We start from the raw sequence: 122,533 nt of genomic DNA, 5'->3' as shown, positions 1-122,533 counted from the left end.
ATCAGTGTAGCATTTGCAGTTGTTTTAAGGTTTCTAATAACAAATAGTTTCTAGATGGTATTTTTGATGTTCTTATGGAGACTCACTCTTTCTCTCTGTAGGCATAAGAAATGAAACAGGAAGGGTAATGTGACCTGCATTGTTGCACTAACTTTGATGCCCTAGCCTAAAAATTACTCCCACAGACCCTAAAACACCTTTAATGCAGTTCTTTTCAGCATTTGATGCTAATCTGAATAAACACATAAACAGAATTAGACTGCTTAACTGGTAACACATAAATTAAACTGATATTGATGTCTGTCTTTTTAGTTTATTTCACTGGTTCTGAATTTGCATCAGTTGGTCTGTACTAAAAAAAAATAAATCTAAATATACAACATGCTGGGGGGTTTACAGAGGAAGACTGAATGTGTTTTTGTGGTTATTGTATTTTGATGCTGTTCTGGTTTCCTGATGTGTATAAAGTGTCGACAAAATGTGTTTGTTAAAGTCAGGTAGATGTAGTGTTTGGAGGTATTCCTCTCAGTTGTAGTAATCTGCTGTTTGCCATCTTCCTCTCTATGCTGAACTTTGTTTAATTGTTCATACTGCCACTTAACCTCAATAAAAACATGATGCCTTAATTACCCTTCTAGCAATCGATATTATTATTAGTGGATTTATTTAATTTGTTAACTATTTGTTTCTCCAACAGATTCTTTTTGTGAGAAGTTACATTTGATGAATCTAATATGTGTTTTAATGGTTTTAATGGTTATCTTTTTTGACAACTGACATTGTTGGGCACCAGCATCTGCCTCAGTATTTCAGTGCTATTTTGATACTGGAGAGAAATAAACTACTAAAGGCTGGCATTAAAGTGTTCTGGTGTACATGATATGAAAATGTAAAAGAAAAAGAAATAGCAAATAAACATGTAAACTGTTTTGTACAAGTGACAAAGAGTTGGCAAAGAGTTCATCTAAATATATTTGTCATGTTCCCCCGTGCGCTGTTTGGATGAGTGTGTTTTTTATATTCTAGAGTCCGAGTGTGCGAGAGGTCTCCGCCTGATTGGCCACATGTCAAATTTTTCACCTGAGCCGTTGGATTAGTTCCCATCCGGGTTTAAAAGTTTGGATCTTCTCAGGCACTGCCAGACTGTTGCACTGCATGTTGTGAAGGAAGCCTGGATCAAAACTATTGCTTCTGTGTTGTTGCCTTGTTATCATTGTTTGCTTTACTTTTTCTTTGTCCAGAAACTCACCCCTGAGGAGAAACTGTGCGAGAGGATTTTGTCTGGAAACACACGAGGGAGAGACAACCACTGAATTATTTATAATTAACCTTTTACGAGCATATTTCTGAGGAAAAGCCTGTTGCCAGCCTATTGAATAACTCCTTCTTTATAACCTTACCACTGTGCTCTGTGCATGTGTCCAGGTTTCCATACAGCTTGACAATATTATAGTTTTATAGGTTGAGGGTTTCAAAGAGTGTGCTAGAACAGGTCTATTTGAAGAGTGCCTTACTGTGGCCACCTACTGTTTACTTCAGAGTACTCAGAGTAGTTTTAGTTTGTATATTCACATCATTCATTTTAATATGGCTGCTGCTAGTGGTCTTTATGTGTCTCATCTTTTTATTACCCACTGGTCTCTGAGTTTTGATTAAAGAAAAGTATCCAGCATTCAGGAAAACAGACAAAGAAAAAATAAGTGTGCATTGTTGTTTATCTTTTGTCTTTTTCCTGTTTTACTTGGGAGGTTAGTTTTCTTATACGCCTTGCTTTGCTTTGACTTCCAGCTTTTATCTACAATCGTCTTCTCTGCTCTGCTCTCATTGGTTTAACCTCAGTTTATTTTTACCTGAGTTCAGTGGGCCTATTTATGTATATAGTCTTGTCTTGTGTTGTTTTCTACAAGAGCCTTGCTTCACCCACAGCCTGTGCTAGCTTTCTTTAAAACAACTTTCTTCTGCCTGGCTGAACATCACAATGAGGAGATTTGAACAGCAGTTAGTAGGAGCATCTGTCCTTTAAGTCAGAACTCTTTTACTTTATAAAGTCTCATTTTAGACAAGAATGAGAATTTATAATTCTATTTGTCTATTTATTCTTATGTACTGAGGTTGTTGCTATGCCTTGCAAGAAAAAACATGATGCAGGCATTCATGATTCATTGTAATGAGACATCTGCTGTATAGTTTATATGAACTCTAGCTCACCTGTAGCTTGACTGTATGCTAAAATCCATTTTTACTTGAAAGAACGTTTTGTAATGGCTGGTGAACAAACACAAAAACTATACTGAAATTCAGGTGGAAATGGCATCCCCATCTGTGTCTGCATCTTAAAAGTCCATTTATAATCCATTTATCCAAAACTACGGAGCCCCACAAGGGACATGAGAGGAAAAAAAAAATTAAGATGAACTTTTTGCGGGATCTTGCAAAAGTAACTCAGGATCGCAAAAGTTCAGACAGACTGTTGTAGTCTGTTCTGCACGTTCTCATTGTTCTTTTTATCATGGCTGATCTCCTGCTGCTAGTCGTTCTGAGTACTACAGTGAGTAAATACTACTGCACTAATACGGGGAAGTTTGGCTACAGTATCAGTACAAAAAAAAAATGCTCTCAACTTGTTGGTTGTGAGAGGTGTGTGGAAAATTTTCATCTGCATGAGGCATTATTTTTTTTAAATCCGCTCAGAGCAGTTTCTATTAATAAATTTTATTTTCAAGTAAATGATTTGCTTATATTGCTTCTATATATTGACTGTCTATTTTTTAGCTCCTCGGCCTGAACTGACAGATGATCACAGAGAGAGTTATCGTGAACTGTCAGACTCCATCATCTGTTTCTGTGACTCAGTTTTATTTGTACTTTATGAGAAGAAGAAATTCTGTCTCTCCTGTCAGCAGACACCTAAAGGAACTGAGCTCCTCTCTATGGCAAAACAAAGTTCATCTGCTGATGTTGAAGTGGCATGTTGTTAAACTTCAGTGCACAAAAAGAGGTAATCTAGGTCTGCCTTAAAAAGCATATAGGTGTGCCTTATGGCCATTCAATTTAGCAACAGTCACCATAACCCAGATGACTGAACAGAACTGTATGAACATAACTGTATTAAAATACTATGATATAATAAAACCTGACTTGTAAACTGTAAAATGTGTGCACAATGATGAAACATGTAGGAGATATTCTACATATTGCAGGGGTCTCAATCTCTAATTTTCTGGTGAGCATTTTTTAAAGTTAATTTTGGATTCAAATAATCGAAAAAAATAAATGGTGGGAAAACTGCTTTGATTGTTCATTTTTTAAAGTTAATTTTGGATTCAAATAATCGAAAGAAATAATAAATGGTGGGAAAACTGCTTTGATTGTTCACTCCACATGCAAACATGCTGACTGAGGAAATGGGAAGGCTTATGAATGGTCTCCAGGCTGCCACTTTGAGACCTCTGCAGAAATGCATTTTACAAGTGTTTACAAAAACATTGCCTCAGTTGTAATAAGAAAACAGAGAAACACAAAGAAGTACCTCAAATTGGATTACAGTGGTATTTCACCAAAGACTTTTTCTTGGAACCCAGTTTTTAAAACACCTGAAACCTTTGATGTGACAGTCACATGGGAACACTTCAGTGTTAGTTCACAACTCAAATATAATCTGTTGTAAAACACCCGTGGCTTTTAAGCCATTGTCCGTGAACCAAACCTTTAGATAATGTCCATGACCCACACATTGGATTCCAACACACTGTTCATCTCCGATCTGAAGTCAGGATATCTGTCATAATTTATCGGCAGCTCCGGTACACATCCACATGTGTGTGCCACAGGTCGTCTCTGGAAACCTTTAAGTTTGTTAAACCCAATGATGATGTTCTTTCCAAGATTTAAATCTGAACCTGTGCAAAACCTGAGGAACAAACACAAATGTTGCTTCCCAGCATTCTTCACATATGTAGTTAGATATTTCTGAATCACCTTCTGGTGGGGCGTCATTGTTTCAGGGAAAGTGAGACACTTGAGAACTTTTCTCACATTTGGCTGGAGGGCTTAAACTGAAGATAGATCACAAAGGCTTTTCCATGCAGTTCTGAGTGTTCTTGCCCACCGTTCAATAACATATGCAGGCTCTTGGGCAAGTGTTTTGTGTGCAAGCTCCAACAGGACTTCAGTGGCATTGTAGGCTGTTGGTATCTTTCTGCAGCTGTGGTTATCAAGTATGTCTACAAGTCCTTCTTGGTCCACGGTGCTAAAATCGGATTGCCACGCCTCTAACACTGTACGCTCAGATTCAGGCATGAACTTGAGGAAATTCTCCACAATATCACTCTTTACATATCCAAAGGCAGCTCGTTCCAGAATGGCAGGTGCAATTTTCACAGGCAGATAGTTCTAACCCATCCAAATGCAATGATTCTGCCCACACTCTCCCACTCCTGTTGCCCAAAATCATGCCTTAAGAAGTGCACTTCGTGAACATTTCCAGTGGTGCACTGGTCATAGAATTCTTTCCAGAATTCTGAAAGACAATCTCTCACAACTCCCCCATCGTCATAGGCCATTTCAGGTGTTCCATCAGGCAGTACGAGCTGGATTTTGATAAGATAAGATAAGATAAGATGGCCTTTATTAGTCCCACAGGTGGGAAATTTGTTTTGTTACAGCAAAAGTGCAAAGTTATGTAGCAGAAATTAGAAAACACTGGAATGCAATAAAATACAATAAAATAAAATAAAATACTATATACAATAGAATAAAATAGAATAGAATAATATATACAATAGAATAAAATAGAAATACAAATACTATATACAACTGAGTAGGAAAATACAAAAACACAACTTCGTCAGAAGAAGAATTGCACGTATAGCAGTCTTATTGCACATGTGTGGGTTTGTGTGTTTGATCAGCTGCAAAAGTCTTTATTGTAGAGTCTGACAGCAGTGGGGAGGAAAGACCTGCGAAATCTCTCCGTCCCACACCGTGGGTGCCGCAGTCTCCCACTGAAGGAGCTGCTCAGTGCTGTCACGGTCTCATGCATGGGGTGGGAGATGTTGTCCAACAGGGATGACAGCTTAGCCACCATTCTCCTGTCACTCACCACCTCCACTGGGTCCAGAGGGCATCCTAGAACAGAGCTGGCCCTTCGGATCAGCCTGTTCAGTCTCTTCCTGTCCCCAGCAGAGATGCTGCCCCCCCAGCAGACCACACCATAAAAGATGGCTGAGGCCACCACAGAGTCATAGAAGGTCTTCAGGAGTGGGCCCTCCACTCCAAACGACCTGAGTCTCCGAAGCAGGTACAGCCTGCTCTGCCCTTTCCTGTAGAGGGCGTCTGAGTTATGAGTCCAGTCCAGTTTGTTGTTCAGATGAACACCAAGGTACCTGTAGCTGTCCACAGCCTCGATGTCCATACCTTGGATGTTCAGTGGTTGCAGTGGAGGATGCTTGTGCCTGCGGAAGTCTACCACCAGCTCCTTGGTTTTACTGGCGTTGATCTGGAGGTAGTTCAGCTGGCACCAGTCCACAGTCTTGAGTCAGTCCTCTGTACTCCTTGTCGTCCCCATCAGTGATGAGGCCGACTATTGCAGAGTCATCAGAGAACTTCTGCAGGAAGCACTGGGTGGAGTTGTGGGAGAAGTCTGCAGTGTAGATGGTGAAGAGGAACGGAGCCAGAACCGTTCCCTGTGGGGCCCCCGTACTGCAGACGACCCTGTCCGACACACAGCCCTGAGTCCTCACATACTGTGGTCGGTCGGTGAGGTAGTCCAAAATCCAGGTAGTGAGGTGATGGTCCACTCCAGAGTTCTCCAGCTTGTCCTTCAGAACCGAGGGAAGAATGGTGTTGAAGGCACTGGAGAAATCAAAGAACATGATTCTCACAGTGCTCCCAGCGGTCTCCAGGTGAGCGAGGGAACGATGTAGGAGGTGAATGATGGCATCATCCGCTCCAATGCCAGGCTGGTAGGCAAACTGAAGTGGGTCCAGTGATGAGCTCACAAGGCGCCGAAGCTGAGCCAGGACCAGCCGCTCCAGGGTCTTCATCAGGTGGGATGTCAGAGCCACCGGCCTGTAGCTGTTGAGGTCCTTGGGGCGTGAAGTCTTTGGCACTGGAACAACACAGGAAGTTTTCCAGAGCTGTGGGACTCTTCCCAGCCTCAGGCTCAGGTTGAAGAGGTGCTCCATCACCCCACACAGTTGGTCCGCGCAGGACCTGACGACCCTCGAGCTGATGCCATCTGGACCCGCTGCCTTCTTGGCTTTAATCCTCCTCAGTTCCCTCCGAACCTGGGTGGTTGAGAGAGACAGGCTGGAGCCTTGTGTTGAGTGTGTATTGGATGCTGTTGTTGGGGGTGGGGAGGAGTGAGCAGGGTGAATAGAGGAGGTGTGAAGTGTCTGAGGTGTCAGAGGTGGAACAGCAGCAGTGGGGGTGGGTGAGTCTGCAGCCGATGTTGGAGACTGCCTCATGGCTGAATCAAATCTGTTGAAGAAATGATTCAGTTCATTTGCCCACCTCACATCCCTCCCAGGCAGAGAGTTCTGATGTTTGTGGCCTGAGATGGTTCTGAGGCCTCTCCAGACTTCACCAACATTGTTTTGCTGAAGCTGGTTCTCCATCTTCTGCCTGTAGCTGTCCTTCCCATTCCTTATCAGTCCCCTAAGCTCTCTCTGCACCCTTTTCAACTCCTCTTTGTCTCTGGATTTGAAGGCCCTCCTCTTCTGCTTGAGGACAGCTTTAATTTCTGAAGTAATCCAGGGTTTGTTGTTGGAGAAACACCGTACAGTCCTGGTAGGTACGGTGTTATCCACACAGAAATTAATATAGTCAGTAATGCATGTAGTAAGGCTGTCGATGTCCTCTCCGTGGTCGTCACAGATCACCTCCCACACAGTCGACTCAAAACAATCCTTAAGAGCCTCCTCGCTCTCCTCCGACCATCTCTGTACTGTGCGGGTGGCTGGTGGCTCCCTGCGCACTAAGGGCTCATACACAGGGACAAGGTGCACCAGGTTGTGATCAGATCTGCCTAGGGGAGGGAGAGGTGATGAACTGTATGCCTCTTCAGCATTGGCATACAGTAAGTCCAGTGTTTTATTGTCTCTGGTTGGGCAGGTCACATACTGGGTGAAGGTGGGCAGTGTGGAGTCCAGTGAGGCATGATTGAAGTCCCCTGATATTATGAAGAGGGCTCTCGGAGATTGTGTTTGCAGTCTGCTGACCACAGAGTGGAGAGAGTCACAGGCTGCATCCGCGTTGGCCGAGGGGGGGACATACGCTGTTATCGCGATAACATGCGAGAATTCCCGGGGCAGGTAGTATGGACGCATGCTAACGGCTAACAGCTCAATGTCTCTGCTGCAGAGTTGTTCTTTTACAGTGATGTGCCCGGGGTTACACCATCTGTCATTCACAAACACTGCCAGTCCCCCTCCTTTCCTCTTACCGCTCTCTCTCGTCCTGTCCGCTCGCAGCATCTGGAATCCCGGTAGTGTCACGCTCGTGTCCGGAGTTAGCGGTGTTAGCCACGACTCCGTTAGTCGACATCTTCAAGGTCCTTATCACTAAAATGTGAAATGAGCTCTGACATTACCTGCCCTCTGTGGACCACCACTACTCTCCTCACTCTCTCACTGGATGGACCAGGTTGTGGAATAAAAAATCAGGGTGTCATCCAAATTTATTGGCTCACTGTCAGAAAAGGGGTCAACAAAAATAATGTCACTGCTGTGACAAGTGTTAGCACTTAGAGACTGCGTGGAAGATTGTGGAAGGTTATCGTTTGGAGTGTCTTCTATGTATGTCACATCATGGCGGATTGTTTCAAATGGAGCAGATGTTTGCACTGTAGTGACAGTAAAAGAAGAGGTTTAGGTTTTGAGGACTCTTTTCAATTTCTGAAGGTTGATGCAAACCTGGGCTGGAACTCTGATGGCTGTCATTTTGTTTTTTCTTTGTGGTGAGGTAGAACCTGAGGATATTTAGTTTTGTGACATGATGCAGTTCTCCTACAGTAGGATTATCAAGAGACTATCATCTCTTGATAATCCTTTAGATCACAGTCAAAATCTGTTAAGGGCCCCTGAATCTTTCCTCATCTGGAAAGAACAGGCCTGTTGCTACCTGTAATATGTCCCTTTTATTGGCATCCTTGCAAATGTCTATTTTTCTTGTTCTTCCTCCTCATCTAGCTCTAACCTGCTTGAAAACCTCAGTGTTTTCATCTTAATGCATCCATCCTATTTCTATTTTTCTATTTGTCTTCAGAGCGTTTCTTTTATGGGTTGTTTGGGAATGTTCTTCTTGCCGTGTGCTACAGCCGTTCAAAAAGTGCTGACTTGCGGCTGCTGCCCCTCCGTCTGCAAAATCCAAATACTGCTAGACGATCACCATATTGATGTCAAATAAGTCTTCAGCTCCTCATCTGTCATTAGACTTATGACACTGGCATCAATCTAAAGATGGAAAAATGATTTAATTTATTAAAACAAACAGCCTTGAAAATACAATTGTATTTTTAATTTAAAAACAATTAAGAAAAGTTATCTTGTTGGAATTAAGTACCTTCTCATTCTCCAAGGTCTGTACAATTTCCTCAGAGACTTCTCTTTGTTTCAAGAATTTCATCAAGTCTCCCATGCTGTAAGCAAGGATGTAAATTAAAATTACCTATTATAAAGCCACTATATTATCATTAAAGTATCTGTGCCTACATTATGAGCTCTGACTATGGTACAGAAGTGGGAATCTCATTTTTAAGTGTCCATTTGCACTGTAACTGCAATCTGCAATACAATACAGTCAATCCCACATTTTCTCAGTTGTTTGATTACATTCTTATTTGTTTTGTTCCTTATTTATGTAACTTTCAGTCATATTACCTTCTTTTTTGGTGATTTATGATTTTGTTTTATACAGTGCTGTACACTTATTATTTATGCATGCTTTCAGCAAAACATCGTCTTAAATAAGTTTCATCAGACGTAACAGGTGTCTTTAGCGTGTAACAGAAACCTTATAGGTACCTTTGGTTAACTGTCATGTTGCATCCTATTCACAAGAACTTTGTATGTAACAATTGCTGTCACACCGTTGTTGTATACCTTTTATCCAGTTATCATTTGTAGGAAGACATTCAAAGCTGAAGAACCTGGCGCCAATTTGTTGCTATACGGTAGCTCACGATCCAGTTTTGAGTGCGCGCTCCTCTGTGCCATATCCTTCCGGGTAACAAGGAAATGACGTCAGTCAAGTAGATTTCTGATTGGCAGCGCTAACTCGAAATTTTAAGTTACTTTTCTCAAAATTTTGACTTAATAATTCTAAATTTCGAGTCAATGAGTCGAAATTTCGAGAAAATAACTCAAAATTTCAAATTATGGATACTTTTTTTTTGTGGCGGAAACGGGCTTCCATACCTTTGACATGTGTACAGAACTTTGACACATTGTTTGCCACCCTGAATAGGATTTTGGGTTTATCACATTTCATTGAGGGATTTTGATAGGCCTCAAATATGCTGGGAGCACCTGGAGAATGACGTTGTTCTTCCAGAGCTAAATGTGATTGATTGTTTTGGTTTCCCCAATAGGCATCACTGATGTGGGGACAGTAAAGATAATTGTGAGATGTTTTAATCTGTTTTAAATGGGCTGATTGATCTATTACTCTGTTTAAAATTTAGCTCAGAAGTATTTGATGTATGGTGGCTGTGTGGAAATACATGGCTACTTCAGGGTTTTACCCCAGACTTTGAGAAGCACTAACATCAGTTTTAGCTTATGTTTGTGGTATTAATTTAGCTCCAGGTTCAGGCATATTCACTGTCCTTGAAGGTAAACATCTAGACAGGGCAAAGTAAAATGCCACAAAGGAGTGTGTGTGATGTTTGGTGTGGCATGTTTTTCTTAATCCCTAACAGCACTGAGGATAAAAGTTCTTTTACAGAAACAGATACTAAATTGGAAAACATGGGTTGATGGATTTATGATAAAGTAAAGAAATATGTCTCACACTGAAGGACTTCCTTATCTTAATAACAGGTTCTTATGAGTGAACAACTTGATGTAACTAAAGTTGATTTTTTCTTTTGCAGATGAAAGCACTGTAAGATGTACATTGGTGAAGACAAACAAGTAAAAAGCCCTCAACTTTACTTTCACATCCGACTCATCATTCAATGCTTTCAGTGCCTACTGCATATGTTTAGCTATCTGTCACTTTGTGTACCAGAACCATGCACGCAGGGGACAGAATAGTGAAAAAACAGCATCACGCCAGGGATAATACGGCAAGTCTGGATAACAGAGACCGCTACCACTCTTTAATCATCCCACCTCGTTTAGTTGTACCTTACATGCCAAATAGTCAGCATGGACAATAAGCCAGATACAGAAGATCAACAGAAGACTAGATCTCCAGGAACATCTGTGAAGTTGTATGTGACCAGATCTGTTGCTAGTTCTTCTAACAGCTCCTGCAAGTCTTCAGCAAGCCTAGCAGCGGCTAAAGCACGCGCGAAGGAGTGCGTGCTTGCTCTACCTTTGTCAAAAAAGAAACTGAACTCATGGTGGAAAAAGCCCAGTTGAGAGTAGAAGAGGCACGCATGGAGGCTGCTCTGGCCACACTGAAGCAAGAGAAAGAAGTTGCAGCAGCTTTAGCTGAGGCAGAGGTTTTGAAATCAGCTGCAGCAGAACTCGGCTCTAAACAAGATCTCAGGGCAGTGGACATCACAGGAATTCGCCCTGACTCCATAGAAAAAAGAAAAATGATTATGTTGAGTGTCACTCCAGAATGCACTCTAGTCAACTGTCATAGCCTGCCCTTGAGTCCCACATCACCTGCAGTCAGCCATGGGATGTTCCACCACTCCAAGGCAACGAACCGAATCCCATTCGTACAGCCAATGATAGACTGAGCTTCACTCCAGCTCATGTCAAGTGCCATACTAGCTCTGCAGAAAATGGTATAAAGCATCCACCTGCCCAAAATTACCCTGGGATTTATCCATCTAGTGTCACCCCCCTGCAGGAACCTCAGCCACACACACATCCTCTTAGAATGCAAGCAGCACAGCCCCCTGCTCTGAACCATACCGGCATTAATGACTTTGCTGTTGTCCAGAGGAGAAATATTTTACTGCTATTATTTGCTGCTATTAGGATAATCATCATTACCATTTCAGTATTAATAGTGATGTTGCATTCAGATGCATTCAGGTGTTCAAATATATTGGTATTATATCAGTCTTTATTACAGGTCCAAGAAGAACCACTTTAAACTGTTGAGTTGAATCTATAATTTTAAAGGCTTTTGAATGTTTTTATATTCTTACACTGAAGTTCAGACTTCAGTGGGTGAGAGACTGAGTGCAGGCTGACAGGAAGTTACATGCTTTTGCAGAAGTGAAACTGAAAGCAGACGCTGAGTGCAACTACTGTGAGTAGGATATGAAACTGTATTAAGCTTTTAGTAGAGGCTTTTGATTAAAACATTTATTCAGTAGATTACATATATAGTTCCAGTTAGGGTATTACATGTAAGGATGAGCCTCTGTTCTGGTGACAGGTCAGAAGTGCAACGGGTGAGATGAGAGAGCATGTAAGGGCGAGACACCCATAAACACACATACAGACACATATAGTGAGAGAGGTCATGACACGTACGCAGTACACGGCACGCACGCGCCCCCGCACGTGCACACACACACAAATTAGATATAAACTCTTACCTACTAAATGAGTCTAACTGCAAAGTTTGGGTGCGTACGTGGTAGTCTGTTCCAGGAAGTACACCAGATGTCCCAGAAGATAAGCGACAGCGAAGACAGCTGAGAGGAAGCATCTGGCTTCGACGCGAAGACAATGTTCTGTTTTAAACTATGTTAAAAGTCATTGTGGTTTTGAGTTGATGTATGCTGTATTAAATCTGCCTAGCAACAGAAAAGGGGGCTGTACTATCTTAACCCTATAAAACTGTTGTCTGAATATGGTAAAGCAGTTCAATACTGAATCTGAACAGTATTGGCTCCGCATATGTGTATTCATTAAAATGCCGTCTAATTTGCACCCGGCTGGATCTGTGGTTATTTTTGGATTTCCCCTCAATATTTTGAACCTTGACACTGTCCACATGGCTCGCCGGGAACTTGTGACATCCGGGATGACAAAGTTTGATGATCGTCCAGAGAATTATTGGGGCTGGAAGTCTACCTTCATGAACATCATAGAAGGACTGAAACTCGCCTGCAATGAAGAGCTTGACCTTCTCACTAGATGGTTAGGCCCTCAATCATCTGAGCAAGTCAGGAGAATCAGAGCTGTTCATGTCAATGACCCCGCTGCAGGGCTCAGGATGGCGTGGATGCAACTTGAAGAGAACTATGGGTCTCCTGAAATAATTGAGAAAACTCTGCTGGATAAACTTGAGAGATTTCCTAAGATCAGCAACAGGGATCCTCTCAACCTGAGAGAGCTTGGTGACTTGTTAAGGGAGTTGGAGTCAGCAAAGTTAGAAGGTTGTTTGCCTGGGCTTGCCTATCTGGATACCTCTCGCGGCATTAACCCAATAGTGGAGAAACTGCCACATGGCCTTCAAGAAAAATGGATGACACAAGGCAGTGCGTACAAGCTGCAAAACCAAGGCCAGTTTCCACCATTCTCATTCTTCACTGACTTTGTCTGCAAAGAAGCCCAAACTCGTAATGATCCAAGTTTTGCATTTAGCTCATTTGGGATGACAACAGTGAAACCAGAAAACTCACCTAAAAGGTACACACATTCAAGGAGCCAGGTCTCATCCAACAAAACAGAGATTACATCAACATCTTCCATCAAGCCCACAGAGTCAGCTAGCAGTAAGTTGGATGTGGACAGACAGTGTCCAATTCACAAAAAACCCCACCCTCTCAAGCGGTGCAGGGGCTTCCGAGCTAAGACACTTGAGGAACGCAAAACATTCCTGCGAGACAGTGGAGTTTGTTCCAGATGCTGCTCCTCAACTGAACACGTTGCTAAAGACTGCAAAACGATCATTCGCTGTAAGGAGTGTAACAGTGACAAGCACGTCACAGCGCTTCATCCAGGACCAGCTCCATGGGCTGTCAAAGACCCTGAGGATGAGCATGGCGGGAAGGAAAATGAAATGGCTTCTCCAGACGTAATCTCCAAATGCACAGAAGTGTGTGGAATTGCCAATAACTCCCGCTTTTGCTCGAAAATCTGCCTCATAAAGGTACATCCTAAAGGACAAACAGAAAGATCTATAAAAGTCTATGCTGTACTTGATGACCAGAGCAATAGGTCTCTTGCTCGGTCCGAATTCTTTGACCTGTTTGGCCTCAAGGGTACTGGTTCTCCCTACACGCTGCGCACATGTGCTGGAGTCACTGAGTTATCTGGCCGAAGAGGAGTTGGATTTGTGGCTCAGCCATTGGATGGACGTCTCAACATTCCTCTTCCCACACTTACTGAGTGTAGCCACATCCCAGATGACAGGTCGGAGATACCTACTCCTGATGTAGTCAAATACCACCCTCACCTAAAGTCTATCACTCCTCTCATCCCTGAACTTAATCCAAATGCACAAATTCTCCTTCTGCTGGGTCCGGATGTCCATAAAGTGAGAGACCAACGCAACGGGCCCAATAATGCGCCTTATGCCCAAAGGCTGGACCTTGGCTGGGTCGTAGTTGGAGACATCTGTTTGGGTCCAGCTCATAAGCCGAAAGCAGTTAATGTCTACCGGACTAACATTCTGGAGAATGGGCGTCACTCTCATTTCAGTCCATGTCCCAACCACCTAGTTGTGAAAGAGAAGCTTACAACAAGGACAGGCATAAGACCTCTCAGCTCTCAAACCCTGGCACGCTTTCATCCTCTGGATAGTCTGTTTCAGAACTCTGATGATCATTCACTTGGCAACAAAATCTTTGAAAGAACAGAGAATGACAATGAAGTTGCCCCATCTATTGAGGACAAACGGTTCATTCAGTTGATGGATAATGAGATGTTCATAGACGACGCTAACAGTTGGGTAGCTCCCCTTCCCTTTTGCCCGCCAAGACCACGGCTGCCTAACAACAGAGAACAAGCTCTGACTCGTTTTACCAGTCTCTGCAAAACTCTAGAAAGAAAGCCTGAGATGAGGAGACATTTTCCGGCTTTCATGCAGAATATCTTTGAGATCATGCTGAACCAGCTCCAGCACTAAACGATGGAGACGAACGCTGGTACCTTCCCAGTTTTGGCGTCTAACATCCACGCAAGCCTGGCCAGATCCGAGTTGTGTTTGATTCAAGCGCTCCTTATCTTGGCATCTCCTTGAACGATGTGCTGTTGACAGGGCCAAACTTAAATAACAGTCTGCTGGGAGTACTAATGCGGTTTAGGCATGAACAGGTAGCCATCACAGCAGATATTGAACAAATGTTTCACAGCTTTGTTGTCAGGGAAGACCACAGGAACTTCCTCAGATTTCTTTGGTTCAAAGACAATGACATCATGAAGGAAGTTGTGGAATATCGTATGAGAGTACGTACTTTGTCTCTAGGGGCCACCGTAAATATACTTTTATTTACTCACTTCACATAAAATGTAATAAATAAATTATAAAATACAAAAACCAACTATTTACATTTCAGCTTTTAACTATTTAAATTTTCAGCTTTTTCCTTTTAAAAAGATTTAAAGTGCAACACAATAAATTTATATTTTATTGTGTTGCAAACCACAACACAATAAAATATAAATTAAAATATGCAAAACAAAAAGAAGATGCACATTCTCTGTCATATAGGCCTGGGAAGATTTTTTGGGAGATTGTTTTCCTGCTTGTAATTGCATACATAGGATTCACTGCATGAATGAACTTTCTGAATCCTTTATCATCCGGAACTGAAAATAATGTGGATGATTACTTTACCTTTCTATTGTGACGATGTTGTCTCTTGTTGTTGTCCCTGGCTTTCTTTCTCTCTCTGCTTTGTCTCTAGGGGCCACCGTATATATGTAAATATATATAAACAAAACCATGTTTTTTTTTACATTAGTAATTCCTTTTGTGCATAATTTTATATTGTCGTTGATAATAAATTAATTAAAGCAACAAAACAACCTGAAGAGCCAGTTGGGAGCCGAAAGAGCCAGCTCTTTTTAGTGAGACGAACCAAAAGAGCCGGTTCTCTAAAAAGAGCCGGAATTCCCATCACTAACCTGCAAAAGCAGCTATCAGTCTTCTCAAGGTAGCCCAACCCATATGGAAAAGAAATAGTAAAAACTTACAAAAGACTTGCATAAGATGTGGCCTACTTCATATAGTGAATCATATAAGGCTTATATGATTTACTCATGAAAGTGGCCACTTTCTCATTACTTTCATATATTGTTTTAGTAAGTATCCAAAACATACAAGTTTCATTTATATAATTTGTAAAGGGATCTTATATCTGTTTTCACTCTTGTATGCTTTTCATACAAGTCCACCCGTTGCACCCAAGGTGGTGCAGCAAACTCTAAAAGGTGGGCAGTACTCTTCACATGTTTAAGTGTTCGTGCTGTGCATATCGAGCTCAGAGTCAATGGACACATCGAGCTTCATTAATGCTCTACGGTGGTTCTTTGCTATGCGTGGTCCTGTGAAGATGATCCGCTCTGACTGTGGCACAAACTTTAAGGGAGCTTGCAGAGAACTTCAAATTCTCCTACAAGATGAAACTAACATCTCAAGGTACCTCAGTGAGGAAGGATGCACATGGCTGTTCAACCCACCTCATTCTTCCCACTTGGGAGGAGTGTGGGAAAGAATGATTGGGGTTTCGAGTCGGATTCTTGACTCTGTGCTTTCTCAGATCAGTCTCTCGCATCTCACTAATGAAGTGCTTCCAACCCTTATGACAAGGCCTCTTGCTCCCATCTCAAGTGATCCAGAGTCACCGTTTCTTCTGACTCCAGCAATGATAAAACACAGATGTGAGCAAGCTGTTAATTAATTTCATTTAGCTTAAAGGGGAAATTTTACATATGCTCATATTTAGCTCCATTTTTTTCATTCTTGGAAGTTATTTATAACAAGTCTTGGTTAAACCTCTCAGTTCAGCCACAGCCTGTTTTGGTTTCCTTTAAGACAAAGTTTCTTCTGACTAGTTTAACATAACAATGACGAGGTTTGAACAGCAGTTAGGAGGAGCTGTTGTGCTCCTCCTAACTGCAAAGCTTTTTACTTTATATGGGCTCTTTTTTACTGCCCTGCTTGTCAGAGCTTTTTCATGATGTCATGTGTTGAGGTCTTTGCAGGGGGAAAAAAACATCATAGACATTCACTGGTCATTGTAATGTCACTTCTGCTGGATTATTTATATTAATTGTGCCTCAAACATGTATATTTCACACTGTATGTCTATCTCATAGATCCCTTTGTCATGCCTGGTGAACAAATAAACTATACTGACTCATAGAAAGAGAAAAGACTAAGGTGAAAATGTGTTTTTAGAAAGTTTTTTTTTTTTTTTTTAGGTACAATGATTAATTGATGAGGGGAGCACAAAGAGTTACATAGAAGACACAGGGTACTAGCCAGATTTTCTAGGAACATGTTTAACATTGTGAATTTCCATGCCCTTTTTCTGTTGATTAAACCAAACGAAAATGCAAATGTAAACTAAAAATGTATTAGTCGTCCTGTCATTCCAGTGAATACGGGCCTCTAAGAAAACCAAATAGCAAAGCAGCACAAATGACCAAAAAAACTTTAACTGTTCTGTACCAATACTAAGGTTGGCTAAATATATTCTAGTTATATGTGTGAGGGTTTTTAAAAGTGTATCATTGCAGGTTCACAGTATGTGACGTGTGTCTTACTGTGGCCAGTTAGTGTGACACTGGCTGGTTTTCCTGAAAGCAAGTTCTAAAGCGAATATTTAATGTAAATGAGACTCAGAGCAGTCAGTCAGACTGTTGTAGTCTGTTCTGCACATTCACATTGTTCTTTTAATCATGGCTGATCTCCTGCTGCTAGTCGTTCTCATGTGTAAGTTAAACTTCTTATCAGGTTCATTCAATGTTCATGTCAACTATTACTTATTATAGGCTCACTTATAATGGCTGTTACGTGTTGCTGTTAGCATGTTTCTCTTGTTTACATCAGAATTTTAATACTAGTTTACATTTTTTTATTGTTGAATCTATTTTGTTGTTTTGTTCTTTTCTTCTTCAGATTCTTTTCATGAAATCGAAGCACAAGGTCAGTCATATTTTCATGTTTTAATCACTCTGTGGGATGTTTTATTTCTATTTTTTGTAGCTTCTCTAGAGTAACTCAGCTTTGCTCACCATGAATACTTTTTGTGCAACTATGAACTATTTAAAACCACATCTGTGTATATGAAATTTCAGCCAGTGTTCCACCTGAACTGACCGTGAATCCACCTGCGATCACAGAGACAGACTCAGTCACACTGAGCTGTCAGACATCTGCTGCTGTGCCTCAGTGTGATTTCTACATTGCAAGCCAAAAACTGTCCAAAGGTTCCTCCTGTGTGCAGACACTGACAGGGAGTGAGCTGCTGAAGATCGCGCATAAGAGTTTACCTGCTGAGGTTGAAGTGAGATGTTCTTACACTGTACAGGTTTATAGTGATAAACATACATCTCCTGACAGCAAGCCATCCACCATCATCATAAACAGTGAGTGACTACAATACCATGAACAGTTTGTAATATGTTTCACTAATGCTTATGGAGTTGATTATTATCTCAGTTCTTATGCTGCCATTATAAATATTTAATTTAAAATAAATAATATGGATGTAAATGTATTTAATTAATATAACAAATACATTATTTTTTCAGATCTTCGTCCACCTAAACTGACAGTGAGCCCACTGATGATCACAGACACAGACTCAGTCACACTGAACTGTCAGACTCCTGTTCCTGTATCTCAGTGTTATTTCATCATTTCAGGAGATAAAACAGCCAAATCAGGTCCTTGTTTGTGGACTCTAACAGGAGCTGAATTTCTGTCATGGACACGTCAAAGTTTACCTGTTACAGTTGAGATGACCTGTTATTACATTTTTAAACATAAATCTCCAGTGAGCAACATGTCAGCAATCATCATACAAAGTGAGTAAATTCTACTGAAGAGCTCTAATACGAGGATATTTGGCTACAGTATCAATACATAAAAAACAGGTTTCTATCAATTTGGGTGTTGAGGGGGGTATAAGAAAAAAATATTTGATCATTTAAAAACTAAAACGCTGAGAGAGGTTTCTATTATTAGATTGAAAGAATTAAATTAAACATTTGTTTATTTAACTTGGGAAATGTTTACATTTTTAGCTCCTCGACCTGAACTGACAGTGAATCTAATGATGATCACAGAAACAGACTCAGTCACAGTGAACTGTCAGACTCCATCATCTGTTTCTGTGACTCAGTGTTTTTTGTACTTTATGAGAAGAAGAAAATCTACGTCCATCTCCTGTCAGCAGACACTGACAGGAACTGAGCTCCTCTCTATGACACAGCAGAGTTCACCTGCTGATCTGGAAGTCACATGTTTTTACAGCTCAGAGCGTAAAGGAGGACAATACCAGTCTCCTCACAGTAACATATCCTTCATTAGTATACATAGTAAGTGATCATACTGTTTTTCTTGTTGTTTATTCTTTCAGGATCATATATCGGGTTCTGAGTTCTGCCATTTTAGTGAATCAGAGCCTCTTACTCACAAAAGAAAAAAAAAAAATCCAAGGGATAGAAATTGTGAAGGAACATGTATATTGTTCCTTCACAATTTCTATCCAGGTATTGCATCCAGGTTGTTTGAAGTTTTTATTTATTTTTTTAGATCCATCAAGTCTGATTATCTGTACATCACTTCTGAAAGGATCTGAAAGTACTGATCTGAATTTCACCAAAGATGCTACTACAGGTGAGAGTTTTACAATTGTTAATTGAAAACAAGCATTTACCTGAATACACTTACCTTACCACTCATGTAGTTGCTTTTACATTATTAGCTTACAAAGTAAGCAAGGTAAACTGATACTACAAAAAAAGAGTGGAACAAATAATTCTCTTGTTATACATTTGTGTATTTAGGTGTTATAAACAAACTGATTTAAATAATTTAACAAAATCTCAAAAATATACCTGTATTAAGAGCTGATACGAAACAAATTTAGAGAATACTTAATGTTCCTTTTTTAAGTGACACAGTTAAAAGTCACATGTACAAAAGGATGATTTTGTAGTCACACCTTTGTGAATTTCAGAGATTCTGGTGAATAAATGCAGATCTGTGTTTATGACCCAGCATTTTGTGTCACAACATCCTCACAACAACTTTCACAGTGTCTTTGCCCTGTTGATAATTTGAACCTGTGACATGACCTCTCTTAAAGCAGAAAAAAGGATGTGGATGATCGGAGCAGTGCTGATAGTGGATGCCTTTCTGCTTGTGTTGCCTTTTCTGCTTAATCAATGCAGGACTGGTAAGAATTTAAAAAGTCCAGTTCATACATTTTCACATTTCATTTCAATTTGATTTCATATTCAGGTTTTATTATTTTATGGTAGTAAAACATGAACAAATGACTGCCTATCCAGCGTTCCTCATTTGTCTTGGACTTCTAAAGTATTAATAAATAATTACTTGTTATTATTTTTTAACATTCTGCAGAGAAATGCCGTTTTGGGAGGTAAGAAATGTTATTCTCACATATTAGCACGTCTTGTGTATCAGTCTACACCTTAATTTCCATCATTGCTCACATTAAGGTTCATTCTGTTTTCTCTTTTTCCATTCAGAAAAAAAAGCAAAGTCAATGGTAAATCAAAATGTATGTTGCTCTTTTGATTTTACTGCAATAATAATTCAGATGCTATGTCAATAGTTTATATTTAGTCATTAAACACATTTTGTTGCGGTTTCTGTTTTAGATGATTGGAAATCTTTGGTGAGTCTCAACAATTGAAGACTTTTATTTTCAAAACTTCATCTACTCAGAGATATTCCTTCCTGCAGTGATTATCTGTGTTGAATAAAGCTGCTGTAATACCTGAAGTAAATTCTTATTAAATGATTTAACAGGCTGGTAATAGTGACACGTACAGTACTGTCACCTATGACTGCAACACTGGTGAGTTGCATTTTCCTTTATTCCTGTTGTTAAATACTCTGATTTTCAAATTTCACTGAACCAAATCGGACAGCTTGAATCTAAACAGACATAAAATCTCATTATAGATACAAATCATTAAAATATGTGTATTCAGTGAACTGTGAAAAAAATGTTATTGAGCATGTCAAATAATAAATATTTAAAGGGTTTTATTGCATTTTTTTTTTTTAACAATTATAGTAACTATAGAATAACTGGCACTTCATTTGCACCTTCTTGTTTATTCTTTACAGAGTGACAGCTGCACCTCCAGTGTCTCAGTTTAATGCCTGTTTAAATGTCAATGGACACTTTTTATTATTAAAAAAAACGATCTTTTTTTTTTCTCTGACCTTCATACAGTAACAACTGTAGCATCACACAAGAGCACGATCAATACTGTTTCCACACAGAGAATCGTGCTCATTGTTATTGTGATCTTACAGTAGCTTTATTAATATAATGGTTTCTTTGAGTGAAAAAGCTGTATTTCTGTACAAAGCCAGTTTCTACAATGAGATTGGTGTAACAAAGTAGTTGTATTCAGTGTAACTCATTTACAACATAAGTGAAAATATTGTTTCCTCTGCAGAAATTGTTTACTTTCTTTATACCATACCAAGTAATGAAAACACCAAAAATCAAAGTAATGTTAAACAGATCCAAACCTTTTTCTTGAATTAAAACCAAAAAAAAAAAAAATTCGTCATGGTCATTGTTGTTTCTGGTATTTCTATTTCCTTCTTCCTTTTGTTTCCCTGTCTTCCTCTTATTCATGTTTGGTCTTGTTTATCATTGGTTTCCTTCCTATTTTATTTTGAAAGCTTCCTTCTTTTACTTCCTGCCACTCAGTCCTCATTCAATTCACCTCAGCTTTATTTTTCTCACTTCAGGCTGTTCAGGCTATCTGCTCCATGTGTACAAGTAGTCTTGCCCCTGCCTTTATCTGATGTCAGTTTGTCTGTTTCCACTCTTTCTCTAGTTTTAGAAAGAAAACAGATCTCCTGTATTTGGGTCGTGTTTCCAGCTGTCCTATAAGAAACATAGGAAAAAACCACACAAATAGAATAAAGAATAAATGAGAATATGCCAGCTTTGACTTAATGAAATGTAATTTAAAGATGAATTTTTAGCTCTCTTTAATCTCCATCTTTTCATTGTTGGAAGTTATTTAAAACAGGCCTTGGTTAAACTCCTCAGTTCAGCCACAGCCTATTTTAGCACAAGTAAGACAAACTTTCTTCTGAACATCACAATAACAAGGTTTGAACAACAGTTAGGAGGAGCTACTGTGCTCAAGTCAAACCTTTTTGAGTTTCACAAGTTATACGATCTCTTTTTAGCTTTGCTACCTGTCAGTCTGTTTGTATACTTATACTAATAATGTACTTGACAAAAGCACAAATAAAAGTTGGAACTTTTAACATGGAGGTAAGTGTATTAAATCATTGTATAATATCCACAAAAAGATGACCATTCATGCAAAACTAGGGTCTATTCCATGCTAAGATCTGTGGGTACAAAATGTATGAAGAAACTTAAACCGAGCTTTGACAAATGTCATATGAGATCTGACATCTCAGACTGATCAGCATGAAATGCTTACTTGTCACTTTAGTAAAAATGCTTAGTTACACTCCTGATAAGTGGTTTAAACAATGATGTGTGGTGGCATCTACAGAAAGACAAGCAGACCCCTAAAAATAAAATAAGATAAAATAAAATAAAATAAAGCTTTAACAAGACAAACTGGACAGATTAAAGCATACTCAGCTCAGAAACACAACTCTACATCCTCATTTAAAAAAGTTAAAAGCATTTTTTAAAATCTGAGTTTAATTAAAAGCCTCGAGCCCTGTGGAATTTGGTTAAATGCCAACATATAGAGCAGGATGAAAATGAAAGTATTATATCAGTGAAACAGCTGGTTAAAATTTTGTGATTTCTCAGACATTAATCTGAAAGTGTTGTAAGAACTGCATCTGGTCCACTTACCTGTTTTACTAAACTGCACATTGCAGGAGTTCCCCTTGTTATTGTTAAAGCTTTTCAGTAATAATGTGTGTTTTCTCTTACATTAGTAATCTACCTATAGCACTCTACCCAAATCACAACCCAGAGGTTTAGCTACAGTGTGCATACACAATCAATCTGCTAACAGCTGCAAGCATCTCACATGACAAACTCCAGTCCATGATAGCTTTTTTTTTTTTTTAATGGATCTAATGCGGGAGAGTCACTGTTATTACATGCAGAGGTTCTTTCTCTTCAGCACCCTCTGCTGGTCATAGTGGGATTACTCACGAGCATATATTTAGTGGGGGTTTTTATGCTCCTATTGGTGGAGGAAACAGGAAGATGGCTGCTTGTTAGCCTGCAGATATGCTGTGCGTTGGCTTAGATGCCTTTTAAAACATTTCTGCCTTGGAGAGTTATTGCTTGTGAGTATTAATGATACAACAGGTTTACAAGTTTAGTTAGTGCATTTCTATCACAGAGATTTGTTTAGAAACAAGTTATTTCATCTGTTATGTTATAGCTTCCCAAGGCTAAGTTGTATTGTCATCACTACTGAGTCGCTGTTGTTACGCATACTATGTAACAGTATAGTTTGAAGTGTAAGTTAAAGGAAAGACATCTGGTAAGAGATGAGCCAGTGTGTACCAGTCTACTTTCAATACTCTATTTTATAATACATATTGCATAATACATACTGTAGATCCAAATTATGTGAATCATTTGTGATGTTACAAACCAAAACAGTGAGCTAATTTTTAAAATAATTTCCTTCTAACTTTTTATTTTAGTTAAATTCAAATGTAACTTGTATGAAGTGTTTCACACTTTAAAAAATGCTGAACTGATTAAAGGCCAAAATTTGTTTAGTCATTCTACTCATGGTGTTTGCAATGCGTTAAATGTCACACACTGACATTGAGGGTTTCAAAAAGTGTGACACAGCAGGTCTATCATTTGACGTGTGTCTCACTTAATGTTTTTTTCTGTCTTTCTGAGAATCAAGTTCTGAAAATGACATTTTATGTGGATGAAACTTAAAACAGGTTTAGTTGGCTTTGTATATTCACACTGTTCATTTTAGTAAAGCTGAACTTCTGCAACTGATCCTCTTGTGTCCCTCCCCCCTGCAATCTGTTTGTTTTCTGGCTTTTTATTAAAAAAAAATGTATTTTTTCGGTCAGAAAACATACAAATACTGATATGCCTTGCTTTGGTCTGCTTGTCCATCTATTGTCCCTGTTGTTCAATTTTTGGGGTTCCTGTTTCTGTCATGGTCCTGGGTCGGTGACCCAGCGCTTTAAGTTTATTATTATCATTTCTCTAGTTTATTCTGATTTTGTATTTGTTCTTAGGGTTTTAGTTGTGTGTTTCTATCATCCCTACCTGTGTCTCTCCTCTGTGTTCTGTTCGTGTCCCCAGTTGGTTGTGTAAAACAGTCTGTGAGTTTCCTGTTTTACTTTGTAGGTTTGTGTCTCGTTATGTCCATTAGTTCCAGCTGTGTCCCTGCCTGTCTGCCATTTCCTAATTACCTGGTGTGTGTATTTATACTGCGTGTCTGCCTGTGCTCCTCGTTGCGTCGTCTGTGTTTCCCAGTGAATTCTCTGTGTTACCCGGTGTTAATTCTGTGTTTCTCTGCGTCTCTCTGCCCAGCCTTCTTCATCTGCTCTCTCTGTATATCTCTTGGTGTCATTACGTTATCTGGTTTGTTTGTTAGTTTTACCCAGTTTAGGTTTATGTTCAGTTCTGCCCTCACCTTTTGTTATTTTTCGCTGTAAATAAAGCTCTACTCGCATCTCCACTGCCATCTGTATCTTGGATCCTCATTCATTCAACCACACGACTGCCGCCCCAGTCGTGACAGTACGACGCGACCACAAGATGGATCCAGCAGCTTTGTCTGGGGAGAGCGACCTCGCACGCATCCAACGCCTGATGGACTGGGTAACCCACACCACCAACGCAAGGGCGAAAGTGGTGGGGTTAAAAGCCATCGAGGCGATCCTGGAAGGAAATCCCTACCTCTGCCAGCTCAAGGGAGTTTCGGACTTAATTTGCAACCTGCATAAAGCCCGGGAGGTGGTGCATGCTCGCGAGTCCAGACTTTATCCAGCAGCAGTGGACTACGCCCATCCCGGAACAGTCGCGTCAGCTTCCCCTGCTGGTGGTTTTGCCCGGCCCGTTGAAGCCGTCCGCAGGGAGGAAGCGACGATCGCGCCACCGGCGCGTCACCCCACAGCCGGATATTGGGACTTCAGAACTGCTGGCTGTGGTGAGTGAGAAGGACCCTTTTTCTGTTTTGGACTGTGGGACAGTTTATTCAGGGGCTTTGTTTTGTGCAGCAGATAACAAGAACTGTTTGTTGCCTGTTCATTCTCCTGCTCAGCAGTCTTTACCTCGTTTAGCTGCCCAGCCACACGCTCGTTTAGCTGCCCAGCCACACGCTCGTTTAGCTGCCCAGCCACACGCTCGTTTAGCTGCCCAGCCACACGCTCGTTTAGCTGCCCAGCCACACGCTCGTTTAGCTGCCCAGCCACACGCTCGTTTAGCTGCCCAGCCACACGCTCGTTTAGCTGCCCAGCCACACGCTCGTTTAGCTGCCCAGCAGCATTCAGCTCAGCCTCCGGTATCCCCGCTAGCCCTGTCATCTATGCAATCTCCGTCTTCACCGACTCCCTCTATACGGGAGGCTGTGTCTGTGCCTCCCATTTTGGACTCTTTTTTTTCTAGTATGTATTTTTTGCAGAGAGACAAACACGTTAAAAATGTAATCATTCCTCAACAGCTGGCTAGTTTAGAGACTGTTACTTGCTCCAGCCCGTCCAGCCTTCTGCCTCGTCAGCTGGAGGGCCCGAGGAGCCCGTCCGGCCGCCAGCTGCAGCCTCATCATCCGCGCCAGCTGCAGCTTCATCCACGCCGCCAGCAGCAGCCTCCTCATCTGCTTCAGCGCAGCAGCAGCAGCTTCATCCACGCCGCCTGCAGCAGCCTCATCATCACCAGCCGTTTTCTAGGCTGCCGGCTGGTGATTATCGCCGTCGTGGACGCCCTCCTGAACGGGGTTGCCACCGCCGCCTTCCGCGTGGCCGGCATCCGGACTTCTGCCGCCACCGCCGCCTTCCGCGTGGCCGGCCTCCGGACTTCTGCCGCCACCGCCGCCTTCTTCAGGGCCGTGCCGCTGAACTGTTTCATCCTGGCCAACTGTGCTATCGGCCCCCGGGCCGGCCACCTGAACTATGTTTTGGACTCTGCTCCCCTGTGACTGTTTGGGACCTTTTATTTGGGACTCTGGGGCCTCCGTTTTGGTCCTGGTCCGGACCCTCCATCCTGGGCCTCCCACCGCCCACCCGGGCTTGGTGGTTCATTTGTGTTTTGGGGCTGTCGGGTACCAGCCCTTGAGGGGGGGGGGGGGGGGGGGTACTGTCAAGGTCCTGGGTCGGTGACCCAGCGCTTTAAGTTTATTATTATCATTTCTCTAGTTTATTCTGATTTTGTATTTGTTCTTAGGGTTTGAGTTGTGTGTTTCTATCATCCCTACCTGTGTCTCTCCTCTGTGTTCTGTTCGTGTCCCCAGTTGGTTGTGTAAAACAGTCTGTGAGTTTCCTGTTTTACTTTGTAGGTTTGTGTCTCGTTATGTGCATTAGTTCCAGCTGTGTCCCTGCCTGTCTGCCATTTCCTAATTACCTGGTGTGTGTGTATTTATACTGCGTGTCTGCCTGTGCTCCTCGTCGCGTCGTCTGTTTCCCAGTGAATTCTGTGTTACCCGGTGTTAATTCTGTGTTTCTCTGCTTCTCTCTGCCCAGCCTTCTTCATCTGCTCTCTCTGTATATTTCTCGGTGTCATTACGTTATCTGGTTTGTTTGTTAGTTTTACCCAGTTTATGTTCAGTTCTGCCCTCACCTTTGTTATTTTTCGCTGTAAATAAAGCTCCACTCGCATCTCCACTGCCATCTGCATCTTGGATCCTCATTCATTCAACCACACGACTGCCGCCCCAGTCGTGACAATTTCGTTTTTCTGTTTTTGCTTAAAAGTTCTCTTGCGTTTGGGTCCTTTTCCGGGCTATGTGTAAGCATAAACTGAATAAAACATAGATGTGAGCAAGCTGTTAATGAAGTTCATTTAGCTTAAAGGGTAACTTTTACATATGCTCATATTCAGCTCAGTTCTTTTCATTCTTGGAAGTTATTTATAAGAGGTCTCGGTTAAATCTCTCAGTTCAGCCACAGAATGTTTTGGTTTCCTTTAAGACAAAGTTTCTTCTGACTGGTTTAACATAACAATGACGAGGTTTGAACAGCAGTTAGGAGCTGTTGTGCTCTTAGTCAAAGCTTTTTACTTTATATGGGCTCTTTTTTTGCCACCCTGCTTGTCAGAGCTTTGTCATGTGTTGAGGTCTTTGCAAGGAAAATGTCACAGTGTGACAAAGTGGGTGAGAACACCATTTGTCCGTATTCTTAGTTAACATTCTTGTTCTTGTTTTGTAGTCTGCAATAAGCAAACATCTACTAATCCGGGTTTGTTTATGTTTTACACTTTCACTGATTATACAACATAACATCTTGGTTTAAATCAATTCTGACACGTTTGTTAAGTTAACATGATATTTATTTCAACTGTTAACTTGTTTTGTTTGAACTCACCATACCTACCTGTGTTCCAGGAACAAAAGAAGGAAATGTAGTTTCACTTCCTGTATTTATAGCTTTCTGGTTAATCTGAAGTCTGCGGAAGAGACCAGGTGAAGAAGGGGGAGAATCTTTGTAATTTAATAAAGTTGATTTTAGAGTGTGTTTATAGAGAAATGGATTTGTTGTAATACGTATCGACTATACACTGAAGAGTTTTGGGTTTTTTTGCTAGGAAGGAGTAGCAGTATAGGTTTGAGTGTAGAAATGTTTGTCTCACCTACCTATTGGAATAGTCCAGGGGTGAATGGACTATTTAAGCAGATGAACGCAGGTGTTCAGGGAAAAGGACCAGGTCAGTGTAGCTGTGTGCAGTTTGACCTTAACTTCCATTGATTTAAGTTCAGTTATGTTTATTTGAACTAAGTTAACTATGAGTTAAGTTTCTCATTTATTTTTGTAAATATTGTTTTTTTTTTTTTTTTGTTGGTTTTTTTTTCACAAACTCCTTCCATCCTTTAGCCGCTTAGGTCAAGTCCTACCACACACAGACATTCACAGGTCATTGTAATGTGACTTCTGCTGGATTGTTAATATTAATTGTCAGAGGTGTGGACTCGAGTCACATGACTTGGACTCGAGTCATTAATTTTATGACTTTAGACTTGACTTGAAAAAAGGTTGTAAGACTTGTGACTTGACTTGGACTTTTACACCAGTGACTTGGGACTTGAATTGGACTTGAACCTGTTTACTTGAAAAGACTTGATATTTTACCCAAATCTAAAATTTAACATACATATTATATAAAAAGTGCAGACCATTAATTCACTTTATTCATTCATTCATTCTTACCACACTCCGTATGTATGTGAGCGTGGGCTGTAGCACAGCCAATCAAATTAACCAGATTTGAAAAAAACAAGAACAAAAACGCTCGAGCCAAAAATGCTTCCAAGAGTAATTTCTTTCGGGTACATAAACTACGAAGTAGTCAACAAAAAACGAAATGCAATATGCAAAACATGCAAGAAGAGAATCACAGACGGAGATGGAACAACTTCCAACTTTGTCCGACATTTGAAGTTGCATAAAGAACAGTAGGTGGTGCTTTGCTTTTTTTTTTTTTTTTTTTTTTTTTTTTGCTACGATGAGACAGCTGACTTAGCTAACTTCATCTTATTAGCAAATGTTCTTCGGGCTACGTTGATGATACTGTTTGGCTTTAACAGGTATGATATGTTTGTCATGCTATTTTAAATCCGGTCCTACAAGCGCATCCAAGTATAACATGCAACTTGTTAGCTCAGAATTGTCGGTGAATGGTGAGCAGGGTCCGTTTCAGAAAGTGGGTTCTGTAGCTGTACTCAGTCTCTCTCCGTCTCCTCCCCATCATTAACCCCGTAGATTTAACCCAGTTTAGACTGACAAATATTTATTTTACCATCACATCACAATTCAAAATCACTGTGTTTAATTTGCAATTAGTGTATGGTCGTGTTTAATTTTTGCATGTCTGAGCCAGGGAAAAAATTTTTTTTTGGTTAGAAAATCTGGCCCACCTTAGTGTGTAATTGAGTAGTCCTGCTATACATGGCCTTTTTCTTCTGTCATTTATGTCAATACATCAAATAAAATACTTTGATCTTATATTATTAGCTGTTGTTTATTTGCAAAGGTTATTCTCAACAGGGATGCTAGACAAAAACGGCGTTTTCTACAGACAGCCTAGCATATGCTCCACTTGCGAGTGAAAAAAGAAAAAGAAAAAACACCCCTTCCCTATTGGTGTTAGAGTTTACCATGTCAGCCAATCAAAAAAATGATAAGGCAACATGTGACATTTGGTTGTTTAGGGAGAAGGGGAAGTTTTTAGGAGTGACACCCGCGACGGAAAGCGGGCGAGCGAAAGAAAGAGAGAGAGCGAGTTTTCATATGTGAGACATTAGTGACGTTTAGCGTGTTTGGAGGCTATAGTTAGTTTGTGTAGTTATTGTTTTGTATTGTGTGTCGGTTAGACTGCTGAATTTCATATTTGATCTAAAAAAGCTGTCAAAGGCAGATTCCAATGTAAACGCTGTCTCCACATAGAAAACTGGACTGTTGCACCTCCAGTTGTCAGACCTGCAGGGTTTAGGCCTGTGGTGTTCTCCTCTGTCTTATACTGAACACAAACTACATTTTTTGGACTGGCACAAACCATTTGTGTGCCTTCTTATTTGATGCAGCACACCTGATTGTTCTGTAAATAGATTTAAATGGTTATATAAAAAACGCCTGAGGCCTTGGCTGCATTTTTAGGTAAATAGTACCATATAACTTTGTTGTTTGCAAAACTTGTGCATAATTTTTAGAAATGTACAATTTCTATTTGCATTTCAAGTTATGAAAATGATTCGTTAAACATGTAAAAAAATATAACTTTTTTCTACTCGGATTCTGAATTTTTTGTCTGAATTTAGATCAACTGTGCTAATATAGTATACCAAAATGAAAAAAATAACTCAAATTTCAGATATTTGAGGTTGTGCTGTAAATAATGATACCAAACAAGGCAAGAAAAACATATTTTAAAAGTGAAATATAGAAGTAAAATCAAAAGTAGTCAAGAACGGCCAATTATACCCGGGACCCCAGAGGGTTAAAAAAAAGACTTGAAAGGACTTGAAATTCAAAGTTTCGGACTTGGGACTTGACTTGAAAGTTGTCTGTCTTGACTTGCGACTTGACTCTGACTTGCTTGACTTTACTTGAGACTTGACTTGTGACTTGAGGATAAAGACTTGGGACTTACTTGAGACTTGCAAAACAATGACTTGGTCCCACCTCTGTTAATTGTGCCTCAAACATGTATATTTCACACTGTATGTCACTTTCATAGATCCCTTTTTAATGCCTGGTGAACAAATAAACTATACTGACTCACAGAAAGCACTCATAAATATTGTTTTCTAAATCTGATTGCCTCAAGGCCTTATGGCATCCTCCACACTATGCACTTGAACATATAAATTGTTTCATTGAATTTTGAGTTTTTTAATCAACCTTGTTACATCTGTGGTGTTCCCGGTCAAATATGACCACCATAGAAATTGAATGGGAATCCACTCAACCCCTCCCCCAATTGACTGAATGACCCCCTGAATGGCCCACTGAGCAACCACTGAAGGACTCATTGAACGACCCACTGAACTGAATTTGGTTGTGAAAAATGTTTGTTATGCTAATTTAAGAGTTGTTAAAACAGACTGGTCAATTTTCACCGGGAACACTAAAGTAAGGGGGGTGGGGGTGCACAAAACTGGAGGGTTAGGAGGTACAATGATTAATTGGTGAGGGGAGCATAAAGAGTTAGAAGACACAGGGTAATAGCCAGATTTTCTAGGCACACATTTAACATTGTGAATTTTCATACTCTGGTCTTTTACTAAACTTTCTCAACGCCAAGCACTTTTGTTGAATAAACCAAACTAAACTGCAAATGCAAACTAAAAATATTGATAACAAATGTCATCTAAGTCAATTCCTCACAGGATATAAACTCTAGTCCACTTGATTAATGTTTGAGCTGTAATAAACCACATCCTTGTCCTGTTGGAGCACATGTGACTCTGTAAAGCCATGAAGCGAAACTTCTATCACACTGCACAGGCACAAAGACAGGAGGACGTGAAGTGAAAGTTAAAAAACGAGAGCCGAGGCAAGTATTTCAAAACATGAAACAAAGACAACATGACTTTAATGAAGAAAGTGAGGCATCGCACACTTTAGTATTGTTCATACAACACCTATAAAAAGAGTATTTAATAATAATAAAAGAGCATCCATTCTATGTAAATTAATGTTTGTTCATTAAGATCTGACAGTGCTGACAACAGCACTCAGACAGATAATCAGTTACAGTGAGCGTGAAAAATCAGTTGTAAAGAACTAACAATTTATCATAGAAAAACATTGAAACATCAATAAAAAAGCTTATTTACAGTCTTTTATTAAATGTTTGTTCTCATGTTTGTATAGTAAATATAAAGCTGCAGTCAGCACACAATGACATGTTTATAAATCAGGTGGAAGGTTTCATTATATATGTATCAGTATCTTAAAAGTGATTAATAATCTATTCAGGCCAACATGATAAAAACCCTCCACCAAAACACTGAAAAACATTTATGTATCTGATGTAACAAGATGTACGTGATATAAAGCATGTATGTATTAGTCCTCCTGTCATTCTAGTGAATACGAGCCTTTAATAAACACAATAGCAAAGCCACACAAATGACCAAAAAACACTTTAAGTGTTCTGTACTAATACCGTGGTTGGCTAAATATATTCTAGTTATATGTGTGAGGGTTTTGAAAAGTGTATCTTTGCATTTTCACAGTATGTGAAGTGTGTCTTACTGTGGCCAGTTTGTGTGACACTGTGAAAACTGTGGTTTTCCTGAAAGCAAGTTCTAAAGTTAACATTTAATGTAGGGGAGACTCAGAGCAGTCAGACAGACTGTTGTAGTCTGTTCTGCACATTCACATTGTTCTTTTAATCATGGCTGATCTCCTGCTGCTAGTCGTTCTCATGTGTAAGTTAAACTTCTTATCAGGTTCATTCAATGTTCACGTCAGCTATTCCTTAACATAGGCTCACTTATAATGGCTGTTAGCATGTTTCTCTTGTTTCTAACACTAGTTTACATTTTTTATTGTTGAATCTATTTTGTTTCATCTCCTTTTCTTCTTCAGATTTTTTTCATGAAATCAAAGCACAAGGTCAGTCTTATTTTCATGTTTTAATCAATGTATGGGATGTTTGATTTTTCTTTGCTCGTCATGAATATTTTTGTGCATATGTTAACTATTTAAAATAACATCTATGTAAATGTAATTTCAGCCAGGGTTCCACCTGAACTGACCGTGAATCCACCTCTGATCACAGAGATGGACTCAGTCATACTGAGCTGTCAGACTCCATCATCTGTTTCTGTGCCTCAGTGTGATTTTTATATTGCAAGCCAGAAACTGTCCAAAGGTTCCTCCTGTGTGCAGACACTGACAGCGACTGAGCTGCTGAAGATCACACATAAGAGTGTACCTGCTGAGGTTGAAGTGAGATGTTCTTACACTGTACAGGTTTATAGTCATAAACATACATCTCCTGACAGCCAGCCATCCACCATCATCATAAACAGTGAGTGACTAAAGTACCATGAACAATTTATAATATGTTTTACTGATGCTTATGGAGTTCACCTCACGGCATATGCTGCCATTATAAATATTTATTGTAAAATAAATAATATAGAAATAAATCTATTTAAATAATCTAAATTATACTTTAATTTTTCAGATCTTCGTCCACCTAAACTGACAGTGAGCCCGCTGATGATCACAGAGACAGACTCAGTCACAGTGAACTGTCAGGCTGTTTCTGTGTCTTGGTGTTATTTCATCATTACAGGCGATAAAACAGCCAAATCAGGTCCTTGTTTGTGGACTCTAACAGGAGCTGAATTTCTGTCATGGACACGTAAAAGTTTACCTGTTACAGTTGAAATGACCTGTTATTACATTTTTAAATATAAATCTCCAGTGAGCAACATGTCAGCAATCATCATACAAAGTGAGTAAATACTACTGAAGTGCACTAATACAAGGATGTTTGGCTATAGTATCAATACAAAAAAAAGAAACCGGTTTCTATCAGTTTGGGTTGTTGTGAACAAGTAGAAATGTTTCCATCAGATTTAAACTAAACCTCTGAGAGAGGTTTCTATTATTAGATTGAAAGAATTAAATTAAACATTTTTTCATTTAACTTGAGAAATGTTTAAATTTTTAGCTCCTCGGAGTGAACTGACAGTGAATCCACAGATGATCATAGAGCCAGACTCAGTCACAGTGAACTGTCAGACTCCATCATCTGTTTCTGTGACTCAGTGTTTTTTGTACTTTATGAGAAGAAGAAAATCTACGTTCATCTCCTGTCAGCAGACACTGACAGGAACTGAGCTCCTCTCTTTGGCACAGCAGAGTTCACCTGCTGAGGTTGAAGTCACATGTTTTTACAGCTCAGAGCATAAAGTAGAACATATGTTGCTGTCTCCTCATAGCAACATATCCTTCATTAGCATACAAAGTCAGTGATCATCATGTGCTGGTCTATATTATACCTCAGTACAGGATGTGCATATACTTTTTGTTTAACAAACCAAAGTAAGAAATTAAAGCTGGTGTTTATAGAGTTTAATTTAATTTAATTTAATTATAACGCATTAGGAGGGATGTAAGATTTTATTCTTATATAAACTGCCAGTTTGTTGAATTGATTTGAGACCAAATTTCCAGTGAGTACCATGTCACCAGTTACAATACAAAGTGTGTAAATACTACAGTATTGCACTAATATGTGGAGGTTAAGCTACAATATCAATACAAAACAACAAGCTGTTCTCAACTTGAGGAGATCTAGTCTGTGAGGAAAATTATAATGCGCATCACATTTGATCATTTAAAAAAATAAGACTCCCAGAGCAATGTCTATTATTAGATTTTATTTTCAAAATGAATGAAACATTTGTTTATTTAACTTGAGAAATTTTAACATTTTTAGCTCCTCGACCTGAACTGACAGTGAATCCAACTGTGATCATAGAAACAGACTCAGTCACAATGAACTGTCAGACTCCATCATCTGTTTCTGTGACTCAGTGTTTTTTGTACTTTATGAGAAGAAGAAAATCTACGTCCATCTCCTGTCAGCAGACACTGACAGGAACTGAGCTCCTCTCTATGGCACAGCAGAGTTCACCTGCTGAGGTTGAAGTCACATGTTTTTACATGTCACAGCATAAAGGAGGACAATATCAGTCTCCTCACAGCAACATATCCTTCATTAGTATACAAAGTAAGTGATCATACTGTTTTTCTTGTTGTTTATTCTTTCAGGATCATATATCGGGTTCTGAGTTCTGCCATTTTAGTGAATCAGAGCCTCTTACTCACAAAAAAAAAAAAAAAAAATCCAAGGGATAGAAATTGTGAAGGAACATGTATATTGTTCCTTCACAATTTCTATCCAGGTATTGCATCCAGGTTGTTTGAAGTTTTTATTTATTTTTTTAGATCCATCAAGTCTGATTATCTGTACATCGCTTCTGAAAGGATCTGAAAGTACTGATCTGAATTTCACCAAAGATGCTACTACAGGTGAGAGTTTTACAATTGTTAATTGAAAACAAGCATTTACCTGAATACACTTACCTTACCACTCATGTAGTTGCTTTTACAGTATTAGCTTACAAAGTAAGCAAGGTAAACTGATACTACAAAAAAAAAGAGTGGAACAAATAATTCTCTTGTTATACATTTGTGTATTTAGGTGTTATAAACAAACTGATTTAAATAATTTAACAAAATCTCAAAAATATACCTGTATTAAGAGCTGATACGAAACAAATTTAGAGAATACTTAATGTTCCTTTTTTAAGTGACACAGTTAAAAGTCACATGTACAAAAGGATGATTTTGTAGTCACACCTTTGTGAATTTCAGAGATTCTGGTGAATAAATGCAGATCTGTGTTTATGACCCAGCATTTTGTGTCACAACATCCTCACAACAACTTTCACAGTGTCTTTGCCCTGTTGATAATTTGAACCTGTGACATGACCTCTCTTAAAGCAGAAAAAAGGATGTGGATGATCGGAGCAGTGCTGATAGTGGATGCCTTTCTGCTTGTGTTGCCTTTTCTGCTTAATCAATGCAGGACTGGTAAGAATTTAAAAAGTCCAGTTCATACATTTTCACATTTCATTTCAATTTGATTTCATATTCAGGTTTTATTATTTTATGGTAGTAAAACATGAACAAATGACTGCCTATCCAGCGTTCCTCATTTGTCTTGGACTTCTAAAGTATTAATAAATAATTACTTGTTATTATTTTTTAACATTCTGCAGAGAAATGCCGTTTTGGGAGGTAAGAAATGTTATTCTCACATATTAGCACGTCTTGTGTATCAGTCTACACCTTAATTTCCATCATTGCTCACATTAAGGTTCATTCTGTTTTCTCTTTTTCCATTCAGAAAAAAAAGCAAAGTCAATGGTAAATCAAAATGTATGTTGCTCTTTTGATTTTACTGCAATAATAATTCAGATGCTATGTCAATAGTTTATATTTAGTCATTAAACACATTTTGTTGCGGTTTCTGTTTTAGATGATTGGAAATCTTTGGTGAGTCTCAACAATTGAAGACTTTTATTTTCAAAACTTCATCTACTCAGAGATATTCCTTCCTGCAGTGATTATCTGTGTTGAATAAAGCTGCTGTAATACCTGAAGTAAATTCTTATTAAATGATTTAACAGGCTGGTAATAGTGACACGTACAGTACTGTCACCTATGACTGCAACACTGGTGAGTTGCATTTTCCTTTATTCCTGTTGTTAAATACTCTGATTTTCAAATTTCACTGAACCAAATCGGACAGCTTGAATCTAAACAGACATAAAATCTCATTATAGATACAAATCATTAAAATATGTGTATTCAGTGAACTGTGAAAAAAATGTTATTGAGCATGTCAAATAATAAATATTTAAAGGGTTTTATTGCATTTTTTTTTTTTAACAATTATAGTAACTATAGAATAACTGGCACTTCATTTGCACCTTCTTGTTTATTCTTTACAGAGTGACAGCTGCACCTCCAGTGTCTCAGTTTAATGCCTGTTTAAATGTCAATGGACACTTTTTATTATTAAAAAAAACGATCTTTTTTTTTTCTCTGACCTTCATACAGTAACAACTGTAGCATCACACAAGAGCACGATCAATACTGTTTCCACACAGAGAATCGTGCTCATTGTTATTGTGATCTTACAGTAGCTTTATTAATATAATGGTTTCTTTGAGTGAAAAAGCTGTATTTCTGTACAAAGCCAGTTTCTACAATGAGATTGGTGTAACAAAGTAGTTGTATTCAGTGTAACTCATTTACAACATAAGTGAAAATATTGTTTCCTCTGCAGAAATTGTTTACTTTCTTTATACCATACCAAGTAATGAAAACACCAAAAATCAAAGTAATGTTAAACAGATCCAAACCTTTTTCTTGAATTAAAACCAAAAAAAAAAAAAAAAATTCGTCATGGTCATTGTTGTTTCTGGTATTTCTGTTTCCTTCTTCCTTTTATTTCCCTGTCTTCCTCTTATTCATGTTTGGTCTTACTTGTTTATCATTGGTTTCCTTCCTATTTTATTGTGAAAGCTTCCTTCTTTTACTTCCTGCTTTTGTACATCTCACTCAGTCCTCATTCGATTCACCTCAGTTTTATTTTTCTCACTTCAGGCTGTTCAGGCTATCTGCTCCATGTGTACAAGTAGTCTTGCCCCTGCCTTTATCTGATGTCAGTTTGTCTGTTTCCACTCTTTCTCTAGCTTTAGATAGGAAACAGAGATCTCCTGTATTTGGGTCGTGTTTCCAGCTGTCCTATAAGAAACATAGGAAAAAAACCACACAAATAGAATAAAGAATAAATGAGAATGTGCCAGCTTTGACTTAATGAAATGTAATTTAAAGATGAATTTTTAGCTCTCTTTTATCTCCATCTTTTCATTGTTGGAAGTTATTTAAAACAGGCCTTGGTTAAACTCCTCAGTTCAGCCACAGCCTATTTTAGCACAAGTAAGACAAACTTTCTTCTGAACATCACAATAACAAGGTTTGAACAACAGTTAGGAGGAGCTACTGTGCTCAAGTCAAACCTTTTTGAGTTTCACAAGTTATACGATCTCTTTTTAGCTTTGCTACCTGTCAGTCTGTTTGTATACTTATACTAATAACATACTTGACAAAAGCACAAATAAAAGTTGGAACTTTTAACATGGAGGTAAGTGTATTAAATCATTGTATAATATCCACAAAAAGATGACCATTCATGCAAAAGTAGGGTCTATTCCATGCTAAGATCTGTGGGTACAAAATGTATGAAGAAACTTAAACCGAGCTTTGACAAATGTCATATGAGATCTGACATGACATCTCAGACTGATCAGCATGAAATGCTTACTTGTCACTTTAGTAAAAATGCTTAGTTACACTCCTGATAAGTGCTTTAAACTATGCTGTGTGTTTGCATCTACAGAAAGACAAGCAGACCCCTAAAAATAAAATAAGATAAAATAAAATAAAATAAAGCTTTAACAAGACAAACTGGACAGATTAGAGCATACTCAGCTAAGAAACACAACTCTACATCCTCATTTTAAAAAGTTAAAAGCATTTTTTTTTTAATCTGAGTTGAATTAAAAGCCTCGAGCACTTGGTTAAATGCCAACATGTACAACAGGATGAAAATGAAAGTGATATATCAGTGAAACAGCTGGTTAAAATTTGTCAATTAAGTGATTTCTCAGACATTAATCTGAAAATGTTGTAAGAACTGCATCTGGTCCACTTACCTGTTTTATTAAACTGCACATTGCAGGAGTTCCCCTTGTTATTGTTAAAGCTTTTCAGTAATAATGTGTGTTTTCTCTTACATTAGTAATCTACCTATAGCACTCCACCCAAATCACAACCCAGAGGTTTAGCTACAGTGTGCATATGTAACATAGTTAAATAGGGACATTGGCGCCACCTTGTGTTGTAAAATTCACCCTGCAACATTCACAAATGGCAAGGGATTCTGGGTAATCCTCAGAATAATGGAGGATTCCTGCGAGGTAAGGAATGCGCAAATGTCATGGGGAAGAAAAATCATATCACAGGTTGTTAAAGTAATACAGTCTGACCCGATTATTTTTGTTGTTTATACACCATTTGCTGCGGGTCATTTCTCCAGTCTTTATGTTGAATTGAGTGCATGTTTAGGTGAGATTTCTTTATTGCGAAGAGAGGAAACAAAAGGGGAGCATAGTTAGCTAACTCTGTTGTTGCTTTCCCATTTAAATCTTGTGCTGATTGCCCACGACATTAAAAGAGAGCATTCTAACCATTGCCTTTTTGTTGTGAATGCAGGTATGTGACTGTGCCACACTGTTTACAGAATTCACATTGTTTCATGTACTGCTTTGAAATATATTTCTATATTCCTTTCATTTGGGAAATTTAACATGCAATGTTAATGGTGTTGAGGTTTTTCTATTTTGGTTGTATAAATTTACCACTATACGATCACACTGCAAGTGGAAATGTAATCCTCAGAGTAATGGAGGATTCCTGCGAGATCTTGTGCTGATTGCCCACGACATTAAAAGAGAGCATTCTAACCATTGCCTTTTTGTTGTGAATGCAGGCAGACCAGAGAAGACACTACACAGAGGTCACACATACACAATCAATCTGCTAACAGCAGCAAGCATCTCACATGACAAACTCCAGCCCATGAGAACTTTTTTTTAAATAGATCTAATGCGGCAAGACTCGCTGTTATTACATGCAGAGGTTCTTTCTCTTCAGCACCCTCTGCTGGTCATAGTGGGATTACTCACGAGCATTTATTTAGTGGGGTTTTTTATGCTCCTGTTGGTGGAGGAAACAGGAAGCTGGCTGCTTGTTAGCCTGCAGATATGCTGTGCGTTGGCTTAGATGCCTTTTAAAACATTTCTGCCTTGGAGAGTTATTGCTTGTGAGTATTAATGATACAACAGGTTTACAAGTTTAGTTAGTGCATTTCTATCACAGAGATTTGTTTAGAAACAAGTTATTTCATCTGTTATGTTATAGCTTCCCAAGGCTAAGTTGTATTGTCATCACTACTGAGTCGCTGTTGTTACGCATACTATGTAACGGTATAGTTTGAAGTGTAAGTTAAAGGAAAGACATCTGGTAAGAGATGAGCCAGTGTGTACCAGTCTACTTTCAATACTCTATTTTATAATACATATTGCATAATACATACTGTAGATCCAAATTATGTGAATCATTTGTGATGTTACAAACCAAAACAGTGAGCTAATTTTTAAAATAATTTCCTTCTAACTTTTTATTTTAGTTAAATTCAAATGTAACTTGTATGAAGTGTTTCACACTTTAAAAAATGCTGAACTGATTAAAGGCCAAAATTTGTTTAGTCATTCTACTCATGGTGTTTGCAATGCGTTAAATGTCACACAGTGACATTGAGGGTTTCAAAAAGTGTGACACAGCAGGTCTATCATTTGACGTGTGTCTTACTGTGGCCACTTAATGTTTTATTCTGTCTTTCTGAGAATCCAAGTTCTGAAAATGACATTTTATGTGGATGAAACTCAAAACAGGTTTAGTTGGCTTTGTATATTCACACTGTTCATTTTAGTAAAGCTGAACTTCTGCGACTGATCCTCTTGTGTCCCTCCCCCCTGCAATCTGTTTGTTTTCTGGCTTTTTATTAAAAAAGGTGTATTTTTTCAGTCAGAAAACATACAAATACTGATATGCCTTGCTTTGGTCTGCTTGTCCATCTATTGTGCCTGTTGTTCAATTTTTGGGGTTCCTGTTTCGTTTTTCTCTGTTTTTGCTTAAAAAGTTCTCTTGCATTTGGGTCCTTTTCCGGGCTATGTGTAAGCATAAACTGAATAAAACATAGATGTGAGCAAACTGTTAATGAAGTTCGTTTAGCTTAAAGGGTAACTTTTACATATGCTCATATTCAGCTCAATTCTTTTCATTCTTGGAAGTTATTTATAAGAGGTCTCGGTTAAATCTCTCAGTTCAGCCACAGAATGTTTTGGTTTCCTTTAAGACAAAGTTTCTTCTGATTGGTTTAACATAACAATGACGAGGTTTGAACAGCAGTTAGGAGCTGTTGTGCTCTTAGCGGTGTGTTCACACCGAACGCGATAGAGCCGAGCGAAAATGTTTGGCAAGCCATTAGTGCCAAAATTCGCCACTTTTCTAACCCGTTTGGTTAAGAAATGGCGTAAAAAACGCTGTTTAATTATTCAAAACGCCAAAAAAACAGCGTTCTGTTTCGACAAACGCCGTTTTTTCCAACTCTCACATAGCGCCCTGAACGCACCATCCGAGTGACGTAAAAAGCGGCGTTCAAAGACAGATGGAAACGCCGTTTTTTCGGTCACTTGGCAGAAAACGCCCTTCAAAGATGCATAAAAACGGCGTTTTTTACGGCGTTCTGTGCCAGCTGTAACGGCGTTTAAAACGGCGTTTTATTGAAATTATGCAGGGCATCCCCCATGGTTCCCTCATCCAATTACTTTCAACTCATTTCACCCAATCAAAGAAGAGGAAGTGCAGACCACACTAATGCATCACCGATTCACCTTGCTGCTAAGTAATTGCCTATTCAGTACCAGTGCTTGTCACAGTATTGACTTGTATTATAATCCCACTATGCATTTTGATGTGTTTAAAGCATGATCAAGCAAAGAAACGACAGAATGCTTTTTCTGAAACCTTAACTGTGGTACCTGTTATGGCAGCTAACAGGTAATGAGCAGAGCTAGATCTGCTCATTTCTGAGCTTCTTTCTTATTTTCCTCTTTACTTCTCTTAACCTTTAACTTATGTCTTAGCAATCAGATTCTGCTGTCATGCATTACCGCTCCGTGCTAGTTATGTTGACTTTTCTCTTCTTTTGTCTTCTCTTTTTTCACCCGTATTTAGACACTCGGCGCATGGCTCCTTTGTTTACGTTAGGGATCAGCTGTTAGCGCTGCGCCCTGCAGCTGCGCTACCGGCAGACAGACCCTACGTCCCCAGTGAGGGAAGAGACGGGGGTGATGTCTCCCGAGAAGGACACCTTACACACCATCTCTCCTTCCTGTAATCACTGTAAACGTGAGATCGCTCCCTGATATGATTGAGGAGCTAATGACGCTAACCCGGTCACAGTGGCAGTACCCCGACACTGCCCGGTACTCCCTCTGTGAGTAGGCTGCCCGGCTTCCAGCTGCTGCGGCCGGACAAGACGAGAGACAGCGGTGAGAGGAAAGGAGGGGGACTGGCAGTATTTGTTAAAGACAGTTGTGGGACCCCTGGGCACATTGCTGTGAAAGAACAACTCTGCAACAGAGACATTGAGCTATTAGCCGTTAGCATCCGTGGAGGCAGCCTGTGACTCTCTGTGGTCCGCAGACTGCAAACGCAATCTCCAAGAGCTCTTCTTCTAATATCAGGGGACTTTAATCATGTCTCGATGGACTCCACACTGCCCACCTTCACTCAGTATGTGACCTGCCCCACCGTAGGCAATAAAACATTGTACTTAATGTATGCCAATGAAAAAGTGGCATACAGTTCATCACCTCCCCCTGCCCAGGGAAGATCTGATCGTAGCCTAGTGCGTCTTGTCCCTGTGTGCAGCACTTAGTGTGCACGGCGCCACCAATCACCCACGCAGTGCAGAGATGGTCTGCGGAGGGCATATAAATAAATAATAAAAGCAAATAAATGACACAATGCTTTTTCTGAAAAAAACGGAGACCTTAACTTTTATCAAAATACCATTTTACTCAGTTTAAAGTAATACCACTGTATAATAGCCTTCAAATTTAATAATGTTAACAGTATCTCAGGAATATTTTTGCCCTTTCAACATGCATTAAAAAAGTAGATATGCAGTTTTGAATCGGACCTGTATGTACGTTTTCTGAAAAAGTGTAAATAAATAATCTCAAGAACATGAAATAATTGTTTCCCATGTAAACTGGAGATGTCCTTGTCAATGTCATCAGAGTACTCTGGATGACATTACTTACATGAATTTGAAACATAAATCCAAAGAGTGGCACATGACAGCGTTGCACATAACATAACTAGTTTACCTGTATGACATGAAGTAATTAAAAAAAGAATCCATGTAACTTGGTTATGGCTTCTTTCTCATAACTGTCGGCTGCAGTGTGCATTATCTTGACAAAAGTATAAGATACTGAACCCGCTGATATGATGTGGTGGAGGAGTACAAATACCTGGACACCCACATATATACATTTGCTGAACTGGAAGATCAAAACAGAGGCTGTACACAAGCAGTGGATGGGCAGGCTGTTTTTTCTGAGCAAGTTTGTGTGCACCAAAATGTTAATGACAGGTGTTCTGTCAGTTCAGGTGAGTGCAGTGCACTTTGATGTGTTCTTCTTGGATCAGGAGAGCAAGCTCTGTGATTGGCCGCTTTTCAGAAGCTGTGGTGGAGAGGAAGTGAGTGAACAAACTGCCATGCATCAATGATATTCCTCTCAATCCACCTCACCAGGTACTTCTCTAAAAGTGTGACTCAGGTCTATTGCCCCAAAGGATACAGGAAATGCACTGATTTCCATGACAGAATCATGTCTGTTTAAGGCTCCATGATGATAACTTTCCTGTGAGCGTTTGAAGATCACTGACATCATGGCTTTTAGCCTCATTATTTCTGCAAAGAGATTTCTCCAGTCACTGAATCTTTTGATAAAATATATTTTTATGCCTCTAGAGGATGGAATATTTTAAGTCTATACAACTTTACACTTGGGAACATTATTCTGAAACTGTTGCACAATTTGTTAATGGAGTTTTTTTGCAGATTGATCAACCTCTGCCCATATTTCCTCCAGAGCAACTCTGCTTCTCGAAGATGCTCTTTTAATATCTAATCATGTAACTGACCTGTTACTTTTAAAATATCCCTGCAGCTGTTTCTTTTTAGTACCACTTTTTCCAGCCTTCTCTTGCCCCATCCCAACTGTTTTGAAACATATTGCTGCCATCAAATTAAAATGGACTTATTTTTAACGACATAGTCTCGGTGTAAACATTTGACATGTTTTCTATGTTCTACTGTGAATAAACTTTGCCTTTGACATTTGCAAATCACTGCTTGCTCTTTTTTTAATTCACATTTTACACTGGAGTCCAGTATTTTCAGAACTATGTTTGTACAAAGCATAATCTGTACAAAGCAAAACATAATCTGCTCGCTGTGAACTGTCACAACATCAAACACACGCTAAACCACTTTATATCTACTACAATATACTGAGCTACTTCAAGACCTACTATACAGTTTTTTATTTTAATTATTTACTGTCACTGCTTTATAGTTGTATTTATCAATATCAGCAGCTGTAACTTTTAGATTAATCAAGTTGACTTTATCGAGATTCAGCTTCAGTTGTAAACTTTCCACTTCACAACTTCCATCTTATACACTTTAAAAATCACTCAACATTTTTTATTGTCAGTGTCACACAGCTCGTTCTTGTATCTCCACTACTTAATGGTACATAGTAAACACGTATTATAACTTTTCACATTATATGTATCCAGTCACCTAGATATTTTGAAGTCTTTCCACTTGCTGCTATTATGTTTCAGTCAATAATTGAACTGTCTCAGTGATATGTGGAGTCCAGAAAGTATATTAAGCCAGTGTTGAGTTCAATACCATGACTCCCTCTGGTGCCAGTTAGTGGATTAAATAGTTCTACCACTTGCTCCATCATCAGTCCGTCCAGAGTAAATTCAATGTCTGGCACAGTAATCCTCTCAGGCCAGTCGACCAGCAGTCCCAGCTCACCTGTACCATGAGCACCACCACCACCAGAATCAGTACCTAAGACCTGAGCAGCAGTGATGTCACTCTCAGTGGCTGTCACACTACCATTAGCTGTCCCACCAATAGTCCCATCAGCAGCAGCTGCTCTGGTCTGAAAGATGTCCTGCATGGCAGTTGAGGTTAGGCCCTGTTGCTGGAGGCTGCCTCGGACAAAAATCTGTAATGGGCTCAAGTGTCTTTCAAGCAAGCAAGCAAGCCATGATTGTTCCACTGTTGAGTGAAGTCTTTCAAATCTCTGTTGATCCTTGGGAGATAGATGTAATGGAGAGCCCAAAAGTGTATTTCATTGTCAATGTCAATGATGCCTTCCTCCTCCAGGTGGTGAAATAAATCACAGTAGACATTGGTCGTTCCTCGCCACAGATCACCCCAGAGCCTCTCAATTCTCTGATAATAGGTACTCCTTCCTCTTAGGGCACTTCCACGATCAAAGCCTCTGAAAATGTTCATCATCAGGCAGACAGCATTGTTTTCCCCTCCTCTGTCTGTCCGGACCCTCGAGGGTACACCATAGGATACCACGGCTCTGATGAAACTCGATAAAACGGTACTGCTACGGTTGTTGTTTGAGGCATGAAGGAAGACCACAAGACGACTGTATCCATCAATAGCCCCATGAATGACTATCCTCCACCTAAAACCGTGGTCCATAAGAAGAAAAATATTATTTCTGCTTTGTTATTGAAACAATGGAAAACACACTCTTGATTTAAATGGCACTATTGCATGTCAACTTTGAATTTTTCTCTGTATGTTGCTTGCACTGTCTGTGTTCTCTCATCTTCCCCTTTAAACATAACCAGTTGTGTTAGAGGACTGCCCATCCCAGGGCCTGGCTCTATTGGACGTGTCTTATTGTTCAACAATTATATTTGATGTAATGCTGAATTTCACTTTGGTCAAAATAGGTGTTCAACAAATCAGTGTGGTTGGTTACCGTATCAGCTTGTGATTTCCATCAATGTGCCACAATGAGTTTGGACCTGCAACTTGATATGTTCTTCGTTCTGGTCTCCGCAAAACTGCTCTAAGGGCAGCTGCTCCAGGATTCATCCGTAACATGCTTGCTCGAACCCTCCTTCGCTGTACACGTAGTCCACGTACTCGCAGGGAGGCTCTGACAGCCTCAGGACCAATTTGTTCATTGCCAGCACCAATGTCCTGCACATATTCATTCAAGGCACTGTCAGTCAGTTCTGCATACATTGATGCACGGGTGAAATGATACTGTCTGAAATCAGACAAAAAAAACATGATTATTTTAATCACTACCATAACAACACACTTCATTACTTGACTAGTGGTGCACATTCAAAAAAACTTATTTTTACAAATTCACAATACCATTTAATTTGAATAAACAGTGAGTGTGTGTCACAAAGAACTGAAAGTCACAAAGAACTGAAAGTCACAGTGGTTTCAGAAGTCACTCCCCGCAGACATCTTCAAATTGTACGAAGTGAAACATTCAAAATATCAGCCATCTGAGGTGCAGTGAATCCACATGACTTCAGGAATGAAAGCTGTTCCCAAGTGATAAGGTAAAGGGATCTACCTCTACCTCTGTTGAAAACCACTGGTGCCTGGTATCCAAAACAGCCTGAAAATATATAAGCATTTGGTGTATTTGGAAAATAGGTTAAGACAGAGTCATAATTTATTTCACACTTTTGATGAGTCAAGGAATCAACACAATATGTGCTTACCTTGTTGGCCATGCTGAGTAGACAGTTCGACCTCCTGAATCAATTCAGCCAAGTCACGCAGAAGTTGATCTGCCGCAGTTACATTGATCAGTCTTCCTCTTGCCCACCGAAGGCTTCTCTGCATTGTCTCCAACCTCAAAGATATCAAAAAATTACTTCTTAATTCATGTTATATTTTCAGGCCACATTCCCCTTAAACATTTTAAATGTTAAATGTTTTCGATCTTGCTTTGATCATACCTCCTTAACGCTAACTGTAGCACATCTGGCCCAACATCGTCCATCAGCAGCCGCCGTGTACAGTCATTAAGAATGTTCTTGCACCTTGAGATCAAAATCCTCCAGGCCATACTTTGTAATGATCTGGTTGAGTCACAACTATTTTTCCACAGTGCCTGCTCTACTTGGGGTGCTGGCTGCTCTACTTCATCACTCCACCAAGGATCACCACCTGAGACAAATCAAGCCAGCTGTATTTAAGACCACCGTTCACAACCAGTCTTTGCCATATTATCTGTTAACCTATGTTAGTTATTGGCCTCACGTTGCTCAAAGCTCTAGTACTTACCTCTCTGTTCATGTCTTCTTAGTTACTTCCTGGATAACCTTTCACACTCGCAATAGCCTCACTCCCCTGGACACGGATCTCCATTTGCTCCTCAACAGCTGACAACCTCTCACTCTTTTTTATCCATTCGTGCATTACTCCACTTGCAAACAAGTAAGACTGTTCAGACTGCCTATTTGGATCTTTTCTGAAGACCCTCCTGACTCTGCTCTCCCTCTGTTGCAGTACCTGTAGAGGCTATGCCTACACTTGAAGCCACTGAAGGGTTTGATGGCAGGGGTGAGGCAATGTAACTGTTATGAATTAAACTTGTGACAGCCCAACTCAAGCTATACTTGTCTTGTACGGCTAAGATTGTTTTTGTATTCATCAGTTTTAGTTGCTTCTCTTTATCCAATGTCATTTATCATAACAGCGCAGAGTTTACAAACTGCTTGTTCTGACCAAAAACACCTGGCTTGAGTTACGTTTATCTTAAATACATTTCCATAAATACACCATACGTAAAAACACAAAAGGTGACCCGTAGCGGCACACATAAGGTAACAACACAAAAATGGGTCCCACAGTGCCGCTCCACCATCAACTCTCACACCACTGTTTCACTTGCCGAGCTCCAGCCACAGATCATGTTACTGTTCCCTCTAGTATGAACTACCATAGTCCATGTTCATAGCATTTTGCTCCTAGTTGTAGAACTCAAAGTTAACATTCACGCATTCTAGCCTTGTTTTTAATTTTACCTTTTGCATCACATACACATACTTGTCTGTTTTTTTCTATTTTATTACTATATTTATATTTCTATTGTACAGCACTTTGGTCTACCAGGTGTGTTTGTAAAGTGATATATAAATAAATGATGATGATGATGTAAAGAATGTTTTCTGTTAACTTCACTCTGAGCCTGTGCTCGAATCTGCTCCTGAGTACACTTCATGTTTCTTGTTGTTTAAGGAAGAGAGTTTGATTATACTCTTAGTCATTTACAGTGATACGATAGTTGTAGGACATACCGTGCTTGCTGGTTTTTTTTCATAGACAAACTTGGACTATATTAGAAATCTATATATTACTGTGATCCTACAAAGACAAAAATTTAAATTATTACTTTCAACAGGTTTCTATATTTAAATAAATCAAAAATTCCATGTTAGTCTTCTGAAAATTGTGACTGAGCACTTTTGGAAACAATCTGTCATCACTGTAAGTATTGAGACTCTGAACAGTTACAGAATACATCTGAAATAAATGTCAGATTCTAACAGGTTATAGTTCTGTTAATAGAGCTTTTGAATCTACTCTTCATACATATTCCTATCTTTAATAACAGTATGTCAACGATGTCAACCAATATTTTCATATTTCAAATACACACCCAAGTTAAAAATTTGAATCTCCACATCTTCTACTCTGCATATCTGAAAAATCAGTTTTGATAATGTTACAATTCCATTGTCAAATGTTCCCATCTATGTTATTCATCTTTGTTTATTTTAAATGCTGTCATTAGTTTTTATTTTTTTCCAACTTATTAAAAAAATGAACATGGTCTACATTGTTTTGTTCACTTGAATAAAACGACATTTCTGTATCATACTCTAGGTTCTTGAAGACCACGCTGTCTTTTAACTTTATTCTTTATTTTCTGCGTATACTGTTCTTTATTCATTTCTTTACTCTTTGAGGCTGTTCTCCTGCCATTCTGTGTTCCTAGTGCAAAGTCTGCATTTCTGTGTCCTATCTTTAGTTGGTTGCTGCTTTATATTGTTGACCTCTAGTCTTTTGTGCACTTGCTTTTGCTTCCGCTGGTCATACTTGTTTGATTCAATTCACCTGTGTCTTGTTTCTCCCAGCTGCGTCCTCTCTCCCTAATCAATATTATTATCTCTCTTCACTGCGGATTTCCCGCACTCATGTTTAAGGTCAGTTTTCAGTTCATGGATGTTATCTTTCAGTCTGCACTGTCGGGTTTACTGACTGCTTAACAGTCTCATGTGGCTCTTTGTATACCCCACTGTATTACTAAATCCTGGTATTGTAGATACAAAAAGGCACATGCGTGCTTATAAGGATGAACATCAAAAGCTGAAAGTTCGGAACATCTGTCACGATCTAATTCAGATGAGTTTACTGAAATTGCAACTTGGTGTTGCACTATGACTTCATGGTTTGACAGTCTGTTAATCCTGCTTACTAGAAAAAGGCTCTTGGGATAATTACTCGGCTGTAGAGTTAAATGACTAAGTTTCTCTCATTGAACATACTGTATTATATGCAGCACTTACGCACAACCGTACCGGAAAATCAATGCGCAATTACGTGGCTCTAATATTAGAGCCACATAATCAATGGTGGCAAGGCTAAGGCTAGCTTTGTAACGGTATATAAGAAAAGTATGAAACGAAAATGTGTTCTTTGTTGCTGGACTGTAAGATAAAAGTAGACACAATTTCGGGCTCCTACATTTTGTCCGAAACTGTAAATTAATGAGTTTTTTACGGCACTGGAAATAAGAATAGAAGAGAATTTATTCATTCTTACCTTATACTAATCGTGGTGAAGGCTAGTGCAGTGCAGGAACTTATATGCCTTCTCGGGTGAATTCCGCTGAGAGTAAACGTAATGTCCCGCTCTACTGTACAAGACTTGTGAATGGTTACCTGGAGGGATGTACCACTGTGAGAGGGGTGCTACGGAATAGTCCAAGTGATCGCTGCTTTAATTTCCCGGTCAACTATACATAAATTGCACGTAGACATGAAATAAAAAGCATTCTGTCATTTATTTGCTTGATTATGCCCTCCGCGAACCATCTCTGCACTGCGTGGGTGATTGGTGGCTCCGTGCACACTAAGTGCTGCACACAGGGACAAGGCGCACTAGGTTAACACTGCCAGTCCCCCTCCTTTCCTCTCACCGCTGTCTCTCGTCTTGTCCGGCCGCAGCAGCTGGAAGCCGGGCAGCCTACTCACAGAGGGAGTACCGGGCAGTGTCGGGGTACTGCCACTGTGACCGGGTTAGCGTCATTAGCTCCTCAATCATATCAGGGAGCGATCTCACGTTTACAGTGATTACAGGAAGGAGAGATGGTGTGTAAGTTGTCCTTCTCGGGAGATATCACCCCCGTCTCTTCCCTCACTGGGGACGTAGGGTCTGTCTGCCGGTAGCGCAGCTGCAGGGCGCAGCGCTAACAGCTGATCCCTAACGTAAACAAAGGAGCCATGCGCCGAGTGTCTAAATACGGGTGAAAAAAGAGAAGACAAAAGAAGAGAAAAGTCAACATAACTAGCAGGGAGCGGTAATGCATGATGGCAGAATCTGATTGCTAAGACATAAGTTAAAGGTTAAGAGAAGTAAAGAGGAAAATAAGAAAGAAGCTCAGAAATGAGCAGAGCTAGCTCTGCTCATTACCTGTTAGCTACCATAACAGGTACCACAGTTAAGGTTTCAGAAAAAGCATTCTGTCGTTTGTTTGCTTGATCATGCTTTAAACACATCAAAATGCATAGTCGGGTTATAATACAAGTCAATACTGTGACAAGCACTGGTACTGAATAGGCAATCACTTAGCAGCAAGGTGAATCAGTGATGCATTAGTGTGGTCTGCACTTCCTCTTCTTTGATTGGGTGAAATGAGTTGAAAGTAATTGGATGAGGGAACCATGGGGAGTGCCCTGCATAATTTCAATTTATGCATCTTTGAACGGCGTTTTCTGCCGAGTGGCGGAAAAAACGGCGTTCCCGTCTGTCTTTGAACGCCGCTTTTTACGTCACTCGGATGGTGCGTTCAGGGCGCCATGTGAGAGTTGGAAAAAATGACGTTTGTCGAAATAGAACGCCGTTTTTTTTTTGGTGTTTTGAATAATTAAACGGCGTTTTTTACGCCATTTCTTAACCAAACGGGTTAGAAAAGTGGCGAATTTTGGCACTAATGGCTTGCCATAAAAACGCCCCAAACGCCCCTTATTTGACGCGTGCACATTCGCACCTCTACGCATGTCCAACAGAAATCCATCGCGCCTCAAAATTGCGTATTTTGACGCGCGTGAACCGGAAATGTGGGAGGGATGTGGGAGGAAGTTGTGCCAGATGGTATCTTTGCTAGATGGCAGGTGTCGAGCTAGCGCTTGAAGAGAGAGTCTCCCTTCTCTATTTACTGTGGAGGGCAGAGCAGCGGCGTTAAGGACGTCCTCGCCGTACCTGGGTCCGGTCCTCCAGAGGCGTGAGCAGTTTGATGAGTTTCACCACTTGCTCCAGGAGCTGCGCCTGGATGACGGCGATGACAGCGATATCACTGTCTTTCACTTGCCCAGTTTGAGGACCTGCTGTCCCGCGTCGGTCCCAGAATCGCCCGCCTAGACACCAACTACAGGCGCTCAATCCCACCTGCAGAGCGCCTGTCCATCTGCCTGAGGTTAGTAAAAGTGTTTAATATGGTAGTCCTTTATTGATACCTGTGCTAATATATGCTAAACCATCCGTTTATACACTGCTAACATGGATGTGGTATGCTAACAGTGAATGCCGTCGGTGTTTACTGATAGCAAACTGTGGTATGGAGACGACTGTTTATAATATTTCTAGTGATACTCGACAGTTCTCATCAAGTCCCGATTTAATTCGATTGATGCTGTTATCAGTGTTTGCAATGATAGCATGGCTGTGGTGTCTATCAGTGAATGCTCTCAGTGTTTGCTGATATCAAACTGTGGTATGAGGACCACTGTGGGTTAATCTTTGTTGTGATACTCACTCCTTTTTTTTTTTATTATTTACACCTGGTTTAATTCTGGTATAGTTGAATATTTGTATATAATCCCCGCAGCTGTCAGACTCTATAACAGGGGTCACCAGCCTTTCTTAAAACTGAGAGCTAGATAAAATTGTGAACAGTTTGGTTCATCTTTAGTTATATGGTTCTATCTAGCATATTCTATCTTGATAAGCTATGTCTTATCACAGGTTAATTTTTCAAAAATATTAACAATGATTTAAGCAAGGAAAGGGCTACATGTCAACATACAACTCTTTATTTCTATTAATGTCTTACTTCATTCCTACCTTATTGACATGTCTAGGAATTATGAGTGATTGACACACTGTAGGGGTAAAAGTTGCTACTAATCAAATTATGATATGTTAAAGTTAAAACAAAACACAACTGACTGTTTTATATTATATCTAATATATATTATGTAATTATCCTTATAATTACATAATGTTTTATGTAAGATTTATGTTTTGTAATTTAAATCTGACATCACAAAAGTATTTTGGAATTTGAATAATGTATTTTGTAACTGCAGTACACATAATACTAATTTTGAACAATTTTGTCCAGGTCCCTTGCCACCGGGGACTCCTTCAGGACCATCGCGTTCAGTTTCAGAGTCGGTGTGTCCACGGTGTGCCAGATCACCCCCCAGGTAGCGACGGCCATCTGGGACTGTCTAGTGGACGACTTCATGGCTGTGCCTTCACCTGGAGACTGGCGGTCCATCACAGAGGGATTCCAGGAGCGCTGGAACTTCCCTCTCTGCTGTGGAGCTCTGGATGGGAAGCACGTCCAGACAAAGGCACCCCATATATCATATAGGAGACACACACATTGATATACACTAAATATTTATTCCATTTCTTTTTTTGTGGTGCCCAAATTTATGCACCAGCTTGATTTTGTTTAAACAATTATTGCACACTTTTTGTAAATCCAGTAAACTTCTTTTCACTTCTCAAATATCACTGTGTGTGTCCTGTATGATATATTTAACTGACACTTTTTATTGTAACAACCAACGATTTATACAGGAAAATAATGACTATTAACAAGGTTGCCCAAACTTTTGCATCCCACTGTATTAGTATATTTTGTCATTAGTATAATATGAAATAAATTCTACATGTGTCAAGTGGTGTGCCAACATTTGCTGTGTAGTAGAACTGAGACATTAGTCATAAAAATTTATTTGAAATAATATTAAAATTCTCAAACAGAAAAACATTAAACATAAATATATAAAATATAAGTATTTACAGAGAGACAGGAATAAAAAGGACCCAGCTGCTCTCCAGAGCAGGAACAAGGCTGAGGAGGAAATACTCCACTGGAGACTGGCGTGGCCTCTTCAGGGACACCAGGATGGCCAGCTTCACTGCCGACGGACTGTCCTGGGACCAGTCCCTCATCTGCCTCGGAGCTGTCCTCCTCTCTGGGCCTGTAAAACAGCACAAAACACAAAAAAATGAGAAGGCTGCTACTAGATTTTAATTTCAACATTGAAAAAAAACAACAACAGGATATAATCAGATTAGTTGTAGATATTTAGTAAAGGTGATCTCAAGGGAATCCCACCGAGTAAAAAGCTATCAGTGCGTGCTGTACATCTGATGCTACAATTGCATACCTGTGGGTGCAGCAGCAGGAGCTGAGGGACTGGGGAGCAAGGAGAAGCAACAGGGGATGCTCTGCTGCAGAATCAGTTGGTTCTATCAAGACAATATTAAATGTTAACAGGTTTTAAACAATAGTCATAGAGAAAGTATATACAGTGGTCCCTCATTTATTGCAGCAGGGGTTGTCAGAATAACTAGCCCCTCGCCACGCACTTTATACACTTTTTTCCCCACACACATGAACATTAGTCACAGTTCTCACAAGTTGATTCTCAAAGTGCAAACCTTTGTAGATTGCAAAACGTAAAAGTATTATGCCGTGTTTTGTCTTCATCTGCCTGCCACTTTTGTGCGCCTTTTTCCCTCGCGGTGCAGGTGTCTATTTCCGAATGAGGGTCATAGTTATGGGTGTTTTTGTGCTGTTTTATCTATTGGATGTGATGGTTATCAAAACAAAACATGATAAATTTGACAAGCGCAGGAGACACGAAACGGAGATTTGTCAATCAGGCTGCAGAATGCAATGCTGTACTGTGCAAAAAAAAAAAAAAAAAAGAAATCAGCGAAAAAGCGAGGCAGTGACGGATGAGCGGGACCACTGTGTGCTGTTTATTAATAAACAAAATATATTCCTATATGACAACATGCATAAAAGCAGAACGGTATTTGTACATCAGTGGGAAAATAGCGGTGGCAGTGAAACATGTAAAAAGAGAAATGAATGAACTTATCAGGTTGCCCGATCTCTTCACATTTCTTCCTCCAAGCTTGGTCCTTTATATTCCTGTCTCGGTACACAAAGCAGCTGGTGTCGTACAGCTCCGGGTTGTTTGCTACAGCATTGATTAGCCTTCCCTCCATTGAAGAATGAAGGGCTTTGGCTGGATCTGCCCCTTTGACCTGGTTACAGCCACGTCACCAGGCTCCTGATTGGTTGTCGTGGCGCGATTTGACGCTGGAGTTCAGATTTTTCCAACTCGAGCGGTAGAGGCGAAACACGCGTATGCACAAAATGCAACACAAAAACTCACGTGCGTGGTTTTTTTCGCGAGTCAAACGCGCCAGACGCGGTACACGGGTTTTGGCGTTTTCGCGACGCAAATATGCTTCCGAATTTTCACCGGACGCGCAATCGCGTGTCATCGCGCTCTTTCCATTGACTTTACATGTAAACCTGACGCTCTGGCCGCCTCTATCGCGTTCGGTGTGAACACACCGTTAGCTTTTTACTTTATATTGGCTCTTTTTTGCCACCCTGCTTGTCAGAGCTTTGTCATGTTGTCATGTGTTGAGGTCTTTGCAAGGAAAAAAATGTCACAGTGTGACAAAGTGGGTGAGAACACCATTTGTCCGTATTCTTAGTTAACATTCTTGTTCTTGTTTTGTAGTCTGCAATAAACAAACATCTACTATCCCGGGTTTGTTTGTTTATGTTTTACACTTTCACTGATTATACAACATAACATCTTGGTTTAAATCAATTCTGACACGTTTGTTAAGTTAACATGATATTTATTTCAACTGTTAATTTGTTTTGTTTGAACTCACCATACCTACCTGTGTTCCAGGAACAAAAGAAGGAAATGTAGTTTCACTTCCTGTATTTATAGCTTTCTGGTTAATCTGAAGTCTGCGGAAGAGACCAGGTGAAGAAGGGGGAGAATCTTTGTAATTTAATAAAGTTGATTTTAGAGTGTGTTTATAGAGAAATGGATTTGTTGTAATACGTATCGACTATACACTGAAGAGTTTTGGGTTTTTTTGCTAGGAAGGAGTAGCAGTATAGGTTTGAGTGTAGAAATGTTTGTCTCACCTACCTATTGGAATAGTCCAGGGGTGAATGGACTATTTAAGCAGATGAACGCAGGTGTTCAGGGAAAAGGACCAGGTCAGTGTAGCTGTGTGCAGTTTGACCTTAACTTCCATTGATTTAAGTTCAGTTATGTTTATTTGAACTAAGTTAACTATGAGTTAAGTTTCTCATTTATTTTTGTAAATATTGTTTTTTTTTCACAAACTCCTTCCATCCTTTAGCCGCTTAGGTCAAGTCCTACCACACATAGACATTCACAGGTCATTGTAATGTGACTTCTGCTGGATTTTTAATATTAATTGTGCCTCAAACATGTATATTTCACACTGTATGTCACTTTCATAGATCCCTTTGTAATGCCTGGTGAACAAATAAACTATACTGACTCACAGAAAGCACTCATAAATATTGTTTTTTAAATCTGATTGCCTCAAGGCCTTATGGCATCCTCCACACTATGCACTTGAACATATAAATTGTTTCATTGAATTTTGAGTTTTTTAATCAACCTTGTTACATCTGTGGTGTTCCCGGTCAAATATGACCACCATAGAAATTGAATGGGAATCCACTCAACACCTCCCCCAATTGACTGAATGACCCCCTGAATGGCCCACTGAGCAACCACTGAAGGACTCATTGAACGACCCACTGAACTGAATTTGGTTGTGAAAAATGTTTGTTATGCTAATTTAAGAGTTGTTAAAACAGACTGGTCAATTTTCACCGGGAACACTAAAGTAAGGGGGGTGGGGGTGCACAAAACTGGAGGGTTAGGAGGTACAATGATTAATTGGTGAGGGGAGCGTGAAGAGTTTATAGAAGACACAGGGTAATAGCCAGATTTTCTAGGCACACGTTTAGCATTGTGAATTTTCATACTCTGGTCTTTTACTAAACTTTCTCAACGCCAAGCACTTTTGTTGAATAAACCAAACTAAACTGCAAATGCAAACTAAAAATATTGATAACAAATGTCATCTAAGTCAATTCCTCACAGGATATAAACTCTAGTCCACTTGATTAATGTTTGAGCTGTAATAAACCACATCCTTGTCCTGTTGGAGCACATGTGACTCTGTAAAGCCATGAAGCGAAACTTCTATCACACTGCACAGGCACAAAGACAGGAGGACACGAAGTGAAAGTTAAAAAACGAGAGCCGAGGCAAGTATTTCAAAACATGAAACAAAGACAACATGACTTTAATGAAGAAAGTGAGGCATCGCACACTTTAGTATTGTTCATACAACACCTATAAAAAGAGTATTTAATAATAATAAAAGAGCATCCATTCTATGTAAATTAATGTTTGTTCATTAAGATCTGACAGTGCTGACAACAGCACTCAGACAGATAATCAGTTACAGTGAGCGTGAAAAATCAGTTGTAAAGAACTAACAATTTATCATAGAAAAACATTGAAACATCAATAAAAAAGCTTATTTACAGTCTTTTATTAAATGTTTGTTCTTATGTTTGTATAGTAAATATAAAGCTACAGTCAGCACACAATGACATGTTTATAAATCAGGTGGAAGGTTTCATTATATATGTATCAGTATCTTAAAAGTGATTAATAATCTATTCAGGCCAATATGATAAAAACCCTCCACCAAAACACTGAAAAACATTTATGTATCTGATGTAACAAGATGTACGTGATATAAAGCATGTATGTATTAGTCCTCCTGTCATTCTAGTGAATACGAGCCTTTAAGAAACACAATAGCAAAGCCACACAAATGACCAAAAAACACTTTAAGTGTTCTGTACTAATACCGTGGTTGGCTAAATATATTCTAGTTATATGTGTGAGGGTTTTGAAAAGTGTATCTTTGCAGTTTCACAGTATGTGAAGTGTGTCTTACTGTGGCCAGTTTGTGTGACACTGTGAAAACTGTGGTTTTCCTGAAAGCAAGTTCTAAAGTTAACATTTAATGTAGGGGAGACTCAGAGCAGTCAGACAGACTGTTGTAGTCTGTTCTGCACATTCACATTGTTCTTTTAATCATGGCTGATCTCCTGCTGCTAGTCGTTCTCATGTGTAAGTTAAACTTCTTATCAGGTTCATTCAATGTTCACGTCAGCTATTCCTTAACATAGGCTCACTTATAATGGCTGTTAGCATGTTTCTCTTGTTTCTAACACTAGTTTACATTTTTTATTGTTGAATCTATTTTGTTTCATCTCCTTTTCTTCTTCAGATTTTTTTCATGAAATCAAAGCACAAGGTCAGTCTTATTTTCATGTTTTAATCAATGTATGGGATGTTTGATTTTTCTTTGCTCGTCATGAATATTTTTGTGCATATGTTAACTATTTAAAATAACATCTGTGTAAATGTAATTTCAGCCAGGGTTCCACCTGAACTGACCGTGAATCCACCTCTGATCACAGAGATGGACTCAGTCATACTGAGCTGTCAGACTCCATCATCTGTTTCTGTGCCTCAGTGTGATTTTTATATTGCAAGCCAGAAACTGTCCAAAGGTTCCTCCTGTGTGCAGACACTGACAGCGACTGAGCTGCTGAAGATCACACATAAGAGTGTACCTGCTGAGGTTGAAGTGAGATGTTCTTACACTGTACAGGTTTATAGTCATAAACATACATCTCCTGACAGCCAGCCATCCACCATCATCATAAACAGTGAGTGACTAAAGTACCATGAACAATTTATAATATGTTTTACTGATGCTTATGGAGTTCACCTCACGGCATATGCTGCCATTATAAATATTTATTGTAAAATAAATAATATAGAAATAAATCTATTTAAATAATCTAAATTATACTTTAATTTTTCAGATCTTCGTCCACCTAAACTGACAGTGAGCCCGCTGATGATCACAGAGACAGACTCAGTCACAGTGAACTGTCAGGCTGTTTCTGTGTCTTGGTGTTATTTCATCATTACAGGCGATAAAACAGCCAAATCAGGTCCTTGTTTGTGGACTCTAACAGGAGCTGAATTTCTGTCATGGACACGTAAAAGTTTACCTGTTACAGTTGAAATGACCTGTTATTACATTTTTAAATATAAATCTCCAGTGAGCAACATGTCAGCAATCACCATACAAAGTGAGTAAATACTACTGAAGTCCACTAATACAAGGATCTTTGAATACAGTATCAATACAAAAAAAAGAAACAGGTTTCTATCAGTTTGGGTTGTTGTGGGGGGGGAATAAGTAGAAATGTTTCCATCAGATTTAAACTAAACATCTGAGAGAGGTTTCTATTATTAGATTGAAAGAATGAAATTAAACATTTGTTCATTTAACTTGAGAAATGTTTACATTTTTAGCTCCTCGGCCTGAACTGACAGTGAATCCACGGATGATCATACAGCCATACTCAGTCACAGTGAACTGTCAGACTCCATCATCTGTTTCTGTGACTCAGTGTTTTTTGTACTTTATGAGAAGAAGAAAATCTACGTTCATCTCCTGTCAGCAGACACTGACAGGAACTGAGCTCCTCTCTATGGCACAGCAGAGTTCACCTGCTGAGGTGGAAGTCACATGTTTTTACATGTCTCAGCATAAAGGAGGACAATACCAGTCTCCTCACAGTAACATATATTCCATCAGCATACAAAGTAAGTGATTATACTGTCTATATTATACCTCAGTACAACATGTGCATATATTTTTTGTTTAACAAACTAAAGGAGGAAGCAAAAAGCTGATATCTATAGAGCTTCATTTAATTTAATTATAATGCATTAGGAGGGATGTACAGTTGTGCTCTTAAATAAACTGCTAGTTCGCTGAATTGATTTAATACTAAATTTCCATTTAGTACCATGTGATCCATCACCATACAAAGTGTGTGAATACTACAGTATAAGCACTAATATGTGCATGTAAAGCTACAATATCAATACAAAACAACAAGCTGTTCTCAACTTGTGAAGAAATTTGTTATGTGGATCAGACTTGATTATTTAAAAAAATAGAACTCCCAGAACCGTGTCTATTGTAGCATCCCCAGTTGAAAAGATGGTCTCTCAAAATCGATGGTTCACAATCCTTTTATTAAACAGCGGTGTATATGAACACACCATTATTATATACAGAATAAAAGACAATTAGTAACTCAAGCAGTGTGTTACCTTTAACCTTTTGCCTTATTCATTAATCATAAATAGATTGTCAAGAATTGAAAGGTGTAATATTTTAAGGTAAAGACAATCTCTACATTGAGTGCTATTAAGTGCTACCATACACATTTACTAAATTCTTCTAACCTTAAGCCTTTCGCCCTTTCGATACCATGAAATAAAATAGACTATATTCCAATTGGACAGTCTCCCACAGTTGTTTATGTTTTTTAAGCCATTTTGCACTAAGAGACATTTTTTGAAAAATGTATTGATAGCAATGTTGAATATTCTTACACAGTAAAAAACAAAAAACAAAAACGAAAAATTAAACTATACATAAAATAATTACACCATGAATATGATTTCTTTAGTGGTTTATTTTATTGCAACCTGTAATTTATTGAGGTTTGTTTATCTGATCAAGTGGTCAGAAAGTATGGCATTATTTTTGTGCCTCTATTCTGAGTGCACGTAAAAAAATTTTTGTTGCATTTTGAGGGTTTTTTTTGTTTGTTTGGTTGGTTTTTTTTGTGTTTTTGAGGGGCCTGTCCCATTTGGTTCTTTAGCTTTCAGAATTATTGTCTGAAGGCCAAGAAAGAAAGTGAATCATCACAGCCTTGTCTTATTGGTCCATTTGATTGACCTTTGTTATTATTATTTATTTATTTTATTTTATTTTCAGTTGTTACAGACCTGACAAACATTACTGGGGGATAGGAAAGGGAGAAAGAAAGAAAGAAAGAAAGAAAGAAAGAGAGGGAGGGAAGAAAAACGGGAAGAGGGGAAGTGAGAAAGGGCACTTAAAAAAAAGAAAAAAAATCACCTGGATCACCTGCTGAGAGAAGAAAAAAGAAAAAAAATAGAAAACAAGCAAAAAAAGAGAGCAACATAATAAACACAACACCATCGCAATAATCTAGCTAAGTGTAAATAACAGTAAATACTAAATATTGAATGTTATTGTGCAGCATGCAAGACCAACAGCGCACAATGTGCTTTGAGGTAGCAGTCAAGAAAGGGGTAGCTTGTGTTTGTGAACACCCATGTGTACACCTGTGTGGATGAGCGCGCTTGTATTCAAAAGATTTCTCCGGCCATGTCCACAATAATATGTTTTCATTTGAAAACACATCTTTTTCTCTCCGTTTTGGCCTTCCGTCCACACTGAGATGGCGTTTTCGGTCAAGGAAAACGCAGCGTTTTGAAAACGCTCTCCAAAGCAGATAGATTTAAAAACGTTGTTTTCGCGTCGCAGTGTGGACAGCAAACCCGGAGCCTTTTCGAAAACGATGACACATTTAAGTCATGTGATGCAGTCATGTGACCAATTAAACTAAGATAGCGGAGGGCATTATACAACAGTTGTTTTGTTTGCTCTGAATTTTGACAGCCCTATTAAAGATGAATATCAGTTTGTACATCCTCCAGATTGCTTTTCTTTAAACTCTTTAATTCTCAGTCGCTTTTGCAACATTGTACTTTTGTGTTACTCGCAGCAACAACTCCACCTCATTGTCAGTCCATTTAAAAAACTCGGTGCTTTTCCTCGACATTTTGCCGTGACGTTTCAAAGAGCCGGAAAGTAAATAAAAGACAGACAGAAATGAGGCAGGTCGAATCGTCTTGCGTTTCACGCATGCACAGTACTGGAACGTAAGCGTTTTCGGCCGTTTCAGTGTGGACGCACAACTCTGTGAAAACGACTGAAAATGCTAGTGTGGACGCGGAGCGTTTTCAGACAAAAACACCGTTTTTTTTTTTCAAATTTATCCGGGCTAGTGTGGACTTAGCCTCCATGTAATGATCTGCTAGAGCAGATCGAACTCTAGGCCTCGAGGGCTGGTGTCCTGCAGGTTTTAGATATTCATCATCAGCCACCGGCAGGGAATGTGGTGAGGGGAGATAATGCTCCTTACCTTGGAGGGCCTGAGATGTTCCCAGAGAGGTAGAGTCTAAGACCCGACCTGACATATAGACACAGACGAACAGGCACACATAGGCTGTGTCCCAATTCAGGGTATGCACGCTTGAAGTACGCATTTCAAGTGCGATTACGTCACCGCCACGCGACGACGGCTGTCCCAATTCAAAGTGTACTTCAAATGCAAACTCCAAATGCGCCATCGATTTCCCCAAATATCAAGCGTGGTCCGGTGCACGCTTCGTGGCCCCATATATCCCACAATCCATAGCACGGCGGTGGGTGTGGATAATTTTGCCGCAAAATACGGCAGAAGGGAGCGGCCGAAGAGTGAACTGTCAAAAGTAAGTACTGAATATGATGTCACTTATTTATGTGCGAATGTTTAAGAACATTAAAACATTACTGTTGGTCACATGTCGGCAAAGTTATGTGACATTAGTGATGTTTGTACTTTCAGCGGTAACTTGGTTTTAAAGCCTCTACTTCTAAATATATATATAGTTGACCTTAATCTTACAGAGAATGTGATGATTTTATGGATAATTAAAGTCAGTCATATATCCACAAACACAACAAGCTGAAAGTCAGTGATGCTGCTCGGTTTGCAGTCCTGAATATGACGGCACAAGCAGGATTCACTGCCCTGTTAATGTTAGCTATGTTATGTTGCTGCCTCTGTTCGGTGGTGTTGAGCCAAACGGACTTTAACGTGTGTTTGAACGAGCTGACGGTTCACTCGTTAAGCTGAAAGAAAGATGCTTTAATCACAGGAGTCACACATGTGTCCACTGGACCATCTGGGAACTCTTCTTGTTTAGCACTCGTAATAACACAAACACTAAATCCTCCTTCTCTTGTGCTGTTTTGTAGCAGTGTATACACCTGAGACTGTCACCTGTCTGTCTGTCCTGCACTCTCTCTCTGTTTCTTTCTCTCTGATTGTGTAATAAAAGTATGAACATGTATTTATAAGTTACACTTGTGTTTGAATCCTGCAGCTTATCACACATTTGATTTCCATGTGTGACAACTGCAAGTGTCCAGAGTGAGGACAGACTGAGGGACCCACTGCTGCACATCATCTGTGAGGCTTTGCACCCCTGATGATCCACCAGGACAAACTCAGCAGTGTGTGAGGAAGAGGAGGAGGAAGAGCCAGCAGCAGCTGACAGATGGAGAGAATAGACAGACTGTTCCCTGTTTGTGAAGGACTGCTAGAAAAGTTTACAATAACTAATTGTCTGTCCTGAATCAGTCTTATTAGGTAATGTTCAAATAATGTTATCATTCCAGTGTTTTCAGTGTGGGAGAAAGTACTCAGGGCCTTCAAGTTACACACTATGAAAGGCAGCAACAAGTTTAATATTCAGAAACCTAAAGTATGTATCAGCAGCAGAATGGAGCTAAAAATAAATGTTTGTTTCAGTTCTATGAAGCTTTGAGTATTTTGGATTAGTAGCACTGCTGTGTTTGTTGCATCATATTGCTGTAATTGTTTATATGCTTTATATATTCTGAGGTAAGTTGATCTATAGTGTTACATCATATTCTATAAGGATGTTATGTGTTTGTATACTTTCTGCCCAGTTTGACCCATTTAGCAGAAGTCGGCCTGTTTAAGGCTCTGATATCTATTCTGTATGACTTAAAGCAGTTATGACATGGTCTGATTTTCTCACCCAATAAAGGAATATTTCATATATCAGTCTACTCTTCATTCTATCAGCAACAGTTATCACAGCTCGTACATTTTCTTTTTACACATATATGTAAGCATTGAGCCAAATTTAGTAATGCCAACATATTGAAAGAACAATGTTTGTCTCCTATATATAATACATCTGTATATACACTGTCAGAGATACTTGTCTTTGAGTGAAGATTTAAGGTGATAGGAAATATAATTAACTGCTACTTGCATCTTTGACCCAGAGTTCAAGCTCATATATATATATATATATATATATATATATACATATACATATATGACAATACATATAATATTGTCCATATTATATTAACATTACCACAGTGAGATGACTTTAGTCTCATGAATAACATTAGCTAATTATTATTTACTAACTAATCTTGAAATGACTGTTCAGTACAGAAATGAAGCCCAACTATCATGTTTTACAGTCCTGTGGTCTCAACTAATCAAAGTGATGTCATGACAAAAATGAATGAACAACAAAACATTTTTCTCCTTCATTTCTGTCACACAAAGCTGTGTGAAACATTTCTTGCGGTTAGTATCATGGTTGCTAGGCAACCTGAACAGCGCGACGAAGGCTAGACCGTCCCATTTCACAAGCCTCTCACTTCCGCACTTCCCGTACTTGTAGTACGCACCGTACGTAGTACGCGTAGTGTGCGTACTTCAAGCGTGCAGACCCTGAATTGGGACACAGCCATAGATACAAACTTGTATTTCCACCCTCATGCACACATACAAATACTCGGTACTCACCCAACGCGGAGACAGACACAAATAGACACTGAACACAATCACACTCCCCAAACAAACTCTATACCCCAGGTCAAGGCACCACCACCATACCTAGACCCAGGAAATGTTACCCTTTTCCCTGGGGTGGAGACAAGCAGACCGCCCCCAGCTCCGCAGCAGCAGGGAGGCCCCGCATACTAGATCCCAACCGGACGGCCAACTCCTGCTCCCAGCCCCTCCTTCCCGATGGCTAACAGAAAACGGGCGGTGTGAAGACCCCATACCTCCCTCCACCCACTCATATGTAGTGTTGCTGCGTGCTGTCCTAAAGTGGATTTAAAACACGGGAGGGCATGACAAATGTTGCATTTTGAGGAGAAAATTATTTTAAGGAAAGAAAAGTTTAATTTGAGCAGACAAAATTCATTGTTGCGTGCAAGAAATGTATTTCAGTGTTTGCTATTATCCATATACACACACACAATAACAGTCCCTCTCGCTCAGATGTTAGCATTTGCGCTTGCTCAGATCTCTGCTCTGTGTGCTCACAGACATCTGCAGACCTGCTCTCAGTGTGTCGTTTGCGCTCGACATCTCTGCTTCGTGTGCGCTCAACTCTCTGTGCACCATTATGTCGGTGCAGAGGTCACAATTAACCTGCTCAACACACGGCCAGGGGATCACTCTCGCCCAGCCACGTCGGCACAAGTATAAACAACAGTCCACAATAAAACTAAATAAAACAGGGCAAGCTAAAAGAAAATAAAACCAATAAAAATAAAATCAACCGGGACAAGACAGCTGCTCCGTCGAGGATGAGCCCAAAACAGCGGCTTCTACAGGCGCTCCTTCAGCTTGATTGGGCCGAAACACAGACCACTCAGCAAAGTATATGGCAACAAGTGAGTCTTGGAAATCAAAAATGCATTTAGTGTTTAACCTTTTAATTAAAAGTAAATAACAAATATGGCTAAATGCTGCTTACCTCGGGACTGAAGACACTATACTGAACTGCCTATAGTAGTGCAGCTACTTCTCTCCACAATGGCTGAAGTCAAGATTTTCTTGTAAAACGAAGGGGGGCCTGGCAAAAAAAGTTTGGGAATCACTGGTCAAGTGGGTGAAAACTTAGCTGTTACACTTAGTAGCGGTCAGCAGCTTTATGATCCGTGAAATAACAGAGTACATATTGACAAACTTTGATACCAGCCTTGCTCCCTCATCAACCAGGTGCTAAAGAATCGTTTGTAAACTTAAAATTACACCCTAAAGCCGTCCTTTTCCATTTCTTAACCATTGAGCACACCTTCTCTCTGCGCATTGAAACTCACACTGCTTCTGGTTTATGCCACATGATTTATGGCACTTTGTCGCTCTATAACTTTCAAAATAAAAGCATAAGCTGCAACCAAGCTGGAACAGAATAATAACCATTCATGAACCAATTTACCAAATATTAATTAGGTCATTTACATCTATTATTAGATTTTATTTTCAAAATGAATTAAAATGTATTTATTTAACTTGAGAACTTTTCATATTTTTTAGCTCCTCGGCCTGAACTGACAGTGAATCCGCAGATGATCATAGAAACAGACTCAGTCACAGTGAACTGTCAGACTCCATCATCTGTTCCTGTGACTCAGTGTTTTTTGTACTTTGTGAGAGGAAGAAACTCTACATCCATCTCCTGTCAGCAGACACTGACAGGAACTGAGCTCCTCTTTATGGCACAGCAGAGTTCACCTGCTGAGGTTGAAGTCACATGTTTTTACATGTCTCAGCATAAAGGAGGACAATATCAGTCTCCTCATGGCAACATATATTTCATCAGTATACAAAGTAAGTGATCATACAAACTATATTATACCTCTGTACAGTATGTGCATATATTTTTTGTTTTAACAAGCCAAAGTATGAAGCTAGAGTGTGGTGTTTAATGTAACTGTAATATCTATTAGGAAAGATATACCAATTTTTTCTTCGATAAACTCCCAATTGGTTGAAATTTTTAGTGAGTACCATATCATCAGTCATCATAAAAAGAGAGTAAATACTAAAATGATGTACTAATGTGCTGATTTTAAGATAAACTATCAGGACCAAACAACAAGCTCTTCTCAATTTTTATGTGCATCAGAATTAATGATTTCAAAAAGTAAAAACCTCAGAACAGTTTCTATTGTTAGACTTTATTTTCAAATAAATGAAACATTTGCTCATTAAACTCATCAAATGTTTATGTCTTTAGCTCCTCGACCTGAACTGACAGTGAATCCACGGATGATCACAGAGACAGACTCAGTCACAGTGAACTGTCAGACTCCATCATCTGTTTCTGTGACTCAGTGTTTTTTGTACTTCGTGAGAGAAAAAAAATATATGTCCATCTCTTGTTTCCATAATGTAACAGTAACTGAGCTCCTCTCTTTGACAAAGCAGAGTTCACCTGCTGATCTGGAAGTCACATGTTTTTACAGCTCAGAGCATAAAGGAGAACATAAGTTGCTGTCTCCTCATAGCAACATATCCTTCCTTAGCATACAAAGTGAGTGATCATAATGTGCTGATCTATATTATACCTCAGTAGAGTATATACATATATTTCTACAAACCAAAAGGGGAAGCTAAAGCCTGATTGTTTATAAGGCTCTCTTTAGCTTTAAATGTAACAGATATTAGGAGGTGATACATAATTTCATTCTTCAATAAATTTTGTATTTGTTGAATGGATTTAAGGCCGTCCAAGGAGAAGAATTCTGAGTACTGATATATGTGTTTATACTGCATTCAGTATTACGCACTGACATCAGATGACGGCAAATCAATATTGTTTTGAATTTAAAAGAGGACTGTTAAGTGTAAAACATTGACACTGTGCTGTTGTAGCATTGCAGTAGTGGAAGGAAATACCTTTTGTGGTGAAGCCGCAAGAAACTCAAATAATGAAACAATCACAACACCATCTTCTTTTATTTTAGTAGAAAACAACACTTTGACATCTGCTCCTCCTACTTCTATGAACTTTACAAGTCACACAATCACAAGAAACCCAACTATTGGTAAGATTTTTAAAGTGGAATAAAAATGTTTAGGTCGATTGCCATTAGCGCTGTTGTGTTTTGACATTTGAAGATATTCATACACTTCAGTAGGCCTTATTTCGAAAAATAAAATCTCAGCACTAAAGGGACTACTTCTTCTACTACACATGAAAAACTAAAAATTTCCTTAGACAGTGAAATAGGTTGTAGAGATTCTGGTGTTTCGCTTTTTTTTTTTTTTTTACACTAAATGTCTTCCTTCTTTTCTCTTAACAAAATGGATAGTGGGACTTACACTTGTCTGTGTTTTCTGTTTTTTCTAGTACCTTTTGCTCGTAAACCTCTACCTGTATTTGCAACTAGTTTTGGTGTAATCATGGGCGTCATCTCACTGACAGTGGCTTTTGTATGTGTGAAAAGAAGAAATGGTAAGGACAGTAACAATTCCTTATGTTATATGTAGCCTCAAACCTTTTCTACAGTCAAATATTTAAGTGCTGGTCTGATCACACCATAATATATGTGTGACCAGACCAGACCTTCATATATTAGAAGCTTATACACAAAATCCACTGACCACCACTCCTGTTCTGTTCATAAACTGATTGCTTGACTCCATATGTTATACTCCTTTTCAATACTTATTGTCTTTTCAACAGTCGTCTTATTACCCCTTAAGACTCAGCATTATGTTTCAGCGCTCTGCACCAACACTCTGTACCTCACTACTGCAACACACCAGCAAATATATTAATTCGCCCAGCTGTTGTAATCTAGCTTTTACTCTATTGATGTCACATCCTAATGGTGTGTGGTGACTTTTAGAAGAGGAAAGCAGAGATATACTCCTCCTGCCCCATGAATGAATGGATGAATGAATGAATGAATAAATACATCCATCCATCCATCTTCTTCCACTTATCCGGGGCTGGGTCACGGGGGCAGCAGCCCAAGCAGCCCAGACCTCTCTCTCACCAGCCACCTCTAGCTTGTCTGGGGAAACACCAAGGTGTTCCCAGGCCAGCCAAGAGATATAATCTCTCCAGCGTGTCCTGGGTCTGCTCTGGGGTCTCCTCCCAGTGGGACATGCCCGGAACACCTCACCCAAAAGGCACCCAGGAGGCATCCTTGTCAGATGCCCGAACCACCTCAACTGGCTCCTTTCGATGCGGAGGAGCAGCAGCTCTACTCCGAGGCCCTCTTGGATGGCCGAACTTCTCACCCCATCTCTAAGTGAGAGGCCAGCCACCCTTCAGAGGAAGCCCATTTTCGCCGCTTGTATCCGCGATGTGATTCTTTCTCGGTCACTACCAGCAGCTCGTGACCATAGGTGAGGGTAGGAACATAGATCAACCAGTAAATTGAGAGCTTCGCTTTTACACTCAGCTCTCTCTTCAACACAACAGACCAGTACAGTGTCCGCATCACTGCAGCCGCAGCACCAATCCGTCTGTCGATCTCCTGCTCCCTTCTCCTGTCACTCGTCAACAAGTCCCTGAGATACTTAAACTCTTGGGGTAAGAACTCATCCCTGACCCGGAGTGGGCACTCCACCTTTTTCCGGCTGAGAACCATGGCCTCAAATTTGGAGGTGCTGATTCTCATTCCCAACGCTTCACACTCGGCAGTGAACCGTTCCAGGGCGAGCTGGAGGCCATCACCCGATGAAGCCAACAGAAGCACATCATCCGCGAAAAGCAGAGATGAGATTCTAAGGCCACCCAAGTGAAAGCCTTCGGCCACTTGGCATCACCCACCAGGAACGAGTCTGACTTTTTGCCGGCTATGTGGACCAAGCTCTTGAAACAGTTGTATAAAAATTGAATGACCCGTGGCAATGGGCCAGACACCCCATACTCCCGACAATTTTCTCAGTCGAAGTCACCAGCGCAGGTCCACACAGTGCAGGTAGAACACTGTTTTCCCCTCCTTGTGAGGTCTGGTGATACGATTACAAGATCGATCATCGACCTGCAGCCTAGAGTGTCCTGGTACCACGTGCACTTATGGACACCCTTATGTTCGAACATGGTGTTCGTTATGGCCAAATTGTGGTTTGCACAGAAGTCCAGTAACAAAAAACCGCTCAGATTCAGATCTGGAAGGCCATATCACGCCCCTCCAGGTCTCACTGTTGTTGCCCACGTGAGCATTGAAGTCTCCAAGTAGGACAACAGAATCCCCAGGCAGAGCACCCTCCAGTACCCCACCCAGGGACTCCAAGAAGGCTGGGTACTCTGAACCACCACTCTGCGCATAAGCACAGACGACGGTCAGGACCCTTTCCCTGACACGGAGGTGAAGGGAACAAACCCTCTCGTCCACTGGGAGAAACCCCAGCACACAGGCAGCAAGCCGAGGGGAAACCAGGATACCCCCCAAAAAATGTGTCATGTAATTTCTATCATTTTTTTGAGGGTTAAAAAAGTTTTTAAAAACTCATAAAGGAACTGAGAAATAAGCAAAACTGGGAAAATCTAATAAAAGAAACTGGAACCTGGACTCACGGGATGACTTACAGAGGAACACAGGAAGACACACAGAAGAAACACAGACGGACCAGTAACGAGCACAAGAGAACACACACTATAAATACACATAGGGAAACGAGGAAACTGCACACAGGAGGGAGACACGGCTGTACCTAATTGCCATGACGAGACAGGGAGGACACAAACTGAATACACTGACACCAAACACGTACCTTCAAAGTAAAACAGGAAATATACACCGATAGAACTCAGACACACAATACTGACAGAACAGAGGAAACACACAGGCTGTGTCCCAATCCAGTGATCGCACGCTTCCTAGTATGCACACCTTACGGACTACGTACAGCAGGTACTACGAAGTACGAGTAGTGTGGAAGTGAGAGGCTTGTGAAATGGGACGGTCTGGCCTTCGTCGCGCTGTTCAGGTTGCCTAGCAACCATGATACTAACCGCGAGAAACGTTTCATACAGTATTGTTTGACAGAAATGAAGGAGAAAAATGTATTTTTGTTCGTTCTTTTTTTGTATGAAATCCCTTTGACTTGTTGAGTATCTGAGGCTGAGACCACGGGACTGTAAAAACATGATTGTTGGGCTTCACTTCTGTACTGAACAGTCATTTTAAGATTAGTTAGTAAATAACAATTAGCTAATGTTGTTCATGAGACTAAAGTCATCTCACTTTGGCAATGTAAATATAATATGGCCAATATTATATGTATTATTCGATTATTATGATATATTACAGCAGTGAGCTTGAACTCTGTGTCAAATACTGAGCTTCAGTAAAGATTCAAGTTGCATTTATTTAAATTTCCTATCACCTTAAATCTTCACTCAAAGACAAGTATCTTTGACAGTGTATCTATAGATGTATTATATATAAGAGACAAATATTGTTCGTTTAATATGTTGGCATTACTAAATTTGGCGCAATGCCTACATATATGTGTAAAAAGAAAATGTACGAGCTGTGATAACTGTGTCTGATAAAATGAAGAGTAGACTGATATATTAAATATTCCTTTATTGGGTGAGAAAATGATACCATGTCATAACTGCTTTAAGTCATACAGAATAGATATCAGAGCCTTAAACAGGCTGACTTCTGCTAAATGGGTCAAACTGGGTATACAAACACATAACATCCTTATAGAATATGATGTAACACTATAGATCAACTTACCTCAGAATATATAAAGCATATAAACAATTACAGCAATATGATGCAACAAACACAGCAATACTACTAATCCAAAATACTCAAAGCTTCATAGAACTGAAACAAACATGGACATTTATTTTTAGGTCCATTCTGCTGCTGATACATACTTTAAGTTCCTGAATATTAAACTTGTTTCTGCCTTTCATAGTGTTTAACTTGAAGGCCCTGAGTACTTTCTCCCACACTGAAAACACTGGAATGATAAGATTATTTGAACATTACCTAATAAGACTGATTCAGGACAGACAATTAGTTATGTTAAACTTTCCTAGCAGTCCTTCACAAACAGGGAGCAGTCTGTCTATTCTCTCCATCTGTCAGCTGCTGCTGGCTCTTCCTCCTCCTCTTCCTCATACACTGCTGAGTAGGGATGGGTACCGGTTTCCGGTGCCATGATGGCACCAGTTCTGACATAAACGGTAGTAACCAGACCGAAAAGCAGCGCACATTTCGGTGCTTTATTTCGGTGCTTTTTTTTTTCTTGAGATGTCATACACTTTGGATTCTAGCCAATCATTTTACCTTTACAAGGATAGTAGGCGGGCCCAGGTACATACGTTCTTTTAGAGCAGAGCTACAGATTAAAAATGCCCAAGGCAAAGCGGTCAAAAGTCTGGCTGTACTTCACAGCAAAAGATGCAAACTCAGCAGCCTGCAACAAGTGCTTTAAGCCCCACGCCCCCGGTACCGCGAGCAAAAAGGAGGAGATCACGTTTAATCGGTTATAACATGGGGTGAGAAATATAAGTCCAGACATGTGTGGTATCCACAGAAACCTCTGAATCTCAGCTAAAATGTCATATAAACCATTTCTACAACCACCAAACTCAACGAAAACAAGCCATGATTAAACGAGCAGTTATGTAAATGCGCACAAGTCCGCTAAACAAACAAGGCAAACCAGAAATTCTCCAGACTTCATGTAACCGGCTAAAGAAAAGCTGGTTATCTTCCAGAGCTATCACCAATTCCAAACACCAAGTTTCACCACACTCTGACCAAAATTCACTGAATGAGCCGCAAAAGAAGACCACAAAAACAAACAGCGGCGCAAATGCGCTAAGACAGAAATTGGCTTACCGTCCAGATTTCCTCCGTTATTTTCGCCGGTAGCCGGTAGCCATGTGATTATCAGCAGTTACCACGCCTACCTAGCCGCATCAGAGTCGTTTTCCGTCAACAACCTCCATTTTAGACACGTAACTGGACAGACGTCACATGCAGTAAATTTGGGCCCACGTGGGTTTTGGCATTACAACGTCTGATTGGTTGACGTAACGTGAACGTGGCATCGTTACTGTGACTCTATTGGCTCAAACAATTAAAAAGAGGTGTCAATCATGCAAATTGACCAAAAGAAACCAAAGTTACAGCCCCTCAGAGTTTAAAGGGCCAGAGGCCAGTTAAGCGCTCCATGGCAGAAAAGGCCCATTACCATGTAAATGTGTGGTTAATTCTTCAAAAACGCATTTTTAAAAAAAGCATTTTTAGGCATGTTAATAAAATTAATTAATGACTGCTCTTAAATACCTAAAAAAAAAATCAACTGGCGTGGTGTCCAATTGTGTGCAAGAATTGGACATTTTTGTACAACGTCTGGATATTCATGTATTGACAGCGCTGTAATTTTTCACTGTTTCACTTTAAAAACATAAATCTTTGCACAGATGATGTTTATATGTTGTTACGGTTCTTATCATTTTGCAGAAAAAAAGAGACTGCTAAAAATAAAAACATGAGGTTTTTGGACGAAGTTTGTGTTCTCCGTTCTTTAAGCACCGGTTCGAGCACCGTTTAAGCACCGGCACCGTTTCAAAAGTACCGATTTGGCACCGGTATCGGATAAAACCTAAACGATACCCATCCCTACTGCTGAGTTTGTCCTGGTGGATCATCAGGGGTGCAAAGCCTCACAGATGATGTGCAGCAGTGGGTCCCTCAGTCTGTCCTCACTCTGGACACTTGCAGTTGTCACACATGGAAATCAAATGTGTGATAAGCTGCAGGATTCAAACACAAGTGTAACTTATAAATACATGTTCATACTTTTATTACACAATCAGAGAGAAAGAAAAAGGGAGAGAGTGCAGGGCAGACAGACAGGTGACAGTCTCAGGTGTATACACTGCTACAAAACAGCACAAGAGAAGGAGGATTTAGTGTTTGTGTTATTACGAGTGCTAAACAAGAAGAGTTCCCAGATGGTACAGTGGACACATGTGTGACTCCTGTGATTAAAGCATCTTTCTTTCAGCTTAGCGAGTGAACCGTCAGCTCGTTCAAACAAACATTAAAGTCCGTTTGGCTCGACGCCACCGAACAGAGACAGCAATATAACATAGCTAACATTAACAGTGCAGTGAATCCTGCTTGTGCCGTGATATTCAGGACTGCAAACCGAGCAGCATCACTGACTTTCAGCTTGTTGTGTTTGTGGATATATGACTGACTTTAATTATCCATAAAATCATCACATTCTCTGTAAGATTAAGGTCAACTATTGAGTATATTTTAAAGTAAAGGCTTTAAAACCAAGTTAACGCTGAAAGTACTAATGTCGCTAATGTCACACAACTTTGCCGACATGTGGCCAACAATAATGTTTTAATGTTCTTCATTATTAAACATTCGCACATAAATAAGTGACATGATATTAAGTACTTACTTTTGAAAGTTTACTTAAGCCATCCGCCGTTTTTTTCCGAATAAAATATCTGTAGATAACCTGCTGTCAGTTTCGTATTTTGTCCTAATCCGCTTGCCGTAGGTCTGTATATGTTTTGAGTGGAATATACGGCATTCGGTTATTGAATCCAAGCATGTAAGTTCGCTGCTGCTCTGCTGGTTAATAAAGCCATGTCAACTGAATCTACTGCTTCATCATTATCATACTGGTGAACATACAACAATATCCACACCCACCGCCACGCTATGAATTGTGGGATATATGGGACCACGAAGCGTACACCGGACCCACCCTTCAAATTAGGGAAATGAACTGCGCATTTGGAGTACACTCCGAATTGGGACACCCTTCGTCACGTCGCTGTGACGTAATGGGTCTCCAAATGCGCACTACGAAGCACGCGGTCGCTGCATTGGGACACAGCCACAGACAGAGATGACGAGACACTAAACCAAGAAAGCACAGATTACATGCACTCTTCTCTATGGTCTACCTCATAAATCCCTCCATAAACTGCAGTTGGTTCAAAATACAGCTGCTCGTATTATTTCCAGAACTAGATCCACTGAACATATAACACCTGTTCTTAAACAGCTCCATTGGCTCCCAATTCACCTCCGTGTCAATTTCAAGATCCTGCTTCTCACTTTCAAAGCACTTCATAACCTCGCTCCTCCATATCTATCCGATCTTCTCCATACATACTCACCCCTTCGTACACTCCGCTCTTCTTCAGCTTCCCTTCTGTCAGTTCCACCTGCTCGCCTGACTACCATGGGACTCAGAGCCTTTAGTTGTTCTGCCCCGAGACTTTGGAATGCACTTCCACTTGCTCTACGGACCACACACTGTCTCACCTCTTTTAAATCACTACTCAAAACCCATCTGTTCAGAATTGCATACACCTGATCTGTCTTAGGCCATTTTTACCTTGCTCAGTTTTTATATTTGTTTTTATGATTGTTTATGTCTAAATTTTATCTACCATATTTGCTATATATACATATTTTTTTAATGTTTTTTATGGTATTGTTTATGTGCTACTGTAAGGTGACCTTGAGGGTCTGAAAGGCGCCTATAAATAAAATGTATTATTATTATTATTATTATTATTATTAGAAACGAAAACCAAAGAACTAGAAAGTCTCAACCAGAATACATAATAATAATAATAATAAACAAACGCTGGCTCAAATGACCCAGGACCATGACACATATCAAATAATTATTTAAAAAAATCAAAACTCAATTGAAAAGAGAACTTTGTGTTTAACTGTCAATATGTTTAAAGTAAAGTATGTTTTAACATAAAAGCTGGTTAAACTTTGTGTATTTGGTCAACTGAGTTATTGCTCCAAGATGTAAAAAAGTCTGAGCCTCTGGACATGGCAGGAGTTTCCTTCTCTATCATTAAAACTGTCAATACCAACACCTTAAAGGAGTTATTATCGGTTTCTTACATCATCGGCCGAAGCGATTTTACTTGCTAATGGTAGTTTTGTTTCCTTAAAAAGCACAGTTTGTAACTGACCTCAGAGCAGTGAAAGCAGAGTCAGTGTTAGCTTAGTTGCAAACTGCAGGCCTTTCAGTTTGACAAGCTCAAGTTATTGTTCACACAACCATGACAATGCCTGTGCCCATATAGATTTCAGTGGCTTCATTATTAAGTGGCTGTATCCTGTATTATTCTGCCCTAATGGAACATCACCTTCACATCCACTATGAATTAAATATGGACTCTTCAATCACTTCTGGTATTATGTTTCATAGTTCACAAATCCTGTTGTTTGTTTTTCCTGAATGGTAGTTTTTTATACTGGTTTTTGTTTTGCCTTTTGCTGTAGGTGACTTTTCAAGCACAAGAAAAACTGACCAAGAAGGATCGGTACTTTTATTTATTTATTTTTATAAAAATGTCCTGTGTCTAATAATAATTGAGATAAGTAATTGTAATTCATGCATGACTTCTCTTCTTCTCCATTTCTTCTCTTCTTATTAAACAAGTTAAGTCCAAATGATAATAATGAAGCCTTCGGTATGATCAGTTTAGTTCCTGATGAGGACCCACTGAAAGGTGAGCTGCTGGTTGTTGATCTCCCAGGTTTCCTTTTTGTTTGTTTTTTTGGTATGAGATTTCCAACAGTTGTATAAGAAATAAGATTATTTTGATGAGCAAAGCATTTAAACAACAAACACCATCTTAGTGTATGAATATCAGAGGGGTATACTACAAACCAAGATCACAAAGATGCACTTAAACAATAAAATTTGCTCAGTGTGTTAAGCTCTGACTCTGTCTAAATGAGATATTCATTTTACTGATCAAATAGATATTCCCGGTGATAAACAGTCTACAAATGTATTGATCACTTTTCTTATCTGTGTTCTAGTCACTGCAATTACAACAGTGCCAAAAATGACTTGACAACAGATTAGGACCAACATCACCATCTAAATGTGGATAATTGTGTTGACAATGTGACAGACTTCATTTAGTCCTGTTTTCTACACGTTGTATATATAGAATTTATTCCTTTAGTAGGGAATCTGTATTCTAAGGTGTATTCTCTACTGTGACTATGAAAATGTGTAACTTTAAAGATAGACTGGTGTAAGTCCAGTTAATGTGTTCAGCATGAGTTGCTGTGGTGATGTAGCGCTAAAAAGAAAGCCACTGTTGTGACACTGAAAACTCTGACTTTAAATTCAACTTACCTTGCTAACCCAATAATTTTACTTCATAATAAATGACTCAAACCTTTTTCCTTTTTCATATAAATAAACAGAGAGAGAGATTTTTAATGTATACAAATACAAAGTGATAGAAGAGTAACTTTATTTCTCAGAGTCCGGATCTGTGTTACTTGCTGGGTCTGATCAACTGAGCAGAGAAGAGTCTCAAACTGAGAATGTAAGTGAGACATGTGCATCCACAATATTAAATATACATGTATGTTCTACAGAGAAGATACAGATGCAAAAAACCTTTGCTCTATTTTATTTCTAGTCTTCTGTATGCCACGTGTACTCCACCATCCCTGAGGAGCCGGATGAAAGATCTTTGAGGAAGGCAAATGTGGCATACAGCACTCTACACCTACACTGAAACAAATTAAAAAGTACTGTATTGGCAAAGAACAGAAGATAAGACTAAATGGCCATTACACACTCAAGCAATATCCATAAGGCAGGAAGATATTTTTCTTCCTTTTCTTTTTCTTTTTTGTAAGAGTCTCACCTGGATAATGTCACGATTCGGCTGTGTGCAGCCAGGAAGAGGACCCAAAATGCAGGAGTCGCAACACATGGGAATGAACTCAGGAAAATGCAGCTTTATTAACAGACTCAGGGAAATGATGCAAAACTAAACTAGACTAGACTAGACTAGGAAAACAAACCCTAAAACTCCACAGAGAGGCACACTAGGGATCACACAGCATGAGGGAGGACACAACACTGACACAGAGAAGCACAGGGCTTAAATACACTGGGGAATAACAAGGGGAATGAGACACAGGAGGAGAGCACAGCTGGAAGAAATCAGACATGACGAGACCAAAGGGAAGCAAAACTAGAAACAATGACATGAGACACGGACCTTCAAAGTAAAACAGGAAACACACCGACTGAACTCTAGACACGTAAACTTAACAGAGACTGGGGAGAGAGAACATAGAGATCTGAAATGTGGGATGGAAGGGCACAGAGTTAACACCGGGAAACCAAATAACAAAACCTAAGAATTGGAACTCAGGAAGTACTAACTAGGTACTAGGTACTAGGTACTAGGGAGCTAGAAATACTTAGGACAGAAACCAAAACAGAAGCAGTCATAATCCATGATAAAATCAAAAGTAAAAGTACAAAACTCAAAACACTGGGTCACCGAACCAGGGCCGTGACAGATAACATTTCTATTTCAACTTTCAAGCTGTATTAAACATAATAATTTCCAAAACATTAACAGAATTATTGAACCTGATTGAACATTTTGTAAGTGCTTACTTTCTGATGTCAGCCCAGAGCTTTCTTTTACCAATGCACTGAGTATTATTCAAGCAGCATTTGTGTTTTATACAAAATATGTTCTGTAGAACATTATGGTTATTATGTGCTGTAATTATCACTGTGCCTCACGAGGGCAGTGCCAGCAAAATGTTGGCACTTCCTTTAAATTCAGATGTACAGTTCATGTGGGTGTTACAATCTGTAATATGTACTATATATGGTTAAAATACATCAAATGTGGAAAGAATGCACATGCTTCGTGTAAACATACTATGTATCTTTCTTTTTGGTTTTAGCCTAAATAATTAAACATTTCAGTTATATTTAAGATATGTGAGTTTTGATGTACTGTATAGCCTATATTATAAATAAGTATGTAGCCCAATAAGTATAAATTCCAGAAAGATAGACAGCATGAGGTGGATCAGTTGGAAATATAAGCCAAGTCACACTCTTTTTTTTTATTAGAAATAATCAAATTGCTACAAGGCTAAATTTACATAAGATGTCAGAAATCTTTACAAAAAAAGATTAACTAATAACAATCAGCCACCTGTGTTGAAATCTGAAATGCCCATGGCATTGATTCAAAATGTTCACAGTTGTCAGTTCAATGCCAAAATCTCTCCAAAGCTTTCTTGTTCTGCTAGTGAGGCACCCCTTCTCACTCCTGGTCAGTTTTTACAACTGTGGCGTTTGTTGATATAGCAGCCCTGATGGACAAAATGAAACCTTCTTCAAGCCCCTCAGATATTCAACCCACTAAGCTTTTTACCAACATCTTTGATACTATTGTTCTTTGGGTTGTAAACCTTTTTAATGTTTCTGTTCAGACTAGGGTGTTCCCCAGCCTTTAAAAACATGCTATTGTGGAACAAAGGCTAAAAAAAAAAAAAAACCAACCTGGATCCAGCACTACATCAACATTATAGACCTATTTCCAAACTTCCTTTTATGTCAAACCTTTTTGAGAAGGTGGTTGCTGTTCACCTGCTGTGTACTTGGATAAACACAAAAACTATGACCGTTTCCAATCTGGTTTTCGTAAAATGCATTCCACTGAAACAGCACTGCTAAAAGTTACTAATGATATTATGTTGCCAGCAGACTCTGGAGAATACACAGTCCTAGTCTTGTTAGACCTCTCCTCAGCTTTCCGTACAGTTAATCATACCATTCTGATAAACAGACTGAGAGACCTGGTTTGGATGTCTGGCTCAGTTCTAGAGTGGTTTTCATCCTACATATTTGATAATTACGAAGCCCCGCAAGGGACATTGGAGAAAAAAAGTGAAGATGACCTTTTGCGACATCTCGCAAAAGTTTTGCGAGATGTCGCAAAATAAGGCGCATCCTTCAGAGGCCGCCAGCTTGAAGCTGACCAGGAGGTCAAGGCACGATGTGCGCTGCTCCTCCTGGCTCTAGTGGGCCTCGACCTCCTGGTCAGCTTCAAGCTGGTGGGTAACAGACGTCTCCGAAAATGTCAGAGAGAGAGAGAGAAAATGTCAGTCTTGATAAACCGAGCAGATATTTGAAGTTTACACAGCTACAGCTGAAAATATCTTAAAATTATTATATGTGACCCAGAAAGAGTAATATTAAAACTAAGTAGCTGCCGCCATTGTTGGAAACCGGAAATGGCTGGGCCGCGTTATGAATTCTGGGATAGGTTGGGGCACGAAGGATACACCCGACCCCTCCATCAAATTCAGGGAAATGAAGGACGCATTTGGAGCAGCCTTCGAACTGGGACAGCCTTCGTCGCCTGGCTGTGACGTAATTGGCCTTCAAATGTGACGTGCTAAGGATGCAGCCTATTTTGCGATATCTCGCAAATGTTTTGCAAGAACAAACATTAAGCAATGGTTGAACAACAATTATTTGCAGCTAAACTCAGACAAAACTGAAACTTTGATTATTGCACCAGACAGTGCAATGTCCAATGTTCCTCACAAAAGCGTAGCCTCAGAAATGTAGGTTTTATTTTTGATTAAGCTTTTTCTTTGGAGCAAAACTTAAATCGGATGTAAGAACCCGCTTTTTTCATTTGAGGAACATCTCAAAACTTAGATCAATGGTGTCAACAAGTGAACTTGAGATGATAATCCATGCTTTTGTCTCTACAAGACTTGACTACTGTAATAGTCTGCTTACTTATCTAAACAAGAAAGGGCTGGCTCATCTCCAGGTTGTTCAAACCAGTAGTAGAGTCAGTAGTCTCAGCTCTGCTGATTTGATTCTTGTAACCTGAGGTCATTGAATCAAAACCTTTTAGTGGTCCCCCACGCTCGTTTCCGAACTTGAGGGGACCGATCCTTCCAAGCTGTTGCACCCAGGCTGTGGAATGCACTTCCTCTATTTCTACAGAGTTTGGACTCTGTGGAGACCTTCAAAAAGCAGCTAAAGACATTTTTTATTTCAAAAAGCTTTTAATTAGACCTTTTTTTTAGGCTTTTATGATGCATTTATGATTGTATTGTGTTTTTGCTACCTCTCTTGTGAAGCACTTTGTGACATCTGTCTGTGAAATGTGCTATATAAATAAACTTTTACTTACTTACTTACTTACTTACAGTTGCTACTGGCAACAAGAAATAAATCCATTTTTGGATTTAGATTTAATTTTGGATTTGGATTTAAAGTGTTAATGCAAGCCTATTTTAATAAACAACACTGACATATGCAAAACTTGGGTGGCACTAGCGGAGATCTTTTTAGTGTGCTACATGCCACCACAGTAGATCGTGGGCAGCAGCAGGGTTGCCCAAACCTCCCTCTTGCCACCTCCTCCAACTTATTTGGGAAAACATTGAGCCTTTCTTAGGCCAACTGATAGATGTATCCTCTCCAGCGTGTTTGGTAGGACATGCCCGGTTGGAACACCTTACCCAGGATTCAACAGGAGGAGTAGCGGCTCCACTCTGAACGCTACCATAATGACTGAGCTCCTCACTCTATCTCTAAGCGAGAGCCCATCCACCTTTCGGAGGAAGCTAATTTCAGCTGCTGGTATCTGCAATCTCATTCTAAGGTGTAAATTATTGCAGAGAGAAAAGGAATATATCCACTTAAATTAGCTCTGCCCGATTTGGCTAACCATTCACAGGGACATCACACTTGGACTGCTGGAGGTGGCCACAGTGCATCAGGCCAGTTTCACATACAGGACAGTACATTTACACTTTTACCTCTTTCGAGTCACAGGTTGGTTCAGCTAACATATTTGACTCTATTTTAATTTACCATCCTGCTGGTGTTTTTCTCTCTGACTTTACAGACTTTTTATCTTCAATTATTAAACTTGAGAAAGTTTTTAACGTACATGTGGATGACACTAACTGTAACACAGCGACTTACCTTTTTTCCATTACTGACTCTTTTAGTTTCATTAAACATGGCTCAGGTCTCACACACAGAAAAGCCCACACCTTGGATCTTGTTTTCTCTCTTGAACTAAATACCACTAACTTGTGTGTTAGTGATGTTCATGGGAGTGATCATTGCTGAATATTTTTTAAACTTAGCTTTCCTTTGGACCCATCACCAGCTAAACAGAATCCTAAAGCTAGTTATTACTAACGCTATATGACATTTCATCTTAACCTAATAAAATGCAAGTATCTATCCAAACCAAATTCTCCCTACAGTGATGTTTAAAAAGGTTTCTGTCTGCTATTAGCCCTTTTATTGTAGAAATTGGCAATACCTCACTTTTAACAGGTGTGGTTCCGAGCTTTTTCAAGCATGCTGTTGTTGAGCCATTATTAAAAAAGTGCAATTTGGATCCTTCACAGCTTAAAAATTACAGATTCTTAGATCACTTTTATGTCAAAGCTTCTTGAAAAAGTGGTGATAGAACAGCTAATTTCTTTTATGGAAAAGCATGAGACCTTTGACAAAGTTTAGTTTGGGTTTTGTAAGCACCACTCCACAGAAACTGCTTTACTGAAATGTATTTCAGTGATAACTTTCAGTGATATTTTGATGCCAGCTGACTGCAGTGGTTCAGCTGTATAACAAACCCACAGCAGACCCGGGTGCATGTTCATGCTTTCAAGCATCTCTTTATTACAACTCAGGGTTGCTGTTCACAACACACACATAGAGCTGCAGCTCTCCCGCTGCCAGCTCACTATTACCACACAACCAACAACAACAACAAACACAGGACCCATTACAATCTTTAAGTCGGGGGAGCATGATTGCGGATGCCGTGCAGGTGCGTCCGCCTTCCCTGCACGGCACCGCAAGCCATGCCCCGCCACAAGCTGGATTTTACTTCTTCCTTTATAAGTTGTCGCTCATGGTAGCTTACCTCCTGTTATTCTGGCACAACTAAATGTTCTGCCAGAGCGTTTTTGGAAACTAGATCATGTCAGACTCCAAGAGCCTGCTGTGTGGGGTACCACAAGACTCCATTTGGGACCTATTCTCTTTCTTTTGTATATTTTCCCCTTAGGCCAAATAAATGAGTCATTTTCCTGATGTGTCTTATCATTTTTATGCTGATGATATTCAGCTGATCACTGTGTTTTGGAACAGGAACAGGAAGTAATACCACAGAGAGAGCCAACACCAAGTGAGAGCACGAATGTACTTCTATACTAAAACAGAAAACAGTCTTGATGTGCAAATGTCTGTTTATGGTTTCTAAAAGCAGACCATGAATAAAAATTTGCATTTGTTTGCTTGAACAGATACTTATGCAGTAAATTTAAAATTCTTGCTTGGAAAAAGTAACACATATATAACAGTAAATATATAATTATTAAATAATTAAGGGCAGACCACACAAGTGGGAGAACAACTGCCTTCTCATACTGTAGATAGCCTCTATATTTATACTTAAAATATTTTCATCAGCTGCAGCTTGAGAACAAAATTAATACTTCAACAATATAGTCAATACAGTTCTATTTACAATTATTGTATTGCACTTTTGACTAGTGTATTTTTTTCCCCGTTCTGTTCTTAATGGCTTAATGAAACAGAAACCATGTGCTGGTTTCATTTAAGCATGAACTGGTAATTTATTTAAAAAACAATTCGATTGTGATAATTGATCTAAATATGATAATAAATGCTTTGCCTTTGAATTTCACATAAAATTTTCACTTTAACAATTTGATAATTGCTTTTCAAAATATTTAAGCATTTCTGTTGCCATTAAACAATATCTTTACAGGATTTTTTTTAATATCTTTTATGCAAATACATTAAAAGACTACATTATAATATCATCAGGTTCGTTAGGTTAGGTTTGTTTACTTATTAAACCATTTATCTAATTTTATGTTTACGTTTATAATAAAATATGTCTGTCAATTATGTAAGTTAGTTAACTTTTGTGGTCTTCTAATCCTTTTGGAGATGCTAAGCTACCCAGTGCATTCATTCGTTTTACAGTTCCCAGAGTTCCAGATCTTTTTTGAAGAAGAAGAAGAAGAAGAATAAACTAAATAAAATCTTAACTGCAGAGTTTTACCAGTATAAAACCATCTTTTGGTGTCAGAAAGCTACTGCTGGGGTTTATCAAAAGGTGTTTCTGATTAAATCCTAATAAAGCTTTGTATGGGTGTAGAGTGGGGTCATGTTAACAATCTCTTAAAATTTGGCTTACATCTGTTAGGTCTGCACTCGCAGGCCTCGCTAGCTCAGAGACTTATCCCCGTGAATGAAGCAAGACACTCAGAGCTCAATCCATTTTAACTTGTAAAGGAAGCCGGTCTGGTCAGGATCTTGGAGCTACAAGCTCCTCACCTGATCCCAGCCAACTTCAAATTCCAGCCTTCCCTCGCAGCCTTTTATTCAGTGAACACACAAACACCTCATTGTAAAACCCATATGGTGTGTCGTAAAAGCTAAGGCACTGTGTGTGAGTATGTATGTGCGAGCATGTGAGTGCATGTGTGTGTGTGTGTGCATATGTGTGTGTGTGTATGTGTCTCTGTATACATGACTTCCTGGTTACAACCATTTGGTCCACCATATACAAGCACAGGTGAGCCCATGAATGGCAGGAAGTAAACATTCCTTTCTAAATAAGCAAACCAGAATCTTTACATGCAATGTGCCTGCAGTTAAACACTATAGCTAATAGCATCCCCCACCATCCTAGATGTAGGGGAGGGACAGAAAAATATCTGAACATAAAGTTCAGGACAAGGTTTACAATTTTAAGCACAACAATGACAACTTTTAACAAAATCACTCCAACAACATCCACTAAAGTCTTCAAGGTCAACTTAATTATTTATTGGTCAAAAATTGACAGAAAGTATTATAACTATGATTCTGACATGTATGGTGTGTATGGTCAACATATAAAAAGTAATGTATAAAGATTTAAAATATCATATTTTCATACTGACCTCTCCATCCACCCATCCCTCTATCCATCCATTCTATTCCGCTTATTTTTGTCGGAGGCGGGCTTTGTTACCACAGGGGAAGAGGCAAGGTACACCCTGGGCAGGTCACCAGTCTGTCGCAGGGTGTACCTGCGAGGCAGACAACGATTATCACTTATATTTACATCTATGGGCAATTTAGAATTAGCAATTAAACTAACCCCAACTGCATGTCTTTGGACTGTGGGAGGAAGCCAGAGTACCCAGAGAGAACCCATGCAAACAAAGGGAGAACATGCAAAGTTCACACAGAAAGGCCGTTGCGAGGTGGTGGAATCAAACTCAGGACATTCTTGTTGTGAGGTAACAGTGGCAATCACCATGCCACTATGCTGACAGCATATGGGGAATGATATGGAGATTCTAAATATAAAATATATATCATGTTACTGGACCTTCAACGTTGTCTTCAACGTCAAATAAGGTGAAACATTCATTAAATGTATTTCACCATTAAAACTATGAGAGAGGACAGGACGTGGGGTAGGACCTAAAAGCATACTCAAGGGACAATAAACTGACGGGTTTACTGAGCTTTATTGAAAACTGTGATCAGAACAGGAAATGTGGAAAAGTAGCGTGACTCTCTGGCATGAGCACAACTGAAAACAGAGGGAAAGGGAGGATAACTCCTGAGTGGAGGTAAGGTTAGCAGAAGGTGTCTTTCTTAAATAGGAGGGGTCATTTGACCTGCACTTCGGTACTAACTTTGAACACATTGCTAACAACAATATAACAAAATTATATTGTATTACTGGTAACATTGAAATTACACTGATATTGACATTTGTGTTTTTAGTTTATTTCACTAGTACTGACTTTGTTGACGAGTTGTATTTGTTCGCTGTTGTTCCCTGTTTTTAATGAGAATCTCTGTGCCTGATTTTCAGTTGACGTAGTTGCCTTGATCGTCTGTCTCTTGTCACCCAGCTTTGCACACTTCCCTGATTTTCACTCCTTGCAAGCCTCCCCTTAGCCCAAGTACATTCCCAGTGTTGCCAATGGAAACCCTTTCCACAAAGCTCTCTACATGCTGTTCTTGAGCTAATCTGAAGACCACATGAAGTTTAGAGGTCTGTAGCTTTCAGAGATGGGAAGTAACAAAGTACAAATACTTCATTACTGTATTTAAGTAGAATTTTCAGGAATCTGTATTTGAGTGTTTATTTATCTAGCAACTTTTTACTTTTGTTCCCCAAATATCTGTACTTTCTATTCCTTCCAAAACAGGCTTATTATCTGCAGCACTGCTTATTGCACACAAAGGGACAAAAGAGGCAAAAAAGATAGTAATCTATGTGTGATACTCAGGAGTTAAACTGGACTTGAACGATCTGGGACAGTGTTTTTGGTACAGACATTCATAAGCTGTGGTCTTGGTACTTTACCATCAAGCTAGAGCTACAGAAAATATTTTCACAAAATACTGAATCATAAACTCTTTGATCCATCAAGTAAAAAACACAAAAAAATGCCAGGTTTTGGGATCATAGCCAAAAAGGAGCCTATAGCTCCTTGTAGTAAGGGTTAGTGTATTTTATACATCAGTGCAAAGGGTCCCATGGTTTGACAATCTGTTTGACTGGGAAATTACTTACATATCTACTTACATATGTCTTTATTTACTGTTTAAACACAACTTTCATTGAAATTGACATACATATGTTACCACGCCTTCAGGTTTTGCAGGCTTCATAATTACGACAATGTTGTGGGAGCAATAAAAAATACAATAATATTTAACTTCCTTTAATATCCAAAATTGATTGATCATACTTTTATTTTTATTTTATTTTCTCAGTTGTAGTCAAACTGTTGTTTTTGTACAAAGAGATATTATTTTTCCGAGACCCTTTTCGCCTCTTCTAATGATATACACATTTGATTTTATGAAATGAAACTAAACATTTCATGACAGAAAAAAGTTTCCTTTCCTTTCTGTGTTAATATAAATTGACTATAAATAACTGCCTATTTCAATAAATAATGTTACTGCAAGCACAATGGCAGTACAATGGCAGTAATTACTAATACTGATCAGTTTATAATATAAAGGTACTTTTAACTGCTACCTTGTCACCAGGAGTCTCCGCAGCAAGTTGCTCCACATGTTTGATTTAGCAGAGTTTTACATCAGATAGCCTCCCTGGTGCAACACTAAAGAGGAATTCTTTTTCTAAGCAGAATCAAACCAGTGATTTCTTTGCTTGTTAAGAGAACGTGTAAACCACTACACTGTCACCTTACAACATAGCCCGATATTATACTGCAGTGATGAGAATAACACAATTAAATTGTTATTGTGTTAGTCTTCCACTAGGCAACACCTATATAACAATGACAGAAAGCAGCTCACCTCACTGCACCACTTAGTCTAGACTAAGGTTCTAAATATATCTCATGCTGGAGGTTTACAGAGGAAGGCTGCTGGTGTTTCTGGGGCCTGACGAAGACTAATTTTTGTATACTGATGCTCGCTTTGGTTTCCTGAGTTGAAGCGAATGTGTTAGTTACACATGTTCATGAGGTGTAATGAATATATTTGGATGTGCTCTTTTCAGCTGCAGTATTCAGCTTCATCATGGCTGGGCACCTGCTGTTTGTCATCCTCATCTGTAAGTCAAGCTTACTATAAACATATTTTTTTTTAGATAAAATGTATCTCTGCTGTTGCAACCTGTATCAGCTTGTACAACCTGTATTAATGTGTAATTCCACCCCTATATTGTTATCTACCTGGTATATTAGCATGTTTGTACAGTTGCAAGAAGAAAAAAATGACCTAATTTCTTTAAGATTGTTCTCTTATTCTATTTAAATTTTTTAACTTGTGTGACACTTACAAAGTTGAGAAAAAAGTTGAAATGTGGAGATTACTGTTGTTGTTTCAAGACAAACTGCCACAATTGCTTTAGACAATACAAAATTTCTTGTTTGGATGAGTTATTAAAACAAATAAATCAGCTGTCTTGTTATACAACATATATTCTCTTTACTGCATGAGGGTGTAGCCATCAATAACTTTGCATCTGTCCATTGCCAGCCATTTAATTTTGTACACATCTATTCTTCAATCCAATCCAATCCAATCCAACTTTATTTATATAGCACTTTTAAAAACAACAAAGTTGACCAAAGTGCTTCCCAATAATAAAACAGAGATAGCAGTTAAAAACCATACATTAAGCATACAATGCAATCAATAAACAAAATAAATATATAACTGAAAAAGAAGATAAAAATAAATCAGTGTATATATTAAATATCAGTTTGTGTGTTTTTCTGTCTAACCAGATGCAGCTTTCTGCACCATCTTTTCAACATCTTTATACTTTTCACCACAGTATGTATATGTGCTAAAAGAGAAATCATTTCCTTCCTTGTTATTAAAACACATTCTGAATTACAATTTCACTAACTCAGAGGGTATAGCAACCGTGGCAGTTTTTCTTGAATCAACTATAATCTTAGAATTTCGACTTTATTCTCAAAATGATCAGCAACATATATGTTCTTCTTAATGTGGCCCTAATACTTTGTTGTAGACACTTATTCATGTAGAAATATAGAAAATCCCAAAGGGTTTGTAAACTTTTTCCTGCAACTGTGTATTATATCAGCAGATATTGTTATATTATTTTTATTATTTATTGAAAAGTCTTAATTGATTTACCCTGTTAACAAACTGTTTCATGAACAGATTCTTTGAATGAGATCAAAGCACAAGGTCAGTCCAAGAGCGTATTTATTTTTATGGTTGTTTCAATGTAATTTATACATATTTACATTCAGATGTTAACTTCATAACTTTTCAGCCCTTCTTCCACCTAAACTGACACTGAGTAAAACAGAGATCAGGGAGACAGACTCAGTCACAATGAACTGTGAGGCTCCATCCTCTGTTTCTGTAACTCAGTGTTATTTCTACACTTTGAGTGGAGGAACAGTCAGAAATTTGCCGTGTATAAAGAGACTGACAGGAGCTGAACTGCTAGATTGGGCGAAGCTCAGATCACCTGCTGAAGTTAAAGTGCGCTGTTATTATTCTGCACAGCCTGGATGGTTTTCTCCAGATGGTAGCATATCTTCCATCAACATACAAAGTGAGTGACTTCTATGCTGTTTACCGATGATATCTGATATTGACTCAGAAACTAACATGTACAACTGATGGTTGTGTCTACAAGGCCAGTGTGACAAGAGTTTTAATAAAGAACAACAGAAAACAGTTTATTACAGCCTATGCATGAAGCCACAGGCCTCTTGTGATATTAGGATTTTATCATGAGAAGTGTGTTCATTTAAAAAAAGCTAAATGTAATAATAACTTATGTGAACATTTCCTGTGTTGAACATTGTCTTTTTCAGCTTCTCTTCCACCCAAACTCATTGTTAATCCTATGGTGATCACAGACACTGACACAGTCACATTGAAGTGTGAGACTCCACCATCTGTTTCTATCGCTCAGTGTCATTTCTACACTTCGAGTGGAACAATCAAAAATTTTTCATGTATGAAGAGACTGACAGGAACTGAACTACTGGAGTGGGCAATGCTCAGATCACCTGCTGAAGTTAAAATAGGCTGTCAATACATAATAAAGCCTAGAAAGACAATGTCTCCATCCAGTAACATGTCCTGCGTTAAAGTGCAAAGTGAGTCACTGTCATTTCCACATCATTATATGTAGATACAGTCAAGCAACAGAAAATGTACTCTGTAATATTTAAGTTCCAGTTTATTTTTAGATACATATGGAAAGGATGGAAGCACCACAGATTTAACAACCTTGATTCCCAGCGAAACACCATCTGCTAATAGAGTTGATACAGGTATCGTGCATGTAGGCTTTATGGATGTCTTTTGATGTTGAAATAATTATTATTGTAAGTAATGATGGACCTTATTGGCTAATCATGTATACTTAAATCTCTTTACTTTATTCAGTACAACAGATTTCACAGCTTGTATTTCTAGTAATATATAATCTGTAGGCAGAAGTGAGACAGGTTTGTTAGAATTCTTGTTATCTGAGGGTGGAACCATTTTGATTATATTGCATTGATTTGATTTAGATTTATATTATAACTGATTTCACGTACACTCAGTCTGTTTTTAGATCAGTCTCAGAAAGATACATATATAGTTATACCCAACAATACAAGTTGTCATCACCAGTCACTTTATCTCATTTTAGGTCTGATGAATTCAGCATCAGCTGATAAAATAACAGGTAATGTATTGTTAGATTTTTTTTTATTTCAAGATAATGATGTTTTGCATGTATTATATTTGCCACATTCAGTATCTTCATTTTTTATATCGACAGAAACTTTGATAAATGTCAGTACTTTTGTGGGTTTCCTGTCACATGTACCACAGTATATACAGCAGTACTACATACATATTTAAAAGCCATTCATCAGATTCAGGTGACAATACAAAATAGCCATATGATCATCAGTATCAGTTATATTGTCCTGTCTAAGTAACAGGTATGTTAGAATACTTGTTATCCTGAGTGAGGAATAGTGTGTTTACATCTCATTTGGTTTATCCTAACTGTTTTTATATATGATTGGTGAATCAAAAAAGTCTGTGGCAGTTCTGATAAACATGTTTACCTAAAATGTATCGGTTTACGACACCAACTGTCTGCCATCTATAATCCACTTTTGAGATCCCTTCCCAGACGCTTTAACGGCCACGGCCACATCACAATGGCTTCACCTGAAACCTTGGCTGATTGTGACCCACACCCATTTACACACCTTGGCTCGTGTGATTAGGTAGAGGATTCTTGACCCTATGGGGTCCCAAAGGGCTTAAATCTGGGATCTTAGAACTGAAGAACCTTCTCGGATGAGAGGTGAAACGTCTTCAAGGAAACTTAGAGAAGTCTAGACGCTTTTCTTTCCAGGCTCCTTTCCACCTCTCTTCTCTCTCTCTCTCTACATATATATATACATTACTGGAATGGAAAATGCAAAAACTGTTTAATGTTTTTAATGTTTTCTTTACCAGCTGTTTTTAACACTAAAAGTACATCCCTACCTGTAACAACTCTGAGAACAGCACCAGGTGAGCAACATTTTCTTCCATGTAATAATTGTTGCGTCTATTTAATATGAAAACTAAGTACTTTGAAATAAATAGCAAGTAACCATTTCAAGGAAAAGTAGCCCTCTCTCTCTCTCCCTCTCTCGCTCTCTCTCTCTCCATATATATATATATATGTATATATATATATATATATATGTATATATATATATTTTACCAGCTGTTTCTAGTACTGAAAGTACATCGCTACCTGTAACCACTCTGAGAAGAGCATCAAGTGAGCAATATTTTCTTCCATGTAATAATTGTTGCTTATCTTCTTTCATGACAGTGTAACCATTGTTCATCATAGTAATCAGTTTCTCACCAAATAGTTTATGTTATTTATATATAATCTTTGAAGGCAGCCTAGACATTCTATCATTGTGACTTCATTTACCATGAACACACAATTTTTTTTTTGTCTTTGTCAGTTTTATGTTCCTTGCATTATAGCTTTTATATAACTGCAAAATGGTAAACTGATTGTAAGTGAGACTGTCTACTTTATGTCTTTTGTTGTCTGAAAACAGAGACACTGAAACTGCTTGTTGTTTTGGCTGGTTGTGGAGTAGCTGTGGGTGTTTCCTTACTGGGATTTGCACTTATGAGGAATCTACGGAAAACTGGTGGTAAAGGTTGGTTTGTTTAATCAGTAGACACTGATGAATAGATAAAGTTGTAGTTTGTGGGAAATATTTTATTTAAGTTCACTGTATTCAGTTTAGCATAATCTCATCACTTACAGTTGTGAAAAAGAAAGGACACACTCTTTGGGGGCTTTTTTTTCTTCCCATGACTGTACAGCTAGTAAAGCAGCTGTGGAGATCAGCAGCTCACACAATTATCATAATGTGAGCCCAGCTGAACCCACAAAGTAGACTTGATATACAGTAAATTTTAGTGAAGTGGTTTTTTCTTTGCATTGTCTTTCTCACGCATAAGATGAGAAAAAAAATAATACTTCTGTCACGTCTGCTGCAGCAGATGGCGTGGAGTGAGGAGAGTGCAGACCCCAGTGCAAACAATGTAGACATGATAAAGAACAGAAAGAGAGTTGTTAATTTCTGGCTGCACAAAACTATAAACCAAAGCAAAGAAAGATTAAGATGGAACTAAGAAAACCCATACTGCCAAAAGCTAAAACACAAAACGCTAAGTACATGAAAGCTGAAACTAAAAACTAGAAACTTGAGACCTGAGACTTGGAACCTGAGGGAAAGAAAGCCGATGGACCAACAACAGACAGAGGACTAAATACACACACATAACAAGGGGATGGGAAACAGGAGGGAAACACAGCTGGGGCTTATCAGAAACATCAAGACAGGGGGAAAAAAGAAAAAAAGGAAACAATACAGGGAGGAAGCAAAACTGAACACACTAAACCCAAAATAAAACAGGAAATACACGAAACATGCTGAGACACAAACTCAACACTGGGACTGGGTAAGAACAGACATGAGAACAAAACTAACTCGATGTGACACATGAAACACGAGGGAGGCACAGTAACAAAACTAATAACTAGAAATCACAAAATATAATCAGAGAATAACCAAGGAAGCTAGAATTACATATGACTAAATAATCAAAAACACTAACTCAAAGCATACCATAAATTAGAAAACACATAAACACTGGGTACTCAGACCCAGGACCATGACAGCTTCATCATTACAGTGCTATTGACAAATCCAGTACATATTGTATTTTTTAAGTCCTGTTTTTGATTTTGTTGTAGATGGCTTAACGAACAAACGATGTCTTGGAAAGCTGGTAATTTATAAATTTTATTTTGTCACTTACGGTACTTGATACTTGCACTTTACCATATTAATGAGTTTGATAATGATAACCTTTCCAAGTACTTTTGCACTTTTAAAACATGTACAAAGACGTTTTGGGCCCTTTGTACCGTATTTTTCGTACTATAAGGCGCACTTAAAATTCTTAAATTTTCTCAAAAATCGACAGTGCACCTTATAATCCGGTGCACCTTATGTATGAATTCTGGTTGTGCTTACTGACCTCGAACGGATTTTACGTTGTGATGTTTTAGTATGACTTTGGTAAGCTACGAAGCCGGACTGCTTGATGGATTGTCGGAGCATTATGGCTACCGTAGTCAGGAGCCTCACGGCAGGGGCTCTGGGTCCAAAACTCTGTCTTCCTCAGATCCCAAAGTCAAACGAACACTTCGAACATAAATGAAGACAGAAAACTAAACAGCTGTGACTTTTGTAGGGTTACTGAAGTTGGATTAGCTGGTATATAATGATGTGCTACATGATCGCTAGCGGCACAGCTATGTTACAGCTAATCCTTTCTTCTGGCTCTTGGCGAAGGCGGTCGCACTTTTCTCCTCTCCCTTCCCTTAACTTCCCTGCTTAGCTTCTTGTGTCCTTGTCTAGTCTCGTCTATTTTTTTTACTCTTTCCCTGGAACACTCTCTCACAGTCTGTTCTCTAAAATCTAAAAGAGGAATTATGGATTTGATCAACTGGTCCCTGAATGCAATTGACACCCTCTTCTCAATGAGAAGCCTGGGCTCGGGTGAGCCTGAGTGTCCTGGAGGTACTCGGGCTCGGGTGAGCCTGAGTGTCCTGGAGGTACTCTCCCTGCCGGATACACGATGGACGGGTGGCATAACTGGAGGGTCGTGTGCCTGGCGGGACTGTCGATTGAGGACATTGAAGATATCTACCTTTTCAGAACCATGAAAACAGGGTTCTTGCTGATCCGAGCTGGCTTGGCCCTGGCTTATCGTAGATTAAAGAAAGCGTAATCGGCTGTTCAAAACCACACAAGGCTGCCCGCTGTGATTGAAACGATGGGATGAGTCGTGAGTTCACGCAGCACGGATAAGATCTTGAAGAAGCTTGAGGCTGCCGTGAACACTCAGAATAAGACCGCTGAGCGAAAACTGGATTACATCTTGGAGAAGCTCACGGGAGTCTTGAGTTCTCAGAATCTGCTCTTTGAGCGCAAGATTGATAACATCATGGAGCGCAAGATGGAGAAGCTCATGGAGAAACTCACGGCTCTCCAACGGGAGATTGAGAGACCAGTGTCGGACTGCTAGAACAGCTTTGAAATTCACATGAGTTGTTCGCACTAAAGTAAAAACCACCATCATTTCATGCGGCTACCATTTCGGCGCCAGCTGTGGTCTCAAGGCTGGAGCTGAACAAAAACACCCTGATAACAGACTGTGCATAGACTGTTCTTCCCATTCTATGCAAGGCCACCTGGGTTGGCTGGAAGACTGTTTACTTAGCCTGGCAGGGCGAAGGACACTGTCTCAGCTGAACTCGGGACACACACACGCAAACAGATACACATACACTGATACACACTCATCCCCCCTCCCTTTCCAAACGCCTTCTATGCTTGTCCCCTCCCGGGGCAGATGGCGGGTCGACTGGACCAGCACAGACATGCTGCAGGATCGGATGCTCTGTCTACACTGGCTCTCTCTTACCCTATTCACCCCTGTTGCTTGTCTTGTGTTTCTATGGTGTATTGACAGTCATGCGCTTTTTGTGCTGAGGTGTTTTTTTCTGTTCTCAAACTGTTCTCCCATTAGGAGCTCAGTCTGAGTGGAGTTTTTTCTCCTCCTCTCACCTCATGTTATGTATTTTCGCTGTCTTTTCCTATCAGCCTACCTCTCTGATATGTCTTCCCAATGTGATGTTTGTATAAAGTTTGGGCAGAAGGTTCCTTTGTAAGTGCGCACGCGCCATCTGCATGCTGCATGCTGTAACCCATAATTTCCTTCGGGATTAATAAAGTATTTCTGATTCTGATTCTGATTCTGATTAGCATAACATAAACAAAGTGAAGCTAGAGGATGAACGCTAATTTTTTTCCACTCGATGAAAGTTAACGTGAGGGTTCCCGATGGTTAGGGAAAAATGCAATCGCATGGCAGGATGCTGTAAAAGGACCAAACTTCAGTCAGGAGAACAACTGAGATAATCCATCCACAATATGAGGTTAGTCATTAATATAGTGCAAAAACACGGGAATAGAGCAGCTGCTAGAGAATTCAACATTAATGAATCAATGGTACAGAAGTGGAGGAAGCAAGAAGGATGAGTTGAGTAAAGTTTGACTTAACTGACTGTTTTGTTTTGCTTAATGCGCCTTACATGTTTTATGCTCGCTTCGATGCTGCAGCAATTAAAACAACAAATGGCTGCGAGCGCACGGAGTGCACCAGTAAAGACAACGCTTTCATCACAGAGCATGCCGTGAGGAAAGTTTTCAGGAGGGTGAAGACCAGGAAGGCAGCAGGACCAGATGCAATCCCTGGTCGGGTCCTGAGAGCCTGCGCTGACCAGCTAGCACCGGTGTTCACAGAGATCTTCAACCTCTCCGTGGCCAAAGCAGTGGTTCCCACCTGCTTCAAAGAGTTTATCATCGTCCCTGTCCCGAAGAAACAACAGCCCGTTTGCCACAATGATTACCATCCAGTAGCACTGACCTCAATTGTGATGAAGAGTTTTGAAAGACTGATGAGAGATCACATCACTTTTTCACTTCCTGCCACCATCGATCCACTTCAGTTTGCATACTGGATTAATCGCTCCATAGATGATGCCATAGCTCACCTGCTCCACACATCCCTGAGTCACCTGCACACTGGCAGAGAGAATTATGTTAGGATGCTGTTTGTGGACTACAGTTCAGCATTCAACACAATAATTCCCTCTAAGCTTTTCACCAAGTTGAAGGATCTAGGACTCAGCTCATCACTGTGTCAGTGGATCATCAACTTCCTCACAGACAGACAGACCCCAATCAGTGAGGGTGGGAAAACAAGTCTCCCCCTCCATCTCACTCAGCACTGGAGTGCCTCAGGGCTGTGTTTTAAGCCCCCTGCTGTACTCACTGTACACTTATGACTGTGTAACACATCACATCGGACACCACCTCTATTGTCAAGTTTGCTGACAACACTGTTGTTGTGGGCCTGATCTCTGACAACATCGAGAAGGCCTACCTGGAGGAGATTAGGAAGCTGGAGATCTGGTGCCAGGAGAACAACCTCCTCCTAAACGGCAGCAAGACTAAGGAGCTGATCGTGGACTTCACTACAAAGCAGGTGAGGAATTATGAGCCCCTGATCATCAATGGCACGCCAGTGGAGAGAGTGGACAGTTTCCGATATCTGGGTGTCCACATCACTCAGGACCTGTCATGGTCCTGCTACATTAAAACCCTGGTTAAGTAAGCCCGCCAGCGTCTCTTCTTCCTCAGAAGACTTAGAGACTTCCATCTGCTACTGAGGGTGCTTAAAAACTTTTACTCCTGCACCATTGAGAGCGTCCTGATGGGAAACATCTGCACCTGGTTTGGGAACAGCACCAAGCAGGACAGACAAGATCTGCAAAGAGTCGTGCGCTCAGCTGAACGCATCATTCGATCAGAGCTTCCTGACCTGCTGTCCATCTAAACCAAGCGGTGCAAGACCAAAGCCAGGAAGATTATGATGGACCTCTCCCATCCCAACAATGGACTCTTCTCACTGTTGAGGTCTGGGAAGAGCTTCCGCTTCCTTAAGGCCAAAACAGAGAGAATGAGGAGGAGCTTCTTCCCCCAGGCTATCCGGGCTCTGAACCAGGTGTAGGACTGAACTCTCCCACACACATCACTGTAGGACTGGACTCTTTCACACATATCACATCTCAACACGCACTCTGGTTTTTCCTTTTGCACACTTCTTATAATTTATAAAAAAAAATTATTAATAATTTCTTACGTAAACCGTTATTTGCACATCTTACTGTAAATTTCTAAGTTAAATCTGTAAATTTTTGTTGTAATCTGTAAATATTACTGTCAATTCTTGCTGTCATTTAATGGTCGGGCATTGCACAGCAATAAGCATTTCACCTCATGTCATACTGTGCATGATTGTGTGTGAGACAAATAAAATTTGAATTTGAATTTTATAATACGGTGCACCTTATGTATGAAAACAGATCCGTTCATCGACAGTGCGCCTTATAATCCAGTGCGCCTTATGGTCAGAAAAATATGGTACAATAATAACCAACAATAATTACTGACCACTGATTGTACTATATAATCAGTGGTCAGTTATTATTGTTGTTATTATAAGGTCTACTTTTACCCGTCATGTCATGAGTATTATCATCTGATTTCTACCTTGTTTCCATTTATCAAACAAGTTACCCAATGAGGAAGCAAACATGGCAATAAACTCAGTACCTGCTCCTGACAACCCTGGTGAGATGTGTTTTATCTTTAAATCTGTTATATGTAAAAACTATATATATATATATAGATATGCCAGTCAGATTTTACAGATAGTCATGGAAATCTTGGATTCAATCCAGGTTTAAATGAGGCTTTATTTCTCAAAATAATAATAATTATAATTAAATACAACACAATAAAATTAAATATAATAATAATTGCATGTTATTGGATAAAAATATCTAATAACCTACAAGACTATGAAAATTAATTTCCTTCTCAGTTGCAGATTTTATTGAACAAGGTGGGAAGAATCCTCAGAATAATGAAGTAAGTCAGGTACAAAGACAACATCTGCCTTATAGGTTAAAAGGTATTAACAGCTTTCTTTCTTTTCCCTAGTCTGATACATACGATTTGTACGCCACCATCCCTCAGGAGCCAGTTCCATTATCGCTGATGGGTATGGTTTATAGCACTGTGGAGGCACACTGAAACAGAAACTTTTGTTGAAACAAAGGGGAAGCAAATACTGTACATGATAGAAGTGCTTTAAATTCAGACCTTGTGTTATAAATTGACTGCCACTAGTCAATGTGACAATATTGAATTCACCAAGGTTCACCAATTTATATCCAAATATTAAACATTTTTTGTATAATGTTCAAGATATTTTACCCTAATTTTACCCTAAGTAAATGCAATGGTGATTTATGTCATCAAACTGAATTTAAAAAGTTTTTAAAAAGTACTTTAATGTACTTTAATACTAAAAAAGAAAACAGTCTCAATGTGGAAATATATTTCTGTTCATGTTCTCTAAAAGCAGACTATGAATAAAGAATTGCATTTGTTTGCTTGTTCAGATACTTAGGCAGTAAATTTAGATCTTTCATCTTGCCTTGAATAAGTAACACCTCACATAAAACCTGAATATATAATTAAAGGAAGACCACATGCGTGGAAGAACAGCTCTGCAGTGTCATAGATAGATTCTGTTTCTATACTTCATATGTTTTCATCGGTCACAGCATGAGAACAAACGAATACTTCAACATGTCAGTGCTATTTACAATTATAGTATTGCATTTTTGACTTGTGTGTTTTTTCCCCATTCAATTCTTGATTGTTTAATGAAACACAGAGCATGGCTTTACTTAGGCATGATCTGGTAATTTATTTTAAAACAAAGTCAATTTGTTGTTTTTGGTTATTTGCTTCTTGTTGATTTCATTATGTTCTCTGTGTGTCTTATATTTCCTAGTCTAGTTTGCTTATACTTGTAGTTTATTTAGTACTTCTAGTTTTGGTTGTTTTAGTATTTGGTCCTGTTTATGTTTGCTCTCATCTGTGTTATGTTTGTCTGGGTCTTGCCCCTTTCTGGTTCCTCCCCAGCATTTCCTGCATCGTCTTCATGTTTGTCAAGTTGCCTGTTTTCCCCAGTCATGTGTCCATGTGTGCGTGTGTGTGTGTGTTCCCCTAACTTCTGTATATTAAATTTATTATATATGTATATATATATCTATATATATATATAGATATATATATACATATGTATATGTATATATATATATATATATATATATATATATATATATATATATATATATATATATATATACATGTATGTATATATACAGACACACACACATTTCGTTCTTATAATTCTCATATTCCTGTTCTTAAATTTGGCTTGTTTCTTATGTTTCTTGTATTTTCCGCGCCACTGTTGCTTGGGAAGCTTGCACATAAGAATTTCACTCGCATGTGCTATACCAGTGTACCAGTAATGTGATGTGACAATAAAAGTGATTTGATTTGATTTGATTGATTGATTGATTGATTGATACTTTATTTATCCCGAGATAAATGGTTTTAAAGGCTGGCACCATCATGAACACCCCTTCCAACCATACATAGAATACAAAAACATAACATTGGGAAGACAGGTCAGAGAGGTAGGAAAACTTTGGGTGGGAGTAAACGTTCGGAAGCGTTCGGAGGGGGGTGAGTGCGTGTCTGTGTCAGTGTACATGAGAGATATGCGTGTGTGTGTGTGTGTATCCTGTGTTCAACTTGAGAGAGAGTGCCCTCCTCTTTTTCTCCTCCTCTTTCCTCATGTATTGTGTATTTCCATTGTTTTTTCGTATCTCTCTGACCTGTCTTTCCAATAGATCTCGTTCAGTGCCCACCATCGACAATGTTGCCAGGCACAAGACGCAACCAACCATCGCATATCCAGCAGCAAACATCTCTGCAGGAAAATCGGGCTCTCCTGAGCCCAGGCTTCTCATCAAGAATAGGGTGTCAATTTTGTAAAGAGACCAGTTGATCAAAACTATAATTCTTTAGGTTTTAGAGAAGAAGACTGAGAGACTATCTGAGGGTTAGAGGGTTAGAGTTAGACAAGACAAGCCAAGCAGGAAAGATAAGGGAGGTAGAAGGAAAAAAGATGTGTCCGCCTCCACCAAAAGATTGTGATTGAGATTGAGATTCTTATTTTACTCTGGTACTTAATGGTGGTTTTTGATATGGGTGCACAGGGCGGCATCGTGGTGGGGGCAGCATCATGGGCAATGGCAAGTTGCTCGCACCCATGCTGCCCTGACATCATGCCGACACATTTTTTGTGATTGCATGGGCACCAATCAGTGCCCATGCAATCACAAATCATTGCTCATTCGCGAGGATTAAGAGCTCCCTCCACTTATGAGGTGCCCCTCCTGCTTGCTGCATAGGGAGGAAAGGGGTGGGGCGGTGGGGGATTCTCTGGCTGGCTGGAGCTGCATCTAATAACCAGCTCACAAAATAGAACTAAATCAAAACAAACTAGGGCTGTCGACGTTGACGCCATCATCACGCTTAACACGATTAAAATTTTTAACGCAATTAATCCATCTGGTGCGCAGAATGACTCAAAATCCCTGAAATGTGATACAGACATTATGATACAGGCTTAAAATTTAGAAAACACATTGGTGCGAATGATATCACACACCTATACGTGAAAAGTGAGCGCGAAGGCCCTCGGTGGGCCTGCTTGCTGCTGCTGTCTCACACACAACCTGTCGAAAGGGGAGGGGGGCAGGGTGCTTCCAAATAGAGCACATTTCATTCATAACGTTGTCGGGGGGGCACCAAAAAAGCTAGGACCTCCCCTGCATTGGTGTAACAAAGAAGTTTTGTGCAGTGTAACTCATGTACCACATAAGTGAAAATATTGTTTCCTGTGCGGAATTCAGTTACTTTCTTTATGTTATATCAAGTGTATTACCACCAGGAGCTTTCCATTTTACTGTTGATATAAAAAATTTGCAATAGTGACAGTATTGCATGCAAAGACTAATGAAAAAAAAGAAAGTAATGTTAAACAGATCCAAACCATTTTTCTTGAATAAAAACTAAAGAAATTCACCATGGTCATCATTTTTTCTAGTATTACTAGTTCCCTGTTCCTTTTGTTTCTCTGTCTTCCTCTTATTCATGTTTAGTTTTAGTTGTTTATCATTGGTTTACTTCCTATTTTACTTTGAAGCCTTTGTTCTTTCTTTTTACTGTCTGCTTTTGTACATCTCATTTGTCCTCATTCGTTTTCCCCCAGTTTTATTTTTCTCACTTCAGGCTGTTCAGGCTATCTGCTCCATGTGTACAAGTAGTCTTCCCCTGCCTTTATCTGATGCCAGTTTGTCTGTTTCCACTCTTTCTCTAGTTTTAGATAGGAAACAGAGCTCTCCTGTATTTGGATCGTGTTTCCATTTATCTATAACAAATGTACAAAAAAATACACAAATAGAATAACACGAGAATGTGCCAGCATTGACTTAATAACATTTAATTTAAAGAAGACATTTTTTGCTCACTTTAATCTCCATATTTTCATTGTTGGAAGTTAGTTAAAACAGCCCTTAGTTAAACTCCTCAGTTCAGCCACAGCCTATTTTAGCACATTTAAGACAAACTTTCTTCTGAACATCACAATAACAAGTTTTGATAAAAGTTGGAACTTTTAACATGGAAGTATGACGGTAGTTGACAAATGTTGAGGGGAGAACAAACAGTAGATACATGAAAGAGGCCCATAGCCAGTTCCTCTAGCACTTAATTAACACTCTGAATTGGTTTTGTAGAAAAAATCTAACCAAACATCAAATGAAAATTGAAAATAATTAAAAACTAGTAAAACTTCAATTTCCCAGAAGATATAAACTTATAAACCTTCCCTTAAAACCAGTGACTCAGTAGTGATCACAATACAACTTAGTGAGTTCCCAAGGATAAACATAACAGATGAAATAACTTGTGTCCAAAAAAATCTCTGATAGAAATGCGCTAACTAAACTTGTAAACATGTTGTATCATTAATACTCACAAGCATTAACTCTCCAAGGCAGAAATGTTTTAAAAGGCATCTAAGCCAATGAATAGCATATCCTGCAGGCTAACAAGCAGCCAGCTTCCTGTTTCCTCCACCAACAGAAACATAAAAAGCCCCACCAAAATATATGTCTTGATGCACGCTCAGACCTCCCAGCCCATTGTTCCTTCAGTGTGCTGAAGAACAATCAACTTTTGGAGACCCACCAAAATATAGGCTTGTGAGTAATCTCACTATGACCAGCAGAGGGTGCTGAAGAGAATGAACATGCATGTCATAACAGTGAGTCTGCCCGTGTTAGATCCATTTCAAAAAAAGTTCTCATGAGCTGGAGTTCGTCATGCAACAATATGGATATTAAATGAAGTATGTTCATATGTCAGGTTCAAGTTTCAAGTTAGTTTTACATGGTTCCATGGATCTCTCTTTATGTCAGCAGACAAAAGAAAAGGATGCCTCTCTGTTGAACAGAGGTTTTATAATACAGTGCAAACAAGGCATGAGTGCGATTAGTTTAAAAAGTTGGGAAGGAGCCGCACTTTAACCCTTTCGTGCATAGTGGTCACTACAGTGGACAGCTATTCAAAGGCTTTCTTGTATTTGTGTCAGTGCTGATGGTATACTTGCACATAAACCACTACACTGGACACTGTGTCACTCCATACCCTGACATGTTTTTTTAAAAAATGAATAAAGTACATGTTTAAACAAATGAAGTTCAAAATGCACATACAAGTTCAGAAATCTTTTTTTCATGCGTAAAGATGAATAAAAATACTACTAACCCCTAACCCTAACCCTTGGAATGGACATCTCCCTGTAAGACAAGAGCAGTGTTCTGTTCCAGAGCCAGTAGCTATCAGTCTACTTTCAATACTCTATTTTATAATACATACAGTAGATCCCCAAATTATGTGAATAATTTGGGATGTTACAAACCAAAACAGTGAGCTAATTTTCTAAATAATTTTCTTCTAATTTTTGTTTTTATTTAAATTTAAATGTAACTTGTATTAAGTCTTTCACACTTGAACTGAAAATGCTTTGTATATTCACACTTTTCATTTTATTATCACTGAACTTGTGAGCAAGCTGTTTGTTATGCTAATTTAAGAGTTGTTAAAACAGACCGGTCAATTTTCACTGGGAACACTAAAGTAAGGGGGGCAGGGGTGCACAAAACTGGAGGGTTAGGAGGTACGATGATTAATTGGTGAGGGGAGTATCAAGAGTTTATAGAAGACACAGGGTAATAGCCAGATTTTCTAGGCACACAATTAACACTGTGAATTTTCATACTCTGGTCTTTTACTAAACCTTCTCAAGACCAAGCAGTTTTGTTGAATAAACCAAACTAAACTGCAAATGCGAACTAAAAATGTTAATAACAAATGTCATCTAAGTCAATATATCAAGATATAAACTTTAGTCCACTTGGTTAATGTCCTATGTTTGACCTGTTAATACTAGAGATGGACCGAGCCGATATTACGTATCGGTATCGGTCCGATACTGACCTAAATTACTGGATCGGATATCGGAGAGAAATAAAAAATGTAATCCGATCCATTAAATATCAAAAAAGCACCTCACAAAACTTGCGACACGGCGTAACTCGGCTCATAACCGTAGCACATCGGAGCAGTGTGCTCACGTGATAGAGCGGCTGTGTGTATTCGTAGCCTCGCTACCAAACCAGCATTTCATCTCCGAGGAAGTTATCCCAGAGAGAAGTAAAGCAAGTGTGTAAGTTCATCTCTGAATGTTTGTAAAGCATTCCCATGTTAAGCTTAACAACCGATATATGGAGCGACTGACTCTCTCTCTCCCTCTCCCCTTCCTGCTGCTACTTCAATCATGAAACTGCTTAATGATCAGCTGATCGGCTTTTCTGTCGCGAGTCTCTCTTCTTTGTTTTTGGCCCACTTTGCACCAGAAAGAGGAAACCAGCGGCTGAACAACAGCAGCACGTTTAACCTTGATAAGCTGTTGTTAGAATTTATTTAATATTACTTTCTACACCAGGATCCTTTTCTATGTAGCTGACAGCTGGTAACTGTGCAGGGGCGGATCTAGCAAAGTTTAGCCAGGGGGGCCGATAGGGCATTAACAGGGAAAAGGGGGGCACAAAGACATACTTTTCTTTCTTATTCTCATTTAAAATGTCTAGCTTTTAATAAATAATTATCTGAATCTTACACCCAAAGTTTTAATCTGATGTAAAATGTATAGAAGTCCATTACTGTATATATTAACTATTAAGTCTAATATACCCTAGTAAGCTATAGTACTTTTTCCTTTGGGAAGATACAATCTGTGCAGTCTGCAATTCTGTAGAAGAAAGATGTTGAATCTATTTAATTATTCTTGAAAAATAATTTATTTATTTATTTTTAATTGCATTTTTTTTTCACGCTGCATCAAATTAAAGTTGATTATGTCGATTAAGCATCATGAGGTGGAGGGTGGGGGGTGGTTCCCTTTTTTTTTTTTGCTGGGAGTTTGCAACCCTATTAGTTAGGTTGCTTAATATTTCTGCTAAGTACTCTTTAAAATACCAGAATAGGGAGGATGGAGTAGGTTTAAGTTTATTAGATTTATCAGTGTTGCTGAACTATGAAATATTTTGGGTGCAGTGTATTTTTTACATACAGGTATAACAGAATAGCTTTAGTGTTGTTGTTTATTTAAACTTCAGTATGAACTTATACAAAAAGCAGCAAGATATTAAAAAAACAGTTTTATTGATTAAAAAACACACTATATCGGATTCATATCGGTATCGGCAGATATCCAAATTTATGATATCGGTATCGGTATCGGACATAAAAAAGTGGCATCGTGCCATCTCTAGTTTATACACCACATCTTTGTCTTGTTGGAGCACATGTGACTCTGTAAAGCCATGACGCGAAACTTCTATCACACTGTACAGACACAAAGACAGGAGGACGTGAAGTGAAAGTTTAAAAAACGAGAGCCGAGGCAAGTATTTCAAAACATGAAACAAAGACAACATGACTTTAAGGAACAAAGTGAGGCATCGCACACTTTATTATTATTCATACAACACCTATGAAAAGTATTTAATAATAATAAAAGAGCATCCATTCTATGTAAATTAATGTTTGCTTATTAACATCTGACAGTGCTGACAACAGCACTCAGACAGATAATCAGTTACAGTGAGTGTGAAAAATCAGTTGTAAAGAACTAACAATTTATCATAGAAAAACATTAAAACATCAATAAAAAAGCTTATTTATAGTCTTGTATTAAATGTTTGTTCTCATGTTTGTATAGTAAATATAAAGCTGCAGTCAGCACACAATGACATGTTTGTAAATCAGGTGGAATGAAGGTTTCAATAAATATGTATCAGTATCTTAAAAATTGTTAGTAATCTATTCAGGCCAATATGATAAAAACCCTCCACCAAAACACTGAAAAACATTTATGTATCTGATGTAACAAGATGTACGTGATATAAAGCATGTATGTATTAGTCCTCCTGTCATTCTAGTGAATACGAGCCTTTAAGAAACACAATAGCAAAGCCACACAAATGACCAACAAACACTTTAAGTGTTCTGTACTAATGCTGTAGTTGGCTAAATATATTCTAGTTATATGTGTGAGGGTTTTGAAAAGTGTATCATTGCAGGTTCACAGTATGTGAAGTGTGTCTTACTGTGGCCAGTTAGTGTGACACTTTGAAAACTGTGGTTTTCCTGAAAGCAAGTTCTAAAGTTAACATTTCATATAGGGGAGAGTCAGAGCAGTCAGACAGACTGTTGTAGCCTGTTCTGCACATTCACATTGTTCTTTTAATCATGGCTGATCTCCTGCTGCTAGTCGTTCTCATGTGTAAGTTAAACTTCTTATCAGGTTCATTCAATGTTCATATCAGCTATTCCTTAACATAGGCTCACTTATAATGGCTGTTAAATGTTGCTGTTAGCATGTTTCTCTTGTTTACATCAGAATGTTAATACTAGTTTACATTTTGTATTGTTGAATCTATTTTGTTGTTTTGTTCTTTTCTTCTTCAGATTCTTTTCATGAAATCGAAGCTCAAGGTCAGTCATATTTTCATGTTTTTATCACTGTATGGGATGTTTTTATTTTTATTTTTGGAGCTTCTCTACAGTAACTCAGCTTTGCTCATCATGAATATTTTTGTGCATATGTTAACTATTTAAAATTACATCTGTGTATATGTAATTTCAGCCAGGGTTCCACCTGAACTGACTGTGAATCCACCTGTGATCACAGTGGCAGACTCAGTCACACTGAACTGTACCACATCTGCTGCTGTGCCTCAGTGTGATTTCTACATTGCAAGCCAAAAACTGTCCAAAGGTTCCTCCTGTGTGCAGACACTGACAGGGAGTGAGCTGCTGAAGATCACACATAAGAGTGTACCTGCTGAGGTTGAAGTGAGATGTTCTTACACTGTACAGGTTTATAGTGATAAACATACATCTCCTGACAGCCAGCCATCCACAATCACCATAAACAGTGAGTGACTAAAGTATCATGAACAGTTTATATGTTTCACTGATGCTTATGGAGTTCGTCTCACAGCACATGCTGCCATTATAAGTATTTATTGTAAAATAAATAATATACATATAAATGTATTCAAATAATATAACATATACTTTAATTTTTCAGATCTTCATCCACCTAAATTGACAGTGAGCCTGCTGATGATCACAGTACCAGACTCAGTCACACTGAACTGTACCACATCTGCTGCTGTGTCTCAGTGTGATTTCTACATTGCAAGCCAAAAACTGTCCAAAGGTTCCTCCTGTGTGCAGACACTGACAGGGAGTGAGCTGCTGAAGATCACACATAAGAGTGTACCTGCTGAGGTTGAAGTGAGATGTTCTTACACTGTACAGGTTCATACTGTTAATCATACATCTCCTGATAGCCATCCATCCAATATCACCATAAACAGTGAGTGACTAAAGTACCATCAACAGTTTATAATATGTTTCACTGATGCTTATGGAGTTCATCTCACAGCGTATGCTGCCATTATAAGTATTTATTGTAAAATAAATAATATACATATAAATGTATTCAAATAATATAACATATACTTTAATTTTTCAGATCTTCGTCCACCTGAACTGACCGTGAATCCACCTCTGATCACAGAGACAGACTCAGTCACACTGAGCTGTCAGACACATGCTGCTGTGCCTCAGTGTGATTTCTACATTGCATGCCAAAAACTGTCCAAAGGTTCCTCCTGTGTGCAGACACTGACAGGCAGTGAGCTGCTGAAGATTGCACAGACGAGTTTACCTGCTGAGGTTGAAGTGAGATGTTCTTACACTGTACAGGTTTATAGTGATAAACATACATCTCCTGACAGCCAGCCATCCATCATCACCATAAACAGTGAGTGACTAAAGTATCATGAACAGTTTATATGTTTCACTGATGCTTATGGAGTTAATCTTACTGCTTATGCTATATTATTTATTTAATTTAAAATAAATAATATAGTTATAAATCTATTTAAATAATCTAACATATACTTTAATTTTTCAGATCTTCGTCCACCTAAACTGACAGTGAGCCCACTGATGATCACAGAGACAGACTCAGTCACACTGAACTGTCAGACTCCATCATCTGTTTCTGTGACTCAGTGTTATTTGCTCTTTTCAGGAGATAAAACTGTCAAAATATCTCCTTTTCTGTGGACTCTGACAGGGTCTGAAATTTTGTCAATGACACGTCAACGTTCGCCTGTTACAGTTGAAATGACCTGTTATTACGTTTCTAAATATAAATCTCCAGTGAGTAACATGTCAGCAATCATCATACAAAGTAAGTAAATTCTGCTGAAGTGCTGTGCATTACGAGGATGTTTGGCTACAGTATCAATACGAAAAAGCATGTTTCTATCAATTTGGGTGTTGAGGGAGGTTACCGTATTTTCCGCACTATATGGTGCACTTAAAATCCTTTAATTTTCTCAAAAATCAATAGCGTGCCTTATAATCCGGTGTGCCTGATTTTTGAATTCTGGTTGTGCTTACAGACCTTGAACCAGTTTTATGTGGTACCCAGTGCTCAAAAATCTGTCAAAAAATGTTTTAGTACGACTTTGGTAAGCTACAAAGCCGTATCACTTGAGGGATTGTCGGAGCATTACGGCTACTGTAGTCAGGAGCCTCGTGGAGTAATATGGGTCCAAAACTCCATCCACTTCAGGTCCCAAAGTCAAACGAACACTGTGGAATCACTGAGAGTTAAAAGCTGTCTAAATTCTTTCATCTTTAATAAAATAATCAGTGATGCAGCTTTACTAGTTGTAACAATTGAGTTTAGCATCCAGGCATCCATGAAAACAGAATTTATTAAGTTTATTAAATTTAACGGAGTTAGAAGTTAGCAGGAATTTAGCTCGCTAGTTTCCACGTAAACATGATATAGCATGTTCTGACTGAGAGATTTCTGAAAAAAATTAAAACGTACAGCTCTGCTATACCAACATAAATGAAGACAGAAAACTAAACAGCAGTGACGTTTGTGGGTTACTGAAGTTGGGCTAGCTGGTATATAATGATGTGCTACGTGATCGCTAGTGACACAGCTAAGTTAGCATAGCATAAACACAGCAAAGCTGGACAATGAACGCTAACTTTTTTCCACTCAATAAAAGTTAATGTGAGGGTTCCCAATGGTTAGGGACAAATGCAATCGCATGGCAGGATGCTGTAAACGGACCAAACTTCAGTCAAGAGAACAACTGAGATAATCTATCCACAATACGAGGTTAGTTATTAATATACTGCAACAACATGGGTATAGAGCAGCTGTTCATTGACAGTGCGGCTTAAGGTCAGAAAAAAACGGTATAAAAAAAATTTTTGCATCACATTTGATCAAACTTTGAGAGAGGTTTCTATTATTAGATTGACTGAAAGAAATTAAACATTTGTTTATTTAACTTGAGAAATTTTTATGCTTTTTAGCTCCTTGGCCTGAACTGACAGTGAATCCACGGATGATCATAGAGCCATACTCAGTCACAGTGAACTGTCAGACTCCATCATCTGTTTCTGTGACTCAGTGTTTTTTGTACTTTATGAGAAGACAAAAATCTGCGTCCATCTCCTGTCAGCAGACACTGACAGGAACTGAGCTCCTCTTTATGGCACAGCAGAGTTCACCTGCTGAGGTGAAAGTGACATGTTTTTACATGTCACCATATAAAGGAGGACAATACCAGTCTCCTCACAGCAACATATCCTCCATCAGCATACAAAGTAGGTGATTATACTGTGCTGGTCTATATTATACCTCAGTACAGCATGTGCATATACTTTTTGTTTAAAAAACCAAAGTAGGAAGCGAAAAGCTGATGTTTATAGAGTTTAATTTAATTTAATTGTAATGCATTAGGATGGATGTACAGTTTTATTCTTAAATAAACTGCCAGTTTGTTGAATTGATTTAAGACCAAATTTCCAGTGAGTACCATGTCATCAGTTACTATACAAAGTGTTTAAATACGACAGTATTACACTAATATGTCGAGGTTAAGCTACAATATCAATACAAAACGACAAGCTGTTCTCGAATTGTGTAATGAAAATTATAATGTGCATCAGATTTGATCATTTAAAAAAACACTCCCAGAGCAATGTCTGTTGTTAGATTTGATTTTCAAAATGAATGAAAAATGCATTTATTTAACTTGATACATTTGTATGCTTTTTAGCTCCTCAGCCCAAACTGACAGTGAATCCACAGATGATCATAGAGCCATACTCAGTCACAGTGAACTGTCAGACTCCATCATCTGTTTCTGTGACTCAGTGTTTTTTGTACTTTATGAGAAGACAAAAATCTACACCCATCTCCTGTCAGCAGACACTTACAGGAACTGAGCTCCTCTTTATGGCACAGCAGAGTTCACCTGCTGAGGTTGAAGTCACATGTTTTTACATGTCACCATATAAAGGAGGACAATACCAGTCTCCTCACAGCAACATATCCTCCATCAGCATACAAAGTAAGTGATTATACTGTGCTGGTCTATATTATACCTCAGTACAGCATGTGCATATACTTTTTGTTTAAAAAACCAAAGTAGGAAGCGAAAAGCTGATGTTTATAGAGTTTAATTTAATTTAATTGTAATGCATTAGGATGGATGTACAGTTTTATTCTTAAATAAACTACCAGTTTGTTGAATTGATTTAAGATCAAATTTCCAGTGAGTACCATGTCATCAGTTACTATACAAAGTGTGTAAATACGACAGTATTACACTAATATGTCGAGGTTAAGCTACAATATCAATACAAAACGACAAGCTGTTCTCAAATTGTGTAATGAAAATTATAATGTGCATCAGATTTGATCATTTAAAAAAAAACACTCCCAGAGCAATGTCTATTGTTAGATTTGATTTTCCAAATGAATGAAAAATGCATTTATTTAACTTGATACATTTGTATGCTTTTTAGCTCCTCAGCCCGAACTGACAGTGAATCCACAGATGATCATAGAGCCATACTCAGTCACAGTGAACTGTCAGACTCCATCATCTGTTTCTGTGACTCAGTGTTTTTTGTACTTTATGAGAAGAAAAAATACTGCGTCCATCTTCTGTCAGCAGACACTGACAGGAACTGAGCTCCTCTTTATGGCACAGCAGAGTTCACCTGCTGAGGTTGAAGTCACATGTTTTTACATGTCACAGCATAAAGGAGAACAATATCAGTCTCCTCACAGCAACATATCCTTCATTACTATACAAAGTAAGTGATCATACAAACTATATTATACCTCAGTACAGTATGTGCATTTATTTTTTGCTTTAACAAACCAAAGTATGAAGCTAAAAGCCAATGTTTACAGTGCTTTATTTATTGTAATTATAATTTGTATTAGGAGAGATAAACCAGTTTTTTTCTTTGATAAACTGCCAATTTGTTGAATTGATTTAAGACTAAATCTTTAGTTTATGGTCTCATCAGTCATCATAAAACCAGAGTAAATACTACAGTGATGTACAAATATTTGGATGTTAAGATAAACTATCAGGACAAAACATCAAGCACTTCTCAACTTGTGGGTGTGTGAGGAAATTTTTAATGTGCATTAGACTTAATCATTTCAAAAAGTAAAAACCTCAGAACAGTTTTCATTGTTAGACTTTATTTTCAAATAAATGAAACATTTGCTCATTAAACTCATCAAATGTTTATGTCTTTAGATCCTCGACCTGAACTGACAGTGAATCCATGGACGATCACAGAGACAGACTCAGTCACAGTGAACTGTCAGACTCCATCATCTGTTTCTGTGACTCAGTGTTTTTTGTACTTTATGAGAAGAAGAAATTCTACGTCCATCTCCTGTCAGCAGACACTCACAGGAACTGAGCTCCTCTTTATGGCACAGCAGAGTTCTGCTGAGGTGGAAGTGACATGTTTTTACATGTCACAGCATAAAGGAGGACAATACCAGTCTCCTCACAGTAACATATCTTTCATTAACATACAAAGTAAGTGATCACAATGTGCTGCTCTCTATTATACCTCATTATAGGATGTGCATTTATTTCTACAAACCAAAAACGGTAGCTAAAGCCTAAATGTTTATAAGGCTCTCTTTAGCTTTAAATGTAACAGATATTAGGAGGTGATACATAATTTCATTCTTCAATCAATTTTGTATTTGTTGAATGGATTTAAGGCATTCCAAGGAGAAGAATTCTGAGTACTGATATATGTGTTTATACTGCATTCAGTATTACGCACTGACATCAGATGACGGTAAAACAATATTGTTTTGAATTTAAAAGAGGACTGTTAAGTGTAAAACACTGACACTGTGCTGTTGTAGCATTGCAGTAGTGGAAGGAAAAGGCCTTTTGTCGTGAATTCATAAGAAATTCAAATAATGAAACAATCGCAACACCATCTTCTTTTATTGCAGCTGAAAACAACACTTTGACCTCTGCTCCTCCTCCTTACATCAACTTCACAAGTGACACAATCACAAGAAACCCAACTATTGGTAAGATTTTTACAAGTCACTAAAAATGTCTCGGTCAATTCCCGTTGGCGTTGTTGTGTTTTGACATTTGAAGATAGTCATTTATTTCAGTATTCATTACTTCTAAAAATCTCAGCATTAATGGGACTACTTCTTCTACTACACACGAAAAACAAAATATTTCCTTAAACATTGAAATAGGTTGGTGTTTTGTTTTGGGGTTTTTTGTTTTTGTTTTTGTTTTTTGTTTTTTTACAGTAACTGTCCTCCTGTTTTTTCTCTTAACAAAATGGGACATGAGACTGACACATGTCTGTGGTCTGTGTTTTTTCTAGTACCTTTTGCTCGTAAAATTCTACCTATAGTTGCAACTGGTTTTGGTGTAACTGTGGGCATCATCTCACTGACAGTGGCTCTTGTTTTTGCGAAAAGAAGAAGTGGTAAGGACAGTAACAATTCCTTATGTCATGTATAGCCTGAAACCTTTTCTACAGTCTATGTGATGAGACCAGACTTTCATATATTAGAAGCTTATACACAAAATCCACTGACCACCTCATAAACTGATTGCTTGACTCCATATGTTATACTCCTTTTCAATACTTACAATCTATTCCACTATTGTGTTACTCCTCCTTAAGACTCAGCATTATGTTTCAGTTGCTCTGCGCCAACACTCTGTACCTCACTACTGCAACACACCAGCAAATATATTAATTCACCCAGCTGTTTTAATCCAGCTGTTACTCTATTGATGTCACATCCGATCGGTTTGTGTGGTGACTTTTAGAGGAAGGAAAGCAGAGATATACTCCTCCTGCCCCATCAATGAATGAATAAATACATTCATTGATGGGGCCTACATTCTGATTTTAAAACGTATATCAAATATTTTGTTTAAATCAGAGCTGAATTCAAAATAGAACTTTGTGATATGGTTAACTGTCAATGTGTGTAAAGTAAAGTAAGTTTCAGCATAAAAGCTGGTTAAACTTTGTGTATTTGGTCAACTAAGTGATTGCTCAGAGATGTAAAAAAAACTTCCCTTGACCTGATGAACATGGCAGGAGTTCCCTTCTCTATCGTTCAAACTGTCAAAAGGTTTCTTATATCATTGGCCGAAATGGTTGCTAAGACAAAACTTGTATGTTGCAGTGATAAATGAGAGGGATATTTCCTGCTAATGGTAGTTTTAATTCTACACAAAGCACAGATTGTAACTGACTTCAGATCAGCAAAAGCAGTGAAAGCAAGTCAGCGTTAGCTTGTCTAGCACAATGTTTATCTACAATGACAAAACAATTAATTGAAAACTGCAGGCCTCTCATCTTGACAAGCTCAAGTTATTGTTCACACAACTATAAGAATGCCCGTGCCCATATAGAGTTCAATGGCTCCATTATTAAGTGGCTGTATCCATCATTCTGCCCTAATAGAACATCACCTTCACAACCACTATGAATTAAATATTGACTCTTTATTCACTTCTGGTATTATGTTTCATAGGGTGTCTGCAAGTACTGTTGTTTTTTTCCTGAATGGTAGTTTTGTTATGCTGATTTTTGTTTTGCCTTTTGCTGTAGGTGACTTTTCAAACACAAAAAAAACTGACCAAGAAGGATCGGTACTTTTATTTATTTATTTATTATTATAAAAAATGTCCTGTGTCTAATAATAATTGAGGTGAGTAATTGCAATTCATGCATGACTTCTCTTCTTCTCCATTTCTTCTTTTTTATGAAACAAGTTACCTCGAAATGATAATGAAGCCTTCAATATGATCAGTTTAGTTCCTGGTGAGGACCCACCAAAAGGTGAGCTGCTGATTTTTGTGCTCCCAGGTTTCCTTTTGCTTTATTTTGGTATGAGGAAATAAGAGGAAGAATTAAGATTATTTTGATGAGCAAAGCATTTAAACAACAAACACCATGTTACTGTATGAATATCAGAGGAGTATACTACAAACCAAGATCACAAAGATGCACTTAAACAATAATATTTGCTGAGTGTGTTCAGCTCTGACTCTGAGATACGGGAATCACTGTAGTTTGTCACCAAATCAATGTGGCATTAATATTCCCGGTGATAATAATAATAATAATAATAATGCATTGGATTTATATAGCGCTTTTCAAGGCACCCAAAGCGCTTTACAATGACATTATTCATTCACTCTCACATTCACACACATGATAAACAGTCTACAAATATATTGATCACTTTTCTTATCTGTGTTCTAGTTGCTGCAATTACAGCAATGCCAAAAACAAGACTTGGCAACAGATTAGGACCAAGCATCAAAAAGATTATATATTTTCTATATCACCATTAAAATGTGAATAATTGTGTTGAGAATGTGACAGACTTCATTTAACGCTGTTTTCTACATGTTGTGTATATATATAATTTATTCTGTTGTGAAAGTTTTCCATTTAATAAAGCCTGCAGACAAGCGCTGAGCGGTAACTAACATTCTTTAATAAAAACAAGAACAGAAACCAAGCTTGGTGAGGGAATGCATCGCTGGGGCAGATGATCGGCAGAGTCCCTAACTGAGCCTAGCCTAGCATGGCCCTCGGTTAACACCTTGGTTTCACACCTTAAGGTTCACACTCCCCTGCTACCTCTTAGAGTCATCGAAGAGACAAAAGACTCTTCCCCCCACCCTGGGTTCTTTGTATGTGAATAATTCCCTTCAACTTCCTGAGGTACCATCTGTTTAACAGTATGAGTGTGAGAGACACTGAGACATGCTAAAATCCAGTGCCACCAAGGCATTATACAATAAAATAATGTGAATAATACATAAATAAAAGAAACTCTTCCACAATTCCTTATAACTACAAGAATGTGTAACTTCAAAGATCCACTGATCTGGACCAGGCTGTATGTTCAGCATTAGTTATCATGGTGATGTAGCACTAAAAAGAAAGCCACTGTTGTGACACTAAAAACTCTGACTTTAGATTCAACTTACCTTGCTAATCCAATAATTTTGCTTCATAATATATAACTCAGACCTTTTTCCTTTTTCATATATATAAACAGAGAGAGAGAGATTTGTAATGTATACAAATACAAAGTGATAGAAGAGTAACTTTATTTCTCAGAGTCCAGATCTGTGTTACTTGCTGGGTCTGATCAACTGAGCAGAGAAGAGTCTCAAACTGAGAATGTAAGTGAGACATGTGCATCCACAATATTAAATATACATGTATGTTCTACAGAGATGCAAAAAACTTTTGCTCTATTTTATTTCTAGTCTTCTGTATGCCACGTGTACTCCACCATCCCTGAGGAGCCGGATGAAAGATCTTTGAGGAAGGTGGATGTGGTATACAGCACTCTACAGTACTCCACCAACCCTGAGAAGCCAGATAAGAGATCTTCGAGGAAAACGGATGTGGTATACAGCACTCTACAGCTACACGGAAACAAATTAAAAAGTACTGTATTGGCAAAGAACAGAAGATAAGACTAAATGGCCATTACACACTCAAGCAATATCCATAAGGCAGGAAGGTATTTTTCTTCCTTTTCTTTTTCTTTTTTGTAGGAGTCTCACCTGGATAACATTTTTATGTTGCATGAAACATAATAATTTCCAAAACATTAACAGAATTATTAAACCTGATTTAACATTTTGTAAGTGCTTACTTTCTGATGTCAGTTCAGATCTTTGTATTACCAATGCACTGAGTATTATTCAAGCAGCATTTGTGTTTTCTACAAAATATGTTCTGTAGAACATTATGAAGGTTATTACATGCTGTAATTATCACTGTGCCTCACAAGGGCAGTGCCAGCTTCCATTAAATTCAGATGTAGATGTGGGTGTTACATTCTGTAATATGTACTATATATGGTTAAAATACATCAAATGCAGTAAGAATGCACATGCTTCATATAAACATAGTATGTAACTTTCTTTTTGATTTTATGTACTGTACAGCGTACATCACAAATAAGTATGTAACCCAATAAGTATAAAATCCAGAAAGATACACAGCATGAGGTAGATCACACTCTTTTTTTATTAGAAATAATAAAATTGTTACAGGGTTAAATTTACACAAGATGTCAGAAATCTTTACAAAAAAATTTAACCATTTTTTTTTTTTTATGATTTATTGGGTTAATAACACTCAAATTCATTCCATTTCCAGAGTGTAATAATCAGCCACCTGTGTTGAAATCTGAAATGCCCATGATGTTAATTCAAAATGAGCTAACGCCTCTGATGCACGTCCTTTCTGTTGTATAGTGTAAAGATTCATGTGCTCTCTGTGCTGAGGTGGTTTTTTTTTGTAGGAGCTCAATCTAGGTGTTCTTTTTCTCCTCGTCTTCCTTCATGCATTGCATATTCATTGTTTCCATCCTACATCTCTCCGACCTGTCTTCCCAGTGCGTTGTATGTGAAATGTATGTACAACTGGAAGTGGTCCAATTTCACTGCATATCTACGTGACAAATAAAGGGCTATCTATCGATCTATTAATGTAAAAGCCATTTTATGTGTTTGAATAAGAAGGATCTTGACCATTTCCAGTCATTGCAGAATGCTGCTGCTAAGCTTTTAACCAACACACAAAAGGGAAAGCATATTACTCTTTAATCTTTTTACATTAGCTACCTGTACATTTTAGAATTTATTTAAAAGTTTTAGCCCTTACTTTAAGATCCCTGTGTGGTCAAGCCCCAGCCTATATTTTTGACCTTCTACAACCCTACTCCTCTTCTCGCAGTCTGAAATCTTTCAGTCAAAGGCTGTTAATGGTCCCACAAAATCATTTTAGGGCCAGAGCGGATGAATCAAGTAAAATACTAACAATTAGATTAAACAACTAGCAAGTCTGGTACCAACTAGTAACAACAGTGATGATTAGTTGCTAGTCAATTAGTCATGCACATCCCTACTAATAACTAAAATCATTTAAATCAGTGGGAAATCTAGAAAAGTTATCAGTTCAATCAGTCTAATAAAATACTCTATTGATTTGAAAGCAGTTAATAATAACTACAATCACAGATGCATCTCAATAGTCAGTGAGGTTGAAGGATTTGAGAATTTTGCAAAGCAAAGATTGCTAGCATCCTATACAACATTAATTATGCCAACATATGTATTAAAGAGAATTTATTTGTACTGAGCAAAATCAAACAAAGATCTAACTAAAGACTTAAAATAGCTACACAGAAAGACTACTGTGTTTTGTCACAGGAACAGGAAGTGATACCACAGAGAGAGCCAAAACCAAGTGAGAGCGTGAATGTACTTCTATACTAAAATAGAAAACAGTCTCGATGTGCAAATGTCTGTTTATGGTTTCTAAAAAACAGACCATGAATAAAAATTTGCATTTCTTAGCTTGAACAGATACTTATGCAGTAAATTTAAAATTCTTGCTTGGGAAAAGTAACACAGAAAACCCGAATATGTAATTACTATATAATTAAGGGCAGACCACACGAGTGGGAGAACAACTGCCTTCTCATACTGCCTCTATTTTTATACTTAATATACTTTCATCAGCCACACAGCATGAGAACAAAATGAATACTTCAACAACACAGTGCTATTTACAATTATAGTATTGCACTTTTGACTTTGTTACGTCCTGTCTAGGGGCCAGGCCATAACATGAGTGAAGCGCCAGAAAATAAAGACAGAGTCTGACCTCCTTAACTTACTCAAAAACGGGAGAAAACGGGTGATCAAAAGAAACGGCAGCTCACCCCTACCAACTCCACTTCCTCAGCTGTCACAAAGTGACTGCAGCCAACAGCTGTCACAGGGTACTGTTTTGACATTGGGAGAAACGCGAGAACGTCTCTCCGGCAGCGCTCCAGCCTTCATTTATAGGTGGGTCCTCCAACTGGAAAGTCACTCCAGGGCTGTATATCCCCGCACCAATCACAGCCAGGCCCCTGGACAGCTGAATTAATGTACAAAACAAACACAAACACCCCCCTTCCATGAGAATTAAACAACCCTCTTATTTTTTAATTCCACACTAACACATTGCTCTTGACAGGGCATCAGCAATGACATTTTCCGTGCCTTTCTTATGCTTGATTTGCAGATTAAATGCAAATATAAATTGTAAATTTTAAAATCCTATGCACAAGTTTTGCAAACAACAAAGTTATTTTCAGCCATTTACCTTTTACCCTTTTTTTAATAACCATTTTGAACTATTTAACTACCATAAGAACTCCATCCCGAACAAAAACAGGAGCAGGGGATTTACTTTCTCCATTTGTGGCTGCAGACGAAAAACAGGGAGTCAGTGACGAGTCATCTTGCTGAGCAGTTATTAATGCATCCCTGCTTAACTTTAAGCTTAGCTCTGGCATCGGTGTTGTCACATCATGGCCACGTTCTGTTCTGCCACTCTTCCTGCTGGGAAACTTTCCCTCATCTAACGTAGCCATAAACGTGTCAAGCAAGATCGATAACGTCATCAAACTTGCATGATTGCACGAGTAATGTCACACACAGGGAACACACTTGATACAGGGGTAGCAGCACTAGCAACAGAAGCAAAAGGCATTTCAGGCGGTGGAAAAACTTTCCCACCAGCCAAGTCATTTCCCAGAATAAATGAAACCCCGTTAATAGGTAACCGGGAACTCACAGCAACTTTAACATACCCTGTTGTTACGGGCAAATGCACCTTATGTAGCGGCGCCCGAAGAACGCTCGTCTTAATTCCCCATACCAACACATCCGAATCACAAGCAGTTTTATTTTATTGTGTATATGTTGGAAGACTTTCTGTCTGAGAAGCTTTCCAGCTAAATATATGTAAATATGAAAAAATAATGCATGAAAAAATAATAAAATAAATAAATAAATGGAGGATACCTGTGTCTTGTATGTCCCCAGATGATGTCTTACCAGGAATGACGGTTAAATCTGTGGTTTTTCCCTAAAAACTTGGGCTACCTCCTGAGCTACAGACATCCCACAGGGCAATGTAGAGATGTTGTTGCATTGCTGAATAGCTGATATAGTGACTAGATGACTTGTTTAATTTTTGCTGTTTGTTTGGCCTCCATGTGAATCAAATCCAGCATATCAAGAATATTTGTTAGGGTTTGGATTAATAATTTAGCCAAGCCTCTACTGCCATCTAGTGGTACAAATACTAGTTTGTTGCTGGACAACTGCTTGTAGTGAAACCAAATGATATTTTACTTTGAAAAGTAAATAAAAAAACCCAATGGCAACAGGAACTCTACAAAATTTGTTAGGACCTAAAATGGAAAACTGAGCTCTGTCATGCAAGCTGTTTGTCATTTGTTATTAAACATTTCTTCTTGTTAAATTATTATCTTATGAAAGATAATGGTAAAAATCCATTAAATAAAAACTCATAAAAGCCTTGTTCATAATTAATGACACTGATATTGTGAATTCTAATAAATGTGAAAATAAACACACTCATTTACGCATTTGTTGAAAAATAAATTTTGCTCCTTGGCTCCTTGGTTGTTTGGGACATTTTTAAAGTATTGATCAGCAGAGGGCATCACTTTTATTCTGTATTACATATTATGTAACTACAGTGATCCAATAAAACAATGACCATGAATCATATTCTTTTTCTGTTTTCAGAAACTGTGAAAATGAAAGAGAAGACAAACGTTTACAACTGAAATATCTCAGACCTTTCAAAATCCCTCATGTTAGAGTCCATAAGCAGTCTCAAGCTAATGCAAAAGAAAAATGCAAAAAAAGAGAAATGACAAAAAATGTCATGTTATTGTCAATGCAAAGGCATAGAAACAACATTATATACATGATGCAAAAAAATAATTGACGCGTGTATCTCTTGGACCACAAGCAGAATGAGATTAAATACATTCTATATCATCAAACTTTACATGAAGATTTAAAGTACTTTTAACCAAACCTTATTCTATTATCACATACTATTAAACAGTTTTTTAATCGGTGCTACCCTTTTAACACCTTATTTAATATATTTTAACCATTTTCAAAGAACATACTAACTTAAATGCACATGAATCCATGACAGAAACATGTAAAATAAACACCTTTATTTTATTGTCAGTTAAATATTATGTTTTATTATTTTTAAAATGCAAATAGCCAATATTTTTATACTTCTCCAAATGCTTTAATAATGAAAACAAATGCAATGTCTGCAATAAAAAATCAGAACCTTTATTTTTGTATTGTCATACATTATATCCAGTTAATGCAGTATTATTTGATTAAGTTTTTCAATGGCTGAGCTTGCCATACACCCCGCAGAGACAACTATTCACACCCTCATCCACACACCAGTTACTATTTAACCATTTTTGCTGCTCACAAACTTGGTTGCTGTGAAGCAACAGCCTAACAACTGCACCACTGTGATGCCCTCTAAAACTTCACATGTGCTTAAATGAGAAAAATTATTAGTTTTTAAAGTAAATGTCTCTGCAGACTGTACCTGGCCTCTGCACTGAGCCTCACCTTCCTGCTATTCTGCAAAAAATAAATACATATTCTTTGACAAAAATAAATCACAATTTTGTCAACAAAGAGATTGTAATATTTGGGAGACATCTTATTAAATAATGCCTCATGTTATGCAGTGTTTTAGGGGTGTGTCACTACAACGTGACTTACTTTGTAGTAATTAGTTGAAAACCCACTCTCTTGATGATGGTGAAGCACCATTTACTTTATAAATTTTGCCTGATTAAATCATGAAAGCTTAGTTGTATGTGATCAGTTTTTGTCCAGTTTACACGTATAAATAGAATTTAATATTTCTGTAATTTTCAGTAATGTTATTCTGGAGCCAGGCTTTTTACAATTATCAATTTGCGAAATTTGGGAGAAAAATGTTTCTAGAAAATGAAAAGAAAAGAGAAACAAACTTTGATTGATCTGCAAATGGTGCATATAAAAATGCTGGTAATTGCAAAACAGGTAAAGTAGTAGTTAAACTTCTTTAATTAAGACTGAAAATCTGCATAAATTATATGCTGATTAATTTCTTTAAAATCAACAATTACAATTATCAGTATTGTCTCTGCAATGGAAACATTTTTGTTAGCAAAGAAGACTTTCATATGAATTTTTTATAAGTTGGTGCCCAGTTAACAACAAATTTTTATAATTAAAAACTGAGAGAAAAGGCATACATGTTCACTGTCAAACATAATTCAGTCGTTTGTGATCAGAGGTCACACTTAATGGGATGTGTTTATTCATATCAAAGCACAATCATTTCTAATTTCTAATTCAACATTTTCTGTAAAGTGAGTCAGGATAATTGTTAAATGCACCAGTTTTATCATTCGATGCTGGTTCCACTGACATTATGCCTGCAACAGTAGTGAATACACAAAAGCAGTTTAAAATAGTCATTACACATTCTGTGACTTTATGCACCTTTACTATTCATTGTAAATACACCTGATTCATTTTGCAAGGTTCGTTTAAAAGATCATGAAAATTTGCCGTATAATTACAATCTAAGGAAACATGTTGTGCAGATTAAGGTATACATTTAAGCAGATGTAATATATGACAAATTGTTGTGATTGTTGTGACCTGTTCTTTCATCTTGTGGTGCTGGTTTCATAGGATGTGTGATATCTGAAGGAATGACTGTATATCTCATGCTGTCTGTCTGAAAGGCAGAAAAACATACTGAAATCAACATGTCATGATCCTGGGCTTTGAACCCAGCCTTTTCTGTTTTGGACTTGATATTTTCTGTTTGACATTGTTGTACTTTTGAGTTTTGATATTACGTTTGCCTAAGTTATGTTTTCATTTTGATCTCGTTAGTTATCAGATTTTTCATGTCCTCCTGTTTTCCCTATGCCTAGTATGCATTTCTGTGTTATTTTCTGGGTTTAGTCAGTTTTGTCTTTGTGGTTATTTTGGCCTATGAAGTTTATGTACCTTAGTCTCAGTGTGCTTGTCACTTCCTGTTTTATTTTGATAGTCACTTGACCTGTTGTGCATCATGTTCAGTTTGCTTCCTGTGTGACTTTATGGAACTTTAATATTTCTATAAATGCCTGTCCACAACCATGTTAAAATAATAAATGTTAGTGATATAAACTGCTCAGTGATAATGATGTGAACCTCTCGTTCCACAGTATCTAAAAATGGATTTATCCTATAAATATTGAGAGGCATGACAGGCTTGGAGAATAAACATGCTTCATTCTGCTGAAAAATTTTTTAAACACAATTTAATGTTTGAATTAACAAGTTCAAAGGGTCAAAGGACGGCTCATATCTGTAATGCTTATCAGGATACATCTGTGGGTATTTTGTGATTAATATGTAAGACAAATCAATGGAGTCCAATGAATGACTTTTCAATATAGCACATATTCCAGCACAAAGTTAACCAAACCTATCAAAAAAATAATGAATTACATCTTCCTGCAGATAACATTTTACTTCAAATAAAAGTTTTAATACTTCACCGAGGGACTTGGTTGCTGTTTGTCCTCATTGCTCTTTTCCTTAGCTATGGAGCCTCTGGCCGTTGCAGTAAGGAGCAGCTCTGTTATTGGAGGTATATCCTGTGGTCCTGTCCAATCCATCATAACTTCATATGCAGATGATGTGGCCCTGACACTGACTGATGCCATGCTCTCTTTGCCTTCCTTGTTTTACCCCATCAACAAATTTGGGCAACTCTCTGGTTTCACAATTAATTGGGACAAGTCCATTTTTATGCCACTGGCAGAGGGTCTTGACTCCAGCTTTAGCTCTAGCTTGCCCTTTAAAATCACCACGAGTCACTTTATTCTGCCCTCCCTGTACTTTGATGCCCAGTTTGGCAGATAGATAAACAGTTCTTCAAAAGGAGAGGCAAACGCTTCCAGTTGTCATTGCAGGGTTTATTTGTCTCCCTAATGAAGGCAGTGTAAAACTACAAACATAAGAAAAGCATATTAAAACATACATTTGGAACATATTATATCTGAGTTTTCTTATATTTTGTTATTCGTTGTTAATGTTTAAGTGTCATTTAGTTCTCTAAGCTCATTTCTATTTTGCCTAGGTGGCCCTGTTATCATTTATTATCTATTAAATTCCCCTTGTGTCTTCATCCACTGTGTTTAAGTCTCCCTCACCCTTCTTGTGTTTCAGTAATGTCTTTGTCTCCAGTCTCCTCCTCCTGTTTACATGTTTACCCAGTGTGACCCATGTTCTGTTTGCACTTTGTTATGTCCCTGTTTCATCTACAGTCCCCTTTTCCCCTCTGTATTTCTTTTACAGTGTGTGTGTTTCCCATCTATCCGTGATGTTCAGTCCACGTCTGTCTAGGTTTCCTGTTTTATTTTGACAGTAGTTTTAGTTTTAGTTTTGCTTTCCTTGTGGCATCGGGTTAATTTCGGGTATCAGCTATGTTCCCCATGTGTTTCTTCTTTCTCTGGTCGCCTCCTGTCTGTATATATTGTGTGAGTTTTTCCCCGACCTTTGTTGTCACGTCTGCTTTTCCCCCGTGGCTCTCCTGTTTCATCCCAGTATTTCTAAGGTCTCGCTAATGTCCTGGGTCTTGTCTTATTTTGCTTAGTTTTGCCAGTTCAGGAGACCCTCTGTTTAGTTTATTATGTATACTTCTCCTAGTTTGGTGTCTCTGCCTTAATAAACGGCATGCTTTTAGTTACTTCCCGTTTCTGTCTTTTATGGTCTGCATTTAGGTCCTCACATAATAGAATCCACATGATCTGCCTCTGCATATTATGACACACTGTTTCCACTGTCAATAGTAACTTGATTTTGTGGCCTCATAGTCACACAACTATCAGGCTGAAGAAGGAGTCTTGGTTAGCCTGTGGGACTTTGAAGGCAGCTGATAGGTACTGACAGATCAAGGGGAATGCAGCTTGGTCAGTGGGTGAAGCAGGACCCCGGTCCGGATGGGCCTGGGCCCCCTTTCCCTGGCGGGTTGCAGAGTATGGGGGTGCCTACTGGGGTCAGCGGGGGAGCTGTGCCTCAATTTTATCTCACAACTTAGACATTCACATTACTCACACTCTCATAACACATACATATAGGATCTTGGGGGTGGGCACGCTACACAGAATCCAAAAGACCATCAGGGTGTACAACCTCACCCCTGGCGTCGTTGCCCACCTTTCAATTTTAAATACATGTAGACATTGAGGGCTATCGGGAGGGGCTATGCACTTACCTGCTGCTCTCTGGCAGGTGGCTCCATGACCTCCTGGGTTTTAATTGCACCTGAGAACACACATGCATCAACGCTACATATGAGCGGGCGGAGGGAAGTTTGGAGTCTTCACACACCCCCATTCTCTGCGGCCTGTTGGAGCGGGGGGGCTGGGAGGAGGAGTTGGCCGTCCGATTGGGGTCTGGATTGTGGGGCCTCCCTGCTGCTGCCGAGTTGGGGCAGTCTGCTTCTCTCCACCCCAGGGAAAAGGGTAACATTACCTGGGTCTGGGTGCAGTTTCCCCCTCCAGGGGCAAGGGTACCTAGACCTGGGGCTTAGAGTACGCTTGGGGAGTGTGATTGTGTGTACAGTGTCTATTTATGTCTGTCTCCACGTTGGGTGAGTGTTGAGTAATTGCATATGAGAGCATGAGGGTGGGAATGGATGTTTGTATCTGTGTGTACCTGTATGTCTGTGTCTATATGTCAGGTTGGGTATCAGACGCCACCTCTCTAGGGACATCTCAGGCCCTCCAAGGTATGGAGGTCTATCTCCCCCCACCACTTCCCCTGCCAGTGGCAGACGCCCTCAGACATCGGTGCGTTGGTGGTTCTTTGTATCAGGGGATGGGCGCCCAGGCACGCACCGGCTCACTCCTTGGTGGCTGCTTATCGGGGCCTGGAGCCTGGGGCTCGCTCGGGCCACTTCGGGGGTGGGGTACCCTCAGCCTCTCGGCCTGGGGCTCGGTCACTCTGGCACAGCTGGCTGGCGGCGGAGCTCACGGGCACGTCACTGCAACCCCCCCTGGCTTCTGCTCCGCGGCTGCTGAGTGACCCTCATTTGGGGCTCTCCTCACCTCTTCCTGGGATAGTGGCGCGGCTGCCCCTCTGTTGGTCTTCCTTGGTCTCTTGTGTTCTGAGGGCCTCTGGATGTCTGGAGTCTTGATCTCCTCCATACCTGCTTCATGCCCTGGAGGACGGGGCTGTGGCCCCCCACACCCTCTAGCAGATCATTACATGAAGGAACCTTTTAAATACAAGCGCGTTCATGCTCACAGGTGTACAAACGGGTGCTCACACACACAAACTACACCCTTTTTGGCTCCTACCTCAAAGCACACTGTGCGCTGTCGATCCTACGTCCTGCACAATAATGTTTAATATTTAGTATTTACTGTTATATTCCCATAGATCATCGTGATGTTGTTTATTATATTGCTCTTTTTTTTTCTTCTGCTTGTTTTCTCTTTTTTTCGTTCTCAACAGGTGATCCAGGTGATTGATATACGTATTTTTGGTCTGCTTATTTTGTTGTTTTTTGTTTTTTGCCCTTTATCCCCGTCCCTCTTCCCCGCTGTTTTTCTTTCCCTCTTTTTTTCTCCCCTTTCTTTTCCCCAGTCAAGTCTGTCCCATATTTAGCAAGTGAAAATAAAATAAAATA

The 122,533-nt window shown here is 38.9% G+C and overlaps 4 protein-coding genes and 4 long non-coding RNA genes across 10 annotated transcripts; 6 read left to right on the top strand and 2 right to left on the bottom strand.

Annotated features, from left to right (window-relative positions):
• Positions 1-18,855: 18,855 nt before the first annotated feature.
• On the top strand, positions 18,856-20,845 carry LOC102077520 (uncharacterized). The gene is made up of 3 exons (XR_268654.3): positions 18,856-18,933; positions 19,406-19,495; positions 20,419-20,845. It is a non-coding gene; the product is annotated as an uncharacterized LOC102077520 (long non-coding RNA).
• Positions 20,846-31,301: 10,456 nt separating this feature from the next.
• On the top strand, positions 31,302-33,767 carry LOC109202127 (uncharacterized). The gene is made up of 6 exons (XM_025907025.1): positions 31,302-31,385; positions 31,546-31,572; positions 31,694-31,990; positions 32,150-32,422; positions 32,642-32,833; positions 33,748-33,767. The coding sequence occupies exons 1-6, from the start codon at positions 31,352-31,354 to the stop codon at positions 33,765-33,767; spliced, it is 843 nt and encodes a 280-aa protein (XP_025762810.1). The 5' UTR covers positions 31,302-31,351.
• Positions 33,768-38,349: 4,582 nt separating this feature from the next.
• LOC109194387 (uncharacterized) lies at positions 38,350-112,727 on the top strand. 2 transcript variants are annotated; one of them, XM_019358855.2, is made up of 13 exons: positions 38,350-38,434; positions 56,033-56,059; positions 56,181-56,477; positions 56,637-56,909; positions 57,136-57,429; positions 63,858-64,151; positions 108,136-108,426; positions 108,861-108,941; positions 109,256-109,360; positions 110,504-110,544; positions 110,668-110,734; positions 112,031-112,095; positions 112,183-112,727. In XM_019358855.2, the coding sequence occupies exons 1-13, from the start codon at positions 38,395-38,397 to the stop codon at positions 112,393-112,395; spliced, it is 2,088 nt and encodes a 695-aa protein (XP_019214400.1). In that variant the 5' UTR covers positions 38,350-38,394; the 3' UTR covers positions 112,396-112,727. The 2 variants fall into 2 exon arrangements, with proteins under 2 accessions (XP_019214400.1, XP_019214401.1); XM_019358856.2 differs by lacking the exon at positions 38,350-38,434 and adding an exon at positions 55,789-55,872.
• Positions 40,175-40,703, top strand: LOC112846920 (uncharacterized). Its single transcript, XR_003220137.1, has 2 exons — positions 40,175-40,233; positions 40,411-40,703. It is a non-coding gene; the product is annotated as an uncharacterized LOC112846920 (long non-coding RNA).
• Positions 43,883-44,494, bottom strand: LOC112846921 (uncharacterized). Its single transcript, XR_003220138.1, has 2 exons — positions 44,280-44,494; positions 43,883-43,976 (listed from the first exon to the last, which is right to left on the bottom strand). It is a non-coding gene; the product is annotated as an uncharacterized LOC112846921 (long non-coding RNA).
• On the bottom strand, positions 44,783-45,757 carry LOC109202205 (uncharacterized). The gene is made up of 4 exons (XR_002062153.2): positions 45,617-45,757; positions 45,289-45,499; positions 45,049-45,182; positions 44,783-44,942 (listed from the first exon to the last, which is right to left on the bottom strand). It is a non-coding gene; the product is annotated as an uncharacterized LOC109202205 (long non-coding RNA).
• Positions 84,733-95,965, top strand: LOC109202204 (uncharacterized). The gene is made up of 12 exons (XM_019358861.2): positions 84,733-84,792; positions 85,878-85,904; positions 85,993-86,280; positions 86,546-86,833; positions 86,927-87,010; positions 87,376-87,411; positions 88,203-88,259; positions 88,811-88,915; positions 90,022-90,056; positions 94,477-94,534; positions 94,788-94,834; positions 94,907-95,965. Exons 1-12 carry the CDS (start codon positions 84,759-84,761, stop codon positions 94,997-94,999), a joined length of 1,152 nt encoding a protein of 383 aa, XP_019214406.1. The 5' UTR covers positions 84,733-84,758; the 3' UTR covers positions 95,000-95,965.
• On the top strand, positions 102,595-104,776 carry LOC102081117 (uncharacterized). 2 transcript variants are annotated; one of them, XM_019358859.2, is made up of 6 exons: positions 102,595-102,746; positions 102,932-102,958; positions 103,110-103,400; positions 103,557-103,847; positions 104,007-104,297; positions 104,451-104,776. In XM_019358859.2, exons 1-6 carry the CDS (start codon positions 102,713-102,715, stop codon positions 104,738-104,740), a joined length of 1,224 nt encoding a protein of 407 aa, XP_019214404.1. In that variant the 5' UTR covers positions 102,595-102,712; the 3' UTR covers positions 104,741-104,776. The 2 variants fall into 2 exon arrangements, with proteins under 2 accessions (XP_019214404.1, XP_019214405.1); XM_019358860.2 differs by lacking the exon at positions 103,557-103,847 and having other exon boundaries at positions 102,601-102,746.
• Positions 112,728-122,533: the final 9,806 nt, after the last annotated feature.

This window comes from Oreochromis niloticus, linkage group LG5 (assembly GCF_001858045.2).
Source record: "Oreochromis niloticus isolate F11D_XX linkage group LG5, O_niloticus_UMD_NMBU, whole genome shotgun sequence".
In the NCBI taxonomy this organism is placed as follows: domain Eukaryota; kingdom Metazoa; phylum Chordata; class Actinopteri; order Cichliformes; family Cichlidae; genus Oreochromis; species Oreochromis niloticus.
This window is presented reverse-complemented; position numbering and strand designations above follow the sequence as displayed.

Bases quoted from the DNA above. Each gene is read 5' to 3' on its own strand.
- LOC109202127 (XM_025907025.1), top strand. From the start codon at position 31,352: ATGGCTGATCTCCTGCTGCTAGTCGTTCTCATGT. The intron at 31,573-31,693 runs GTCAGTCTTATT...ATGTAATTTCAG, and splicing joins TCATGAAATCAAAGCACAAG to CCAGGGTTCCACCTGAACTG. The intron at 31,991-32,149 runs GTGAGTGACTAA...TTAATTTTTCAG, and splicing joins ATCCACCATCATCATAAACA to ATCTTCGTCCACCTAAACTG.
- LOC109194387 (XM_019358855.2), top strand. From the start codon at position 38,395: ATGCCTTTTAAAACATTTCTGCCTTGGAGAGTTATTGCTT. The intron at 56,060-56,180 runs GTCAGTCTTATT...ATGTAATTTCAG, and splicing joins TCATGAAATCAAAGCACAAG to CCAGGGTTCCACCTGAACTG. The intron at 56,478-56,636 runs GTGAGTGACTAA...TTAATTTTTCAG, and splicing joins ATCCACCATCATCATAAACA to ATCTTCGTCCACCTAAACTG.
- LOC109202204 (XM_019358861.2), top strand. From the start codon at position 84,759: ATGGCTGGGCACCTGCTGTTTGTCATCCTCATCT. The intron at 85,905-85,992 runs GTCAGTCCAAGA...ATAACTTTTCAG, and splicing joins GAATGAGATCAAAGCACAAG to CCCTTCTTCCACCTAAACTG. The intron at 86,834-86,926 runs GTGAGTCACTGT...GTTTATTTTTAG, and splicing joins GTCCTGCGTTAAAGTGCAAA to ATACATATGGAAAGGATGGA.
- LOC102081117 (XM_019358859.2), top strand. From the start codon at position 102,713: ATGGCTGATCTCCTGCTGCTAGTCGTTCTCATGT. The intron at 102,747-102,931 runs GTAAGTTAAACT...TTTCTTCTTCAG, and splicing joins GCTGCTAGTCGTTCTCATGT to ATTCTTTTCATGAAATCGAA. The intron at 104,298-104,450 runs GTGAGTGACTAA...TTAATTTTTCAG, and splicing joins ATCCATCATCACCATAAACA to ATCTTCGTCCACCTAAACTG.